The following is a 123,598-nucleotide window of genomic DNA, read 5'->3' as shown; positions in this document are numbered from 1 at the left end:
TATTTATGGTGTACAACATGATTTTTTGATATATGTATACACTGCAAAATGATTAAATCAAATTAATTAATATATCTATCACTCAGATAATTATTTTTCTTGATAAAAACACTTAAAATTTACAGTCAGTGATTATCAAGTATACAAAACATTCTATTAACTATAGTCACCATACTGTATAATAGATCTCCAAAACTTATTCCTCTTGCCTAACTGAAACTTTGTACTCTTTGACAAACATCTCCCCACTCGAACCCTCCTCCCCCAGCCCCTAGTAGCCACCGTTCTACTCTCTGCTTCTATGAGTTCAGCTTTTTTAGGTTCCACAGGTACATGAGATCACATAATATTTGTTTTTCTGTGCCTAGCTTTTTTCACTTAGCTTGGTGTTCTCCGAATTTATCAATGTTGTTGTAAGTGACAGGATTTCCTTCTTTTTTAAGGTTGAATAGTATTCTAGTGTATATATATATATATATATATATACCAAATTTTCTTTATTCATTTATCTGTTGATGGATGCTTCAGTTGATTCCATATTTTGGCTATTGTGAGTAATGCTGCAATGAATACGGAAATGCAGATATCTTTTCACCGTACTGATTTCATTTTCTTTGGCTATATATCCACAAGTGGGATGGCTAGATCATATGGTAGTTCTATTTTTAATTTTTTGAGGAACACCTATAGTGGGTTTTTTTTCTAGTATGTTTTCCATAATGCTACTTATTTACATTCTCACCAGCAGTGTGCAAGAGTTCCATTTTCTCTCCATCATTGCCAGCACTTGTTATCTTTTTGATAAATGCCATTTTTAGAGGTATGAGGTGATATATCATTGTGGTCTTTTTTTTTTTTTTTTTTGAATATTTTTATTTATTTATTTATTTTTTTAATTTTTTTATTTTTTAAATTTTATTTTGTCGATATACATTGTAGCTGATTATTGCTCCCCATCACCAAAACCTCCCTCCCTTCTCCCTCCCCCCCTCCCCCCCAACAATGTCCTTTCTGTTTGCTTGTCGTATCAACTTCAAATAATTGTGGTTGTTATATCTTCTCCCCCCCCCCCGGTTTGTGTGTGTGTGTGTGTGTGTGTGTGTGTGTGAATTTATATATTAATTTTTAGCTCCCTCCAATAAGTGAGAACATGTGGTATTTCTCTTTCTGTGCCTGACTTGTTTCACTTAATATAATTCTCTCAAGGTCCATCCATGTTGTTGCAAATGGCAGTATTTCATTCATTTTTATAGCTGAGTAGTATTCCATTGTGTAGATGTACCACATTTTCCGTATCCACTCATCTGATGATGGGCATTTGGGCTGGTTCCAACTCTTGGCTATTGTAAAGAGTGCTGCGATGAACATTGGGGAACAGGTATACCTTCGACTTGATGATTTCCATTCCTCTGGGTATATTCCCAACAGTGGGATGGCTGGGTCGTATGGTAGATCTATTTGCAATTGTTTAAGGAACCTCCATACCATTTTCCATAGAGGCTGCACCATTTTGCAGTCCCACCAACAATGTATGAGAGTTCCTTTTTCTCCGCAGCCTCGCCAGCATTTATCGTTCAGAGCCTTTTGGATTTTAGCCATCCTAACTGGGGTTAGATGGTATCTCAATGTGGTTTTGATTTGCATTTCCCGGATGCTGAGTGATGTTGAGCATTTTTTCATATGTCTGTTGGCCATTTGTATATCTTCCTTAGAGAAATGCCTACTTAGCTCTTTTGCCCATTTTTTAATTGGGTTGCTTGTTTTCTTCTTGTAAAGTTGTTTGAGTTCCTTATATATTCTGGATATTAATCCTTTGTCAGATGTATATTTTGCAAATACTTTCTCCCACTCTGTTGGTTGTCTTTTAACTCTTTTAATTGTTTCTTTTGCTGTGCAGAAGCTTTTTAGTTTGATATAATCCCATTTGTTTATTTTTCCTTTGGTTGCCCGTGCTTTTGGGGTCGTATACATGAAGTCTGTGCCCAGTCCTATTTCCTGAAGTGTTTCTCCTATGTTTTCTTTAAGAAGTTTTATTGTCTCAGGGTGTATATTTAAATCCTTAATCCATTTTGAGTTGATTTTAGTATACGGTGAGAGGTATGGATCTAGTTTCATTCTCCTGCATATCGATATCCAGTTATCCCAGCACCACTTGCTGAAGAGGCAGTCCCTTCCCCAGTGAATAGGCTTGGTGCCTTTGTCAAAGATCAGATGGCAGTAAGTGTGTGGGTTGATTTCTGGATTCTCTATTCTATTCCATTGGTCAGTGTGTCTGTTTTTATGCCAGTACCATCCTGTTTGGGTTATTATAGCTTTGTAGTATAGCTTAAAGTCAGGTAGTGTTATGCCTCCAGCTTTACTTTTTTTGCTCAGCATTGCTTTGGCTATGCGTGGTCTTTTATTGTTCCATATAAATGTCTGAATAGTTTTTTCCATTTCTGAGAAAAATGACTTTGGAATTTTGATGGGGATTGCGTTGAATTTGTATATCACTTTGGGTAGTATGGACATTTTCACTATGTTGATTCTTCCAATCCAAGAGCATGGAATATCTTTCCATCTTCTTGTATCCTCTCTAATTTCTCTCAGCAGTGGTTTGTAGTTCTCATTATAGAGATTTTTCACCTCCTTGGTTAACTCAATTCCTAAGTATTTTATTTTTTTGGTGGCTATTGTAAATGGGCAGGCTTTCTTGATTTCTCCTTCTGCATGTTCACTATTGGAGAAAAGAAATGCTACTGATTTTTGTGTGTTGATTTTGTATCCTGCTACTGTGCTGAAATCATTTATCAATTCCAACAGTTTTTTTGTAGAGGTTTTAGGCTGTTCGATATATAGGATCATGTCATCTGCAAACAGGGACAGTTTGACTTCATCTTTTCCAATCTGGATGCCCTTTATTTCCTTCTCTTCTCTGATTGCTCTGGCTAGTACTTCCAACACTATGTTGAATAGGAGTGGTGAGAGTGGGCATCCTTGTCTAGTGCCTGTTCTTAAAGGAAAAGCTTTCAGCTTTTCCCCATTCAGGATGATATTGGCAGTGGGTTTGGTATATATGGCTTTAATTATGTTGAGATACTTTCCCTCTATACCTAACTTATAGAGGGTCTTTGTCATGAATGAGTGCTGAACTTTATCAAATGCTTTTTCAGCATCTATAGAGATGATCATATGGTCCTTGTGTTTGAGTTTATTAATATGGTGTATCACATTTATTGATTTGCGTATGTTGAACCAACCTTGCATCCCTGGGATGAATCCCACTTGATCGTGATGAATAATTTTTCGTATATGTTGCTGTATTCTGTTTGCTAGTATTTTAGTGAGGATTTTTGCATCTATATTCATCAAGGATATCGGCCTGTAGTTTTCTTTTTTGGTTATATCTTTACCTGGTTTTGGTATCAGGATGATGTTTGCTTCATAGAATGAGTTTGGGAGATTTGCGTCCGTTTCAATCTTTTGGAATAGTTTGTAAAGAATCGGTGTCAATTCCTCTTTGAATGTTTGGTAAAATTCTGCTGTGAATCCATCTGGTCCTGGGCTTTTCTTTGTTGGGAGCCTTCTGATAACAGCTTCAATCTCCTTTATTGTTATTGGTCAGTTCAAATTTTCTACGTCTTCACGGTTCCGTTTTGGGAGCTTGTGTGTGTCCAGAAATTTATCCATTTCCTCCAGATTTTCAAATTTGTTGGCGTATAGTTGTTTATAGTAGTCTCGAATGATTCCTTGTATTTCAGATGAATCAGTTGTAATATCGCCTTTTTCATTTCTAATTTTTGTTATTTGAGTCTTCTCTCTTCTTTTTTTTGTTAGCCATGCTAATGGTTTGTCTATTTTATTTATCTTTTCAAAAAACCAACTTTTTGATTCGTTGATCTTTTGAATTGTATTTTGGTTTTCAATTTCATTCAGTTCTGCTCTGATCTTAATGATTTCTTTCCGTCTGCTAACTTTAGGTTTGGATTGTTCTTGTTTTTCTAGTTCTTTAAGGTGAAGTGTTGGTTGTTCACTTGCCATCTTTCTATTCTTCTGAAGTGAGCATTTAATGCAATAAATTTTCCCCTCAATACTGCTTTTGCAGTATCCCACAGGTTTTGGTATGATGTATCATTGTTTTCATTAGTTTCAATAAACTTTTTGATTTCCTGCTTGATTTCTTCTTGGACCCATATGTCATTAAGTAGAATGCTGTTTAATTTCCAAGTGTTTGTATAGTTTCCAGAGTTTCATTTGTTATTAATTTCTAGTTTTAATCCATTGTGGTCTGAGAAGATACATGGGATAATTCCAATTTTTTTGAATTTATTGAGACTTGATTTGTGACCTAATATGTGATCTATCCTGGAGAATGATCCATGTGCTGATGAGAAGAATGAATATTCTGAGGTTGTTGGGTGGAATGTTCTGTAGATATCTGCCAATTCCAATTGGTCTAGAGTCTTGTTTAGATCTTGTGTTTCTCTACTGATTCTTTGCCTAGATGATCTGTCTAATATTGACAGTGGAGTGTTCAGGTCCCCTGCTATTATGGTATTAGTGTCTATTTCCTTCTTTAGGTCTAATAGAGTTTGTTTTATAAATCTGGCTGCTCCAACATTGGGTGCGTACATATTTATGATTGTTATGTCTTCTTGATGGATCAGTCCTTTTATCATTAAGTAGTGTCCCTCATTGTCTCTTTTTATGGTTTTTAGTTTAAAGTCTATTTTGTCAGATATAAGAATAGCTATTCCAGCTCGTTTTTCTTTTCTGTTTGCATGGTAAATCTTTTTCCATCCTTTCACTCTTAGTCTGTGTGAATCTTTATGGGTGAGGTGGGTCTCTTGTAGGCAGCATATAGTTGGGTCCTGCTTTTTGATCCAGTCAGCCAGTCTGTGTCTTTTAATTGGGGAATTTAAGCCTTTAACATTAAGAGTTGTTATTGAAAGGTGTTGATTTATTCCTAGCATTTTATTGGTTGTTTGGTTGTCTTAGGTGTCTTTTGTTCCTTGCTTTCTGATTTACTGTTTGGTTTCTTTGTTTGTTGGTTCCTTAGGTTGTAGTTAGTGTTTTTGTTAGCTTATTTTCTCTTCATGAATGCCATTTTTATTGTACTAGCGGGTTTAGATTTTTCTTGGGTTTTTATGGCAGTGGTAGTTATTTTTCAGGAACCAAACCCAGTACTCCCTTGAGGATTTCTTGTAAGGGTGGTCTTGTGGTAGTGAACTCCCGCAGTTTTTGTTTGTCTGAGAAATATACTATTTGCCCCTCATTTCGGAAGGATAGCCTTGCAGGGTAGAGTATTCTTGGCTGGCAATCTTTGTCTTTTAGTATTTTGAAAATATCATCCCATTCCTTTCTAGCTTTTAGGGTTTGTGATGAAAAGTCTGATGTTAACCTGATTGGGGCTCCCTTATAGGTGATTTGACGCTTCTCTCTTGCAGCTTTTAAGATTCTCTCTTTGTCTCTGAGTTTTGCCAATTTGACTATGACATGTCTTGGAGAAGGCCTTTTTGGGTTGAATACGTTTGGAGATCGTTGAGCTTCCTGGATCTGAGGATCTGTGATTTTTCCTATACCTGGGAAGTTTTCTGCCACTATTTTGTTGAATATGTTTTCAATGGAATCTCCATTTTCCTCCCCTTCTGGAATACCCATGACTCGGATATTTGAGCGCTTGAGGTTGTCTGATATCTCTCTCAGATTTTCTTCCATGTCCTTGATTCTTTTTTCTTTCTTTTTGTCTGCTTGTGTTATTTCAAACAGCCCATCTTCAAGTTCAGAGGTTCTCTCTTCAACTTCGACAAGCCTGCTGGTTAAACTCTCCGTTGTGTTTTTTATTTCGCTGAATAACTTCTTCAGTTCAGCAAGTTCTGCTACATTTTTTTTCAGGACATTGATTTCCTTGTATATTTCCTCTCTCAGATCCTGTATACTTTTCCTCATTTCATCATGATGTCTAGCTGAGTTTTCTTGTATCTCATTCAGTTTCCTTAGAATTATCACTCGAAATTCCTTGTAAGTTATTTCAAGGGCTTCTTGTTCTATAGGATCTAGAGTATGAGATTTATTAACTTTTGGTGGTGTACTTTCTTGATTTTTTGTATTTCTGGTGTCTTTTTTTTGGTGTTTATTCATTGTGGCAGGGGGTTTCACAGTCCACCGGTTTGAGACTAATGACTAACTAGGATGTTGCTGTGGTTGCCAATTTGGTATGGCTCCCGCCGTGACTGCTCAGTTGGCCTCTAGTGTCTTGTGTGTGTGGTTGCCTCGGGTCTTGGGCTTCTCCGGGGATCCACCTTTCTGGTCAGCTTGGACTCTGCTGGGCTGGTGGATCATGTACCACAGGGTGTGTGATCTCTGTTGAGCTTTCACTTCCTGTACAGGACTTCTCCCCGTTCTGTGTGCTCTGGCCCAGGCTGTTAGATCGTGCAGTGTGTGGTTTCTGTCGAGTCTCCACCTCCCTGGCCGCACGTCTCCCCCCTCTGTGCACACTGTGCTGGGCTGGGGTGTGTCTTCTGCACCCCTCGTCTATCAGCTGGGCCTTCAAGACCCTGCTCGGCACCGCCTCGCCCAGGAAGTCTACCAGGTTTCTGCTAGGCACAGACGACCGGTTTCTCTGGGTGCCTTTGTAGCACTGTGTAGATCTTTCTCGGGTCTTGTTCACCTTTGTATCCCCCCCAGTATAAACCGAGTCTAGTGCCCGCCTGCAGCCTGCTCTCCGGCAGGTTCAAGCGGACCTGGGAACTCTCCTACCACACTATTCCCAACCAGAAATTCGTTAGGCTTTTTTCCAAACTGGTGGTCGCAGAGATGGTATCTGCCTCCCAGTAACAGGAAGTTTACTGGGGCCGGAGTCCAGGGTGTGGTGGAGTGACAGTCGGCCCGCCCGTACTTCCTTGCCCTCCCAGCACTGGTCGGGGACGCCCCACGCCCCCAGCCCCACCAGAGAACCGCGGAGGGAGTGGGAGAGGAGGCCGGCTCGCAGGCTCCGGAAAGCCCCGCGCCAGGCCAAGCAAATGGGCTCAGTGATGGCCGAGCAGGGCGGAGCTGCCTGCACCTGGGAAAATGGAGGCAGCACCGGGGCAGTGAGTGGCCTGGTGGTGCAGGCGGGAGCCGCGTGGGCATCCACCCCCCGAACAGAGCTGTGCCAGGGATCACTCACAGTGCTGTGCCAGGTCGGGCGCTCGCTCTGTCTCTGGTTTGTCGCCTTCCGTGTTCTCGGCGCTGCCGCCTCGGGCTGTTCAGTCGCGGCTCGGCTCGGGCGCTCCCAGGAATCTTCTTTAATGCCGGTCTGAAACCTCGAATCCTGAATAGGGCAGCTGGCCGCCTTCAGCGCGGCCCCGGCCTCCGGGATCCTGGCTGCATCCACAGCAGCCCTGGCGCCGTGTTCCCTGTTTCAAGACTCGCTTTTGCAGCTAAGAAACAGTTCTTTTCCTGCTCCACACTTCAAAGCTGTTGCCTGTAAATGAGGCAGCCTCTCCTGCCGGGGGCAAAGTGGCGGTCACCCCCCACGACCGGCCAGCAGCAGCGGTCCTCCCTTAAGAGATGGCAAGAGGAAGGTCCACAAGTTTCCCGGCTGCCTGAGGCCCAGTGGCCGCCTTTTCCACCTCAGCTACTCCGCGCCAGCCGCCTCAGCCGCCGCCATCTTGAAACCCATGTCCTATATCATTGTGGTCTTAATTTATATCTTCTTGATAATTAGTGATGTTGAAAACCTTTTAATATATCTATTGGCCTCTCATATGTCTTATTTCGAGCAATATCTATTCAGGTCCTTTGCCCATTTTTTAATTGGGTTATTTATTTTCTTGCTTTCAAGTTGTTCAAGTTACTGATATATTTTGGATATTAACCCTTTATCTTATGATGGTCTACAAATATTTTCTCCCACTCTGCAGGCTGTCTCTTTGCTGTTCATTGTTTCTTTTGCTTTGCAGAAGCATTTTGGTCTGATGCAACCCCTTTTGTCTATTTTTTCTTTTGTCACGTGTGCTTTTGGGGTCATTTCAAAAAAAAAAAAAAAATCTTTGCCAAGGCTGATCTCAAGAAGCTTTTTGTCTATGTTTTCTTCTAATAGTTTACAGTTTCAGATATTACATTTAAGTCTTTTTAATCCATTTTGAGTTGATTTTTGTATATGAGTGAGATAAGATAAGACTTTTTTTCCATCGTATGATCTTGGCATCTTTGTCAAAGATCAGTTGACCTTAAATGAATGAATTTATTTCTGGACTCTCCATTTGGTTCCATTGGTTCAGACGTCTGTTTTTGTGACAGTACCATGATGTTTTGATTTCTATAGTTTTATAGCATATTTTGAAATCAGGTAGTGCGATGCCTCCAGCTTTGTTCTTTTTGCTTGGGATTGCTTTGGTTACTCAGGGTCTTTTGTGGTTCTATTTCTGTGAAAAATGTCATTGGAATTTTGGTAGAGATTGCATTGAATCTGTAGATTGCTTTGGGTAGCATGGACATTTTTACGCATAGTAAAGTCATGTGACTTTCTAGAAAATTTTAGAAAACCTCATATACTTACATAAAGGAAAATCACCAGAACTTAGCCCGCTTTTTCCTTTTTTGCCAGAAAAGAAGGCACCAGGAATTGATATTGACCTTGTAAATAGAGGAGTCAAAGTTCCCATAAAGCAAGGTTTGCAATCTTACATAGCTGAGAAGTACAGAACCCAATATCATAATCCCAGTCTTCTACCATTCTGTATTGCTTCACTACTTTGACTGGACATATATTACAAAACCCTACTAACTTACAGAGTAACTCCCCAACTATGGTAAGTCCTTCTTTATTTTTACCAGTTACAAATGTTTTCAGCAGCAAATAACAACGAAGTAGACCAACGACAGCTTAAATAAAAAGCGTTGGTTTCGTTTTTAGTTCATTTTTGCTCCATTTGGCTTTACAAAACCCAAATTCTGGACATAGAGTCCAGGACATGATTAGTGACTCAACCATCATTAGGAATTGACTCTTTCTGCTCTTACTCCCTACCATTCTCAGCAAGTTAACTTTTTGTCCTTATTTTTTTGCCACTTTATGGTTTCAATATTGTTTTCATAGCACCAACCATCTGTTTGTGTTTAGGTGGAAAGATGGAACCATGGGAGCCAGTAAGCTATCTTTTCATCTCTGTTCCTTTTATTAGGGAGCAAAGACATTACCATAAGCCTCTAGATTATCCCTTTTTGGGCGGATCTCAGTCACATCACCCTTAGCTACAGAAAAGGATGGAAAATTGAGTATATGGCAAAGCAACGTAAGAAAATCATGATTTTCTTAGACTAGGACTAAAAATATCATGACACTAAACCAAGTCATGGTTCCATAAGCAAGAAAGAGTGGGGAAATGGCCATTGGATAGAGTGTGTCTGCCAGAACAACCTTCAGGGGTATGTCTGAAGGCATTTTGAGAATCCTTAAATGGTAATCTATCACTGAGAATAAAAGGACAACAAAAATATGATTGCAATAATTAGCTACAAGAATAAATGAAAAAAATAGAAACTGTTTATCACTTTGGGAAGCTCAAGAAAAACTATCGTATAAAACCAGAGCCTTTTATAAGAACAAAAAAACATTGACTAAATTAACAACCCATATAATATAAAATAATAACCCATATAGCAATAGCACTAATATGGACACAAGTATCTGCTGATCGTTAATGGATATTTGCCATAACACATTGAAATGCTGACTGGAATCACTTCAGCAAGTGGCCTTATGAATAATTTTATAGTATCTAGAACAGGGCTTTGAAAATTCTAATGTGCTTACATATCATCTGGGAATATTGATAAAATGTAGGTTCTGATTCAGTAGGTCTGGGGTGAGGTTTGAGACTCAATGTCTAACAATTTCCCAGGTGCTGCTAATGATTCTGATACTTGGAATAGCAATTCTAGAACAAAATTCACTTCTTTTTAATTATTTCAGCGTGGTCAATAAGCTTTGGGTTGAGATTTTTGCAAATAGTCATTTTTGCTTTTGGTGAGAAAAATCAAGACTGGTCCCCAGAATGTTAATAAAGTCCATACTGAATAATCAGTTACTACAAACATCACTTTCACTTCTTTCACATAGCTTAGTCTCAATCAAGTACCAGCCCCAAGTGATTTTTCTTCTTAATGTTTTTGAAAAAAAAAAAAAAAATTCTTTCTATTGTAATCCCAAATGCCTTCTAAGGACACAGAATTCCTTCAGTGGATTCAGAAACACCCTTTATTCTGCTGAGCACTTTGATCTGGCTTTAAGGTTCTACCCAGAAGCCCTTTAGATGTAGACCAATTATTGAATGCTTCTGGGTTTATTACTTTCAGCACACCTTCCAGATAAAGTATGAAGTTAAGTACAAGCTGTTCTTGTCTCTCATGTCTCTACAGTTCCTTGAAAATGACCTTTTAGTCACCTGCCAGGCAGGACCAAAGTTGGAAAAAAGGAGGTCACACAACACAGTACAGGATCAAGGACTATCAGAAAGATATCAGAGGTTATACAGAGCACACAGGTTGGTGGAGCGACCTAACATTTACCCTCTCAGAGCGTTCAGGGAGCCAGAAGGCTTTTCCTAGATAATAACAGAGGTCAACAAACGATGCATCTTTCCTTATTTTTTGAATGCTAAAGTCCTTAACATGGTGAATGTTTTGTTGAGGTTTTCTTGATGCTTGATGATGATTGAGAAGTCAAATACATTTGGGTACCTTCAAGGTTCTGTGTTTCTTCATACATAATATGTATGTGAATAAGTGCTGAGAGAGAGAATCAGATTTAATAACTGTGAACACTGGATTGCACAGCATTTAAGAGCCAGAATTAATCTCTCTCTCTCTCTCTCCTGCTTGCTTTCTCTCTTTACACATGTTCTGCTCTTTCTCTCTCTCCAGTATAGACTTGTCTAGTATACCTTTAAAAAATGTTATAAGTATGTCAATGGTCACTTCCTCAAAACAGAATCCACACTAGCTAGTATAAGCAAAAGGGATTTCTTTTCTTTTCTTTTCTTTTTTTACAGAGCATTAAAAGGTTTGAAAATCATTTAAGAGAGAAATAGTCCACAGGTTGAGCGTCGAGGAAAAATTTCCAAAGCCATATCACACAACTGGGACCCCTGGTAGCTGCTGGCCCTGCCATGAGAGAAAGTGCCATAGTGACTGCTGATGACATGCCCAACCACTGCTACAATCTCATCTCATGCCTCTCTCTCCACTCCCCTTAGTTCTGAGCTCAAGTTTCTCATAAGTGCTTCTCTTTGGCAGAACCTGAATCACTCCCACCCAGTACACTAGCTGCATTGAGGTCTCAAACGTTTATTTTTTGCCTTTCCAGCCTCAGGGGTTTGGGAAGGAGGTTGAAATGATTACGGAGTAGGTAAAAATCACAGAATCAGACATAATAAGCACAACAAAATTGGCACAGATTTCAAACTCACTCAAATCCATTTATGAAATCCTAGCTTTTGGCCCTTCCTAGGATGTCACCCAGTTGATACACTAAGTCACACATTTGTCCAGGCCTCATTCCGTCTAGACATGCTAAGTCAGCATCCATTTCCCCCTGTACCAGACTTACCTTGTAAACCTTCTCAGATCCTCTTGGCCTCATCTGCCTCTAACCCGGGCTGCTGCTTGTCCTGAGTCCTGATGGGAGGGGCCCAGCAGCGATGATTTGACTCCTGCCATCCCAAGGTTTCTAAACCCCTGAAGACTCATCGTCTAACACCTGTTTATCTCAGCCTCTCCTGCAAATCCTGGGGGAGAAAAGCCTGTCTTGGATGCAGCCTTCCTCACTCCCATCAGGACAGAAACCATTGCTCCAGCAATGCATGTGGATCCCAGCAGCTGGCTGGAGAGATGATGTACAAGTTAACACTTTCTTGGGTAAAGAAGACATGAGCAGCAGGAGATGGAAAGAAGCCAGGAGATAAATTATCCTTCTTTTCACCAAAGTACTGTTTTGAGATGAATCTGTCTGGGGACTTTCTGCATAAGTGAGTAACCATTTACATTTGGTCTAACCAGAACTCAGTAACATGATTTTATATTGTTTCCTACCCTTCCTTCTTTGCACTTTCACTCCACAATAAAGCATGTGCTCATAAGATTAACCTCAAACTCTTTTCTTACTAACCTAGGCTAAGATAATACCCTTGCGCAGAACATTCCCTTAATGTGTAATGACCATTTGCTCTTTATCAATCTATACCCAATTTCTCTTCAAAATCTGTCTCAAGATATTCCCCTCCACAGGATCTCCATCTTCACTAATCACTTCCTTATTCTTATCCCACCTCATTCACTCTTTATTTTTTCCTGAATATTTTAGTGACTATACTAACTTGTGTTTTTCTTCACTTATTTTGCTCCTACTATGCATAATTTCCCCCCTTCCTCAAGCTGTTAAGAGCATAGACTGTCTTTTTTAATATATATTTTCTCAGTTGCACTTAATACAAAGGCTCTGCAACAGGAGAGAAAAAAAATTTCTAAAAAGAAATTTCTAAAAAGAAATTTAGACACTATAGTAGTTTCGTGGAGGAACACTTTCTGAGCAAGATGATTTTAATTAGAGATCGTGGCATCAATTTTCAACATTCTAGAACTTCAATGTATCATGCTGTTGACTGTTGAGTACTGAAATGCCAGTATTTTTGTTAGTGTGATACCGTTATATCAGCAATTTAAAAATCTGAAATATGAATTATTTATGCTTTGAGAAGTACCAGAGAATTAAATCCAACATTAAAAGGGAGTCCTAGTGATCTCTCAAGGCCTCCGGGCTAGTAAGTAAAAAAGACTGGAACACTAACTCAGATTTTCTCGAATTCACTCTAGTTCTACTTCTTGAAAAAAAGAGGTTTGGTTTTGTTTTAGCTTTTCCTCAATATGCAAAGAAGTAGAGCCTCCTTAAAAGAAAATTATAAGGAAAAAAGACTCAGCCTTACCCTCAAGATAAGACTCCCTTTGGATAGGGTCAAGATGATAGCAAAGGTGATCAGTGCTTAGTGGTGGAAACTCCTTATCTGCCTAATTGATTTGTTTTGTTTGTTTGAGCAAAGGCTGTTTCATAGCAGAAGATAAAAACCGGGCATCTAGCACATTGACTGCTGAGTCTCAAGTAAAAAAACTACAGTTGTGAATAAAAATATTGCAGTCTTTATTAAAAATTAAAATTTCTAAAAGATCATCCTATACTATCACAAAGAGATGGGATTCTTTGTAAATAAAAGATTCAGAGGAAGATATTTGGATTTAGTTTATATTTATGTCTTCACTATTCCTCTGACTAGTATAAATATGTAAAAGCTTTTCTAGTAGCTGGAAGAATTTGCCCCAAAACCAGGCTCCCCATCAAAGATAATACCATTGATGGACACTGTTCTTAAAATCATACTTGCAAAAAAATCCAATAATTAAAATTCATTTTCAGTTTACAGGATTGATTTCCTTCATTTTATGTAATGCTTAGTTTATTTTATATATTTATTTTTATTGCTTTTTCTTCTACTAACCCATATTGGAATACTAATATATGTTTAATGTTTATGTTTTGGAAATTTATGTTTTATTCAATGTTATATAACGTATCTATACATTTTATATGTGAAATATATACAATATTTAGTTTCCATGATTTTTACATTTTTTTTCTGAATTTGGAACACTGTTTTTAACTGAACTATAGATACTAATACCAGTATATATGTATATTAATACCAGTACATTATGTAATAAATAGAAAATACCAGTATTGTCATTTTGCTCCAATAAAGTCATCTTGATTTTCTATGGATTTTCTCAATAATGCTGCACAAATGACCACCAGCTTTGTTTGAATATGCAAATGAATGTTCAGTTTACTATTTCTGGTCTCTGCACGCCCCCTTTTCCCAGTGCCTTCCTTCTGACCAACAACACCTTATCTCTTCTTCTCAGGGCATCTTCTGACCCTGCGACCTTGGAAAGGAGACAGCAGCTATTTCTTGAACTAGCGCTGTGCTACGTGTCTTACATAGTCATCTCATTCAATCTTCACAATAACTCAGTATAATATACCCTTTTTAGACTTGAGGCAATAGACGCTAAATGTGGTTGAATAATGCATGCAATATCACACTTCTGAGAGCCTTTCTGTGTCCCTTGGCCCCAAGTCACTGTCCTCTATTTCCTACTTCACTACATGGGGACTCTTAGTCTCCTCTTTGTGTAAGAAGCCTGCAGAAATTGCCCAAGACACTTTGCTTTTAATAATATAGTATTTTTTCAGTAATTAAATAGTGTTTTATCTTAACTGCATTGGAAGTGAGATTAGATTACCATTGTTATCTCCTCAATCCCTGGGGGATTGCGGGGTCCATAAAATATCAAAGGCAGTACATGTTTAGAGCAGCAAAAGGAAAGCAGTAAAACAGCCCAGAAAAGTATTCCTTCATGAGGGAAATGGAAATTCAAAGACATCATGAGCACATTATGCTTTCTCCTAAACCAAAAATACATATTAAATACCTTATTTTCTCTTTGGTAGTAAAACTACCAAAGTTGAACACTGTGAACCAGCAGGGCTCAAACCTGATAAGATTTTATTTTTCTCCTATCTCAGATTCCTATCCATCAAATCTCCCCTTCGCAAAACTTTACGGCCTCTTCAACAGATGTCAGCTTTCTAACCTTTCCAGGTTGTAAAAGATATACTTCAGCACTGTCCACTTCATTTTCTCATCAATTTTAAATGTCCATCTTGTCCCCTGGACCCAGCAGCAGGGAGAGGGGGCTTCTCTTGACTCTTCTCCCCAACTCCTGCATCTTCTGGGTCCCTTTATATGTTGAGTACAGGGAGCGAGAATTTGCAACAGGGAACAGATAAATTTGTGCTTACTAGTTGCCATTGTCATCTCTGCCCGCTATGTGGCATCCAAATGCTGCATCTCTTGGGTGACACCTGATGATTCTTTGCAAAGCCCTTCATCAGCCTCTTCACTACACAGCTACCTCTCATAGAAAATCAGCTCCAGTGAACCTCTTCCAATATTCCTGAATTTTCACCCCTATATAATCCACCCTATAGACTTTTGCTGCGGGGCCTCTTCTTTTACTGAGTCACAGTTCAGGAAAGGTTTTCATCACAATAGTTCAAGTCTGGTACTTTCCATGGTATCCACTTGACCTGTAGAAGACTCATGCATCTTTTTCCTGCCAGATAATGAGAGTGTGCCCCATTCATCTGCTGTGCATTTTCTGTAACCTGAGTTCTCTTCCTATATTTCTTTCCCATTGCTGGAGTAGGCAAAAAGACAGTTCAGCAAATCCACTGCATAAATAGGCATCTGTCATGGTATGAATTTGTCCCACAGAAGTTCATATGTTGGAAACTTGATCTCCATTGTAAGAGTGTTAAGAAGGTGGGAAACTCGATTACAGTATTTGAAAAGTAGGGCTTTTAAGAGGTGATAGGATTGTGAGGATTATGCCCTCATGAGTGGATTTATCCATTCATGGAGTAATGGGTTAATGGTTTAATTGGTTATCATGGGTGTAGGCTGGTGGCTTTATAAAGTGAGTACATGAAAGCACTCTTACCATTTTCATCATGTGATAGCCTGCGTCACTGTAGAGAGTCACCACTAAGAAGGCCCTCACCGGATATGTTCCCTGCACCTTGGACTTCTCAGGTTCCATAACTTTAAGAAATAAATTTCGATTACTTATAAATTACCCAGTTTCAGACATTCTGTTAAGACCATAAGAAAACGGACTAATACAGCATCCAACTGAAAAATAAGATTCCAGGCTCAACTTCCGGCAGGCATCCCCCTAATCTCTACAAATCTTTTTCTTGGAACACTTGACTGGCTTATTGTAGAAGGCACACAGCAAAAGGGAGAAAGGCAAAGACACAGAACTCTTTCTGAGGCTGAGGATTTATAGTTCAATAGTTTCCTCAAGATGAGTGAGTAGGGAGTGATAACTGGGGTAATAGAATGGATTTGCCTCCTAATAAATCCCAATCATCTATTTGTCTCACAGTTATCACCTATTAGTCTTCAACTTTGGAGCGAAGTTGCCAATTCTGAGACGATTAGAAATGTTCTACCTGATATCCTATTACACACAACTCTGCAAGACAGGTATTGTTATGCCTTAGGAAAGCGGATTGCAATTAATCACTAATGTTACTCTATGAAGAGAAGGGAATTTCCATCACCTCACATCATGCTTGGCACATAATCAGACCAATAAATATTTATTGAATGAATAAGTAATATGAAAGAATAGCTCAAGGTCATGCTTAGGAAATGGTGAACCAGCATTCAAATCCATTTGTTTCTGCCCATCAACATCTTCCTACAGAAAGTGTCATCCTCATACTGTTACTGATTATAGCCACTGTCCAGTGTCATATAACAGCTTCTTCAATCTGACTCAGACATCTTCCAGTGAAACGCCCCTTTTCTCTCCTCATGCTGGAATCTAGCCCTGTGATGGTTCCTTCCACATATCTGTGAAAACAATTAGCAGGTCCAAGCCTGGGATGAGCTTACTGTGCCTGGGCTTGGCTTTCTATATTTTACAGTTGCAGTTGCTTATGGTTGGTGAAATCACTCCATGGCAGAATCTTTAACATTCAGAAAGATCATTCTCCCCTCAGTTTTTCTGTTTTCTGTTGCTTTATAAGCAAGAAGGATCCACGTGATATTTATCATCTCTAAATTACTATAGGTTCTAACATAAGTCATACCAAGGATGGTTGGTTACTTTTAGGTATTTTGAAATAAAAACACATTGGATGGATGGAGTGAATGTTTACGTTTCAGGGAGTTGACACCATGTGAGTGCACCCTCGTTAATGGCAATTTCATAAACAAAAATAAAGCAGTTGAATCTTAAAACTCGGAGAACTATTCAGACATCTCTGAAGCAATAAGCTATGCTCTATAAAAACAGGAGGAACGTGTGAAAAACTCACTTTTAAAATCTTTGTTTAAAAATTGACACTTGATTCCTACTAGTCTTATCACAGAGGAAGAAACATTGGTAAATATATGGAGTTAGAACTGGGCCAGGGTAGAATCACCAAAGATCAAAGACGACTCTGAAGAAGGGTGTGAAGAGACCTCTAACAGAAGAGCCAAGTTGTCTCTAAACTTTGCCCTCACCGGCTGAATATCAAATAACCTTTGCTTTCCTTGCCGAAGCTGGAGCAGAGTCTGCTGAACCTCTTTGAAATGGGAAAGGTTGATGGTTATTTACTGGAGCTCCACCACAAAGGTCCTGAGTCTCTGAGACTCAAAACAGATGAAAGTAGAAGGAACATATTTGCATTTTATTTATTTATTTATTTATTATTTTATCAATATACAATGTAGTTGATTTTCACGTCCCTTTACTGATTCCTCCCTCCCCTGTTCTTCTCCCCCGTCCCGCCTATCAACATCATATCTGTTTATTTGTCCTAACAAGTTCAAGGAATTGTGATTGTTGTGTCTTCTTCCCTGCCCCACTCCCTCTGTTTGTTTGTGTATTTATTTATTTTTAGCTCCCACAAATAAGTGAGAACATGTGGTATTTCTCTTTCTGTGCTATAAAAAAGAATGAAATACTACCATTCGCAGTAACGTGGATGGACTTAGAAAAAATTATATTAAGTGAAGTAAGTTGCATTTGTCTTTAAATAGCAAGATTACAGTTGCCCAAAGACGTATAGTGGCCTCTAGCAATAATTTAAAAAGTAACAAAGGAGTTGAGCAGTGCAGGGACAGTCTGCAGACTTGGTTTTGGGTGGCTGGAGGAGCAAGGAGGGGCAGTGGGGACTCTATCACACAGTGTCCCCTTCTGAGGCAAGAGAGATGCCTTGGTGTCTATTCCTGGCATTGATCAGATTCACTCATAAGTTTCTGGCAACCTCCTAGAGAGAACGGCGTGTTCTCTGCTGAGTGTAAAAAGGGCTTCAAAAACATGTTTGTGCACACAGCCCAGGAGGCAGGGCCAAGCTTAGTTGCTCTGTGTCACATACTGTCTCTCTGGAGTGTCAGGAGGAAGTCTTTGGCTTCAGACCTGTTGTGCAAGTTCTCAGAAGCTGGGCTAGTCCCTGAGTCCAGGCTGGGCACTTTGCTGGTATTTCCATACCTGGGGCAGGAATAAATTTTTAGGGAAACTTCCTGCAAACTGTAGTCCAAAAAATATTCTGTTGCAAGGAGTAAATACAAATTGGGTTTCAGCTTACCTCCTAGTATGGTCACAAAGGTCTCCTTTGGAAATTTGCACCTGTTTTCCTGATGAGATCTTCTGGTTAGGGATGATTACTCACCCTGTGGGAGCTAAGATAACACAGATTAACACCAGTGCTTGGTACTGCCAGCTTGGAGGGACTGACTCATTCCCTCTCCTCATACTCCCTTTTCAGGAGAGTGAAATTTGAGCAAAAGGAGAGATTAGTCAGTCTGGCCCAAGGGGCCCCTGAGGAGGCTCCTGGGGTTTCCAGTAAATAGGAAAGGGGTAATTAGAATGACTATGAGCTCCCAGGCCCTCTGGGCAGAAAAGGTAGGTTCACTAGTCTTAAATTCTAATAGCAAAGGGCAGCCAACATAGTGTAGCATATCTTAGGGACAGACTATTGGAGATCATAACATTTCTTCATTGCTGACTTGTTCTTGTGGACAAAGTAGATCCATTTTAAAAAGTGAGGTCTACCACAGAACTTTCTGAAATCAAAACTAGTGGAATTTCTCCATCTGCCAACATATCCAGCACTTTAACCACTCCTAACACCTTTCTTAATACAGTCTTGCACTGTCGTCCCTGAGGACATACAGGCTTTCTACAACCCCCTTCCTCCCGTCATTCACTCCTAAGTGTCATAGCTTTACTGAACTTCACCAGCCTGCTGTCCCATAAATCCCTCAACATTAACACATCCAAAATTAATTTTGTCGTAAGAGACAGTATAGTATAGTGGTTTTAAAACAAAGCAAAACACACAGGTATTCATGTGGAAGTGATTGAGTTGAATCCCTCCTGTTCCTCTAATTAGCTGTGTCATCTTGGGCAATTGCATTACCACTCCGTTCTATAGGTCAATTGTCTATAAAATAAAAATAACAGTATTTTCTACTTTCCCCATAAGGTTGAAGTAATAATTAAATGAGTTAAAACATGTAAAGCAATTAGCACCATTACATTTGCCATATTCTACTTGCTGTAAATACAAGTTTTAAAAAATGAATGAAGTAACACATTTAATGACAAATCTATATTTAATTGGTCAAGCTACTAACTTTTTTTAAAAAGTGAAAACAGGAAATGAAGAATTTAAGGAGCCAGATTTGATCAGCAATTTTGACAGTAACTAGACCCTGATTAAGTCACATAACTTTTCCAATCTTCATTTCTTCACATGTAAAATAGGGATGGTGCAAATAGCTACCAATTGTTGGGTGCTGACTATATGTGAGGCATTGTGCTGAGTACTTTGTATGCATTACAAATAACTACAGAAAAATTTAATAATTATATTGGAATAATCACAGGTGTTAGATGACATTTATTCAATAATTATGCATTGAGTGACTACTAAATGCTAGGAGTTGAGGTTCAAAGGGAAGAAATTACAAATGATTCAAACAGGCAGTTCACCAAAGAAGATATACAAATAGTACATAAGCAAGTGAAAAGCTGTTTAACATCATCAACCCTCACAGAAATACAAATTAAAACTACAAAAACATATCAGTACTCATTCATCAGAATGGCTAAAATTGAAAAGACTGACATCACCAAGTATAGAAAAGAATGTGCAGCAGCCAAAAGGATGTGAAAAAATCCATATCACTTTGGAAAACCGTTTGGCACTTTCTTGTAAAGTTAAATATATACCTACTGGCTGACCTATGAATTCCACTTCTAGATATTTACTCAAGGAAATCAGAAATATGTCCACAAAAATGTTTCAACAATAACGTTTATAACATGTATGTCCATTGTATTACTCAGGGTTTGCCAAAGAAACAGAACCTATACACTGCATGGAGAGAGTGAGGCAGAGAAAAATTTTAAGGAATCATCCCTTGTGATAGTAGGGGGCTAGCAAGTCTGAAATTTGCAGGGCAAGCCAGCAGGGTGGAGACCCAGGGGAGCGTTAAAGTTTTGGTTGTGCATCTGAAGACAGTTTGGAGGCAGAGTCCCTTTTTCCTAAGGGATCTCAGTCTTTTTCTCTTAAAATATTCATCTGATTAGATGAAGCCCACTTCCATATTATGGAGCATAATCTGCCTTACTCAAATGTTAATCACCTCTAAAAAATACTTTCAAAGCAACATATAGATTGATGTTTGAAGAAATATCTGAATACTATAGCCTACCCACGTTAACACATAAAATGAACCATCACATCCATTATTACCCAAACGTGGAAGGAACCCAATGTCCATCACCAGGAGAACAGATAAATATATTATGGTATACTCATATGGTGGAACACTACTAAGCAATAAAAAGGTATAAACTATTGTTATATGCAAAAACACGGATGAATCTCCAAAATATTATGTTAAGAAAAAGAAATCAGATACAAAAGAGTACACACTGTATAATTCCATTTCTGTGAATTCAAGAGCAAGTAAAACTAACCTATGGTGATAGAGACAGTATAGTGGTTGCCCATGAGAGAAGTGGGGATATGCTGGAAAGAAACAGAAGTGAATGTTCTGGGGTAATAAATGTGTTCTTTATCTTGACTAGAGTGTTAATTACAAGCGTGTATATATTTTTGAAAATTCGTCCAACTATATTTTTTAAATTGTGTATTTTGTTGTATGTAAATTTTACCTTAATTTAAAAAACTAACTGAAGAGATTATAGTTCCTCTCTTTAAGGAGGTTACAGCCTGGTGGGGGAGACAGATGGGCAGACATGTACAACATAGTACAAGTGAGGTACTTAGCCTCATTCTCTTATTAAGGCTTTTAAAAGGGTAGGTGAGGAGTGGGAACTGATATTTTTAAAGCATCACAGAGTTCTAATGTGCAGCTCAGGGTGAGACCCTCGACTCATCAGTGCCCCATGAGGGCTCAGACTTTGCCATTATTCACCCTCTAATCCACAGAAGCTACAGGTTCAGCTCCACATTTGCTGAATAAACGCCAAAATTCTATGCTTCTCCTGACCAAAACAAAACAAAACAAAACACCAGCATCCTATGCCAGTAATCCTCCCCTGCCTTCTAATTCCCTCCAGCTTTTTATCTACATAATGCCTGATCTACAGCCTATGAGAGCATTGAGAATAGAACCCAGGGACAACAAATAAACTATTTCATCTTGCCTATCAAATCCAAGCAATTGGAAGTGGCAGTCTAGACACTGTGCTGAGGAGGCTTCTGAGGTTGAGTCTGGGCTGTATGGCAGAGAATAACCCGATTGGTTAATATTGTCCACCATCAGTGTAGAAAATGATGTGCCACACTTTGCCATCCCAGAATAGTTCAAATTTAAGCACCACATGATATCTATGTAAGAAAGGCAAGCTGTACATACAAAGACAGCATATGTCGAGAGTCATTCAGCCCTGTTCCAATGCAGAAAAAAATAATTGAAGTCTATCGAAAACCAACTCAAATGTCAACACACTGAAAGAGGACCTGTATTGATTTATGTAGATTTGACCAATGTCTAAAAAAGGGCGGGCTTCCTCCTGTGGGCTGCAACACATACCGATGGAATATCATTGAATAGATACATACATGCCTTCTACTCACGTATGTTTGATAGATATGTGTGTGTCTAACCTTTTCTGCCACATGTGGGGTCTATGAGTGAGTCACTTATAGCATTCTAGAATTGAAGAGTGGGAATAGAATAATAATTACAATTTATTAAAAGCTAACCATGTGCCTGGTATTGTGTTACATATGCTTCAGCTATTATTTTACTTACTTTCCAGCCAACTCTACAATGAGGTGAGATTACTGCCCCTAGTTACCAAGGTGCAAACTGTGCATCAGAGAGAGTAAATGGCACAGAAGAATTCTAATTCTGACATGTCTGACTCTATTTGTTAGTCTGTATGGGCAACTCTTCCCCTGTATTATCTCAGGAAGTAATTATTTTGTGCTTTCCCAAAAGGAAGTGTCTCTCTGACCTTACTGGTGAAGTTGTCTGACTCCGTGCTGCAATATGTAGAACACCTGTAACCCAGATCAGATGACTGGGCATGGCTGGGGGCAGGCAGAAACATGCCAGCCTGGTTTGGGAGGCTTTTCTCCTTGTAGTTTTTGCTGTAAGCTTTGCCCAGATCTCTCACCTGTGATCTATTTCTGAAAAGAAAACAAATTCTTCATAATTGTGGCCTTCAGACTGGGATCAAACAATCCAAGGATGAGAGAGGGAGAAAGAAGCACAAAATATCCCAGTTTCTGTCTGCATGAATTAAGTGTAAACTTCATGCATCCAAATTTTGCAGAAGACACTGGTCCCCCAAAATATCCCAACGTGCCCTCTACATTGCTCACTTTGAGATCCCAGCCAAGCAGAAGAAAAACAAAACAAAACAAAACAACAAAAAAATCCCAAAAAACCCACCTAGGAATGAGGACAATAAACAAGAAGGGAAGAGAGAAAAGGAAGAAAGGGAGGGAGAGAAAGGAAGAAAGGGAGGGAGAGAAAGGAAGAAAGGGAGGGAGAGAAAGGAAGAAAGGGAGGGAGAAAAGACAGAAGAGAATTACTATGAAATCATCTATTTCAGTGCTGCACAGAGAGAAACTAGCTGCAATATTGTTGCTTTTTTCCTTCCAGATTTTGTAACCACAGGATAGAACCCCGTGGTTCTAAAGATCTCTTCCTGATGCCCAGATTTCTTTCCAGTGAAAGGCAGAGTAGATTTGTTTGAAACTGTAACCAGGAGATATAGAATACCTATTTGCCTTCCTTGAGCATTTGGGTTTGAGTTTCTTCAGAGCTGCATTTTAGAAATTAGAGCTTCCAGTAATTCTACAGCTCTGATTCAGGGCAGGGAAAAAGTTCTCCTACAGTGCCTCTTTCTGGCCAAACTGCCACGAGCAGAGAACCATTAACAAGTCAGCTAGGAACAGTTTGCTTCAGAGGGTGTGTTTGTACCACAGGAAAGTCGTTGCAGGTAAAATGCAATAAAAAAAAACAAAAGTCAGGACTTTGGCCCGTGCACATAAATGACTTAAAAACCCTGTCGTATTCTCCAGCACTTCTACATAGCAGAAGCACCTACCATCTGAGGATTTATAGGGATTCAATTACATGCATGACTCTGTTTTAGATGCTTTACACATGTTGTTTCATTTAATTCCCAAAGTGCCCTGTATGACAGGTATTTAATCACAATCATCCAAATAAAAAAATTGACACTCAGGTTAAGAAACTGGCCTATATTCACACAATAAAAATTAAAACCCAAAACATTGAATTCCAAAGTCCCTGTTTTTTCCCCTGTACCTACCATACTGCAATACTAATACATGGGACTAAATACTCTTCCATTTCTTTGTATTTTTACCATGGAATTAGCCAGAGATTACCTAGAAATAATTTGCTGATACCTAAGCTTTTTCTGATGGAACATCCTAAGAGGCCTCTTACCGTCCGTCTGACTTCAGCAGCATTGGACGTTCTGGGGCTCCTGAAGGACTATAATTACGTCAGGGGTTCTGTAGACAATCTCTCACTTGAACACTGCCACAATCAAAACTATAAGCAGTCCTAGAATCCAAATTTTGCTCCTGTTCTGTCATTCTCTGATGCCCTGGAAGAAAATTTTCTTTCTTCTTTTTTTTAATGTTATTTAAGAAATTCTCGAGCTTTGGATATTTACTAAAAAAAAAAGCAAAGCTAAATCATTCCATATAATTGAGAGTTTTACATGAGAAGAAAAGGGTTAATTAGTGTCATGTTTACATAGTTTTTCAGATCTAAAGCTTCAGAATTTTACCTTTTGCGGAGGGGCGCATGGAAAAAGAGTTGAGGGGAATGATAAAGGCAATTATCTGGTTAAGCTCTATGAAGATGCTCTGAAAATGATAAAGATACTCTATACATGTTACATAGCTGTATCATAATTATTATTACTACAAAAGTTATAAGGTTGGGAAAAGTGGGATTATGATAATAATATTTATTGGTTCTCGATGGTGTTTTCCCACTATTCAAGACATTTCATAATTTGGTCCCACCCACTTCTTCCAGCATCATCCTCTACTCTCTACAAACAGCAAATGTCCATCTCCTTCTATCAGGTTTGCATAACTAGTGTTGGTGAATACTCATTGAGCATCCAGCTCCAACCCTTCATCAGGGCTACTCACTTATCTTAAGTGCTACCCCCTCCACCGCCCTACTCTCACTCAAACTATTACCAAACCTTATCCTTCCTCAGGTCACAAGTCAAGTGCACCTGCCTTCATGCTGCCTTCCCTGGTCCACAGTGACCTCTATCTGTCCTCAACTCCAACAGCACTTGCCATCTGAGCCCACCAGCCAGCCTCTCACTGACTTGTCACAGTATTATGCGCATCTGTCAAGATCCCCAGAGGAAATGGAAGGTGCACTCAGTAGGGTGACTGAAGAGAATTTAATCAAGCACTACCCACAGAAGTGTAGAGCGCAGAGGAAACCAGCAACGAATAATGAGAAACACAGGACAGGGATGAAGGCAACTAAATGGAAGCCTTGACTACCGCTAGGTCTGAAGGAACAGGTGGAGGAAGCAGCTACTATAACCCAGGGAGAGCAGTAGCTTAGGAGAGGGGCTCCAGACAGCAGATGTGCCTTGGTAAAGGAATTCAGCCACCAGCAAGAAGAGACCCAGCAGGGAGGTAGCCAGGAAGAGTCCCAATCTCCTGCTGATCTTTGCATTGACTGAACCCACTAGGAAGCCAGGAGGCAGGGAGTCCAGTGGATGCAGTCTGAGCAAGCCATCCCGCCAAGACACAAGCAGGGCAGAGAGAGAATGGATGTTGAGAAGGGCAGCTCAGTTAATGTGTCTTGTGCCTGAATCTAATTGATTATAATCTCTACTGGTCTCCACCACTTGTCAATCAAATACTGACTTTCAGGTTCCAACAAATGTGGAACAGGTAGGGAGTGAATGTCTTCCCTAGTGGCTCTGGGCAGTGTCTGAGCTCCTGGATCTTGAGAAGGCTCCCAGTACTTATCTTCTGCATCTAAGATTGCCTTACACACCCCATGATGATGGTTCTGTCAATTCTTGTCAATTCTTCCCTGCTTGCTAAGCACTATAATTTATAGGGATGTATTTAATTTAAGAAATACAAGATGGCATCACTATTTACTTCCTTAGCTGGATTAGCATATATTTGCACAGTTGTTATCCAATACCATTGAGGCATTCCTCTATCTGAGAAAACCAATTAGCAAAGAAGAAACATAAGCACACCCAACCCACACAGGGTCACTTTTTTTAAAGGGGGAAAAATGCAACTGATTTTTGGAGGATGTTTTTGCACATTTCATGCATTGCTTCCCATTGGTTGCAGGTGTGACCAAACATATGAATAAGACTGTTTATCACTGAAATATAAGTTTTGAAAATCATTTCTGATCAACCAATTTATGTCAGGTTGACAGAAAAGTAACTCAGTTAGATAGTGTCTAACTTAAAAAACAACACTGTATACTTTTTATTCTTATTTCTTAGGAAAAACAAATAAATAAAAACATTGTGCTACTAAAAGTGAATCATACAATGACTTAACAACACTCCCCTTTTTTCTTTCCAAATTTAGCACAGAACTGTGCATGTGGTATACTAAATAAGCTCTTGCAAATGAAAGAATAAATGAATGAAATTCTCAAGCCCTGCCTGTCCATTCATTTGATGTGCCCTCACTGCTAGGAATCTCATTGCTAATCTACACTCCTGCTATAGAGTTAATCTCCTCCTTCTCTTTCTCCCATTGAAGATGGTAACAGCTGCTCAATCCCCTCTCTGTCCACATGATAAATTTTCAAGTAACCCCACAGCCTTCATGAAATAGTAAAAGGAGTCATTGGATCTTTAATAAACCCTCTGACAAAATGACAAAGTTTCAAAAATTAACCGTTTTGCTTATTTGCTGATCCTCCACATCAATGTTCTTTCCACCTTTATTCCCCACTTCAAAAAAATCCCAAGAAGTTCAGCAACCTGGTTTGTGTTGTTCCCCCACTGATTCCCAGCTGTCATCTAAGTGCCTGGCACATAGTGGGAGCTTACCCAGTAGTTTCCAAAGTGAACAGAAATCTACCATGTATCAGCTATAGGTACAGCACCTCTCTAAGGATATATTACCCCACTGGTAGAAACCTGTCCTTAAAGTACAATGATTATGACAATAACAAGGACAATAATAATAAAATGCTTACTGAGTGTCATGCTCTGTTCTATTGCTCTAATGTATTAATAATTCACAAAACAATCCTATAAAAGTCCTGTGAGGTAGGTACCATTATTATTCACATTTCACAAATGAAGAAACTGAGGCATGAAGCAGGTGTGTCATTTTCCCTAAATTATGGATCATATAAGGGTGGGAGCCAGAGTACGAGCCCAGACAGACAGGCACCAGAGCCAAAACTTTGAACATCTACTCTAATGCACCTGCTTATCATCCTAAAGAAAGTAACAAGGAATTCCTTACAGGTACTAGCAATGGTGTTTGTGTTTCAAAGAAAATAAGCAAATAGTTGGATTCTTTTTTAAAAGTTTTGTAAGTGAAACAGCTTAGAACATTGTGAGTTCCTCACAATCAGATTAGTTATAAAAATATGCCTTAGCTGCCTTTTCCAACACTGATGACCTACTGCAAATGGTTTGTTGCTTTTTTTAATCCCTACAATCATCTGTTGACTAGTATGTTTTTATCAGAACCCACTGGGTTCAGAATAGAAGGACAAAGATGTAACACTTAGTGATTAAAAAGCAGAACACAAGTGTGTCTGTTTCCTGAGGACAGAAAACTGGATAGGTGGTCATTTCCTCATATCAAAGATTCTTCCTCTCATGCAACTCATAGAAGAGAGATTTTTTTTTTTTTCTTCATGATACTAGATGTCAATTTACAGAAAGTCCTCCCAGAAGATAACAAAGATATCATGAGAATATAATGTCCTCTGTGGCTTAGCCCAGAGTTGAGTGGATGGTGAGAATGAAGAGGAATGAAAAACCCCAGGATGACAGAGATGGTGGGAGGCAGAAGAGAATGATTGAGTGCAATTTCTTTATTACTACTTACATGCTCATTCCAATAGCAATCGCCTGCTGTTGTATTTATGTTTCAGACACATTTATCCTTTACTTTCTTCTGAAACCCTCATTTATTATAAGCACAATTCCCCATTCTCTTTTTCTTTCTAAATGTTGAAGAAAACAATGAAACATATAGAGTTCTTCAGTCTCATTGCTGAAAAGTCTAAGTTGGGTTAGGAAAAAGAGTCTCACTGGTAAATAAACAACTCAGAGATGAAAGGAAATAGAAGAGCTTTATTCGAGTTTTCTCAATACAAGGTCAAATATGAGAAAAAATCACTTTAAATCCACATATAAACAATTCAAAACAAGTAGCTGTGTATTATATGCTAGATTAACACAAATACTTAAGCATGAACAAACTAATTGAGAAACGTTTTTCTTTCCCATGCTTGCCCCAAGGCTATGCCTCACAGATTATTCTGCCAGAACACTCCTTAAGACAGAGGGAAGCACGCAATCCTCCAAGTTCTAAGACATGTTCTAATGTCACTTGCTGCGAGCAAACTACTTTTTGAAGGATCATGTTTAATATGAATAATTCATACACATTCAGCATTCTGTTCCATGATATAGCTCTTGTTTTAGTACAAAACATTTCCCCCAAAATATTTGAGTAAAACTGCAACTTAAGAAAGACTATCGTATCCACCTATGGTTTTTCCTACACAGCACCAGGAGTAAGAGAACCCCAGCTTAGATGCACAGTCTAGGTGACAGCCTAGTGGAGTACTTAACATGATTGCTATTCGTTCAGACATTCAAAGTTAAACAAGATGGAGAACTACGCAGATAAAAGAAACCTGCTCACAACTGGCAAATAGTATTCGTTTGTACTTAATTACTTTTGCTTTAACCCCTAAGAAGCGATGTTAAGAGAAAATGAGCTTATCTAAAGGTGATTAGCAAGAACAAAAAAGTTTCACAAAGTTGGCCTCATAAACCAAAGGCCCAAAGGTTAATCATCTACACTTCTCTTTCTGCAAACCACTAACTAGCAAGCCTGGTTAACACACTTCAAGTTTCTCAAACTTTTACCATTTCTAAAAAGCCTTTCTATTTACTTTCTGTAGCCAGCCATTATTAGCAAAATGCTCCTTAACTTTTAGCTAAAATGCTTGGAAATGTCAGTCTGCTGCATAAAAAGACCAGAGTAATCAACTAAGTCTTTCACATACTTTCTTTTATTTGTTTTCCTAAACTTCCTTGTCACATCCATGGGAGCTATTAAGTTTGCCATATTTTTCTCAAGGAGTCTGAGAAAGCTCTAAACAGGAAACCATGCTAAACTAAAACACTATCCAGGTGTTTGGAGAAACGTAAATAAATATAATTACCCTAACAATAGCAGGAGTTCCCTCTACTTTACGCAATCCCTTCACTCTCTAACTTCATGCTTGAAAGAAAAATCACACTTCGTGTCAGAACACGACTTTGAAAGGCAAGCATTAAAAATGAGTCTGCACCTGTACCCTCGCCCCGTCACTTCACATTGCAGTTACCTGCTTGTGTGTCTGGATCCTCTGCTAAATGGTGAGATCCTGGAGGGCAGGAGCCACATTGGACTCGTCTTTGCATCTCCAGTCTCTAGCTCAATGACTGTGTGTCAAAATGTCCATCTTTGCCTACTAAGCGGACGGTCTTTCTCATTTCTAATTTGACTCAAAGATCTCCTTGCTTTGACGATGCTCATGTACTTTCTTCACTAAAATAACTTGAGGAGCTTGGTTTGGGAAGTAGGACTTTGCAAAACTAGTGATAGTAATTACTGCTAAGTAGTAATAAGGAGAAGATAGCGCGTTTAAGAGGCCAATCACAAAGCCTGCTTGCTATATCGCAAACTGAACAGTAATGTAAACTTATTACTGATAAGATAGAGAATGAGATTGGTTCTAAGAAAACATGGGTCCCATTTCAGATGAGATAATACATGAAAAGATTTACAAAAATATATCAGGCACCTAATAAGAGCGTTATATATATCAGTTATTATTGTTATATCAGTACCTTCTGGATGCATTCTTGTCTTTGAAAATTCTTTAACTTACTTCTTGTTTATTTCCCCTCACCATGATACTCTAGGATTAATGATATAGTGTTTGTAAAGTGTTTTTGAAATCCCTAAAGTGTTATAATCAACCCAAGTACCATCTTATTTATGCAAACCGTGTCTACCCAGCAAGTCAACTTAAATATCTAGGATTGGGAACTGCTGTCTCATAAGACTTAATAAATGATTCCCTCTGGCTCTAAAAGCAAGTACTTTTTCAATGACAATGGGAGGGCAAGCAAAGGAATTGCTCGGTGGCATCTGTTGTGCAGCGCTCTTCGAATGGCACATCTCGATAAATGCATGAGAGTCCTTGGAGAGTTACAACACACGGTGAAGAGAGAGTGGTAAAAATCCCAGTATCTCTGCAAAGGAAGGCAAGACATGTTGACATGAGAAAGACCCCATGGTTTACATCAATAAAAATCAAAAAAGATGCATTTAGTCCCTACTTTACAAATAATGGCAGCTTTCTAGGGTCTTTGGCAGTGAGACAACTAAAGATGAAACTGAGATTAGGAGATAAGAGGTAATATATAAGGAGAAAGGAAGGGACATAATACTGTACAATTCAGAACACAGGAAAAGAGATGAAATATGCTTGTGTGAACTGCCTGGACTAGTCTAAATCAAAACAGAAATTTCAGATTAATCTAAATTTTATTATATGCCCTTTATATGTGGGGTGTGACCCATATATTCAGGTAGTTAATGGAAGCGGAGGATTGATGAAGCCCAGTCAGATTAAGTAACTTTTAAAGGTAAGATCTGGCACTTACACTGTTAAAATTCTTTTTTAAATAAAGGTAAAGTAGCTATCAAGCAGCAGAATAAGATTGCACCTAAGCCATCAGCCTCCACGCCCAGTGAACTTTGCACTCCATGCCTGGAGCCTCTCCTTGTGCTGGAGACATCTTTGGCTTCTAAAACCAAGGACAGAATGTTCAGTGGGAAGGACTGTTTACAAAGGTAGCAAAATACCTAAGTCCACAATTGAGGACTTGGCTCTACCACTGGCTTTCTGTATATTCCATCACAGGGTTTTTAATCTGTTTCCTGTTTAATAACTACTTCAAGATAGTTAAAAGTGAGTGATATAATCAAAACACTTTAATGTTCTGATAAAAATTCTATATGAGCAATCCCAAATATTATCATTTAATTCATCTGAATTGATGGGGAGAAAGTAAAACTGCCACCCTTATATACTTATTCAACTTGCCCTTACCTTAGATGGAGAAATTCCTTGGTACACTCCCTAATGCCACATACTTGAGGGAACTATTTACTCTCACATCTGCATTTTATAACCCTTTGTCATATTGCATTTGAATAAGCTTTAAAACCAATTGTCAAACCAATTTTTTAAATTAGAATTTTCTGCACTTTTATCACAGTCTGGAAGGAAGTACTTGATCATGAGAACCATAGGAAGTGGATTGATCATTTACCTCCAAGTCATCATCAGGGATAGCTCTTCTCCACTTTATGTTCCACCTGATGTGTTCATAGGCATTGACGACAACTTCGATTGCTTTGGGACAAGAGTGACAAGCCTGTATCACCTGCAGAGGAAGCACAGAGATTCATTTGTCCAATGCACACAGATGATTCATTCATTCTGCTGAGACATCCAAGGATTCACGGACGTATTTGGCTCCCTGGATCCCTGAAATGCTTTAGAGAAGTCTTGTGCCTTTTGGTATTCAATCACGCTGTCAGCCCCCATGGCTGATGGGCAAATTAATAAAATCAGACTAACTTCCTTCACCATTCAGAAGCAAACGAAAATGAGGGGCTAACAAAAAGGAGGAACCTGAAGAATTTTTTGCCTGCTCATGATCAAAGCAATTTTGAGAGAGGCTGGTCTCAATATGTACTTCCAGCTGCCTGAGAAGCTCTTCCACCTATACAGAAAATTTTATTATCAAAAAGCTGAATGTTAGTAATCCAAGAATTTAGGTCTGCAGGCGACCACGAGGTAAAGCAAATGATAAAGTAACATGCACATTGACCAAAGTTACCTTCCCAGTGCAACGCCTGAAGAGAACTGGTATCACATACCAAACCACGTGCACTGGTATTTTAACTTTCATCAACAAATAAAAGCTGATGTGAAATTTAATTATTCGATTAGCATACTCCGCCCAACAGTTCAATGACCAACCAACAAAACTGAAAAGCTGAGTTAAGGTGGCCAGCATTTTCCTCAGGAGAGAAAAAGATTTAGACCAAACTGGATGACTATATACTTAACCAACCTTTGAGGTAGCCATGAAGTTTGAACCTAACTGATCGATCGATCAGTGTTTATTTGGTTATGAGTTTAGGGATATATAAGAGTACTTCAAAAAGTCTGTGGAAAAATAGATCTAAAAGATAATATAAATCTTTCCATAAACTTTTCAAAGTACTCTTGTATAAGAAATACTCGAAAAGTAAAACACATTGGTTTCTGGTGAGAGGTTTATCATAAGAATAAGAGGCAAACACACATACGTAAAACAAGACCAGGGTTGACAAATGGTGAGTCTGTATATTTAAGTGTTAGGTTATACAGTTTAAAAAATCGGAACTATAGAAACACCTAGAGAGAGAGCTGAGTGGGCTGGGGCTAGGCAGGAAAGATTTCTTGGAGGAGATGAGATCAGCTTTAGATCCTGGATGGTGGAAAGGTCTGCGGGGTGTGCGTGCAGCCATGCCTGCTTGTGTGCATCAGTGTACCTATCTGCATGTGCAGCCTCAGCAACTGGGGCAATGATGTTGAAGAAAAGGTACTTCAAGGGGTACAGAAAAAGAACAGCTTAGTTTTTCCCCTTTCGCCTGTCCACACAAACCCACTCCCTGGAACATTTCTTCTCCACTCCTGGCATGACACCTTAGTAAGAACCTGCACCAGTGTCTAGTTAATTTCTAATAACAAAAAGCCCTCCAGTCATTCTAGATACAAGAAAATGTCATTTCAGTAATAAAAATGTCTATTTTAATTGAATAATTTAAACTCCAAATTTTATTCAAAGTAAAAGAGTCCTGTCTCCCTTAGCCCGGGCCTGCTCCAGGCTGAAAGCCTACAGTGGGAAAGGAGGTATTTTGGATGTGGGATAATAGAAAATACATGAGGGACTTCAAAAAGTTCATTTTTGTATTATCCTTTAATAAAAAACATTTGTATTATCTTTTAATTCTATTTTTCCATGAACTTTTTGAAGTCCCTTCATATTTTGTCTTTGCCCCAAGTTCCTGGTACAGAGCTCCTAAAACCCTTAAGATTTCTGGAATGAGATCAAATACGTGGAGGTTTCAAGATGGCAGTGGCTGCGGCGGTTGGCACGGAGTAGCTGAGGTGGAAAAGGCGGCCACTGGGCCTCAGGCAGCCGGGAAACTTGTGGACCTTCCTCTTGCCATCTCTTAAGGGAGGACCGCTAGTGCTGGCCGGTCGTGGGGGGTGACCACCACTTTGCCCCCGGCAGGAGAGGCTGCCTCATTTACAGGCAACAGCTTTGAAGTGTGGAGCAGGAAAAGAACTGTTTCTTAGCTGCAAAAGCGAGTCTTGAAACAGGGAACACGGCGCCAGGGCTGCTGTGGATGCAGCCAGGATCCCGGAGGCCGGGGCCGCGCTGAAGGCGGCCAGCTGCCCTATTCAGGATCCGAGGTTTCAGGCCGGCATTAAAGAAGATTCCTGGGAGCGCCCGAGCGGCGCCGCGACTGAACAGCCCGAGGCGGCAGCGGCCGAGAACGGGGAAGGTGGCAAACCAGAGGCAGAGAGTGAGCCCCTGACCTGGCACAGCCCGGTGAGTGACCCCTGGCCCAGCCCTGTTCGGGGGGCTGACGCCCACCCGGCTCCCGCCTGCATCACCGGTACACTCACCGACCCGGGGCTGCCTCCATTTTCCCAGGTGCTGGCAGCTCCGCCTGGCTCGACCTTCACTGAGCCTTCCCACTTGCTTGGCCCAGCGCGGGGCTTTCTGGAGCCTGCGGGCAGGCCTCCCCTCCCACTCCCTCCGTGGTTCTCTGGCGGGGCTGGTGGCGTGGGGCGTCCCCAGCCAGTGTTGGGAGGGCAAGGAAGTACGGGCGGGCCGACTGTCACTCCACCACACCCTGGACACCAGCCCCCGGTAAACTTCCTGTTACTGGGAAGCAGATACCATCTCTGCGGCCACCAGTTTGGAAAAAAGCCTAACCAATTTCTGGTTGGGAATAGTATGGTAGGAGAGTTCCCAGGTCCGCTTGAACCTGCTTGAGAGCTGGCTACAGGTGGGCGCTAGATTCGGTCTATGCCGGGGGGATACAAAGGTGAACGAGTCCCGAGAAAGATCTACACAGTGCTACCAAGGCACCCAGAGCGACCGGTCGTCTGTGCCTACCAGAAACCTGGTAGACTTCCTGGGCGAGGCGGTGCCGAGCAGGGTCTTGAAGGCCCAGCTGATAGACGAGGGTTGCAGAAGATACGCCCCAGCCCAGCACAGTGCACACAGAGTGGGGAGACGTGCAGCCAGGGAGGCGGAGACTCGACAGAAACCACACACCCGGTGGGGTCGCCACTGCACGATCCAACAGCCTGGGCCAGAGCACACGGAACAGGGAGAAGTCCTACACAGGAAGTGAAAGCTCAACAGAGCTCACATACCCTGTGGTACGTGATCCACCAGCCCAGCAGAGTCCAAGCTGACCAGAAAGGTGGCTCCCCAGAGAGGCCCAAGACCCGAGGCAACCACACACACAAGACACTAGAGACCAACTGAGCAGTCACGGAGGTAGCCATACCAAATTGGCAACCACAGCAACATCCTAGTTAGTCATTAGTCTCAACCTGGTGAACTGTGAAACCCCCTGCCACAATGAATAAACATCAAAAAAAAGATACCAGAAATACAAAAAATCAAGAAAGTACACCACCAAAAGTTAATAAATCTCAAACTCTAGATCCTATAGAACAAGAAGCCCTTGAAATGGCTGACAAGGAATTTCGAGTGATAATTCTAAGGAAACTGAATGAGATACAAGAAAACTCAGCTAGACATCATGATGAAATGAGGAAAAGTATACAGGATCTGAAAGAGGAAATGTACAAGGAAATCGATGTCCTGAAAAAAAATGTAGCAGAACTTGCTGAACTGAAGAAGTTATTCAGTGAAATAAAAAACACAACGGAGAGTTTAACCAGCAGGCTTGTTGAAGTTGAAGAGAGAACCTCTGAACTTGAAGATGGGCTGTTTGAAATAACACAAGCAGACAAAAAGAAAGAAAAAAGAATCAAGGACATTGAAGAAAATCTGAGAGAGATATCAGACAACCTTAAGCGCTCAAATATCCGAGTCATGGGTATTCCAGAAGGGGAGGAAAATGGAGATTCCATTGAAAACATATTCAACAAAATGGTGGCAGAAAACTTCCCAGGTATAGGAAAAGTCACAGATCTTCAGATCCAGGAAGCTCAACGATCTCCAAATGTATTCAACCCAAAAAGGCCTTCTCCAAGACATGTCATAGTCAAATTGGCAAAACTCAGAGACAAAGAGAGAATCTTAAAAGCTGCAAGAGAGAAGCGTCAAATCACCTATAAGGGAGCCCCAATCAGGCTAACATCAGACTTTTCATCACAAACCCTAAAAGCTAGAAAGGAATGGGATGATATTTTCAAAATACTAAAAAACAAAGATTGCCAGCCAAGAATACTCTACCCTGCAAGGCTATCCTTCCAAAATGAAGGGCAAATAGTATATTTCTCAGACAAACAAAAACTGCGGGAGTTCACTACCACACGACCACCCTTACAAGAAATCCTCAAGGGAGTACTGGGTGTGGTTCCTGAAAAATAACTACCACTGCCATAAAAAACCCAAGAAAAGTCAATACACAGTAGTATAATAAAAATGGCATTCATTAAGAGAAAACAAGCAAACAAAAATGCTATCTACCATCTAAGGAACCAACAAACACAGAAACCAAACAGTAAATCAGAAAGCAAGGAACAAAAGACACCTAAGACAACCAAACAACCAATAAAATGCTAGGAATAAATCAACACCTTTCAATAACAACTCTTAATGTAAAAGGCTTAAATTCCCCCATCAAAAGACACAGACTGGCTGACTGGATCAAAAAGGAGGACCCAACTATATGCTGCCTACAAGAGACCCACCTCACCCATAAAGATTCACACAGACTAAGAGTGAAAGGATGGAAAAAGATTTACCATGCAAACAGAAAAGAAAAACAAGCTGGAGTAGCTATTCTTATATCTGACAAAATAGACTTTAAACTAAAAACCATAAAAAGAGACAATGAGGGACACTACTTAATGATAAAAGGACTGATCCATCAAGAAGACATAACAATCATAAATATGTATGCACCCAATGTTGGAGCAGCCAGATTTATAAAACAAACTCTATTAGACCTAAAGAAGGAAATAGACACTAATACCATAATAGCAGGGGACCTGAGCACCCCACTGTCAATATTAGACAGATCATCTAGGCAAAGAATCAGTAGAGAAACACAAGATCTAAACAAGACTCTAGACCAATTGGAATTGGCAGATATCTACAGAACATTCCACCCAACAACCTCAGAATATTCATTCTTCTCACCAGCACATGGATCGTTCTCCAGGATAGATCACATATTAGGTCACAAATCAAGTCTCAATAAATTCAAAAAAATTGATATTATCCCATGTATCTTCTCAGACCACAATGGATTAAAGCTAGGAATTAATAAAAAACGAAACTCTGGAAACTACACAAACACATGGAAATTAAACAGCATTCTACTTAATGACATATGGGTCCAAGAAGAAATCAAGCAGGAAATCAAAAAATTTATTGAAACTAATGAAAACAATGATACATCATACCAAAACTTGTTGAATGCTGCAAAAGCAATATTGAGGGGGAAATTTATTGCATTAAACGCTCACTTCAGAAGAATGGAAAGATGGCAAGTGAACAACCTAACACTTCACCTTAAAGAACTAGAAAAACAAGAACAATCCAAACCTAAAGTTAGCAGACGGAAAGAAATCATTAAGATCAGAGCAGAACTGAATGAAATTGAAAACCAGAAAACAATTCAAAAGATCAAAGAATCAAAAAGTTGGTTTTTTGAAAAGATAAATAAAATTGACAAACCATTAGCATGGCTAACAAAAAAAAAGAAGACAGAAGACTCAAATAACAAAAATTAGAAAGGAAAAAGGTGATATTACAACTGATTCATCTGAAATACAAGGAATCATTCGAGACTACTATAAACAACTATATGCCAACAAATTTGAAAATCTGGAGGAAACGGATAAATTTCTGGACACACACCAGCTCCCAAAACTGAACCATGAAGACGTAGAAAATTTGAACAGACCAATAACAATAAAGGAGATTGAAGCTGTTATCAGAAGGCTCCCAACAAAAAAAAGCCCAGGACCAGATGGGTTTACAGCAGAATTTTGCCAAACATTCAAAGAGCAATGGACACCGATTCTTTACAAACTATTCCAAAAGATTGAAACAGACGCAAATCTCCCAAACTCATTCTATGAAGCAAATATCATCCTGATACCAAAACCAGGTAAAGATATAACCAAAAAAGAAAACTACAGGCCGATATCCTTGATGAATATAGATGCAAAAATCCTCACTAAAATACTAGCAAACAGAATACAGCAACACATACGTAAAATTATTCATCACGATCAAGTGGGATTCATCCCAGGGATGCAAGGTTGGTTCAACATACGCAAATCAATAAATGTGATACACCATATTAATAAAGTCAAACACAAGGACCATATGATCATCTCTATAGATGCTGAAAAAGCATTTGATAAAGTTCAGCACTCATTCATGACAAAGACCCTCTATAAGTTAGGTATAGAGGGAAAGTATCTCAACATAATTAAAGCCATATATGCCAAACCCACTGCCAATATCATTCTGAATGGGCAAAAGCTGAAAGCTTTTCCTTTAAGAACAGGAACTAGACAAGGATGCCCACTCTCACCACTCCTATTCAACATAGTGTTGGAAGTACTAGCCAGAGCAATCAGAGAAGAGAAGGAAATAAAGGGCATCCAGATTGGAAAAGATGAAGTCAAACTGTCCCTGTTTGCAGATGACATGATCCTATATCGAACAGCCTAAAACCTCTACAAAAAAACTGTTGGAATTGATAAATGATTTCAGCACAGTAGCAGGATATAAAATCAACACACAAAAATCAGTAGCATTTCTTTTCTCCAATAGTGAACATGCAGAAAGAGAAATCAAGAAAGCCTGCCCATTTACAATAGCCACCAAAAAAATAAAATACTTAGGAATTGAGTTAACCAAGGAGGTGAAAAATCTCTATAATGAGAACTACAAACCACTGCTGAGAGAAATTAGAGAGGATACAAGAAGATGGAAAGATATTCCATGCTCTTGGATTGGAAGAATCAACATAGTGAAAATGTCCATACTACCCAAAGTGATATACAAATTCAATGCCATCCCCATCAAAATTCCAAAGACATTTTTCTCAGAAATGGAAAGAACTCTCCAGACATTTATATGGAACAATAAAAGACCACGCATAGCCAAAGCAATGCTAAGCAAAAAAAATAAAGCTGGAGGCATAACTCTACCTGACTTTAAGCTATACTACAAAGCTATAATAACCAAAACAGTATGGTACTGGCATAAAAACAGACACACTGACCAATGGAATAGAATAGAGAATCCAGAAATCAACCCACACACTTACTGCCATCTGATCTTTGACAAAGGCACCAAGCCTATTCACTGGGGAAGGGACTGCCTCTTCAGCAAATGGTGCTGGGATAACTGGATATCCATATGCAGAAGAATGAATCTAGATCCATACCTCTCACTGTATACTAAAATCAACTCAAAATGGATTAAGGATTTAAATATACACCCTGAAACAATAAAACTTCTTAAAGAAAACATAGGAGAAACACTTCAGGAAATAGGACTGGGCACAGATTTCATGAATACTACCCCAAAAGCACGGGCAACCAAAGGAAAAATAAACAAATGGGATTATATCAAACTAAAAAGCTTCTGCACAGCAAAAGAAACAATTAATAGAGTTAAAAGACAACCAACAGAGTGGGAGAAAATATTTGCAAAATATACATCTGACAAAGGATTAATATCCAGAATATATAAGGAACTCAAACAACTTTACAAGAAAAAAACAAGCAACCCAATTAAGAAATGGGCAAAAGAGCTAAGTAGGCATTTCTCTAAGGAAGATATACAAATGGCCAACAGACATATGAAAAAATGCTCAACATCACTCAGCATCTGGGAAATGCAAATCAAAACCACATTGAGATACCATCTAACCCCAGTTAGGATGGCTAAAATCCAAAAGACTCTGAACGATAAATGCTGGCGAGGTTGCGGAGAAAAAGGAACTCTCATACATTGTTGGTGGGACTGCAAAATGGTGCAGCCTTTGTGGAAAATGGTATGGAGGTTCCTCAAACAACTGCAGATAGATCTACCATACGACCCAGCTATCCCACTGTTGGGAATATACCCAGAGGAATGGAAGTCATCAAGTCGAAGGTATACCTGTTCCCCAATGTTCATCGCAGCACTCTTTACAATAGCCAAGAGTTGGAACCAGCCCACATGTCCATCATCGGATGAGTGGATACGGAAAATGTGGTATATCTACACAATGGAATACTACTCAGCTATAAATACGAATTAAATACTGCCATTTGCAACAACATGGATGGACCTCGAGAGAATTATATTAAGTGAAACAAGTCAGGCACAGAAAGAGAAATACCACATGTTCTCACTTATTGGTGGGAGCCAGAAATTAATATATAAATTCACACACACACACACACACACACACACACACAGACACACAAAACCGGGGGCGGGGGAAGAAGATATAACAACCACAATTACTTGAAGTTGATACGACAAGCAAACAGAAAGGACATTTTGGGGGGGGAAGGGGGGAGGGAGAAGGGAGGGAGGTTTTTGTGATTGGGAGCAATAATCAGCCACAATGTATATCGACAAAATAAAATAAAATTTTAAAAAATAATAATAATAAATAAATAAATATCAAATACGTGGAAAGTAATTGCTCTTGTGACAAAGCACTTTTATCTGAAATTCAGATGTTCATTCAATGTCATTTTAGTTCCATTTTCTACAGATAATTTTAAATAAAATCTAACTAAATAGTGTTCACTAAAAAAAAAAAAAAAGAAAAAAAAAATTTCTGGAATGATAGGAGCATCTTTGGTTAATGGTAACAAGCTCCTTTCAACCAGAAAGACCAAGCCTTGACTAGAGGGTTGGAATTCTCAACCCCCCCACACCCCCAAAAAAGAAAGAGGAATTGCAGTTTGAATCTGATCAGCAGTGGCCAATGACTTCATCAATCTTACCTATGCAATGAAACCTCCATAAAAATCTGGAATGACTGGGTTCGGGGAGCTTCTGGTTTGGTGAACACAGCAGAGTGCTGGGAGGGTGGTGTGCCTCGAGAGAGCATGGACACTCTGCACCGACCCTTCCCCCACTTACCTTGCCTTGTGCTTTTCTTCCATTTGGCTGTTCCTGAGTCATATCCTTTATAATAAACCAATAAACCAGTACTAGTATGTAAAATGCTATCCTTAGTTCTGTGAGTCATTCTAAGAAATTATCAAGCCCAAGGAGGAAGTCATGGAAACCTCTGAATTTGCAGTTGGCTTGGCAGAAATGTGGGTAGCCTGGGCAACCCCATTTGCAGCTGGCATCTAAAATATAAGCCGTCTCGAGAGCATGCCCAGGATCCTAAGGCAGGAGCTGAGGGACAGCTCTCCACCCCTCTCCCTGGCTGGGATCACGCAGGCAAGAAACAGAGGATGCCCTGGGTCAAAGGCAGGAGCTGAAGGCAGCCCCCTCCGCAAAGAAACAGGCAAGGAGCACTCAAAAACACCACTTCCTCGTGGGTGGCCTGCAACAGCCACCACCACAGACACGGCTGCTGCGAAAGCAGCTCAATGCCACAGCAGTAGTCACAGCTACTGTTCAGGTGGCCCACCAGACACCCAACTGCAGTGACAGAAGGAGACTCACCAGCAGAGACCAGAAAAAGAAGAGCACATCTCTCTCCTCAAAGCCCACTCCAGTGTAATAAAGATGCAACTGGTCTACCATGCCCCTGCTGTTATTTCTGATTTTAGTAATTTCTGTCTTCTCTCTTGTTTTCTTGGTCAGTCTAGATAAAGGTTTGCAAATTTTCTTGATTCTTTTAAAGAATCAAAAAAAAAAAAAGACTAATAAGCAGTCTACAGAGCACCACTGATGTAAATATTTTAGTGAAACATTAACTTTATATCATTCTTTTAGGGTACATAATCTTTATATATATTGTGTAACTTGTTAAATATGTAACTGTCATTCACCTTCTTTGACAGACTTTGTGACGGGAGATTGAAATCAAGGTCAAAACTCATTTCTCATTATGATCCAGTTTTTTTTTCTTTACTTTATTTCTTTTCTGCATCTCTTTTGACAGTTTTGCATTTTCTGAATCAGACAGTTAAGAACATTTTTGTTTTCAAGAGTTCATCATAATACATTTCTATATTATCAAATTTGGAAAAAAAAAGCAGGACACAAAATTAAACATACTGGGCTATTACAAGTCTGTCAAAAAACGCATGTGAAAGAAGACAGTGATACTCAAAACAATCATTGTTATACAGTGTGACGGGATTATGGATGGTATTTTTGCCTTGTCTAAATTTATCAACTTATTGTAATATTGTATTTTGCTTTGTACAGTTATAATTTTTATAATTAAAAAATAAATTTATACTCAAAAAAAAAGTATGAGCATTCTCTTGGGACTGAGCCTGTCACCTATGGACTCTGACACTAACTTCAAGTAGTTAAAGTCAGAATTGAATTGAATTGAATTGTTGGACACCCAGCTGGTGTCAAAGAATGGGAGAGTTGGTTGGTGTGAGAAGAAACATCTTGGTGTGTTTCTCTATTTCCCCACCTCGTATTCTCCTCCACCCCTCCTGCCATCCACCCCTGGACTGCTCTGGGTTTAGACGAGATGGAGGGAGAGAAAAAGGGAAGCAAAGGTCTTGGCTGGTACCAACATGACCTCACACTAGCCCCCTCTACAAGTCTTCCTTTCCTCCCATGGGGAAGTTCTATAGGGAGCCCCTCAATTTGGAATACCCAATTTTCTTGATAAGGGCAATGTCTCCCTTCAGATTGGTCCCTCACAACCTTCACCCCTCCCCAGAAGCTTCTGTGTCCATCAGAACACCTCTACCTTCTTTATGCCAAGATGACCCTATCTGTGGAAGTCCTTTGGGTGTAGCCTATTTTCATTTAAAACTGACCCCAGCTGGCTCTCCAATGGGACCACAAGAGGTCCACAGGGAACCTGCATATCTGTCCCATCATCAGTGAAAGCACTCCTGACTCCCAATTAAATCACTTTTCTCTCCTTTGCCACCAGGTAAACAGCTCCAGCCATAGGCCTGCTCCTTTACGTTTTCTCACTGTGAGTTACCTATCAGTCCCATTTTTCCCTTGAAACTTCAGAAAACAAAAATCAAGCTCTCTGAGGAATCCTCTCAAATTCCCTCTCACTGGGTGTGAGATGAGGAGGAAGCCCCCTGCCCCCCCATTAGAAGTAAGACATTCCTCTGCTCTGCATTTAAACACTTTCCTCAAGGAAATTTCCTTCTTAATTTCCCAGGCTGTCTCAACCTCAACCTACAGGTGCTAGGCAAGAGACCACAAAACTGGTTTTCCCCACTTCCTTTACTAGTTCTTCATAGGTGGTCTAGCATTGCATTTTTCGGTGTAAAGTAGTAAGTGCCTAATGTCTTGGGGTCTCAGGCAAAACTGAGACAGAAAGATTATCATTTTAATACCCAGCTAAGTGTGTGAGTGTGTGTGAGAGAGTGTCTGTGTGGGTGTGTATGTGAGTGTGGGGGTGTGTGTGTGAGTGGGTGTGTATGAGTGTGAGTGGGTGTTGACAGTAAAGAGATCAAACTGAATGGAGAGCCCATCTTAGGAAAGAGCTAAAGATAAGAGCAGATAAGATGGAGCCAGATGACAGTGCACCTGGAATGCCAGTCTGAAGAACTTGGGATTGCCTTGACAGGAAATAGACTATTATATGTTCCTAAAAAGAAAAGTGTAGTGAATTGAATTATGTCCTCCCAAAATTCACTGAAGTTTGAATTGTGTCCCCCAAGTTTTAGAAATTAGAAATTTCTAAAAATTAGAAATTAGAAATTTAGCCCCCACTGTGACTGTTAAGAGGGTGAGAAATCCTATTATGGTAATTGAAAGACGGAGCCTTGAAGGGGTTATTGGATTATAGAATCATGCTGTAGTGAATGGATTGAAAACGGTGGTCAGGGGTGTGGTTCTGAGGGCTTTAAAAGGAGAGGAGAGTCTGTCACTCTCTCCCTGCTCTCTCTGCTTCCACCATCTTGCAATGTGAGAGCCCTGCATCACTGTTACCACCACCAGATGGACTTTGGACTTCCCAGCCTCAGAAACTGTAGGCAATAAATTTCATTTTCTTTATAAATCACACAGTTTCAGGTATTTTGTTATAAGCAACATAAATGGACTAACACAAAAAGGTTACAATCAATCTATGCATTCCATTCGGAAGCCTTTATTGAGCACTATGTTTAGTACTATGGCAGTAATTCTGAGAAGTTGATGGCCTGCTTTTTGTCTTGAAGGAGTTTACAACATAGTTGAAAAGACGTAGATATTTCAAAGGTTAGAGAGCAATGTAAGTCAGTAAATAATAAAAGACTAACTTAAAGATCATCAAGTGTCCCTTGAGCACCATGAGCAAAAGCACAAAGGAGAAAACAAGCATATAAAGGGCAGAGCGCAGTGAGGGGGCTGGAGGGGAGGGTGCTGAACAGCCTCGCGGGCTGACGTCAGCGCTAGTCCTGGGAATGAGGGGCGACCAAAGCTGTGAGACAGAATAAGTAGGGCTGGAGCCAGAAACCCACTGCTACGGGACCACTAAAGAGCCAGCATTTCTGAGTCTACAGAAAGCGAACCTAGGACTTCTATTTGGATGTATGGCTACCAGGGTAGGCAGGTAATTTTCCAAAACCTTGACTTTGGAAAATTGAGGCAAATTAGGCTGCTCTTTTCTTTGTAGCTGGGATGAGGATGGCAGATACATAGCTGTATGCAAAGGAGAAAGACAAAATCCGAAGCCATCTAAATGCTTCAGACATTGGTTATAAACTTCCATCATAGTATCATAGAATGTTAGATTTGCAAGGACCCTAAAGATGGTCCAATCCTCCTCAATTGAAGATGAGGACATTGAAACTTGGGTTTTGTTGAAATTTCTGAAGAATTCTCTTGTGAATGCAAAGACATTGCTAACAATTAATATGAAAATAGCATCCATCCTATAAAGACCTCCAGACACATTTTTTCTGGAAGGTTGATCCATGGAGAAGTAGGTTGGTAATCAGTTGAGGAACCCAAAATAAAAATTTAAATTAAGAGTTACCAGTACAGAGATGATAGGTGAGATTAGTCCAAGGCCTGGATGAAGAATATACTTATTCTGGAATTACAGAAACAAAAAAGGATGGAGAAATCAGAAAATTGATCATGAGGCTCTGCACATGGTTTAGGTGTCCACTCAGAAATCTGACCTCTGTGCCCTGCATTAATTCCCAAACCACACTCACTCTACATGGAAACCAACTTGGTTATGTTTAAAGAAGCAATGTCCAAATACCTTTGATTAGTCACCAAGTATTCATCACCTCCCACTTTTGCCAACACTGAAAACACAGAGAAATGGAGGCAGAGAGATGTGGCTGAGAGTTATTCTCCTCTTGTAACACATTACCTACTTTTTTTTGTTGTTGTTGTTATTTTCGTGACCGGCACTCAGCCAGTGAGTGCACCGGCCATTCCTATATAGGATCCGAACCCGCGGCGGGAGCGTCGCCGCACTCCCAGCGCCGCACTCTCCTGAGTGCGCCACGGGCTCAGCCCACACATTACCTACTTCTAATCTAGGGTTACCAGATTTAGCAAATAATAATACTACAGGCTACCCAGTTAAATTTGAATTTCAGATAGACAACAAATAATTTATAAGTATGGCTCAAATATTGCATAAGACATATTTGTACTAAAATTTACTTTTTATTTATCCAAACTTCAAATTTAATTGAGCACCCAGTATTTTATCTGGCAATCCTATTCCTGGCCTCTATTTAGAAACAGTTCAAAGTAAATTTATAGAAACAGGAATGTAATGCACTCATAGTTTAGGAGCCTAACCTTACACATTTAGTGCTTCAATCAGCACCTGGCACATTTCCCTATATTACAGGGAGATGACTTCTCACCTTTCATTAGGGTAAAAAAATTAGGTGGTTTCATATCCTAACCTTCTACAGTCTTTGCATGCACCAAGTCCAAAGCTCCCACTGCTGTCAGTTTTTGCTGACACTCTATTAAGTATTCTGTTTGCTGACAGAAGACTTGGTTCTCGAGCATAAAAGGCTCCTTTTAGCCCAGCGGCTATCTTCACTGAGCTTCCTCCAGAACTAAAAGCTTCCTCCAGAACTGAAACAGCTGGACACACCTTCTTCAGCCCTCCAAATTATTTCACCAGAAAACAACAGCAACAACAACAACAACAAAAACAAGACATAGCAAACTCAAAGTCATCACTATATATTGACTACCAAGAACCTGGACGATCCAATGACAGCAGGCTAGTGTGGACCCTGAAGGGGGAAGCTACTGCCTCCTCTTTGCTTTGCCTGCCTGGGAAACAGACGATGCCCAGTGAGCCTCACCTTCCATGAGCCTCCCTTTATAGAAGAACAATAAGATGAAAAGCTCTTTCTATGATGGTCACAGCTGGAAAGAGCTTTAGACACCTCTCCTCATCATCCCCTAGAAGCACAGATAAATATACAATCTACTTAAAAAAACAGATTCAAGGCAAGTCTCCCTGTCACTCTTCTAATCCAAGTGCCACCTCTAAGCCACTTCAGCAGAGAAATTCTAAAACTACCTCCACCCTTATATATTGATATATTTGTGTGCAGAAAGGTACTTCATAATCAAGGGGAGCTGCTCGTACCCCGGGCTTCATATACAACATTGTTCAATGGCAGGAATCATCTTTCCTCCACCAAACCCTCATGTTACCTTTCCCTGCCCTAGAAAAATGTCTTTCTTGCCCTACAAGAAAACCCAATCTTGGCTCCCTGGGGTGTCACTTCCTTCTGAATTATGCTGGGAGGGAAAAAAAATCAAATGTCCTTTTGTACGCTGGAAAGCAATTGCAGACCCTATAATTCTTTCTCCCCTCGCTTATGTAATTTATACATTGGCTTTCTGTGAAATACACCCTCTACAAATTTGCTTTGTATTTGGAAGACAGCATCTTCAGCTCTGACCTTGTTCCTTGTAAATAAGGAAACTGAATTCCCCATTCATGAGAGAATGAATCACTTTATCTTTTGGATAAATGAGTCAGTCATTTACTTGTCATAAAGATGACTTTCTCTTTGGAAAGTCGGGCTGTGGAGTAGTTGTTCTAAATCACTTTGAAACATCTGCATAGTAAATTGAATAGTTTTTCTTTAGTTTTCCATTGGAAGGGGGCCAGCTCTCTTACACAGTCTGTTTGGTAGCAACAAAAATGTCTATAATATCAGCCATCTACCAGTAGCCAACTCTATCTTAAATCTCTTTAGCATAAGGCCAAACTAGAGGAACTCGAAGGAGCAAACTAAACTGAGTAAGAAATTGCAAACTCTGGATAAAGTATTCCTTGGAATACATAATTATATGCCATTTTACAGGCTAGTGGAGTCACCAAGTAGGACTAATAGGTGAGATTCCTACACTGGACCAAGAGCACATTTTGAGAGGAGGAAGAAAGGAAATACTTTGGTTAAGCAACACTTCTGGACCCAATGAATGACTCGCCTCACTCACTGCTCAGAAAATCCTGAAAAGTTCATATTATTACCTTCACTTTTCAGATGAGGAATTGGGGGTCTGAGAGTTTAAGAGACTTGTTCAAAAATCATACAGAAAGCATATGGCCAAAGCAGGACTTATATCCATAGTCCTTACCTCCCTTGCTCGTATCTCTCAGAGAACTGCCTTTGGGAAAAGGACCTGGGGACCTCCCCAACATTCACAAGACTTCTCACTGGAGAACAGAAACTCTATTTAAAGGCCCATTCACCCTAATATGGCTCTTAAATGGGAATGAAGAAAGGGTCTTTTACTTATTTTTGCAGAGACCTATTTTAGCCAGTCAACTAGCAGTGAGTTTCAAAATACAGCTCAACATTTAGTCTCTAGGCAGAGACTCATACACACATTGTCTCTCCTGGTTGAGAAGGCCCCTACGGGTAAACTAGGCCCAGGAGCACTGATTCTTCTGTGCAACAGATATGTAATAATAATAATAATAGTCAGAGCTGTCATTTCTTCAGTGGTTAACGTGTACAAGGCACTGTACAAAATAATTCTGAAATATTATCTCGTTTAATTCTCAAAATGACCTTATGAGAAAGCTATTATTATTCATGGATCAAGTGGTAGAGGATGTGTCTCTGGCACCTTCATCCCCAGGGTCCCTCTGCATCCTTTTCTCTCGAAGGAAGGTGGCCTTAGAGCACAAATAAACACAAAATTGTGCTTGGCAAAGTGAGCTGTATTAGAGAGATTGTTTGTCTTCTGGAGATTCCACCATGAAGAATAACCAGACCCTAGTGAGATGTGTGCTGGAAAGAAAAATATGGAAGTAGGGCCATAGGACAGATGTTTACAGATTCAGGATGGGGGTTGAAGTGAGGAATTGAGGGAGAGACCACAAGGACTGAAAGCGACCCAAGAGAAAGAGGAAATAAATGTTTAGCACCGTCCTCTAGGCTCTGAGCACATTCGTGACGTGCCATGAGTGAGATCAGCTTCCTTCCGGTGAAGGACTGAGTCTGTAGATTACTGCCAAGGCATAAAGACAGGGTGTACCTACTTCACGTGGGAAGAAACCGAGGCTTGGGGAGTTTCAGTAATTTATTCAGTCACACCCTAAGTAAGTGGCAGGATCCAAGTTTGTCTGACGCTGAACTCCATGCTCCTTTATTCCTGACATGAATAGCACGGTGAGGTCTAGAATGAATGAGCTGCAGGTGACCAAGCAGAGATAAAAATTAAAAATAAGAAAAATTTCATATATAATTTAAAATACTGGGCTGTATATTCATTTCAGAGGTTGTTAATATCTGTTGTGTTAGCCACGTCCAGGATGTCGGTGTACGATTCAGAAAATGGATGCAACTTAAGCAGTAGATACTCATAGCTAAAACTTACGGGTCACTGCACTTTTAACATAAGTTGCTGACTTTTTCATAGGATTTAACTGTTTGACCTTATTTCTAACACTGCAGTATGTATAGCAGTTTTGATATGAAAATATTCCTTGAGTCCAAACTTAAGGTGAAAAAATACTTAAAAATTCAAAATTGCAAAAAACGTGAGAATTTACAACTGAGATCAATAGGAACCTTAAACAGTAGATTTCAGAGAATATTACTTCAGGCCATTTATAAAGCAGTTTTTCCTTAAAAATTATAGGGAAAATATGAGAGTTAAATTTCTTCATGATTCTTGGCCTTTTCAGACATATTTGACTAAAATCCAGAGTCAAAAATAACTAATAGCTAAAAATTTGGGAGAAATATAAAATTTGGTTTGAGAGGACAGAGAAGCTCTAGGTACAAACTAATGCAAAGATGTACTAGAATGCACATTAGCTGGTTGTAAATCATGAATAAGAAATAGAGGATTAGTTTAGGTAATTTAGCAAAAAAAAAAAAAAAAAAAAAAAAAGTTGTGGAGGAAGAGGTGGCTATAGAATCTTCCATCATGGAGATTCATAAATAGGACAAGAATACTATTCCTGCCTAGAGTCTTGAGAATTAAACAAAATGCCCTCTTCAGATCTCTTCTTGTCTTGTAATCCTAAGGTTTAATTAAGTTTCACTGGTAATATGTTATCAGAAAATAAAGCAAAAACTCCTACATCTAAAGCATAGGCCTCAGAGTCAGACAGTATGAATCAAAGTCATGATCACTAACTTTAATAGGCTTGAGTACCCAGCAATCCTATCTCATTTCCCAAGTCCATTCACTCCCCAAGATAAACATCTGACAACTTTTCTTTTATCTTCAAGCCTTCAAACCTCCTCTCCATTTCTCATTCTTCACTGAGAAAAAACAGAACTTCGATAAACTTCTGCCAACACACTATCAACATCCCTGCATCTGTGCACACAGGTGCTGCCTTCCCTCCTCTTACAGTTCATGAACTGTATGGTATCCTAAGATCAACACCTTCGTTTCTGCATAGATCCCATCCCCTGTCTCCAAATCAAGATGTCGCTCCAGGAACCACCTGCATCAAATTTTCTCCCTTTCCTGGAACATTCCAATCAGCCAACAAGCATATTGTAATATCAGCCATCATTCCCTTCCAGCTACTCCTCCATTACAAGAAAATGACTCAAAATCCTTCACTGTCTTCACTTCCTTTTCTCTCCTTTTCCTTTGAACCCATTTCAATCAACCTTTTCTCACCACATTCCACCAAAACAACTCTTGTTGAGGTACCTAATAAAGTCCATGTCTAGTCCAATGACAATTTCTCAGACCTCTTCTTATTCGAATTATCACTTACATTTGACCCAGTTGATTCCACATTCTCCTTTCTGAAATACACTCTCTTTGGTCCCAGGAAAACATTCTATTTTGATTCTCCTCCTGTCTCAAGGTCTCTCTACAAGTTCTTACAGTGATCTCTTTTATCTCCCCAATATCTAGTTGGAGTGCTCCATAGCCCAGGCCTCTGGCCACTTCTCTTCTCTCTTTTTTTTAATTCTCTTTTTTTTCCCACTGTACCTGTTTATGGGGTACAGCTGAGTAGTACTACATTGTGCATATACACCACAGTTTTTTTATCCATTCATCCATTGATGGACATTTAGGTTGATTCCATCTCTTGGCTACTGTGAGTAGTGCTGCGATGAACATGGGCGTGCAGGTGTCTTTTTGATAAATCGTTTTCGCTTTATAATAAGACAGCTGGGTGGTAGGGTAGATCTATTTTTAGTTCTCTCTGAGGAATTTCTATACTGCTTTCCACAGTAGCTATACCAATTTGTACTCCCGTACGAGAGTCCCTTTTTCTTTTCTTTCTACATTCACACTCTGGTTCATCTTATCTGGCCTCATAGATTTTATACACCATACTCATGATGAAGACTCCCAAATTTGTGTCTCCAACCAGGACCTTCTTCTGAACACCAGATTCATATACCAAAATGCCTACTTGACATCTCCACGTGGAGGGCTAGTAGGCATCCCAAGTACAGCAGAACTTAGTGTCCCTTCTAAATCAGCTCCACCTGCATCAGTCCCATTTCAGGAAATGGCCTTTTGATTCTTTCTCTTCCTTGGGCAAAAAACCTTGACGTTATCCTTGACTCCTGTCTTCTTCTCACAGCCCACAAATAATCCATCAGCAAAATTCCTGGCTCCCTCTTCAGAATATGCCAGTATCTGACACTTTTCACCACTCTCACCATTTCCACTGTGAGCTGAAGACATCATGAACTTTTGAATTGTTGCAACTTTGCCCCCTCCTTCCCCAAGAGTTATTCTACAAAAGGTGGTCAGAAGTATATTTATATTCCTTTTGGAATATAAATCAGACTTTTCTATTTCCTACTGCCTCCCCCCTTTATTTGTTTGTATATTTATTTATTTTTAGCTCCCACAAATAAGTGAGAAGATACAGTATTTCTCTTTCTGTGCCTGGCTTATTTCACTTAGTATAATTTTCTCTAAGTCCATCCATGTTGCCATGAATGGTAGTATTTCATTTTTTTTTATAGCAGAGTAGTATTCCATTGTGTAAATATACCACATTTTCCTTATCCATTCATCCAATGATGGGCATTTAGGCTGGTTCCAACTCTTGGCTATTGCAAATAGTGCTGAAATGAACATGGGAATACAGGTATCCCTTCAATATGATTTCTATTTCTCTGGGTATGTAACCAGCAGTGGAATAGCTGGGTCATATGGTAGATCTGTCTGTAATTGAGGAACCTCCATACCATTTTCCATAAAGGCTGCACCATTTTGCAGTCCCACCAACAGTGTAAGAGGGTTCCTTTTTCTCTGCATCCTTCTCAGCATTAATCATTCTCAGGCTTTCAGATATTAGCCATCCTAACTGGAGTGACATGGTATCCCAAAGTAGTTTTGTTTTGCATTTAGCAAATGCTGAGTGATGTTGAGCATTTTTTCATGTGTCTGTTGGCCATTCACATATCTTCCTTTGAAAAATGCCTGTTCAGCTCCTTTGCCCATTTTTTAATTGGGTTACTTGGTTTTTTGCTGTTAAGTTGTTTGAGTTCCTTATATATTCTGGATATTAATCCTTTGTCAAATGTATATTTTATTTTACAAATATTTTCTCTCACTCTGTTGGTTGTCTTTTCACTCTCTTAATTGTTTCTTTTGCTATGCAGAACCTTTTTAGTTTGATATAATCCCATTTCTTTATTTTTCCTTTATTGCTTGTGCTTTTGGGGTTATATTCATAAAGTCTGTACCCAATCTTACTTCCTGGAGTGTTTCCCCTATGTTTTCTTTAAGGAGTTTTACTGTTTCGGGACATATATTTAATTCCTTAATCCATTTTGAGTTTGTTTGGGTATATGGTGAGAAATATGGGTCTAGTTTCATTCTCTTACATATAAATGTCCAATTTTCCAAGCACCATTTGCTGAAGAGGAAATTTCTTCCCCAGTGTGTAGTCTTGGTGCCTTTGTCAAAGATCAGATGGCTGTAGGTGCATGGGTTGATTTCTGGATTTTCTGCTCTGTTCCATTGGTCTGTATGTCTGTTTTTATGGCAGTGCCAAGTTGTTTTGGTTACTATATCTTTGTAATATCGTTTAAAATCAGTGTTATGTCTCTAGCTTTATTTTTTTGCTCAGGATTGTTTTAGCTATTCATAATCTTTTGTTACTCCATACAAATGATAGGATTGTTTTTTTCCAATTCTGAGAAAAATATCATTGGAATTTTGAAGGGGATTGCATAGAATCTGTAGATAATTTTTGGTAGTAGGGACATTTTCACAATGTTAATTCTTCCAATCCAAGAACATGGCATATCCTTCCATCTTCTTCTGTTCGCTTTAATTTTTCTCAATAGAGGTTTGTAGTTCTCATCATAGAGATTTTTCACATCCTTGGTTAAATTTATTCCGAGGTATTTTATTTTATTTTATTTTACTTTATTTATTTATTTATTTATTTATTTATTTATTTATTTATTTATTTATTTATTTATTTATGTGACTATTGTAAATGGGCTAGCTTTCTTGATTTCTTTTTCTGCTAGTTCGCCATTGAAATGCTACTGATTTTTGTATTGATTTTGTATCCTGCAACTTTGCTGACTTCATTTTTCAACTCTAAGAGTTTTTTTGTAGAGGCTTTAGGATGTTCAATATATAGGATCATATCATCTGCAAACAGGGACAGCTACCCATCTTTTCCAACCTGGATGCCCTTTATTTCCTTCTTTTCCCTGATTGCTCTGGCTAGTACTTCCACCACTATGTTGAATAGGAGTGGTGAGAGTGGGCATCCTTCTCTTGTTCGTGTTCTTAAGGAAAAAGCTTTCAATTTTTCCTCATTCTTGATGATATTGCCAATGGGTTTGTCATATATGGTTTTAATTGTGTTGAGACACTTTCCTTCTATACCCAATTTATAGAGAGTCTTTATCATGAACAAATGTTGAATTTTGTCAAATGCTTTTTCAGTGTCTAAAAGGATGATCATATGGTTTTTTTCTTGATTTTATCGATGTGGTGTATCACATTTATTGCTTTGCATATGTTGAGCCAACTTTGCATCCCTGGGCTGAATCCCACTTGATCATGGTGTATAATTTTATGTATGTGTTGCTGCATTCTATTAGCTAGTATTTTGTTGAGGATTTTTGCATCTATATTCATCAAAGATATTGGCCTGTAGTTTTCTTCTTTTGTTGTATCTTTGTCTGGTTTTGGTATCAGGGTGATGTTTGCCTCATAGAATGAGTTTGGGAAAATGGCCTCTTTTTTTATTTCTTGGAATGGGTTGTAGAGAATTGGTATAAATTCCTCCTTAAAGTTTGTTAGAATTCTGTAGTGAAGCCATCTGGTCCTGGGCTTTTCTTTGTTGGGAGAGTGCTGATAACAGCTTCACTCTGATTGTTATTGGTCTGTTCAGATTTTCTACATCTTCTTGGCTCAGTCTTGGCAATTTGAGTGTGTCCAAAAATTTATCCATTTCCTCCAGATTTTCAAATTTGTTGGCGTATAGTTGTTTATAGAAGTCTCTAATGATTTCTTGTATTTCTGAGGTATTGACTGTAATATCATCTTTTTCACTTCTAATTCTTGTTATTTGTGTCTTCTCTCTTTTTTCTTTTTCTTTTTTTAGTTAGCCTTGCTAACAGTTTGTCAATTTTATCTACCTTTTCAAAAAAACAACTTTTTCTTTCATTGGTCTGTTCTATCATTTGGGGGTGGGGAGTTTACTTCATTTAGTTCTGCTCTGATCTTAATTATTTCTTTCCATCTACTAACTTTGGGTTTGGATTGTTCTTGTTTTTCTAATTCTTTAAGGTGAAGTGTTATGTTGTTTACTTGCCATCTTTCCATTTTTCTGAAGTAAGCATTTAATGTGATAAATTTCCACCTTAGTACTGCTTTTGCAGTATCCCACAGGTTTTGGTATGATGTATCATTATTTTCATTAGTTTCAATAGATTTTTTGATTTCCTGTTTAATTTCTTCTTGGATCCATATGTCATTAAGTAGACTGCTGTTTAATTTCCATGTATTTGTATAGTTTCCAGAGTTTCATTTGCTATTGATTTGTAGTTTTAATCCATTGTGTGAGAAGAATGAATATTCTGAGGTTGTTGGATGAAATGTTCTGTAGATATCTGCCAAGTACAATTGGCCAAAAGTGTTGTTCAGATCTTGTGTTTCTCTGTTGATTTTTTGCCTAGATGATCTGTCCAATGTTGAGAGTGGGATGTTCAAGTCCTCTACTATTATGGTATTAGTCTCTATCTCTTTCTTTAGGTCTAATAATGTTTGCTTTAAAAATATGGCTGCTCTGACATTGGGTGCATATATATATATGTATGATTGCTATATCTTCTTGTTGGATAGATCCTTTTATCATTCTATAGTGGCCTTCTTATCTTTCTTTATGGTTTTTGGTTTAAAGTCTACTTTATCTGATATAGGAATAACTACTCCAGCTTGTTTTTCATTTCTGTTTGCATGGTATATCTTTTTCCATCCTTTCACTCTCCGTCTATGTGTGTCTTTACAGGTGAGGAGAATCTCTTGAAGGGAGCATATTGTTGGGTCGGTCTTTTTTTATCCAATCAGTCAGTCTCTGTCTTTTGAGTGGAGAATTCAATCTTTTTACATTAATAGTTATTATTGAAAGGTGTTGATTTACTCCTGGCATTTTATTGATTTTTGTTTGAGTGTTTTAAATACCTTTTGTTCCTTTCTTTCTGGTTTACTGTTTGTCTTCTGTGTTTGTTGTTTTCTTGGGATAGTAGATAAAAAAAATTTTTCTCATTATTGTTAGCATTTTTATTTCACTGGTGGGTTTTTTCTTTCTTGAGTATTTATGGTAGCGATGGTTGTTTTTCAGGTACTAGACCCAGTACTCCGTTGAGAATTTCTTGTAAGGCTGGTCAGGGGGTAGTGAACTCCTGCAGTTTTTATTTGTCAGGGGAATATACTATTTGTCCTTCATTTCAGAAGGATAGCCTTCCTGGGTAAAGTATTCTTGGCTGGCAATTTTTGTCTTTTCGTATTTTGAATATATCATCCCATTCTCTTCTGACTTTTAGGATTTGCAACGAAAAATCTGATGTTAGTCTGATAGAGGCTCCCTTATAAGTGACTTGATGCTTCTCTCTTGCAGCTTTTAAGATTCTCTTTTTGTCTTTGAGTTTTGCCAATTTGACTATAACACGTCTTGGAGAAGACCTTTCTGGGTTGAATATGTTTGGGGATCTTTGAGCCTCCTGAATCTGAAAATCTGTATCTCTCCCTATACCTGGGAAGTTTTCTATTATTATTTCATTGGATATGTCTTCAATGTCATTTCCTTTTTCCTCCCCTTCTGGAATATCCATGATTCAGATATTTGAGTGCTTAAGGTTAAGGTGCTCCTTTATATCTTTATTTATTCTAATCAATTTATATAAAATGGCACACACACAAACATCCCCAAAACTGGCATTCTCTCATTGTCTTTGTCCTGCTTTATTTTTTTTCCATAGCACCTACCTTATTAGAGTCTATTTATTTGTTTGTTTGATATTTTGTTGTTTTCTGTGTCCCAATAGAAAGTATCTTCTATGAAGGTCTTTGTTTCTTTCATTGCTCTATCTCCAGTAAATAGAACAGTGCCAGGCTCATAGTAGGTGCTCAGTAAATATTCGTTAAATAAACAAATGAATGAACTTGGCCACTTGCTCTGTGTGACTTTATGAAAATATCTGAACACTTTGCTTTAGTTTACTTACCTTTTCAATGAGGATAACACCAGTGTCTACTTCAGAGGCTGCTATAAAAGTTAAATGAAATAACCTGTATTAGAACTCAACAAAGGATGGTTATTGCAATATTATTATTATTCTATTCCTCTTCATCATGATCATTTCAAATTTGCTACAAAAATTTTAGAAAGTTCCAGCACATTCTGAGTTTTACATATTATTTTAAGGAAAAAAATTACTTAGTCTTCCATTGAAACACTGAAAACCATCATCTCTTCACTGAATGTTCTCTGGGTTGTCCGTCTGGAATTTTCCCTGACTGAGCGCACTTTCCTTAAATTCTTTAGTGGAATTTTTCTTCCAGCTTACCCTCACGTGGCAGGACTCCAGATGAGTTCCTGACATTTTACCAAGGTAGGAGGTAGAATTTAGGTGTGAATTCAGTAAAACTTCCATCAATTTGTTTTCTGTGGCCTTAGATTAGCTAGCTGGCCTATACCTCAAACTCCTCTGCTTCTTGTTAATTAAATTTTTAGAATGAAGGGTATCCCACAAACAGTATTATTCGATTTGTTTATTTAAGATGAAATGCATTTTGGCTTCCAAATTAATTACCATCATTAACCTGATGCAAAACTCTGTCCCTTTCACATTCCTATAGCACCTTTGATTCCCTTGCCTCATCATGGAAATGTGTTTGTCTGCCCCAATAGATTCTAAGCTACTTGAGGGTAGGTATCATGTCTTGCTCATATCAGTATTGTTAGCATCTGGTCCCTGCAAGCCCATTAGAGATTATCAGTCAATTTGTTAAAAAGAGAGGCTGTGCAGTGTGATATTACAAGAATAGATGCAGAAACCAAATTATCTAAGGTTGAATCCTGGCACTGGCACTGTGTGAGCTCAGGCAAGTTACTTAACTACTCTGTGCTTCAGTTTCCTCCTCTGCAGAATAATAATAATATATACTCATGCCTTGTGGGATAGTTGTAAGAATTAATTAATTAAGAAATACAAAAGGCTACAACAGGGTGCTTTATTCATTATGTACAATAAACATAATTATTAGTACTTCATAAATGTTAGCTTTCATTAACTGGAAAATTGGGTGGCCCTTTCATGATTACAAGCTAATTAATTCCAAAGCAGACTGAGTCATCTTCAGATCATACATTCTGCTTTATAGATGGCAAATATGTGGCCATCTGACACCATTCACCTTTCTGGCAGACTTAATTCAGTCCCCCAGGATGCCACTATCAGTTCATTGGTGTTCACACAAGATGTGAAAAATTACCTGCCACTCTGGTTCTCATTCCTGGCTCTCAGGCCCAGATTTCAAACAAACTAGATTGAGATAGCTAGGGTTAGGTGTGCAGATAGAAGGCCAGATAGAGGATCATAGGTAGTTAGCCCAGGGACTCAAGCCTCAAACAAGCTTGAGTTACCTGGAGATTGCAGACCCAGCCGCCGTTTGAGTCTCAGTTACCCGGTGACTAACCGTGGACACAGCCTCACCTTGTGGAACTGGGGAGGGTATATTCTGGCAGCCCCATGGTTGAGCAGTAGCTGGTAGCAGATCTCAGGCTGGGCAGCGGGTCGCACGGAGGTGACCTTCAGCACATACTGGATGGCAGCGCAGCCGTTGATATCCATGAGATTGGCCTCGGCACCAGCCTCCAGCATCATGTGCATGAGCACGTGGTCACAGTTCCAGGCTGCCTTGTGGAGGGGGGATTTAAAGTCGTCATCCCGGGCATTGACCTCTGCTTTGTAGTCGAGCAGCATGCGGCAGATGAGGTGGTGCTCCCTGCTGTACTCCTGCTCCTTGAAGCGGAGGGCCCAGTAGGTGGCAATAGCCAGGGGGGTCTCCATGTGCGCGTTCACGCTGTCCACTACGGCCCCGTGCTCCACGTAGAAGGCCACCAGCTCCGAGAGGCCGAAGTGGGCGGCAGTGTGCAAGGGCGTCTCCTCATCTTGGTTGTTGGTCTTCATGTTCACGTTTGCCCCTATAAAGGGAAATGGAGGAAGACAACTGTTTAAACGCATTTTGCCATTATTCCCAAGGCTCATCAAACAGGACTTTTCTCACTAATTCTCTTTTAACTTCTGTCTGCCATACATTATCCTTACTCCCCCTCCCACCCCCCACCCCCCATCCCCCACCCCCCATTCCACTTCTGGGCCTCATGGAAGTCACTCCTTTGGAACAACAGTGCCATCTCCTGGTCAACCAGGAGTGTACCTAGGGGAGAAGAACAAAGGATTTCTTCCAGAGGCTGGACGGAGTGTTGCTGAATTTCAGTTCTCGCCCCCAGGTGGATTTGGAAATACCAAGTGATTTCTATAACCAAATAGGTTTTATCAATAAAATAGCAAATGTCATTTAAAAAATTTTTAATTATCGATTGTTTTGAATATTTCAAAAAATAATGTTTTTCTTTTTTTAAGCGGGTGATCCTAAAAATTTGGTGCAAGCAAACTTTAGTGGCATGGAAATTGCCCAGCCCTTTGACTGAAATTAATTTAAGGCCACCTAAGTCTCTGACGCTTCCTTGGAACACAACACACACACACACACACACACACACACACACACACACACACACACACACACACACACACACACACACACACACACTCACGCTTCAGCCACCAAACTAGCCTAAAGCAAACTTTAGTGGCATGGAAATTGCCCAGCCCTTTGACTGAAATTAATTTAAGGCCACCTAAGTCTCTGACGCTTCCTTGGAACACAACACACACACACACACACACACACACACACACACACACACACACACTCACGCTTCAGCCACCAAACTAGCCTAAAGGTCGTACTTTGCATTGATAGAGGTAGAAGTTAGTGCAATAGAAATACTCATTAAAAGAAAGAAAATGATTTAGAAACTGTAACATGTTTGATTTATGGCTGACAAAGTATGTTAGAAATACAGATTTTTTGGTGCTTGGAAAGCTCCTTAGAGATTACTTAATCTCATTTAACAGACCAGGAAACTGTAGCGAATTTTATTTTGTTGACAGGGAATGTTAAGTACTAGAAAGGGAATGTTAAGTACTAGAATGGTCAATTTGAGAGGCTGAAATTTTCCTTCTCTCCCTAATTTAATTAATGGGGTGAAAGAAATGATCCTTAGGCAGCCCATTTTATAATCAATTCTACTGGAAATGTTTATAGCTCCTTCAAATATAAATATGAAGAGACTTTTTATTATTGTTATTATTATTATTATTATTATTATTATGCCAGTAACTAATGTTTATTAAATACTTAACATGTGCAACATTCTGAGCTAAATGCTTTTCATATGTTGCCTCCTGGAATCTTCCCAGCAGCCCTTCTGCAGTAGGTGCAGTTTTTACCCTAATTTAACAGATGAAGAAATATGTACTTAGAGAGGCTAATAACTTGCCAAAAATAAGCCAGACTAGTAAGCAGTAGAACCAAGGTTTGAAAGCAGACAGCCTGGCTTCAAAACTCTATCACTGTGCTATTCTACCTCATTATTAGGTTTCCGGAGGAACATTTTTCTGTACTTTACTCCCTTTTGGTATATGAAAATTAGGAAGTAGTAGAGAAAAACGTTGTATTTTGTTAATTAAAAATATCTGTTCTCTCACTTGGGAGAGTGTGGTGCTGATTAACACCGAGGGTTCAGATCTCTGTGCCAGCCAGCCACCAAAAAAAAAAAAAAAAAATCTTTTTCTTTATGTATTGCTCTTTTATGCCCTTATTTATGGCATTCCCTGATCATATGGAACATATTTGAGAAAGATAACACTCCTACAGGCATGCTCAGTGTCCTATATAAAATCATTACTCTGTAAACACACTGTCTGTACTCCTAACTTTCAGAAAGCAGAATTATAACAAAGTCTGTATTTCACAGAGCCGTCTGCATTCCTCACTATTCTGCCCTGGAGAAGTTCCGGGTTAGGTCTTCTTTCAGGTCATCTCTTCTTTGCTCTCGAGTGAAATGGAATGAACAAGAACATCTTCCCAGAAACCATGTGCAGGGTCATTTCAGACGCTGGAGAATTTCCAGGAAGGAGGAGAATCAAAGGGTCAGGATGAAATTTTTACAGGCCAACTTAGAACAAAACACATCCTTTATTTTTTAATGTACTTAGACATTTACAATTGATCCTTGACCTCTTGGTACAACTAGCTATGCTACATAGATTCCTTCTGTGAATAGGAGCTCTTTATTTTTATACTTGAATTGTGTCCTTCAGTATAACTTTCCTAGGGAATATATAAAGTAAGATGATTTGACTACTTCTTGATTTTAGATTTTGTAATCTATTCAAGAAATTAGAGACTAGAAACATAAAAATTTGGGGGGAGGGGGCTTATAAAAGTATTTCTTAATGTGGAAATATAATGTATTAGTTTCCTAGAGCTGCCTTAACAAAGTAACACACACTGGGTAGCTTAAAACAACAGAAATTTATTCTTCCACAGTTCTACAGACTAGAAGTCCAAAATTAAGATGTTGACAGGGTTAATTCCTTCTGAAGGATTAATTAAAGGAGAAACTGTCTCATACCTCTCTCCTAGTTTCCGATGATGGCCGGCAATCCTTGGTGTTCCTTGGCTTATAGATGTATCTTTCCAACCTCTGCCTCTGTCTTCTTATAGCTTTCTCTCTGTGTCATCACATGGCCATATTTTCACAAGGACAACAATCATACTTCAATAGGGGCCTACCTTATTTTAGCATTCCCTCATCTTAACTTAAGTAATTATATCTGAAATAACCCTATTTCAAAACAAATTCACATGCAGAGGTTTTGAAATTAAAACCTCAACATATCTTTTTCTTCGTGGGTGAGGGGGGACACAATTCAACGTGTAATATACAACATACATTACATAGTATATAAAAATACATATGTACAGTTTTAAATTTTGTGGTAAAGCCATAACTCATGTAATCATCTCCAGGTCAAGAAATCAAACACTCCTAGACCCAGAGAAGCCCTCTACTTTCCCAGTACCTTCCCCGTCACGACACCTCCACCCCGCCGGGGCTATTATCCCAACTATTAAGATAATCAGAACTTTGCATTTCTTTGTAGTCTTACCACTTTTGTATATAATTCTAAACAAGATAATTTTATTTCATTTATTTTTGAACTTAATAAAAATGGAATCATGAACATAAATTTTTTTGTGACATTTCTTTCATTCAACATTATGTCGGTGAAAATAACCTATGTTGTGATGTTTACCTCTTATTTGTTTATTTCATTATGTTCTGTCTCTTAACCTGAACGGTCCACAATTTATCCATTCTAAAGGTAATGGGCACCTCCAGTTTCAGGCTACTCCAAACACTGCTGCCATGAGCATTCTTGTACATTTGTGTACTCTGGTGCTCATGTACAGGGGTTTCTCTGGGTTTTGTTATGTATGAGTAGAATTGCTGGATCATTGCATATGCATATCTTCAATTTCATCAGTAGTGTCAAACAGGCAGTTATACCAGTCTACACTGCAATAAGCCATGTTTGAAGGGTCTCTTTGTGCCACTTCCTCATCAACACTGGTATTTTCAGTTTTTAATTTTAGCCAATCTGATGGGTGTATAGTGATTTCTCATCGTGTCAAATGTTTTCGCTAATTACTAATTACCTTAGATGTATCTTAATATTTTTACGGACCAACATCACTTTTTAATTTACTGTTATAAACATTTCCATGTTATTATACAATCATTTTAAACATCATTGAAAAATAACTACATAATATTCCATAAAGTACGTGTTCCCTCCTGTTGGATGGACAAGTTTTTTTCCAAATTTTGATTTTATAATTAATGCTATAATAATTTTGTGTGTAAATTTTAGGATTTTTTTCCTTGGAATAAATTCCCCCAAAATTGAATCATTAAGCTGAAACATCTGAACTATGCTAAAGGTCTTTATGAATGATTGCCAAAAGTTATATGTATATATCTCTCTCATTGATGTATAAAAGTAGCTATTTCACTCACAAGTATGTTATTATACATTTTTTAAAAATTCTTGCTAGTTTGGAAGTAAAAAAATGCTCTCATTTTTTAAAATCTTAATTTATTTGATTTTAGAGTTTGGACACTTTCTGTGATTATTAACTAGTGGTATTTCTACTTTAATTAATTGTCCAAATATTTGTTCATTTATATATTGAAGTCTTTTGCTTTGTTTGCATTTTTATGAGCTCTTCATTAAATTAAGATGTTAGCTTATGCTATCATAATTGCTATAAATCTTTAACCAGTTTATTTTGATATTTCCCAAATACAGCGATGTTAACTTTAGATAGTTAAAATTTTCTCTTGTTTTTTCCTTTGTATTCGAATGTTCTACTCCTCTCAGAGGCTGTACAACTATTCAGATTCATCATATTTGAGTATTTAATAATTTTTTTTAAATGGCTAACATTTAATTTATCTGGACCTTATTTTGGTTTACACATCAATTTAGGAAGAACTGACATTCTTACAATATGCAGTTCTTCCATGCAGAAACATGGTCTGTTTCTCTAAAAGGTTTTCTTTACATTTCTGTAAAGTACACCTCCTGAAAAAATTGCAGCAATTTTCATTCTAAGTGAGCAGGGTAAATTATTTCCAGGTTAAAGTAACTTTTAACGAGAGAAGCCCTTTCATGAACCTTTTAATGTGTACAAGACAGTCTCCAGAAGTAGTCTGGAATGGTAGTAAGTGAGACAGATAAAAAGTTAAATTTGCTCAACATGATAAAGAACAAGGAGTTTTCAGATTTTATCTACAGGCAAAGGAGGCAGAGATTTGTGTGCACTGGAAATGGGCCAAAGAGGAGATTTTGAGAGATAGGATAAGAATATGAACAGAAGGTTGGGAGATGGCCCCAAGAAATGGCAGCCAGCTGACCAGGCCCAAGGGAAAAGACAGCTGTGGGGAAATTTCCTGAAGTTGCGATTATAGGGGGACATTCACACAGTGTCGTTAATATTACATTTTTCCTGTTCTTCCATAGTGTGTGATAGTCTCCTTTTATTACCTCAACGGAGAGCATAATTTCACAAATCCTAGTTATGAGGCCTCACATCTCATTTTGCTCCCAAAAGAAAAAAAAATTAAACTGCTTCCAGGCCCCCATTTCTTAGGTTGGCCAACCATCTGCAATCAGTCATCACTGTGGCTCTATCTGCTGGCTTTGCTACTCCCTGCAGGCTACGAGATGCCCCTCAGAGCCATCCGCCCCATCCAAAGTTCTGCCATGTCTAAGAGCTGCAGGAGAGTGGCAGCAAGAAGCAGGTTTCCATCACTGCAGAAGCTGTCATGCTTTCATCTTCCCAGACTCGGAGAATCCCCATCTGCTATGATAAGAATGTTTGTCTCCTCCAAATCTCATGTGGAAGCTTGATCCTCAGTGCAGCAGTGTTGAAAGGTGGGGCTTTGGGGAGGTAATTGGACTGTGAAGGTTATACCCTCATGAATGGATTAATCACTCATGGATCAATTGGGTAATAGATAAGTGGGTTATCACAGGAGTTGCGCTCGTGGTTTATCAGGAGAGGAAGAAGCTCGTTGGCACACTCTTGCTCAGCCTCCTCTAGATACCCTGCATCACCACAGGACTTCTGTAGAGAGTCCCCACCAATAAGAAGGCCCTCACCAGATGTGCCCCCTGGACCATGAACTTCCCAGCCTCCAAAATTTCAAGAAATAAATTCTGTTTCCTTGTACATTACCCTGTATCAAGTATTCTGCTATAAGAGACCGAAAACAAACATATACAACATCCCCACTTCAGATCCCTAAACCAGCTCCTCTCTTCCCTCCCTGTCCTCATGGTCATGATTCTTGAAGAGCCTTGGGACATGGAGGGAAGATTAGTGCTGAGATGGAGGACCAGCCCAGATCAGTGCTACAGACACACCTTTGCTATTCTGCAATGAAATCCACAGGTTCAACTACCTGCACACATCATCTTTAAAAATAAATATAATGCCCTAGCTAACATGTATAGGCAAAATTCTAATTGTTACAGACAATATAAATAAATTACAATGATATAGTGTGAAATTCAGTATGTTAATGTTTGGGAAAGACTAACTTAGATGACGTAATAAAATATGATTTCCTTGAACCCATATGTAGAGTCCAAACAGCTACATATTTGAACTGACACCTGTGTTTTGTATTGTAATTTAAATAGTATAATTGCCATAATGAATGGTATTACAAAATAAGAAAAAATCTTGGAAAAATTTTGAATGAATGAAAGTCTAATCTCACCTTGATTTACACTATAGTTGTATTTTGTGTTTATATGTAAAAGAGAGGTTAGAACTCTGTTGTGTTACTACATCTAAAATATCTATTATATCAGCACTAAATCTAAGATTTTTCTGCAAATTATGAAATATTCAAACATACAGAAAATTCTGGAAAATATTACAAGCACCTATATACCATGCCCATATTTGACAGATATTTGCATATTTGCTTAAGTTTTCTTTTTGTCTAAGATAAAATTTTACAGACAAACCTAGCTCGTTTCTCCTTTCTCTCCTCCCTTTCTTTCTCCACAGTGATAACTACTATTTTGTTTTATTATTTTTTTTATTGAAACTAATTGAGTATACATATTTTTAGGGTACAGAGTTGACTATCAGTATTTGTGTACTATACGTGATGATCAAATCAGGTTAGTTGGCATATTCCTCATTACAGAATGTACTCATTCTTTGTGTCCATTAACCAATCTATTATTTTAAAGTTGATGTTTATCACTGCTTGGAAAATTTTTGTTCTTTTACTACTTATATTCATATCCATAAACAATATATATACAATAAGTCACTTTCACAACCTGTTTTTGTCAGTCACACTACATTTTTGAGCAGAGAGCTGATTTTATTTCAACTGCTGAATAGAATTATATCATATAATTAAACCACAGCTCAGCTATTCCAAGGACAATTAAGTTGTTTTAGCTTTTTCACAATAGCAAATACCTTTTAAATTGTGCAGAGTTTCTTGAGAGACAAATATAAGTACTGGGTGGTAATGTATGAACATTTTTAACTATATTAAATTATACTCATCAGTGGTTGTGTTAATTTATGCACCTATTGGTAGAGTGTAAAGGTTCAAAATCATTTCCAACACTTTCTTCTCCCAAATTTTTTAATGTTTGCCAATTAGATGGTATAAAATGGCGTTTTGATTTAATTTGCATTCTCCTAGTTACCACTAGAATATCTTCTCATATGTTTACAAGTCATGAAATTTCCACTTGTACAAATTGTCTGTTCATAGCTTCAGCCCATTTTTCATAGGGTGGTGTTTTTCTTACTTATTTTTCAGGATATGTAAAAGTTCATTATGAAGGAAATGATAAAAACTTTATTGAAGGAAAGGACCTAAATAAATGAAAATTTTACTATGTTCATGAATAGAAAGACTCATTATTGTATGGATGGCAATTCGTCCTGAATTAATCTATAAATTCAATGCAGTTCAAACATGTTTTTCCACAGAATTTCCAAAGAGTAAAGAGCAAAAAGAGCAATTAATTTTGAAAGGAGAAGTAAAAAGAATGAGGGGGAAAGAAAAGACAGTGAAAAAGAGGTACTCACCCTACCAAATATCAAAGCAAAACTATTAAAATAGTGTGGTATTGATGTATGCAGAGACAACTAGACCAAAGGACTGTGCAGATCCTAGAAACAGACCTACTTACCTACTTAGAAAGCATCTGTAATGACAGATGGGGCAATGGAGAAATAATGGATTATTTAATAAAAGTATGGGGGCCAAAGACTAACTGTGCTGGTTAGCCTAAAAGCAGATATTAGATCTCTAGTGTGTGTGGAGGGAGGTAGGAAGAGTAGGTGTGTGTGTTAAATCTCAGATAAATTAAAAGCAAATGAAAAGCTAAATAATAAACTTCCAAAATAAAAGTGTAGGAGTTGAAATAGGAAAGGAATGGGCAATAGTCCATATTCAGTCACTATATTTCCAGATACACTTTCTGCTTTTTTACCTTTGACAGGGACAGTTTTATCCATGCCTTCTATTAGATCTGAAACAATAGGGTGTTATCTTTTTGACTCTTTTACCAGTTCAGTTTGTTTGTACATTCTCCAATAAACCCGAGCTTGTAGACCTAGTGTTGATTGTTTTCACTTTGTTCAGTCTTTCAGCAGGATGGAAGAGGCAGAGAGATCAGCTGAACAAGTGGTGTATTTTGTTTCTGTTCCCTCTGGCCATAACGCCCTTAAACATCCTGCATTGCAGAGCCAACCACCTTGTCAGAGGCATATCTGCCTCTGTTGGGGGGACACACTCAGGATTCAAATTACTCCTTTACTCAGGGATGCACCATATCCCTTCATGCAATGGTGCAGCATAAATGTCTGCCCAGCCCCTTTTGTCTTCCTGTAGGTCAATAGAGCAGAAATGAAGAATCCTTCCATGTTTTCTAGATACTATTAATTCTCTATGGGTTTTGACTTTCCCTTAAACCACCTATACCTTTGGTCCCAACTAGCTGAACCTTGAATATTTAATCCGTTGTTTAAAATGCGCTCTTCAGAAATAGGATCAAGTGTTCATCTCAAGAATCATTCATTCATTCTGCAAGTATTTATTCAGTTTCTACTCTGTGTCATGTACAGGGAAAGACCAGCATATTAAATGATCAAGATTCCTGCTGTTGAGTAATTCACACACTAGTTGAGAGAGATAAAAAAATAAACACACAAGAAAATACATGACAAGGTAATTTCAGATAGTTACAAATATAATGAAGAAAAAAATTAAAAATAAATAAAACAGGATGTAATGATAATGGCCATGAGGGCTGGCTACTGAGGATTTGACCTCTGACCTGAGACTAACCATGAAATATCTGGGAGAAAAGTATTCCAGGCAGAGGCACAGCAAGTATGAAGGCCCCAATCCAGGAACAAGCTTGGCATGTGCAAGGATCAGAAAGAAAGTGTGGGAAAGAAGATGGAATATAATAGTGAAACTACGTTATCCTTGGGCCCTTTTAGGCCATATAGAAAATCTAGGTTTTATTCTTTCACCTGAACTATCTACTCTAATACGACATTTCTTAAAGTTTGTGGTATGAAGTTAAAATATTTCCTTGGTTTTAGGATTACTATCACATGATACTCTTTTTTAGTATTTTAATCCAGTATCATTGTAACAGAAAAGAAAAACACACGTAAAAAAAGAAAATATTTTTTAAAATTTCATTTTTGCTTTTGTTTTGGAAGAAGGGCGGTGCCACCATCTTTCCTTGAAGACTTGCCTAATTTTCTTTTGTATTCACATATCCTGGTGTATCTTCTTCTGCTTATGTTTCTAAGCTTTATCATTTTACATTAGACAGACCTTTAATAAAGCACAGATTGTTGGATTTTAATTTTTTTATCCAAAGATATAGCATGCCTTTTAGCAAGTAATTTAAATAAACTTCCGTCATTGAGCAGTTAAATGTCTTTAAACAGCACTGCCCACATGAGTGGCAGGTGTTGGAAACCAAAATAGAGGAATATGCATTATCTGTTTTCATAGATGCATCTTCTTGACCAAAATTTATACCATATCTTGCTCTTTAATTAACTTATGTTAGCTCTCCACAGTTATTTTTATTAAATAAAAGGAACATATTTTTAAAAACCAAAAGTATAGAAGAGCTGGTTGGAAAACAATTTCTTACTCACAGAGACAACCACCTTCAACTATGTTTGTTTTTACATTCTTTGACAGCTGTCTCCATAACTCCAGCCAATTTACTTATCTATTTTTAATCAAATTTAGATATTATTTTTTACTTTCTGATATAAAAGTTAAGTATTTATTCATTTATAGTAACTTCTTTTAATATTTGACATTTTTATCATGTTTTAGTTTTTCTGTTGAAATAATAAAACTGTCTTATATTTAAGTCTCTGTTTCTTAATGTGTGAATTTATTACATTATCTCTTGATGCCTGCCTTATGAAATAGGATATCTCTGAGTTATTTCCTTCTTTATTTACACATCTTATTCTACACTCTGATTCACATTGTCAAAGTTAAGGTTGTTACATTCAGTCATGCAACCTCAATCTAGTCTTTGATGTTTTATCCATGGTTAACTATATAAAAGAGTTTTTAACGAATAAACAGTATTTGACTTATCATGACTTTGAGGCTGAGACCATTTGGGCCTCTAACTGGAAATGCAGATATATGGGCTATGTTGCAATGCGGCCAGTAATCCCCAGCCAGGACTGTCTTTGCACAGGGCCCCACCCTTGGCTAAATGTTCGGCTGTCCTTTTGATATTATTAATAATACTTTTTAACAAGAGACTTCAGGGGCAAGATGGCGGCGGCTGCGGCGGCTGGCGCGGAGTAGCTGAGGTGGAAAAGGTGGCCACTGGGCCTCAGGCAGCCGGGAAACTTGTGGACCTTCCTCTGGCCATCTCTTAAGGGAGGACTGCTGCTGCTGGCCGGTCGTGGGGGCTCAACGCCACTTTGCCCCCGGCAGGAGAGGCTGCCTCATTTACAGGCAACAGCTTTGAAGTGTGGAGCAGGAAAAGAACTGTTTCTTAGCTGCAAAAGCGAGTCTTGAAACAGGGAACACGACGCCAGGGCTGCTGTGGATGCAGCCAGGATCCCGGAGGCTGGGGCCGCACTGAAGGCAGCCAGCTGCCCTATTCAGGATTCGAGGTTTCAGGCCGGCATTAAAGAAGATTCCTGGGAGCGCCCGAGCGGCGCCGCGACTGAACAGCCCGAGGCAGCAGCGCCGAGAACACGGAAGGCAACAAACCAGAGACAGAGCGAGCGCCCGACCTGGCACAGCACTGTGAGTGATCCCTGGCACAGCTCTGTTCGGGGGGTGGATGCTCACGCGGCTTCCGCCTGCACCACCAGGCCACTCACTGCCCCGGTGCTGCCTCCATTTTCCCAGGTGCGGGCAGCTCCGCCCTGCTGGGCCATCACTGAGCCCATTTGCTTGGCCTGGCGCGGGGCTTTCCGGACCCTGCGGGCCGGCCTCCTCTCCCACTCCCTCCCCCACTCCCTCCGCGGTTCTCTGGTGGGGCTGGGGGTGTGGGGCATCCCGACCAGTGTTGGGAGGGCTAGGAAGTACGGGCGGGCCGACTGTCACTCCACCACACCCTGGACTCCGGCCCGGTAAACTTCCTGTTACTGGGAGGCAGATACCATCTCTGCGACCACCAGTTTGGAAAAAAGCCTAACGAATTTCTGGTTGGGAATAGTGTGGTAGGAGAGTTCCCAGGTCCGCTTGAACCTGCCGGAGAGCAGGCTGCAGGCGGGCACTAGACTCGGTTTATACCGGGGGGATACAAAGGTGAACAAGACCTGAGAAAGATCTACACAGTGCTACAAAGGCACCCAGAGAGACCGGTCGTCTGTGCCTAGCAGAAACCTGGTAGACTTCCTGGGCGAGGCGGTGCTGAGCAGGGTCTTGAAAGCCCAGCTGATAGACGAGGGGTGCAGAAGACACACCCCAGCCCAGCACAGTGTGCACAGAGGGGGGAGACGTGCGGCCAGGGAGGCGGAGACTCGACAGAAACCACACACCCGGTGGGGTCGCCACTGCACGATCTAACAGCCTGGGCCAGAGCACACGGAACGGGGAGAAGTCCTGTACAGAAAGTGAAAGCTCAACAGAGATCACACACCCTGTGGTACGTGATCCACCAGCCCAGCAGAGTACAAGCTGACCAGAAAGGTGGATCCCCGGAGAAGCCCAAGACCCGAGGCAACCACACACACAAGACACTAGAGGCCAACTGAGCAGTCACGGCGGGAGCCATACCAAATTGGCAACCACAGCAACATCCTAGTTAGTCATTAGTCTCAAACCGGTGGGCTGTGAAACCCCCTGCCACAATGAATAAACACCAAAAAAAAGACACCAGAAATACAAAAAATCAAGAAAGTACACCACCAAAAGTTAATAAATCTCATACTCTAGATCCTATAGAACAAGAAGCCCTTGAAATAACTGACAAGGAATTTCAAGTGATAATTCTAAGGAAACTGAATGAGATACAAGAAAACTCAGCTAGACATCATGATGAAATGAGGAAAAGTATACAGTATCTGAAAGAGGAAATATACAAGGAAATCAATGTCCTGAAAAAAAATGTAGCAGAACTTGCTGAACTGAAGAAGTTATTCAGCGAAATAAAAAACACAACGGAGAGTTTAACCAGCAGGCTTGTCGAAGTTGAAGAAAGAACCTCTGAACTTGAAGATGGGCTGTTTGAAATAACACAAGCAGACAAAAAGAAAGAAAAAAGAATCAAGGACATGGAAGAAAATCTGAGAGAGATATCAGACAACCTCAAGCGCTCAAATATCCGAGTCATGGGTATTCCAGAAGGGGAGGAAAATGGAGATTCCATTGAAAACATATTCAACAAAATAGTGGCAGAAAACTTCCCAGGTATAGGAAAAATCACAGATCTTCAGATCCAGGAAGCTCAACGATCTCCAAACGTATTCAACCCAAAAAGGCCTTCTCCAAGACATGTCATAGTCAAATTGGCAAAACTCAGAGACAAAGAGAGAATCTTAAAAGCTGCAAGAGAGAAGCGTCAAATCACCTATAAGGGAGCCCCAATCAGGTTAACATCAGACTTTTCATCACAAACCCTAAAAGCTAGAAAGGAATGGGATGATATTTTCAAAATACTAAAAGACAAAGATTGCCAGCCAAGAATAGTCTACCCTGCAAGGCTATCCTTCCGAAATGAGGGGCAAATAGTATATTTCTCAGACAAACAAAAACTGCGGGAGTTCACTACCACAAGACCACCCTTACAAGAAATCCTCAAGGGAGTACTGGGTTTGGTTCCTGAAAAATAACTACCACTGCCATAAAAACCTAAGAAAAATCTAAACCCGCTAGTACAATAAAAATGGCATTCATGAAGAGAAAACAAGCTAACAAAAACACTATCTACAACCTAAGGAACCAACAAACAAAGAAACCAAACAGTAAATCAGAAAGCAAGGAACAAAAGACACCTAAGACAACCAAACAACCAATAAAATGCTAGGAATAAATCAACACCTTTCAATAACAACTCTTAATGTAAAAGGCTTAAATTCCCCAATTAAAAGACACAGACTGGCTGACTGGATCAAAAAGCAGGACCCAACTATATGCTGCCTACAAGAGACCCACCTCACCCATAAAGATTCACACAGACTAAGAGTGAAAGGATGGAAAAAGATTTACCATGCAAACAGAAAAGAAAAACGAGCTGGAGTGGCTATTCTTATATCTGACAAAATAGACTTTAAACTAAAAACCATAAAAAGAGACAATGAGGGACACTACTTAATGATAAAAGGACTGATCCATCAAGAAGACATAACAATCATAAATATGTACGCACCCAATGTTGGAGCAGCCAGATTTATAAAACAAACTCTATTAGACCTAAAGAAGGAAATAGACACTAATACCATAATAGCAGGGGACCTGAACACTCCACTGTCAATATTAGACAGATCATCTAGGCAAAGAATCAGTAGAGAAATACAAGATCTAAACAAGACTCTAGACCAATTGGAATTGGCAGATATCTACAGAACATTCCACCCAACAACCTCAGAATATTCATTCTTCTCATCAGCACATGGATCATTTTCCAGGATAGATCACATATTAGGTCACAAATCAAGTCTCAATAAATTCAAAAAAATTGGAATTATCCCATGTATCTTCTCAGACCACAATGGATTAAAACTAGAAATTAATAACAAACAAAACTCTGGAAACTATACAAACACATGGAAATTAAACAGCATTCTACTTAATGACATATGGGTCCAAGAAGAAATCAAGCAGGAAATCAAAAAGTTTATTGAAACTAATGAAAACAATGATACATCATACCAAAACCTGTGGGATACTGCAAAAGCAGTATTGAGGGGAAAATTTATTGCATTAAATGCTCACTTCAGAAGAATGGAAAGATGGCAAGTGAACAACCTAACACTTCACCTTAAAGAACTAGAAAAACAAGAACAATCCAATCCTAAAGTTAGCAGACGGAAAGAAATCATTAAGATCAGAGCAGAACTGAATGAAATTGAAAACCAAAAAACAATTCAAAAGATCAACGAATCAAAAAGTTGGTTTTTTGAAAAGATAAATAAAATTGACAAACCATTAGCATGGCTAACAAAAAAAAGAAGAGAGAAGACTCAAATAACAAAAATTAGAAATGAAAAAGGTGATATTACAACTGATTCATCTGAAATACAAGGAATCATTCGAGACTACTATAAACAACTATACACCAACAAATTTGAAAATCTGGAGGAAATGGATAAATTTCTGGCCACACACAAGCTCCCAAAACTGAACCGTGAAGACGTAGAAAATTTGAACAGACCAATAACAATAAAGGAGATTGAAGCTGTTATCAGAAGGCTCCCAGCAAAGAAAAGCCCAGGACCAGATGGATTCACAGCAGAATTTTACCAAACATTCAAACAGGAATTGACACCGATTCTTTACAAACTATTCCAAAAGATTGAAACAGACGCAAATCTCCCAAACTCATTCTATGAAGCAAACATCATCCTGATACCAAAACCAGGTAAAGATATAACCAAAAAAGAAAACTACAGGCCGATATCCTTGATGAATATAGATGCAAAAATCCTCACTAAAATACTAGCAAACAGAATACAGCAACACATACGAAAAATTATTCATCACGATCAAGTGGGATTCATCCCAGGGATGCAAGGTTGGTTCAACATACGCAAATCAATAAATGTGATACACCATATTAATAAACTCAAACACAAGGACCATATGATCATCTCTATAGATGCTGAGAAAGCATTTGATAAAGTTCAGCACTCATTCATGACAAAGACCCTCTATAAGTTAGGTATAGAGGGAAAGTATCTCAACATAATTAAAGCCATATATGCCAAACCCACTGCCAATATCATCCTGAATGGGGAAAAGCTGAAAGCTTTTCCTTTAAGAACAGGCACTAGACAAGGATGCCCACTCTCACCACTCCTATTCAACATAGTGTTGGAAGTACTAGCCAGAGCAATCAGAGAAGAGAAGGAAATAAAGGGCATCCAGATTGGAAAAGATGAAGTCAAACTGTCCCTGTTTGCAGATGACATGATCCTATATATCGAACAGCCTAAAACCTCTACAAAAAAACTGCTGGAATTGATAAATGATTTCAGCACAGTAGCAGGATACAAAATCAACACACAAAAATCAGTAGCATTTCTTTTCTCCAATAGTGAACATGCAGAAGGAGAAATCAAGAAAGCCTGCCCATTTACAATAGCCACCAAAAAAATAAAATACTTAGGAATTGAGTTAACCAAGGAGGTGAAAAATCTCTATAATGAGAACTACAAACCACTGCTGAGAGAAATTAGAGAGGATACAAGAAGATGGAAAGATATTCCATGCTCTTGGATTGGAAGAATCAACATAGTGAAAATGTCCATACTACCCAAAGTGATATACAAATTCAATGCAATCCCCATCAAAATTCCAAAGACATTTTTCTCAGAAATGGAAAAAACTATTCAGACATTTATATGGAACAATAAAAGACCACGAATAGCCAAAGCAATGCTCAGCAAAAAAAATAAAGCTGGAGGCATAACACTACCTGACTTTAAGCTATACTACAAAGCTATAATAACCAAAACAATATGGTACTGGCATAAAAACAGACACACTGACCAATGGAATAGAATAGAGTATCCAGAAATCAACCCACACACTTACTTCCATCTGATCTTTGACAAAGGCACCAAGCCTATTCACTGGGGAAGGGACTGCCTCTTCAGCAAGTGGTGCTGGGATAACTGGATATCCATATGCAGGAGAATGAAACTAGATCCATACCTCTCACCATATACTAAAATCAACTCAAAATGGATTAAGGATTTAAATATACACCCTGAGACAATAAAACTTCTTAAAGAAAACATAGGAGAAACACTTCAGGAAATAGGACTGGGCACAGACTTCATGAATACGACCCCAAAAGCACGGGCAACCAAAGGAAAAATAAACAAATGGGATTATATCAAACTAAAAAGCTTCTGCACAGCAAAAGAAACAATTAAAAGAGTTAAAAGACAACCAACAGAGTGGGAGAAAATATTTGCAAAATATACATCTGACAAAGGATTAATATCCAGAATATATAAGGAACTCAAACAACTTTACAAGAAGAAAACAAGCAACCCAATTAAAAAATGGGCAAAAGAGCTAAGTAGGCATTTCTCTAAGGAAGATATACAAATGGCCAACAGACATATGAAAAAATGCTCAACATCACTCAGCATCCGGGAAATGCAAATCAAAACCACATTGAGATACCATCTAACCCCAGTTAGGATGGCTAAAATCCAAAAGACTATGAACGATAAATGCTGGCGAGGCTGCGGAGAAAAAGGAACTCTCATACATTGTTGGTGGGACTGCAAAATGGTGCAGCCTCTATGGAAAATGGTATGGAGGTTCCTTAAACAATTGCAAATAGATCTACCATACGACCCAGCCATCCCACTGTTGGGAATATACCCAGAGGAATGGAAATCATCAAGCCGAAGGTATACCTGTTCCCCAATGTTCATCGCAGCACTCTTTACAATAGCCAAGAGTTGGAACCAGCCCAAATGCCCATCATCAGATGAGTGGATACGGAAAATGTGGTACATCTACACAATGGAATACTACTCAGCTATAAAAACGAATGAAATACTGCCATTTGCAACAACATGGATGGACCTTGAGAGAATTATATTAAGTGAAACAAGTCAGGCACAGAAAGAGAAATACCACATGTTCTCACTTATTGGAGGGAGCTAAAAATTAATATATAAATTCACACACACACATACACACACACACACACAAACGGGGGGGGGGAGAAGATATAACAACCACAATTATTTGAAGTTGATACAACAAGCAAACAGAAAGGACATTGTTGGGGGGGAGGGGGGGAGGGAGAAGGGAGGGAGGTTTTGGTGATGGGGAGCAATAATCAGCTACAATGTATATCGACAAAATAAAATTTAAAAAAAAAAAAACAAGAGACTTCACATTTTCATTTTGCTCTAGACCCTGCAAATTATATACCCTGTTTTCCCCCCAGCCACTCCAAAAAAACTAAATCGAGTCCTTGCAGTTGGTGTATGCCACATTATGAATATCCTGCACAAGTGAAAGTTTTCACTGGCTACCTACTACCTAAGGAAGGAGAAAGTGAAGCTTAGTAGCCACACTTAAAATTTTATCTGCTGAAAACACTACACTGGAGTTAGAGCACACTGGGGTCCTATACCAGTGAGCTAACCTCACGCTCACGTCCGTCTGTAGGTTTGAATAGGTGGCCAGTGTATGTGCCTGTAGGACAGTACTTAATGGAAGATGAGCTCATCCCACTGTCCCTCCTACCTACCGTTTGCCCTCCCTTTCCCCAAATTTATTAATTTAATCTAGGGTTGTTAATTTTGTCATGTTTATTTCAAAAAGTAATAAAAGAGATCCTTCTAAAGCAGTTTGAACTGCTGCCTCTGATTTTGTAGTACTATACTATGGCTGTTTTGATTTATTTCTGTGCTCATCTGGTTGCAGTGCTTTAAACATTTGCCAAATCCAATAGGTGGCCAAAGTAGATCCCTATAGGTAAGACATCTCCTGCTCTTCTGTTCTCGCTCCCTTTTCCTTGCGCCAGCTCTGCCAGGGTTGAAAACCCCTTAGTAAGGTGAATGAGGAGGAAAAGTACTACGTGGGGAAAGAGGTTATGTATCCTTTCCCCACCTGCATGCTTCTCGTCTGAAGCAGACTGGAGCAAGTGGAGGTGAAGAGGAGCCTCAATTTTAAATCAAGTTTGAATTACCAGTCACCCTGGTGCCTAACTTTTGAATCGAGACTGAGTTCTAGACTTAAAGAGACTATAACTTTTTCTTACCTAAGAGTTACCTGAAAACACATGACCTGCCTGCGTTTTCATCCCACAATTGGGGAGAAACTCTGAATAATCTAAAGAGATAATGGAAGACAAAAATAAGGTTGTCCTGTGACTACATCTCATGTGTCATGTGTGATCCAGTCAATAGCCACATGTGTCCAGTCAATGTTCCAGGTGTGCTAACTTTTGGCATATTTTTTAAGAAATCAAGTACCTGAGACTATTTTTCTATTGTCATCATACATTAAAAATAATATTTAGAGTTTAGAATTTGAGGGTAACAGCATTTTCTCCGCGACATTCCATAAGTTAGTTTTACTGTTTTTTAAATACTAAACATTACAGAGAAATGGAAGCCCACCAAATTTTGTTTCTTTAGAAGTAATCTACGTTTCTTCCACTTATTTGTGTACTTTTACTATTTTTTAATTTTTGAAATTTGGTATTTTATTAAAGGTATATCTAGGTTTAGATTTTTTCTATTAATTTTGCTGAGAACCAAACCTGCCCATTTTATCTCCAAACCAAAATTTGCTTCTTAAGGTCTTTTTTTTTCTCTTCTACCCTGAAATATTGAAATATTGGTCATATTCTAGAAGGAAACATTTATGTATTGTAACATAAAATTCTATTTGCTTAAAATTGCTCACCAATCAATCTAGTCATCAATAAGAAATCCTCTCTCACAATTTTTTCAACCCCAGTCCTGAAATGCATGGATGAAAATATGGTAAGCTACTCATGGCTTCCTTTTTAACATTACCTTTAAAAACTGCACTTCTTAGAAAAAGTAATAGGTCGGAGTGAAAAGTCTTTCATCTCATTGGTTATAATAGCCTGCAATATGTGCAAGAATTTAAGGAAACAGAGAAAAAATATTAGCATGGATTAATAGTAAGGATTTGAGAAGGCATTTGGTTCAATATACTAATGTCAGGTAGAAGTTTAGAATCCTCATTAGGTACTACACCTGCCTCAGTTCAAAATCATGCTAGGGCTTGGATCGGCTTTTGTGCAGGTAAAGACAGCATGTTTGTTCAGTTTTCCTTTATGAAAATATTGATAATGTCTGCTATTTTTTGAGCATTAACTAAGAGTTTATTGTCTTGCTTATTCTTAACACTAAGAATTCTTTAGAAACATCTATTATTCAAAGGTTAGATCTTTTTTTTTCCTATTCAAGGCTTTTCATTTTCTGCGTGTTCTGGAGTTGTTTCTCAAATCTGCTCCCTTGTCAAGGATGCAATTTTGTACAATGTCAAGTTTGTTATTAACTGTCACCAAAGCATATTTTCAGTTGGCTGCTTTGTTCTAGTTTCAATTTTGCCCTTTCAGTCTTCAATCTTTGGTAAATATATTTTCTTGTATCTTCTACAGTCTTGTCTTAAATGAAATCTTAAATGAAATACCATTTTTTTAAAGGTACCATTTTTCTAATACACACATTCTCTAAGGTCTGGAGTTGAGAACTACCTTCTTCTAGATCAACAAGACCATTATTACTCACCCTTGTGTATCTCATCCTTTAAGGTTTATTTCATTCAGTGAGGTTACACTTTATCTTTCTTATCTATAATCACACAAACTTCCAGTGACTCTCTCTCATTTTCACGGAAGACAAGGTAACTGGCTCAGTCTTTCTTTTATCTTTGTCCTAATGTCATCCTGCAAAGCCTTTGTGTATGACCCATCCAACACATTTGCACTCACAGTTCCTAAATCTTCCATGACAGATTGTATTACCATTACCAAAAATCTCACTGGTCCTTCCTGCAGTGGATTCCTTGTTAAAGGTTTACACATCTCTACCCTGTTGGTCTCAGTTTGAGTTACTGGCTCTAATTACCCAGTTGCATCTCCATTGTTATTTGGCTAGGTTATTTAACTCTTCCTTGATTGCCAATATATTTTAATTTTTCCTTAGGCTAGGATTTAGTCAGAATAAACTAAATTATGCTGTTGTAGCAACACTCAAATCTTGGTGGCTTAAGGCAACAAAAGTTTATTTCTCACTCTCACATAGCACGCTGTAGTTCCAAGGAGAAATCTAGAACCAATGTCCTCTATTTCATCTCTCAGGAATCCAAGCTACCTCGGTCTTGTGGCTTCACCATCTCTACCACCGCTGATGGGAACATAAAATGATGCAGCCACTTTGGAAAACAGTATAGCAGTTCCTCAAAAAGTTAAATACAGCATTACTATATGACCCAGAAATTCCATTTCTTGGTATACACCTCCCCCCCTAAAAACATGAAAATATATGTCCACACAAAAACTTGTACGTAAACGTTCCTAACAGCATTATTCATGATAGCTCAAAAGTGGAATGACCCAATTGTCCATAAAGTGATAATGGATGGATAAAACGTGGTATATCCATACAATAGAATATTATTCATCATTTAAAAGGAATGAAGTACTGATACATTGTTTTATCTTGTTATTTCAAGAAACATTGAAAACATTATGCTAAGTGAAAGAAGCCAGATAAAGAAAATAACGTGTTGTATGATTCCACTTATATGAAAAATCCAGTATAGACATGTACGAAGATGCAGAAAATAGATTAGTGGTTGCCTGGAAGCAGGGATTGGAGGAAAACGGAGGGTGATGGCTAAAGGGTACAGTGTAGTTATTTGTTGGCTGGTGACATGTTCTAAAATTGATTGTGGTGGTGATTGCATGACAAATATTTACTGAGCCCCTACTATGTACCAGCTACTGTTCTAGGATTTGGGAATAGCATAGCAGACAATGTCACTAACTTCATGAGGTTTACATGCTAGTGAAGAAGAGGGACAAAAGAGTTAACTCATACATAGATGATAAAGTTTTAAAGAAAAATAAAGCTGGGTAAGTGATGGGGAATGATGAGGGGAGACGAAATTTTTCATGTAAAGTCTTTCTGAGGATGAGGAAATAAACTATCTGAAGATAATGGGGGAAGACTTTCCCAGCAAAGAAAGCAGAAAAGATAAAGGCTCAGAGGCAGGAACCAGTGTGATGTGTTCAGAACACACACAGAAGGCAAGCACCTGAAGAGCAATGCCGTGGGAAATCACATCAGCAAGGCAATCGAGAGCCGGACGGTGTCAGGTTCAGGAAGCTCACAGAGAAGACTTTAGACCTATGTATTCTGAGTGTGAGGGGACACACTGGGGAGCAAAATGATTTGATTTACCTTTTTTAAAGATCACTCTGGCTGGCTGTGTGGAAGGTGGGCTGTAAAAGAGGGAAACATGGAAGCAGGAAAATTATCGGAAGGCTATAATCACAGTCCAGGAAGAAAAAACGTGGCTTGGAGTAGGATGGTCACAGTGTAGGTGGTTTGAAGTTGTCAAGACAGAAGATAGGTATTGACAGCACCAACGGATCCTGCTATGGTGGGGTATGAAGTATGAGGAAAAGTGAAGAAACAAAGATGCTTTCTAGGCTTTTGGCTAGAGCCACTAGAAGAACAGAACTGTCATTTACTGAGCAGGGGAAGATGGAGAGCACAGAGGTCAGGGCAGCCAACACAGTTTCATTAGGGACGTGGTTATTAAACATCCATTGCAGATGCATTATATATAGTTGGATAGATGAGTCTGGAGTTCAGGGGAGAGGATCAGGCTGGACATACAAGTATAGGAGTGCTATGGTTGAGTGTCTCCCCCAAAGTTCGTGTTGTTGGAAACTCAATCCCCAATGCAACAGTGTTGGGAGGAAAGACCTAAGAAGAGGTGGTCAGGTCATGAAGGGTCTGCCCTCACGATTAATGCCGTTACTGTGGGAGTGGGTTGCTTATCGCAAAAGTGGGTTGTTATGAAAGCGAGTCCAGCTCCCTCTTGCTCTCTTGCTCTCGCCCTCTCTTGCTGTGCCACCTTCTGCTTTGGGATGAAGCAGGACAAAGGCACTCTGCAGAGGCTGGGGCCGTGCTCTTGGACTTTCTCACCTCCAGAACTGTGAGCCAGATACTTTATTGCTTATAAATTATCCAGTCTATGGTATTCTGTTCTAGCAGCACAAGATGGACTGAAACAGGATGTGAACACATTTGATGATATTTGAAGTCATGGAACTAAAGCGGATCACCCAGGGAAAAGGGTGTTTTTGACTGAGCCCTGGGGCATGCCAACAGTGTAAATGTAGAAAAAAGAAGCAGTTCTAGCAAACCAAACTGAAAGAAGGCCAGTAAAAAAAGTAGAAAAACAGCTTGGGTCTGTAAATGTTTATTAAACCAAACTATTTTACACTTGGTCTGTTCTCATAACAAGTTTCTTCTTCTTTAAGAGCTACTTATATATATTTTTAACCATATTGAAAAACGGGAAGCAAATATCACAAACTATTTTCCTCTGTCTTCTGAAGCAAATCTTTTTTATATCTAAGCTTATCTGCCATCTCCTCAGAACACTGCTTCTCATCCCTTGGGAAGCAGATTTCATTCATAGAGCCCATGTTTATTTATCATTTTGTTTATTTCTAATTTACCCAACCTTAAAGAAAAGATATCTTTCTAGACATGCTATTGGAAAATGCAGGCACTGAGCTCAGTTACCTTATACCTATTTTATTTTTTATCTTTTTAATTCCAAAAAACATGGATTAAAATTTAGCAAAGTAACCACAGATAACACTGAATAACTCAGACTTTGGAAAATGTACCATTATTAAACTATTTTGCACTAATCTTGTTGGGCTCCTGAAGTCAGACCATATCTCATGGTTGAGATGGTATTTTGGCTGAAGGAAATGAATTCTGTTATTGTCCACTCAACCACAAAAGAAGTTGATCATGAGGAAGTTTACAGAAAAAAAAGAAAGAAAGAAAGGCTACAAATTTAGAAAAAGTGAGTAAGGGACTCCTTTCTCTACCTGGGGACAAAATTACATTAGTTCTGGACTCAGAGCCAGGGGAGGCCTGGAGCAGCCCCAAGGGTGGAAGTTTATGGCCCCAGCGGTGTAGAGGCAGGACTGGAGTGAGATGGGGAGATGACATAGTATGAAGGAGAGAGATACAAATGAGGCATCAGGTTAGCAGAAACCAATTGTGTGAGAAGGAATTAGTCAAGCAACAGTAGGGTTCCCTTTGTCAGTGGAGTAGCAGCAGCAAAAGCAAAGGTGAGAAGCCCGTCTCTGCAGCAGCAGCATCCTTGACAATGAGGAGTCTGTTAGTCCAGAGGGAACATCTGGGTTCTTTGTACAACCAGCTGCTTAGAGAAAGAACAATTGCTTGAAAAGAGGTTAGGTCTCTGCTGGGGATTCATATCAGGAAGGGGACCTTGGAGAAGCACTCCCTGCTAACCCAGTATGCAGAGGATTACAGCTCTTATAACCCGGACACCTGTGTGTGGTATCGTCTGTGTCCCAAGCTGGTGAAACTAGAGATGTGGCTACATAAAGGTTTGGAACAGCACCTGAGGGAAAGGAAAGCAGGAAATTATTCCCCTCCACCCCACCCCCACCAGCTCCCTTCACATTTCTGCCTTTATTTCAGTCCATTATCTTCTTAGTATCATAGAGTCCATGTCCCTTTCAAACTTTAGGTGGAATTAAGCAGAGGTCTTTACAATTTTTGTCTGTTTGTTACAGAAAGGCAGTTTCAGAATTATCCTCCCCTGAGTTGTCAGAGTAATGTCCTCTCTCTGCTGAGCAAGAGTATTTTTTATAAACTCCAAGTTGGACTTCTTTTTACCATTTTCAACACTGAGAAATCTGTAAGACAGGCAGCAACGAATCATCTGAGGTTATGGGATCTTCCCTAATTCTAGACATGTTGCCCGTTGTGAATTGCATTCTCAATGAGTACTGACTAATAAAGAAGTTAAGGAAGGGAGAATTTATGTACCCTGAAGCCAGGCATCAAATATGTGAGCCAACATCTTTCTCTAACTCTTGGGGGGCCATCTGACCATTTTGTTTAGGAGGGTACAGCATAAGGCATCTCATCAAAAATGTACGTCCCAATCTATTCTCTTTGATGATGCGATTAATAGAAATTGCACTTATTCGTTGCTTTATAGTTTGTTCATATATTTAGTATATATAGCTATTGCTAAAGGGCTTTTTTTGGTAGGTTTTGATGGATTTTTATAAGTTATTTAATAGTAAGGAGAGGTGTATTTGCCCAGGTCTGTGCTAGCCCAGAAGAACCCTACTGTGGCAAAGCCATAATGGTGGTAGACAGTAATTCAAGTAATCAACCAGAAAGCCAAGACCAAGTAGGAAAAGAAATGATGCTGAGAGGAGCTAAGACATATGGATAAAAAGAGGTGCAAGGAACTAGAGTCACTAAGACATTGAAGAACAGAGAAGGTACAACTGAAACAACAATGAAAAGATACAAAGTGAAAATACTGGAGCAGTAGAAAGGGCCAGGGTTTGATCATGGGAGTGGATGGCTGACCGGGAAGGAAGTGAACATTGTTAGAGTTGTGGAAGTCAAGGAGCTGTAAGGGTGAGTCTGGATGGGTAATCTATGTCAGGATCAAAACTCATCCTAGATGATGACAGAACTAGGGAAATATACCAAAACTGAAAGACAGATGAGGTCCTCAACAGGAAATGACTAGCATGGCAGTAGATGGCCAGGCTTAGGATGGGCATGGTGTGAGTGCACTAGTTTCCTATCACTACTGTAACAAGTTATCACAAACTGAGTGGCTTAAAACAACACACATTTATTGTTTTACAGTTCTGTAGGTCAGAAGTATAACACAGGTCTCAGTGGATACGATGGTTAATTTCATGTATCAGCTTGGCTGGGCCACAGTATCCAGTTATTTGATCAAACATTATTTTGGATGTTTCTGTGAAGGTGTTTTTTTTAGATGAGATTAACTTTAAAACCAGTGAACTTTGAGTAAAAACAGACTGCCCTCCATGATGTGGGGGGGCCTCATCCAATCAGTTGAAAGCTTTAATAGAATGAAGACTGATTTCCCACAAGCAAGGAGGAATTCTGCCTGCAAACTGCAAAACTGTAACTCCTCCCTGAGTCAGCCTGTCAGCCTACCCTGCAGACTTTGGACTTGTACTTCTGTATTGCATAAGGCAGTTCTTTAAAATAAATCTCATCTCTCTCTCTCTCTCTCTACACACACACATGCATGCACACACACACACACACACACACACACACTCCCCTCCTGCAGGTCCTGTTTCTCTGGATAACCCTGACTAATACAGTAGGTCAAGATCGGGGGTCAGTGAGAATGCATTCCTTTTGGAGGCTCTCAGGAGAATCCATTTCTTTGCCTTTTCCAGCTTCTAAAGGCCACCCCACATTCATTTATTCATCCATCTCCTTCTTCCATCCTCACAACCAGCAATGGCGGGTCGAATTATTGTCACATTAAATCTCTCTGGCCTTCCTTCCATAGTCACATTCCCTCTGACTGTAACCACAAAAGATCCTATGATTTTAAGAAGAATGGGCAAATCTGGATAATATAAAATAATCTCCACATTTCGAAGTTCTTAATTTAAGCGCATCTGCGAAGTCCCTTCTGCCATGTAAAGTAACATATCCACAAGCTCCAGGGATTAGGACACAGACAACACTGGTTGTCGTTATTCTGCCTTCGGCAGTGATAGAATTTGCCCTCCAACAGGAAGCTGGAGGGAAGGCTGATGGATACAGGGCGAAGTGCAGGTCTTGCTGCACCAAATGTGAGTCCCTCTTCTAGCTCTAAGCCTCAATTTCATTCTTCTAAGCCAACATTTCCCAAAGTCTGCTCTGTGGCATATTAATATTGCAAGACACATTAAAAATAAAAGCTCTATTAAATAAATGTGTAGATACTGTGTACCTTGTTATATTTACAATTCATATTAGTATATGAAAGAATCTGAGTTTTATGGTAAGGAAATCTGTCTAATTTAACCTTGGTTTTCCTGAACTTATTTGACGAAGTAACTCTCTTTTTGAAAGACCTATTAATAACCCAGAATCAGTGTTTAATATAGGGACTTGGGGAAATGCCTTTCTAGACAGTACAAAGATGCCTACACTGGTGCAGGTATTGGGGAAGAGCCATACCTGCTTCCTAAACCCTGGTTGGAGTTCCCTAGAATCATCTTGGGTTATTATCAATATACCTGTTCAGTAGATGAGGGCTGTGACTCAAGGTAGTTAAATCTTGCCCTCATTTACTTGGGCAGTTAACGGAAGAGGAGTCAAGATTTGAACCCAGGCAGTCTTACTCCAGAACCTGCATTCTTAAGCACTGTACTTAAGTTCATCTTTCCATGTCAAGCCATCCTTGAGCCCACTGGCCAGCCCTTGTCAAATACCACGCTTGGTCTAATCTGCTATTGTAGCAAAGATCGAGTGTTACAGAACATAACCCAAGCTTTCCATTCATCAGGGACCATGAACAAAGCAGTTCTAGAAGGAGCTGAGGGAGTGACAGGTTTGCTGACTGGCGTGTCCAGTCTGCAGTGGGGAGGAGATTCACAGAATAAGGTAGCGGGAACGCCTCAGCAAAGCCCCAAAGCAAAGGTACATCAGTGGCAGGACTCTAAGTAGCAAAGAGGAGGCAGCACCACCTAGTGGACAAAATAAGTGATCCACACTGAGGTCAATCTGCCGTCAAAACCTTGTTTCACCATTAAACAACTTGACTAAAGCTCAGTGTTTCAATCTGCAATTGGGGATAACAGTGTTAATCTCATATGATAGTTGTGAGGATCAATGAGAGCGTGGATAAAGTGCCAGGTATGCAATAGAAATGCCATTATCGGATTGTTGTTATTATTAAGTTCAAGCCCATCTTTCCTCAGGGCTGTGATACATCTCTTATTCCTGCCCCCACCCAGGTTAATTCCACTCTGCCAGCAAGACGTGAATTTACTTCTCGTCTTTACCACCCAGTTCTTTGGTTGGTGTAGCCCTCTTAATTGAAGAGTGTTTCTGAGGGCTGCCAGACTTCTAAGACCACAAGTAAGCAAAGGCAAGGATGCCAGAGGGATCTGCTTTCAGTGGACTCCCTAACCAGCCCTCCCCAGCAGTATTCAGCCCTTGGTGGCTCTCGGTGGGGGATGGCTAATACCTTTTCTGACTGCCAGAGAGATGTTTTGTCTCAGAAAAGAGAGGTGTCCACTCTTACTCTGTTCTCATTAGCTTTCTAATTAGTAGAAACTTCTTCTGAAAGCTGGCATATGCTTGATTCTTAGCCTCCAACTCTGATGTTTTTGCTATTTTCCCCATCTGTGCATTTTCTTGGTTAATTTAATGGAAACTGTGATCACTCTTGTTTGATTTAACCATCTTACCTCAAAATCTGGGTCCTTGACTCTCTTCCTAGAATTGTTTAGATTATGTTCTATAAATTATTACTTACAGAGATTACAAAGAAAGCACTTACATTTCTGTTTATAAATCTGATATCTTTCGCTAAATGGTGTTTAAAATGTTCAGGGGAAAATAAGATCCAGACTCCCCTAAGTAAGAAACAAATTAGAGAAAAAGTGCTGATAGAAAAAAAAATAATATAGGCCCAAGTAAATTTCACCCTTCAATTTCCATTTTCAGATGCTTCTAGTTATAAAACAAAGATGACACACCCAGGCTGAAAACTCAGAACACAAGTCACATATGGCTTTTGATAGAACTTAAAGAAAAGAGAGTTGGTCATAGAAGAAAACTTATAACACTAACAGGGGGAAAGAAGGCTGCGATTACTACTTTCCTGCTGAAAATGATAGCTTGGCCAGCAATACACAATTCAAATTTGAAAAAATAGACCTGGGATCGTCTTATAGGTGAGATCAAAACAATTAGTGGTTGTATTAAAAAAAATTGCTAACAACTAAGTTTAGCGACAGGGATTATTTAACTCACATCTGGTAATTTCTATTATTTTAAACCTTGCTATATCACATTGTTGGAGGCAGAAATTAGAAACTGATCAAAGTGTTGCTTTTAATTAAAGAGTTTAATTTTAAAGAAAATGAATTAATGGATTTTTAATGTATCTTTTTCAATCACTTATATACACCTTTGTTGGAGCAAACCTGGAAAACCCAGTATTACACTAAGAAGGAAAGAATCAGCTCCTGTGTTGAGGGTCTCCCTTGCAACTCCACATGGTCTTCATGTTAGGAAATGACCAAGCGGAAGTAAGCAATTGCGTTGGTAGGACTCATTTTGGAAGAAGCATTGGCAGTTTTCAAACCTTTTAATAAACCCACACTTCTAATATACCCAGCTGCCTTCTCATTTTCTTTTTTTAAGCCTTTAAAAACATCTTATAGTGGTGAATTTTTTTCAAGCTAATGAAACTCTGGTATAGCATTTAAGCTTCTCTTTTATACAGTAAGTGTCAGCTTAGCAAAAACTTTTCTTCTCATTTTTTAATTACCAATGTCAGTGTAAGCAGTATACACGTTTCAGCAAGACACAGTGGGACCATCCTGGACCCAAACCAAATAGAAGGAGGCCTGCCTGGATCCAACAAGCTGTATGAACTGAAACCTTATTTAACTTCTCTGAGTTTCATATTCCTCGTCTATAAAATGAGAATAATATACACCTCACGCTGTTGCTCACAAGGATTAAATGAAACATTTTATTTTAAAATACCTGACGTAGCCACATCATAGACACTTAATATATGTTATTTTCCTTTCCATTTTCCCCTTCATATGCATATATACTGGCAACATCAATTTCTTTTATATGCAGAGCCAATGCTGTTAACTTTATTAAGCTAGATTTTCCATTAGGCATTTATCCTTATTCATTAGCTAGGAGGACTGACGCACAAAGATATTAAATTATTTACTCAGGTTTAATGAATGAAATTGAAAACCTTTTTCCTCTGCTTAACATGAATGTGCCCTTTTCAGTATGCAGAGCTTTGTTGCATTTATTCAGAAGCCATTGCTAAGTGCTTAGTTTAGATCACAGGATTAATGAGCCCGGAGACATGGCGTTGGTCACCATGGCAACCAAACTAGCTTTGCTCTCTCCCAAGCTCAGACAACGGATGTGGGATGCTTACCTGGCCTGCAGTATATAGCTGGGTGTTCTTTTTCATATATCTGACTCCCCATTGCTGCTTCCAATTACTCTCTAATTCTCTAGGAAAAATAAAGAAAAATAACATCCCTGCCTCTTTATGGCTCTGCTTTTTGAGTTATACCACCTAACCTCTTTCCTGAATACATTTGTCTCCTCATCAGTTTCTGAAGATTTTGGTGCCTGGTTTACATGATTCCTCATCACACAAATTCCTCCCATTCTTCTGGGTGTCTTTAACAACCACACGGATGACCCACCCAAGGCCAGGTCTCTTAGTTTCTGACTCTCATTCTCTTCAGTGACTTTCTCCTTCCCTCTGACTTGGTGACTCCCACCCACAGTCATACCTGGACTGAGGCAGTACCTGAAATTGATTAGTTTCCAGAAATCACTAATTCATGCATCCAGTTCTCTAACCGTAACCTTATATCTTTGTATCTTCTTTATCAATGCCCACGATGACCATTCTTGGGTTTCATTAGAAATCTTCTCTGTGTTTTCTTTGTCTGTTACATGTTTCTTACTTTCCTCCCTCCCTATCCAGCTAAGTTCCATAATCCATCATTTTAATAAATCTTTTCCCAAACCTTAAACTCCCCCCTTCTCTTTATAGCACCCAACTGGTGCTGTGAGTGAACACAGTTACTCACTGTCTCAGTGCCTGTGCCTAAGCAGTTGAGCACTGTGTGGCAAAAGCCACACTACAGGTGTGGTACCACCTGTGCAAGACTAGTGCCATCGTAAAGTTCAACATAAACACTCAGCTGGGCTCTCCAAACTGCTCAGCAATCTGATATTTCTCTGCTCAAGTTATCCCCCTTGTAATAATTATTTCAAACCTTTTTTTCCCCTCAAATCTTTAATTCCTCTTTTCACTCTCAGATCCTCTCACTTCTTGCTGTCCACAGATAATACCCTTCAAATGGAAACTTTCTTAAAGCCTAACTACCTACCCTCACGTCAGCTCAATGTCGCGCTTTTTTTTTTTTTTTTTTTTTTTTTTTTTTGCCTCTGGCTGTGATAGAATCGGGGTTCTCCTTTCTAGAGTCCCTCTCTCTGCCTGCTCTGGATCTCATTTCCCAGACTGCCTAGAATCCTCAGACCATAAGCGACCCCTCCTCCTTCCTCTGTCTTCAATCTCTGCCCCACTGGTGCATTTTTCTGCCAGTTTTTTTAATGCTCGGGTTTCTGTCACCCAAAAGAAAAAAGTTCTCACCCCCACATCCCTCTTCCTCTACCCTCTGCCTCCTCTTCACAAATACTCCTTAAAAGGTGTGGTCAATCCCCTGCATTCTGACTTCTGTATCCGTCACTCAACTGATGGCTACAATCTCCAATTCCATCCATGCCACTAAACCCAATGGAAACTTAAATTCTCAACTTACTGGATCTCTCAGTAATATTTAAGACTTCTGACTTCTTTCTTCTTGACATATTCTTCATACGGGAAAAAAGCAGTGAGTGCAGTATACCAAGGAATGAGCATGATTTTGCCAGTGATGGTGATGAGACTGCTCTACTCTCTATGAGAATACAGAATATAACGCAGAGACCTAATTGAGTTTAAAACAAGGAAGAATAATCTTCAGAACTGACATCTGAATTAAGGCCTTACATAGGATTAGAAGTCAGTTCAGCAAAGAGGAGAGGGCAAAGCATCTAGATAGCAGATACACTGTTTGCATTCCCAGCTTTTCCCTAACTCAGCACCTGGAATACCAGAGATGAGGCCCTAACCCTCCAGGAAGAAGCCAGTCAGATTTTTCTTTGGAGAATCTGACCAGTCCAAAAAAAACAAAAAACAAAAACAAAACAAAAAAGAAAACTAAAGCTACTATGTCAGAGATTCCTCATTTGAAAGGTACAGCCAGATCCCGCACAGTGAAGCTAACAGTCAACAATCACCACCCAGCCACTCAGATTCCAAGTCAGCAACAGGACAGGGGACACAATATCCAAGACAGAGACCATTCAGAAAACAGAAGAAAAGAATTCATGCAGGATATAATTCAGAAATATTTTTCAGAACTGATAGATAAGCATTTGGGGATTAAAAGGGCACAGTAAAATGGATAAAAACAAACTCACCAAGGCAGATTATTTTGGAATGTCAGAACACCAATGACAAAAATAAAAGTCTTAAACTTCCCAGCAAGTAAGGTAATAGGTCTTATATAAAGGATGAGGAAATTAAATGGCTTCCAGTTTTCCACCTGCAGTGCTATAAACTAGAAGGCAAGGGAGCAACGCTAAATCATGCTAAAGTAAATGATTAGAAATCTAGAATTCTATGCCAACTCAGGGTAGAATGCATCTGGGGGCATGAGTGGTTTCTTGTACACTTTGTCAGAATCTATTAGCAGATGTGTTCAATCCAAACAGGCAACAAACCAACATTTAGGAAGACTTGGGATCCAGGGAACAGGAAATTCATCATAGGGGAGAGGAAAAGGGATCTCCAGGATGAAGGGAGATGGGGATCACAGGATGACAGTGGTACACCAGGCACACGTTAAGCTGGGCCCGACTGGAGCAAGCCTGAAGGCTCCGGAAGGTACTTTCTCAAGAAAATAAAATTGAAAAAAATACCCATTGAGTTTAAATATTTCAGAAAAGATTAAAACTATTGGCAAAATATTTGGGGTTAAAATAACATTGAGTACATAGAAAACAAATCAAAAGAATAAAATAAGATAATTCACTGTAGGGAAAACAAAGCATTGCACAAAAAAGAAAAAGTTATCCTAGTTTATTACAAGCCTCAGAGTTATAATTTAACTATACTATAAGAATGGGGAAAGTACTGGTGTGTTGGGGGAGCATGAATGGAGGAAAAGGAGTCAGATCCTTATCTTCTACTACAATAAATCAATAGATTATCATAAAGCCATTTATATTGCTACTTACTCTTTTCAATTTTTATGCATGAATAAATGATATTTATTTAGCAATAGGGAGCTAAATATCAAACTAATCAGCTAAAAGAAGCAAAAGTGGTTGCCTCTGAGGAGGAATTAAATGAGTATAGTCAGCCCTCTGTATCCCCAGTTTCCACATATGTGGATTCAACCAACAGCGGATCAAAAATATTTTTTAAAAAAGAATTAAAAAAACAACAATACAACATTAAAAAAATAATACAAATAAAAAATACACTATATTATTTACATAGCATTTACATTGTATGAGATATAATAAGTAATCTAGAGATGATTTAAAGTATACAGGAGGATGTGTATAAGTTCTAAGGAAATACTACACCATTTTATATCAGGACTTGAGCACCTGCAGACTTTAGTACCTTGGGGGATCCTGGAACCAGTCTCCCTCAAATTCCAGAGGATGACTGTACTATGTTTTCCATAATAAACTTTGAATATATTATCTTCTTAACGTCTTTTGAACAATTTTTATATTTCTTCCATGTCTTTTGTTGAATACATTTCCCAGGTTTCTTAAATTTCTTGTGATATTATAAATATGTCTTTTCTAATATTATAATTTCTGGCTGCTTATTTCTGGTATATAGAAATGCAATTGATTTTTGCATATTGATCTTAAATGCAGTATCTCTGCTGAACTCAACTACTAATTCTAACTGTTTGACCATAGATTTTCTTGAGTTTTCTATGTAGACTAACATATTGTGTAAAATTATGGTAGTTTTGCTTCCTTCTTTCCGATCTTCATATATTATTTATTTTTCTTTTCTCTTTGTGCCAGCTAGGACCTCCAGGACAGAGCTGAAGAGTGTGGTGAGAACAGCAAACTTGTTTCGCTCCTAACTCCAAAAGAAGTGCATCTAAAAATCTCACCACTAAATAAACCATCAACTTCGTAAAGCACTGCTTAAGGCTGTGTTTTCCAAAGTGCTGTATAATTTTATGTGGGCCATTCTTTACAGGGCTGGAGTAACTACTGTGTGCCTGGGTATAAGATATGGCCTGCAAACTAATTTCAAGTTCATTCATTCAGAGCAAAATGATTGGAAACAAGCCTTCTAGAAAGAGCAGTGACCAGAAGGCAAGGTTTTTTTGAGTCATTCCCTGCCATTTGAAAGAACAGGGTCTCTGAGCAGATGGAGGTAAAGAATTTTATTGCCTATTATTTACTATTACTGTAATCTTCTATGTATGGCAAGGGATTTGGGTTTTCAATTTTTTTAGGGATACAAAGTTTCCTTTAAAAGAGAATTTAATAAGTAATGTCAATTTGGAGAAAAAATTAAAGTCATGGTACAGGTTGTACTAACAACACAATGGACATGGCAAAAATCCTTGGGGTGGCTTGCAAATGACTAAGATGGTCAGATTTGTGCTATTACAATGCATAACACAAGAGATGGAAAGATGGAAGGCAATGGGGTGGTGAGAGAGGTGTCTGTCTAGCAGTCATATCTATTTCTTGATTAAAATGAAGGCCAATGACATATTGCCTTACTAAGTTCCACTTCATTGAGCAGGGAGTTTCTAACATGCAGGTGACTTGTGTCACTGCCACACTAAGTAACAGAAGACAGTCTTTTAAAAGGCACAGCCTCCTTTACATTGCCTCCATGCTACATTCTACTAGGAAACATTTGAATTTTTATGGCTTTCCTGCAGTAACAAATTTTCCTCCTACTGTCAGGGTTTGTTTCATGCAGAGTAAAGCAAGCGGCTTTCATTTCCTCTTAGGAATAGTCTGCTTAGCAGCCTGCTAAACCTGACCTGACTCTCTCTATTCGTAGGGAAATGCAGGATTCAAGAAGTGGACATTTTCACTGAGGTAAATAAGCCCTCTCAACTAATGAACACTATTATGCTAATACCAAAGGAAACAAAGGCCAGAAGATGAGGGACATTAACTAGAACGGCAAACAGAAAAATAGCTGACAAAATCCAGCATGGAGACAAAGCAGGCTCTGCAACACTGAAAAAATAGGGGAAAACCCTTTAAAAGAAAATTGCATGCAATTTTTTGGCCTCAATTAGCCTTCTCCACAAAGAGCACTTTTCCACAAAGAGCCCATTAAACAGCAAATGAAATGACATCGTTTTCAGTTGCCATGGCACTGGTACTTCCTCTAATGGACTGCCCTGGTCCTGAGTTTAATGTGAGCCTGACTTATTTTTGCTTGCCCGTGTCCTGTCTCAATTCCCTCTGACCAGCCACGAAGTGATGTATGTGACTTCTCCCCCAAAGTGCCTATGACATAATCCAAGAGACAGAAAATTCAACCCTCAGCTATATCCCTAGAGACTGAAAAGGTAAAACTGACCAAGAGCAGTATTTAATTAATCATAAACATAACAGTTTCCATTTAGATGGCAGTGGGTCCCATCCATGCACTTGGGGCTCCTGGAGACATTCCCACATCAGTGCATAACCATTTATTGAGCACTGTCTATGTGCCAAGCTACGTCCAAGAGTCTGAGGCCATAAAAATGCAAAGGAAAGCATATGAGATATCCACAGTCTTCTAGAGGCTCCAAACTAGAAGACCTATCTGCAAGCACTTGCCTTCTTCTATTTCTCCATCCATAAAATGGGTGAAATTTTCCCCAATTATCTGATACACAATTTTGTTTCCTTTCTGATATATTTACCAGGTATCATGCTTAAGAAAAATTATTATCCTAGCAGTAAAGATCTAAAATAATAGGTTAGCCTTTTTGAAATTGCTTAGCTACAGTTAAACATTAGTTATAATATTGACTCTGATAATTTAGACATTTGCTGTTATGCATAGTCATATAATTTTTAGAGAAATAAGTCTGAGCACTTCATAGTCTCCTACAAACTGCTTTTTAAAACCTTTTCAGGTCGGTGAACATTCTTTTACAACATCATTTTTAATGTCTGCATGGTATGGAGGTAATACAACTTAAAATTTTTTATTAGATATGCAAGCATTTTCCAGTTTTTCAGTAATATAAGTGAATCTCTGAGGGCAAAAAAAAATCAGGCAATTTTTTGAGACTCTAAATGTATTTTTCATATATATATGTATTTTTCATATATATATATATATATGGTGGGGGGAAGAGAAGCGGCTGGGTGGTACAGGGATCCAAACCCTTGATGACTTTTGTGTTAATAACACACTCTAACCAACTGAGCTAATCAGCCTGCCCTCAATATGTATTTTTTAAATTGTGGTATATTTTAAATGTTTCCCTTAACCAATCAAAACTTCCAAATCAAAAATAAAATATAAAATATAATATAACTGCACTATACTGAAGAGTTTTAGAATTAGAAGAAGGCCTTTTAATTTCTAGTATCCTACTGATTGTGTGACCAAGCACAGTTCTAAGTTACTTGATGAATGTCTTCTTTTTTTCTTCTCAGTTACCTCTTTCACTCCATGTATAGCCTTGTCTGGAGGCAAAATTTATTTATTTATTTATTTGTTTGTTTGTTTATGTCTTTATTTTCCTTCATTTTGATTCTTCTCCCTTTCCCACACCTTCAAATCTAACATATAAGAAAATTCTACTGACCGTATATTCTACAGGAATATAACAGGAATCCAACCATTTTCTATCACCTTCATTGCTCCAACCCTAGTCCACATCACATCTCAACTGGATAGTTTTCCTTCTAACAGGTACCAGCTCTGACAAGTGCCCTAGTCTAATCTATTTTTCACTAGGAAAGTAGAGTGATCTTTAAAAAAAATATATATATATATATATTTTTTACCTACAGTGAAATTTCTAGGTCATAGGTAGGCAAAAGTTTAGCTTTGATAGATTTGACAAAAACCTAAAGACTATCAAAAAACTCCTAGAGCTGGTTAATAACTTCAGTAATGTTACAGATTACAAAACAAATGCCCCCAAATCAGTTGCATTTATATACTCAAATAATGAACTAACAGAAAGAGAAATAAAGAAAGCCCATTTACAATTGTCATGTAAAAAATAAAATACCTAGGTATCAGTTTAACCAAGATCTCTACAATGAGAACTACAAACTACTTCTGAAAGAAATTAAGGAAGACACAAAAAGATGGAAAGATATTCCATGCTCTTGGATTGGAAGAACTAACGTTGTGAAAATGTTTACACTACCCAAAGGATGTAAAATTTAAAGTCTGAATTTGAGGTCCTAAATAAATCAGAACCCTGGGTCAGAAGGCTTACCTGGCTAGAATTAGTCCCTAATCCCAGAGGTGAAATTTCTGACTTAAAAAAAGGTTTTCAGCTTTTGATATGCATTGTCAAATTGCCCTCCAGTTTGTACCCATTTACATTCCACTAAGCGTGGGAGAGCACTTCCCTGTGGGTTTGTCTACATGTGTACCACAGCCTTTTGTATCCCTGTTAGTGTAATAAACAACGACGAAAGTACCTAATTGTTATTTTAATTGACATTTTACTGATTACCAATGAAAGTGATTATTATGTCATAATGTCATATCTTTATTTGTTGTGCATATGATTGTGGCTCTCTCTCTCTTTTTTTGTTTTGTTTTGTTTTGTTTTGTTTTGTTTTGTTTTGTTTTGTTTCCCCTAGCTGCCCTTGGTCCTTTTGTTCTTTTTCCTTTTTCTTTTCTTTTTTTTTTTTTTTTTGCTTAGTTATACCCTTTAATTTTGAGATTTCTTTATATATTAGGGATGCTAGCCCCTTGCATATAGTCTCAAATATTTTTCCCAGTTTTATGGCTGCCTTTTAATTTTATGATGTTTACCACACAGAAATTGAACATTTTGCTTTCTCTAATTTATCTTTCTTTGCTTCATGGATTCGGCCTTTGATGCCATGGCTCTAAAAAGTAAGTGAATCTTTAATGGACTTCCACTCTTTCTCCTTGATTGTCATGAGCCTAATTCATTAGTGTTGGCCCACAAGGAGCACTGCTGACGCTCTCCCCATACCTCTTCACTACTTCTGATCTCTACGCAGTCTCCCTCTGTTGACAGGGATAAAAGAGATGGGAAATAACTACCTGCCAGAAACAGTGACGCCTTTGAGGAGTGAAAGGGTTGGCAGCTCTCTGTCAGCTGATGGTTGATGAAGTCACATGAAAAGGCAACAATATATGGGGAGCAATAATCAGCCACAATGTATATCGACAAAATTAAAAAAAAAAAAAAAGGCAACAATATAAAAAGTTAACAAAATTTCAGTCATGCAGGATGAATAAGTTCTGAAAATACAATGTACAGCATGAGGACTACAGTTAATAATACTGTATTCTGTATTTGAAATTGGCAGAGAGTAGATCTTAAATATTCTCACCATTAAAAAAGATTAAAAATTTCAAAAAATAAAAAGTTAATAGTTAAACAAACTTCTTAACTTTCTAGAAGTTTAAAAAGCTTAAAAGTTTAAAATGATTAAATTTAAAAATAAAAATAAAAACTAAATCTAAAACTCAATGAACTAGTAAATGTGAAAGGCAGTGATGGGCACACCCAGAAATGTGGGTAAGCTCCAACTGATGCTACTCCCGTCTGTGATGCTCCAGGCTAGGCCCTCTTCCTAGGACAGGCAAGAAGAAGAATAACGCAGGACGATTCTTCTCTTCTTAACTTCCACAGGTTGAGAAGATTATGGCATCTTTTATGAGTCCAGAAGTCTTACCACATTTCTCTAGGAAGCGTTCTCTCCCATTCTTTTCCCATGACCTTTCTGTTCCTTCCTCCCTCCCATCAAACTTCCACGCTCTCTGCTCTCCTCCCATATTTTGGCTGATGATTTTGCCTCATACATTATTGAGGAGGGAGGCCACCAGACATGAACCTTCTCATCTTACCACTGCCAAATCTAGGAATGTTCTGGCATTCAAAATCATCTTTAACTTTAGCCCACCTGCTAAAAATGAGGATGTGTCCCACAGTCTCTGGACTTCATCTCATCACAGCTTCCTAAAGATTGGAACGCTTCAGTGATCCTGTCTCATGCATCTTTAACTTTTCTTTCTATGAATCAATTCCTTTGGCATTCAAGAGCTGCCTTTTATCTCCAGCTATAGATAATACTTGCTATGACCCCCACCCCTGCCTTCTTCGGCTATGATGCTATTCTTAACTTTTGCAGCCAAGCTTCTTTCAACAATTGTCTACATGTGCCATCTCTAGTTCCTAACCACCTATTTACACTTCATACCATTCTAATCTGGCTTCTACACCATTTCACCAAAACTATTTTTGTCAGTGATAACTCTGTCACCTAGCCGAATGAGCAGCTAACTAAACTTCTATCGCCATTCACACAACTAGCCACTCACTGCTTCTTGAACCCACCTCTTTTTTAGTCTCTGTGTTGCCAAAAACCACTCTTAGGTTTCTCCAACTTCACTTGTCGCTCCATCTCATTATCCTTCATGGGCTCTTTCCCGTCTTTCTAACATCTAAATGTTGGAATTCATTGAGGCTTGGTACTATGTTCTCTATTCTCTATATAAAACCTTTATCTGGGTGATTTTATTGATTTCCTTGGCTTCAAATACAATCTATAGGCCAACAATTCTGAAAGTTAAAGCTGTAGTCCAGAGCTCTCTTCTGAAATCCATACTATTATATCAAGTGCATCCTTGACTTATTCACTCTGAAGTCTCAAAGAGATGTGAAATGTCACACGTTTAAAATCCATCTAGGAGGACTCACTCTACCTGATTTCAGGATTTAACATAAAGCTACAGAAATCAAGTCGGTGGAGCATTATCCAAAAAATAGATAAATAGATCAATGAAATAAGTTACAGTCCAGAAATAAACCCATAAATACATGGCCAATTGATTTTTGACAAAGATACCAAGGCAATTCAATGGTGAATTTGTCTTTTTAATCAATGATTTTGAAACAATTGGGCATGCATACAAAAAACGATGGACCTCCACCCACATCTCACACCACATACAAAAATTAACTCAAAATGAATACTAGACTTAAAAGTAAACCTGAAAGTTAAAACTTTCAGCATAAAACATAGGAGAAAATGTTGCTACCTGAGGTATTGAAAGATTTCTTAGATAGGATGCAAAAGGCACAAACCATAGGAGGAAAATTTGATAAATGAATTTATCAAATTAAATTCTTCTTCTCTTTGAAAGACACTGTTAGGAAAATAAAAAGCCAAAAAACGAATAAAAATATGTGCAAACTACATAACTGATGAAGAACTAGTATGCAGAATATATAAAGAGCTCTCTCAAATCAATAATAAGAAAACAAATAACCCATTTAAAAGAAAAAAAAAAAGAACAGAAGATATGAACAGACATTTCACCAAAGTGAAAATATAGCTGACAAATAAATACATAAAGAATACTCAACATCTTTAGTCATTTGGGACATTCAAATTAAAACCACAATGACATAGTGTTACATACCTATTAGAATAGCTAAAATTTAAAAATTAATATCACATTAGCAAGTTCTGGCAAGGATGAGGAGTGATTGGAATTCTCACACATTGCTGGTGGAAATAAATAATGCTATAACCACTTTGGAAAACAGTGTGGCAGTTTCTTATAAATTTATCATACAACCCATCATTTTACTCCTAGGTATTTATTTACCCAAGAGAAATGAAAATATGTCCACATAAGAACCTGTAAGCAAATGATGGTATCAGCTTTTCTTCAAGATTTACAAAAACTGGAAACAATCCAAATGTCCCTCTACTGAGGAGTGACAAACTGTTACATGTATAGAATGGAATACCACTCAGCAATAAAAAGGTCTGATTTACTGCTCCATGCACTTTCATGGGTGAATCTCAAATCCGTCATGCTAAGTGGGAGAAAGCAGACTCAAAAGGCTACATATTGTATAATTTAATTTACATGACATTCTGAAAAAAAAAAAAAAAGGCAAAGCTATAGAGACAGTAAATATGAGGGTACTTCAAAAAGTTTGTGGAAAAATAGAATTAAAAGGTAATACGAATCTTTCCATAAATTTTTTGAAGTACCTCCATAACAGTGGTTGACAAGGTATGGGGGAGGGGGAGGGGATTAACTACAAAGGACAATAGGGAACTTTTTGAAATGATTATGGTGATGGTTTCACAAAAATAGTGTTTCCCCAAAATAGTAATTTTACTGTGAGATTTATGGTGTGTAAATTATACCTCTATCAACCTGACTTTTAAAAAAACTGATTTAACAATCATCCCCACATAGATGCTTTTTCCTCAAGTTTCTCCATCTCAAAAAGTGGCATAACTATGTGCTCCTTTTCTAAAACCAGAAACTTTGGAATGTTATTTGGAACTTTGTTTTGCTTTACCCTCCATCCACATCTAATTCATTTTCAAATCCTATCTGTTCTGCATCCAAAATATATTTGCAGTCAACGACAGACTGCATATATCAACAGTGGTCCCATAATATTATAATAGAGCTGAACAATTCCTGTTGTCTAGTGATGTCACAGCTGTTGTAACACAGCAAAACACATTACTCATGTGTCTGTGGTGTTGCTGGTGTAGACAATCCTACTGCGCTGCCAGTCGATTAAAGTATAGCACATACAATGATGTACAGTACAGAATATTTGATAATGATAATAAGTGACTACTGGTTTATGTATTTACTATACTATACTTTTAAGAATTATTTTAGAGTGTACTCCTTCTACTTATGAGAAAAAAAATTAACTGTAAAACAGCCTCAGGCGGGTCCCTCAGGAGGGATTCCAGAAGACGGTGTTGTTCTCACAGGAGATGACGGCTCCATGTGTATTACTGGCCCTGAAGACCTCCCAGCAGGACAAGGTGTGGAAGGGGAAGATGGGGATACGGATGAGCCTGACCCTGTGTAAGCCTAGGCTTGTGGGTGTATTTGTGTTTTAGTTTTTAACCAAAAACTTCTAAAAAGTAAAAAATAAATTTAAAAATTTAAAAATCGGAAAAAACTTACAGAATAAGGATATAAAGAAAGAAAATATTTTTGTACAGCTGTGCAATGTGTTTGTGTTTTAAGCTAAGTGTTACTAGAAAGGAGTCAAAAAGTGTTAAAAAATTAAAAAGTTTATAATGTAAAAAAATTACAGTAAGTTAAGGTCAATTTATTGTTGAAGAAAGAGAAATTGTTTTTAGAAATTTAGTGTCGTGTAAGTGTATGGAGTTTTAAGCCTAGAGCAGTGTGCAGAAAGTCCTAGACCTTCCCATTCACTCACCACTCACTCACTGACTCACCCACAGCAACTTCCAGTCTTGCAAGCTCCAGTCATGTAAGTGTCCGATACATGTGTATCTTATTTTATCTTTTATTTTGTATTTTTATTGTACCTTTTCTATGTTTAGATATGTTTAGATACGTAAATGTTTACCATTGTGTTACAATTGTCTCCAGTATTCAGAACAGTACCATGCCATACAGGTTTGAAGCGTAGGAGCCATGGGCCGTACCATATCGCCTCAGTGTACAGAGCCTACACCATCTCTGTTTGTGTAAGTACACTCCATGATGTTCACACAACCACGAAATTTCTCAAAATGTACCCCCATAACTATGCATTTCTCAAAATGTATCCCCGTTATTAAGAGACACATGACTGTGCTCTTTGTTTCCTTCTTCAGATTTCCCCAATTAATAATTACATATTTATGAATTTACTTTGTTAATATGATCTCCTCCACTAAGATATAAGCTCTTTGAAGGAAGGAACTATTTTTTTCTTTTTTACTTAGTTATAATACCTGATGCATAGTAGGAGCTAAAAAAATATTCGTTAAGTAAATGAGTAAATTAATGACCTTCCTACAGTTAAAAAATAATAAGATGCCAATGTGATTATCACTGAATGCCCTGAGCTAACAGTACTAAACACATATATGTATGCGTAATTTTAGGGCCCCCTGAACTCAGCTTAATGCATGGGGGATGCCTACTGCATTGCTTGAGATGAGTAGGAATCACCAAATCTCAAAGCCATTAGTGTGCAATCGAGAATGATGCTGCCCACTCAGAAAGGCTTACCTCTCCAAACCAATTGCTTGGCACAGAGAATGGAGCTTGGAGTTGTACAGAAGTGCAAAGCTGTGTGTCCACTCAAGGAGTAGCAATTGAGCTTTGCTCCACGGTCACAGAGGATCTTAACGCAATCCAGGTTGGCCATTTCACAGGCCACATGAAGAGGAGTTTTCCCATTGGGTCTACAATTGATTGTAGCATTGTGGTCCAGTAGCACCAGAAGACATTCCACATGACCAAACAAGACCGAGAGATGTAGGCCTGTTGCCCAGGAAGACTTTAATTTATAACTAGGCAACCAATAACCTAAAAAAGAAAAGAAAAGAAAGTTTGTAACTTCTTGACTTAGGAGTTCTCCCAGTTTTGTGAGGATTTTTGCAGAATATTTTATTTTTGTCACACTTATAAAATTTAAAGGTTTTAGACCAGTAGTTAATGGGTCTGCAAATTTTTTGCTCAGTAGCATATTTTGATGTAACTAAAAGAGAGGCTTTCTCACGTTCTCAGTGTCTTTACTATTCCCTATTATCTTGTTCCTTTATTTGCTTTACTTTCCCGGGTCTCAAAGGCATTTTAGTTTGAGACCATCCTTTATATGATTGTATTTTATTTTACATGGTGAGTTACATGCGACTCTTTAGGAATTTTTTTTAACTCTCAATTACCGAGAGTTTGTCTTGAATGAATCCAAAGCTAGTAGTCATAAGCTTACAAGTTTTATTCCATCTCAGTTCTCTCTCCCTATAGTTGTCAATCGAAGGCATGAATGTGTTTAACATTTTTTTTAAAAAAATTGTCATGTTAAGATTTTATTTGCCTGCTGGTTTATACAATATCTCTTTTCAAAGAAGAATTTAAGGCAACTCACAAATTTTACACAATATAAGATTTTTTTAAATGATCTAGAGTATAAGGGCAAAGAAAAGAAAGGTAGAAAAATAAAAAGAAATCAAGAGCAAGATAGGTACACGAAATATAAACTGTGTCCTGTATGCTAGAACTGCACTGCAAATCTGCCTTCGAACTTCCTAGCAGCCAAAATAAACAGGAGAACAAGATGTGTTGCAAAATTAACGATGCCCACAGCTATACACAAATTAATTAATTGGGAGGAGTACAGTTGCTCCTAGAACTGAGATCTCTTAGATAAATTTTTTCCCATTAATTGTTGGAGATGTTCATTCTCTCTCTCTCTCTTCCCCCCCCCCCTCGTATTTCTCCTTTCTCCCTCGGACCTCTGACTTCTGTACACTGAGCTAATCCTTTTTCTACAAGTCTCCAACAATTTCCGTATTTGACAAACTACAACAGTGATGACTTTATAAACTTTCTTTCAAAGTCAGTACCTACAACAGTAGCGTTTAAGTTCACTACGAGTGGGAAATAAAAATAGGTACAGAAAGATGAAACACTGATGGTAAGGTGAAGTTGCAGAGATAGCTCAGCAGCCTAGAAGACAGTCTAGGGCTGAAGCAACAATATAAATTTTATCATGGTTAAATCCAGCATTTGCTTTTGGGTTATAAAATTTTTACTTACAAGTACGAGGTAAGCAGAATATGGTTTGATGGTCATTTATTTCAGAAAAGATGCAGGGATTTAAGTTGACAGTAATCTCAAAATGAGCCAGCAGTAGGATAGAACTGCCAAAAAATGAACACAATCTTAAGCTACATTAATAAAAGTCAAGTACTCAGAACAAGAGAAGTAAAAGTTGTCTTCTTCACTGATTAGATGAGGCCAGAATAGTCTAGAATATTATAATTACTTCTGGCACCACAAGAAATGATAAGCAACTAGAGGGCACTCTGAGGATGACGACCACATTAAAAGTGGGCCTGATGATCAGGTATTAAGATTCTCTGATTTAGGTGAAAACACTGCATACGTGTACTCCTTGGTATTTATCCAACAAGTTTAGTCACTCATGTGTGAAATGCCCTAAAAGTCCACTATATTGCACAACTTCAGAGAAACACAGTTTGCAGCATATTCTGTGAAAGGTGCTCCTAGGAATTAGCAACCCTGGCAACACGGCGTACATACAAGAATATGCACTGAACTACAGCATTGTTCATGATGGCTAAATGACTGGGAATAACCTCAGTGCTCTTCAATAGGAAACAGTTTAAATAATTATGGCACATCCATACAATCAAATACTATACTGCCATTAAAAAGAATGGGACAGTTCTGTATAGACTGAAATGGAAAAATTTCAAGATACATCTTTGAGTGAGAGAAGCAGAGATGCATACTGAACAGGAGGCATACTATGCAGCCTTATGCAAATATATTTGCACCTTCTTCAACACCTAGAAGAAGAAACTGGTTACAGTGGTGGCCTCCAAGAACTATGTGGCTTGGGGACAAGGACATAGATGTACTTGTTCTTCAGTTCCCCCTTTGTAACATGTAAATTTAGTAATTTGTGCATGTATTACTTTTTATATAAATAAGTATAATTAAACCTAGCTACACGCACGCACACACACACACACACACACACACACACACACACACACACATCCCTAATCTCTTTTTCATTCCATGCAGAATTCTAAGGCCATCTTGCTCTCCCTCACTCCCACCTTTCCTCTTATCCAAACCTGTTCTTTAAAATCTGCACTTTCACACTAAGGTCTAATGGACTGAGAATTGTTTAAAGTGTGATCCCTCTCAAGATTACCTGAATTTATGTAGGAAACTGGATTCGGCTAATACATTTAAGGTTTAAAATACTAATTTGAGATTCCAGATAATGAGAGGGATGATATTTGGTGATAAGGGCTTTCCCTGGCAGAGCTAAGTAGTATCACAGACAGTCTGAGCTGGGGAGTATCAACTCCATGCCTCTCATGTGTGAGTGTGTTGTGTGTGTTTAGATAGATAATGTGCACACAATGTCTGTGTGTGTATATTCGTGTGTGCATTTCTATTTAGCTATGTTCATTGAATCTGTGTTCTAAGCAAGCAGAGTTCCCAAGCTAAATGGTATATAACTTACTTGTGAAAATGAATAAATCAAATTAACACCAATACTTAATCAGCCATTTTAATACTCAAATTTCCTTAACATGCAATTTGCAAAGACAGTCTTTTTTAACTATCTTAGAAAGAAGCTGGTTCCAGATCTGAAAACCAGGACGGGTTTTGCCTGCCGGTTAGCAGCAAAGATTAGGCAGATCTGTGTGGTGACTGATTGGAAACTCACACCTGCTTCTGCAATGGAAAGAGAAATGATGTTGGGAAGGAAGCAGCAGAGAGCTGATTAAGAAAACACCATTTTGATGTAAAATCAAAGAAACACAGAATGTTAGCACTGGAGGGAAGATTATTCAGTCCAAGCCTTTCATTTTTCCAGATGAGAAAACTGCCACTTTTTCAGCCTACAGGAGTCATAAGTTGCCTGCCTCAGCCCAAACTCATGGACTCAGAATATACGCAATGCAGAGTTTCCATCTGTCTCTGTCTTTGTGGAAGCAGAACAGGTTTAGCTCCAAGCCTGCTTCACAAATCACAAGAAAAGGAGAAGATCCCGAATTCATCTATAGTATGTCACATCTGTGACATGAAAATGCATTTGCTTGTTGGTTTTTTCTTCCTCCTAAACTCCTACCAGCACCTAGAGAATTTATCCTGCTCATTTATTACACAAATCAGTCATCCTTGGCTTCTCAGTCAGTTTCATCTGTGTCTTCTATAATCATAAACATTCACTGGTAACTCAGACTCGCAGACTACCGGGTCCTGGAATCAGCCGACCCCCAGAATGGAATTGTGCCTACAACTCACCTCTCCTGGATGGGAATATGTGAAGATTGGTGGCAACGAGATACCTTAGCTCCTGGAGAGCTAAAATAGAGAAATGACAGTCTGTCCTAGTCCCATACAGCCATGCCTCAGGGCATGCTGAAGTATACCTTCAAGCTGTGTTGCAGAACTTTGGCGGTAGTGTGGGGAAGGGGTTTCTGTATAATTCACCTAGAGCATAACAGGAAAGCCTGCTGCTTTAAGCAGAGAAAAGAGCAACCCATAGCAAAAGGTCCACCCACATACAATCCTGCCTTAAAATGAGGCTGGGGCCACAGGCCACTGTGTAGCAAACGTAGAAATAAGTATACTCATTCTCACGGAGGATCAAACCCAAGGTAAAACTTTCTTCAAAAACTGCAGATGATGTTGCACCTATTAACATACTGATATGTCAATAGATCCCAATTTGTCCCCTCAAATATAACCACCAATGGTCACATCATGCTAGAAACACAGTTAACTGATCAGGCTGATTCATCTTTTACATTCTCCCTTCTTCTCACAACAGAATTTTCCTAGGGCTTCAAAACCTAGGATATGATTTATTCTTAGCATTTGCCTTTCAAAGGCCCCCCCTGATCACCTCTGCAGATGCCAGACTGCCCTTTTACTGTGTGCTGAAACTGCACAGAGGACGGGGTGGGGCAGAAGCAGGAAACAAAGCCCATGGGAGCTAAGGGGGCATGAAGAAGCTGGCACCTCCCTCTCGGGTAAACCACTCATACTCTACCCCACAGCTGAGCACGTGTGCAGTCATGGCTCCTCGCAGAAGAGCTCTGCTTGAGCAAGGGGCTCAACTGAGAAGAAGAGAGTGAAGTACAGATTCTTTTCCCTGTGCACGAATCTCACAGAGAACTCACAAATAATGAGCCAGGACCATGTGGATTTATAGTATTGACAGTCACTTTTTACCTTCCCCAGACCACAATATGTAAACTGTTTACATCATTTCCCCTGCATGACTTCATGACGCAGAGAACTTAACTGCATGCAGGGGACTTAGAGAGGGTCTCGTCAAAGGCTCCATTTTACAGATAAGGATGATTAGTCTGGTAGAGGTTAAGTAGTATGAAATACCCATGTTCATAGGACTAGAACTGACAGAGATCAACTCAAACTCTTAAACTCAGTCTCTCGAAAATTTTTAAATAGCCATCTATGATCTGAAGGCTACATGCAGTTCACCTCCAAACTGATATCACTTGTAGCTAAAAATTCTAAAGGAATTTCAGAAGTTTTACTCCTGCAAAAATATGCAGACTAATCCTCTGTGTGTGTGTATGTGTCGGTACATGTGTTTAATTTAAACCTGAAACCAAAGAGATATGCCCGAGTAGCTGGGTAGGAAGAGACCTAGCTGAGGAAATATGGTAAGGAGCGAAGTGTTTTGGCCATCTTTTGGAAGACGAGACTGGTTCTGCTCCAGTGTCTGGGGAGGGTATACACCTCTCTAGCAAACCTTCAGCTAAGCCCGGGCTCTGTAACAGTTACCAACTACAATGTTATCTGAGTCAAAAGAACCCCACACATGAGAAGCCTGTTACTACTATTACAGCCAAAGGTTACACACGCTGCTTGTGGCTGGATTAGCAGACATTAGCTCTGCTGTGTCCATGTATTTACACAGTCCTGAAGGATTACAGGCTGAAGCACAATTCTTGGCTATTTTTTAATAGCTAGTATATTCAGGATAACTGACAGAGTTCCTCTGGGAGAGCAGGGGGGAAAAAAGCTTGAAATGTAAGACTTAAAAGAAAAAAGTTTGAACATCTAGGAAGGGAAAAGAACACTAAGATAGCAATAGGAAAGCAGGAGAGTGAATTTCTGGCAAAGAGGAAAATTAGGTGATAAAGAGAGTATTCATTAGGAGAGTGGAAATAAGAGCTTTCAAGATACTTGGACAGCAGTTGCTGCTTAGAAAAGTAGATAGAGTACCTGCCAGAAAGTTTTCAAGTGAAATCATTCATTGGTTATTTTTATTAAAAATACGACTACCAACCAAGGAACCAGCAGCTGTGGGCTGTAAACGAAGAGCTTAAAGTGCATTACACTGATTAATAAAAGGACTCTGATTAACCTTGCTGACTAGAGCATTTCATACAAGAGATAAATATGATATTCTGCCTGTGTCATTAATGAGCCAAAACTCATAAATGTGAAGGAGAATCAGAATGTGTACTTGGAAAACCTTTGGGAATAGCCATATGGACATTCATTCATGTTTCCATTATGCAGGTCACCAGTAGGAGCCTTTGAGGTGTTTTTTTAAAGATTTCACTCTGAGTACTGTGTACTTGTCTCATAATAAACTACATATCACTGACATCCCTTGACTATTCAATTACTTATTGCATTTGTTCTTGTATTTATGTTTTCTCTAGGTCACATCTATGTTAAAGTGATCATCTAGTAGATGCAATTTTGCTTACTTGTCTTCATTTCTAAGATCCATATCTCCGCTATTCCCTGGGAGTTCTCACAAATGCCAACCAGTACATTTTTAATGTGTGCTTTGCAAAGTGCGAGAGAAGTTCTTTTCTTTTCTTTTTTGTTTTTATTTTTAATTAATAAAACATGATTTTATTAGAGTGTAGTGTTACAACACGAAAGTCAAGGGTTTGGATCCCTGTAGCAGCCAGATGCCAAGAAAAACATGATTTTAACTGATGATTTGATTATGAAACTTAAAATAACTTGAAAAAAATGAGATCTCTCTAACTTTAAGAATTATTACTAGGTGCTGGCAAAAGACAGGACCCACAGTTTGAACATGAGCGTTGGAGGCTGGCTTCTAAAGCTGTTCTCTGTTGGACTGGTAAAAGACGCCATTCAATGACATGAGCCCAGTGCTACAGGCGGAAGCAGAAATGAGTTTCCAGACTTCTCTGTAATCCGATAGCTTTGTTCTATCTTCCTCACAAAATCCACGTTTTATATTTGCTTATGAGGTCAACTTTTGGTTATTGTTGTACCAATTAGATTGTAGATTTGGGGGAGCAATATTTAGATCCTAAGGTGATTTCTTCACCAGCAAAGTTCTGAGTTACCTTTCCAAAACTTATACACCAAGTTTTATATTGAGTTAGATGTATTTAGAAATAAAATTTGGTCACCTTTTGAAATCCTAGGAAAAATATTATGTGTTCTAAAAGAATTAAAATGGCTTAGAATTGATTGTACCACTGTTAATCTTCTACTGGACAATCAAATGTTGAACACAGAATTATATTATTAATTACACAAGAAAATTTAAAAGCACGATATCTGTTATAGGTTTAACACATTGCCTTGCTTATTAAGCCAAAAATAACTAAAATCTGAATACTCCCTTATTTTAAAAGTAAACAGTAACATTCTGTTTCCTCATCTGGATGTTGGTTACACAGGTTTGTTTATCTTGTGAAAATTAACCATGCCGCATACTCATGATTTGTACACTTTTCTGTGTAGAGCTTTTCAAAAGTGTTTTAAAAAACCAGAGAGTGTTTTAACACATAGCGGTTCAACAACGCTCAACGTCCATAAGTTCTGCTTTGATTTAATAAAGTCTCACAAAGTTTAATCCAGCCACATTCCCTTCAAGGCCACACAGAAATGGGTCCTATTCCTTAGAAGTATTCAGAAAGGAACTAACTAATTAACAATGTAGACCACTCAGCTCCACACTGTGCCCTGAGAATTTGTTTGTGACTTTAAGAAATTATTATAACCACCTTACATCGACTTTGGCTTGCAACTAGGATTCTATATATCCCTTACATTCCTAACTGAAATACTAAAAGGACTGATAATTAGCCCGGAATTATGTGAAAAGATTTGAAGAAACTTTGAAAAAGATGAGGCTTTAACCCAGATTTAGGACTAAAGAGACATTCTTATAATCATGTTCATGTTAAACAGAGAGTTTTTCTTTCTACACACGTGCGCGCGCGCACACGCACAAGTGATCTCACACATAAACCCTGAAGATATAACCACAAATTCTATTATTTCTCTGCACACATCCACCTGGCATACATAAGAATGGACTGTGTAATTTTCTATCTCCCTAATTGAAAGCCACATCCCACAGTCCAAACTCTATAAAAACACCCAGTAGTGTGAACGAAAATTTAGCTCTGTGAGGACCACAAGGGTCAGCTCATATTGAAAAGAAGAATTTAAATATTGACAAGAAGAATTTAAAATACACTTTTTTCTCATTCAGGAGTTATGACACCACTGGAGGCAGAAGAAACAACACCATGCTTCCTGAGACCTGCACCTAAAATTTTCTTTTTCTTCGAAATATTTTAACATTTACTTGTACATAATTGTGGGGCACAGTGTGTTGTTTCAAGTACATTCATATACTGCACAATGACTCATTTAGGGTAGATAGCATAGTTTTGTACCCATTAGTCCACAACTTTTCCTCCTCCCTACCACCAAAAAAAAAAAAAATTCTTTCTCATAACCTCAGAATCTTCGAATGATCTGTGCATCTCGGCATGCTCAAGGGATGAGAACAGGCAGTCTTTGCAACACAGGATGGAATAAATTACCCACCGACTTGAACCTGAGTTATTTCACACTGGGCACAAATATAAATTTTTAAAAACACCTTAAAAATTTAGTTAGCATTCAGACATTCTTTCACTGAACAAAGTCATGAGATGAAAACAATCTCTAATTATACAGTATACAATTTTTTTAACAAGTCCCCGTCAACTTTTTAAAAAAAAACAGACCCCTCCTTTATCTTCCAATCAAAATAGCAATGCCAATTCATCATAAAACTCTCAAGTTAAAATCACAAACACAGTAACTGGCATCAACTATTCTTTACTCCCTTCAGAGCTGACAATCTTGAGATAGTAAATTAATGTAGAAATATATACCATTAGCATTTGTGTCTGGAAATGGATGGCGCTGATGATTCATGTATGAACAGAAAACATCTTCAAACATAAAAAATAATTACTATCTCTCTAAATGCTGTACACAAGACCTTATCGTCTGTTTTGTTTAAACAGAAGTGATGTTGAGCAGGGCGTCTGTTCACAGTCCACTCACCAGACGGCCTAACTACTCGAGTTTCCCCAGTAACTAGTTGATTTGGGAAATCAGAATCAGTGTACTTCTAATTTCTTTCTGATTTATTAAACATGGATTCCAGAAAAATCCCTTAATAAAAAAAAACTCTGTTACAATTTTTGTTTTCCTAGTTCTTACTATACGGCAGATATTCTTTGTTAAGTACATCTACAATCTTGATCTATTATTATAGTCCAGGAAAAAAGTTAACTTTGGTTTTCCTGAGCCCGACTTTTGTGCCTGAACTGAAAACTCATTAAAACGATGAGGACCATCAAGGAGGCTGTGCAAAAGCTTTGTCCATTCATTAACCCTCCGTATGGGGGAGGGGTCCTCTTTTTAATTCACAGGGACATACGCATGATATATCTTTAAGTGGCTGTTAATGAAAAATTAGCAGCCTGTCCCCAAGCCAGCCGCATTTTCCATACTAGGTTTCAACAGTCTGTTTAAGCATAATGTACAGATGTTTTCTTTTCTTTATTCTATATCATCATAGGAAAAAAGTTAGAAACAGTGCATTACTAAATATAATTATTCAGAATTTTAAATTCTAGGCACAGGGTGGAGAAAGAAAAGAAAAGAAATAAATATATATATTAGCCCATGATGCATTCTAGTTTAAAAAGAAAGAAAACAGCAAATCAGAAGTACTTTTAAAATAAACACAAAAAGAAACAATACAAGCTACTGATTTACACAGGATGACTGAGGCTGTACACTTTTAAACATTCATTTTCTATTAATTTTGCCATTACACCTATCTTTTTTACCTTGTTTATAAGACGCCAAAACCATATTCTCATCTTCAACTTCAAAAACTGTGTCCACATCTATTTGCCTTTGGACTAAAATAGCCTTCAATTTTCCGGAATCATTTGACTTTAGAGCCTCAAGGAAATTTTTCTTAACTAACTTGGCAGCTCCAGATTTAGTGACAGGGGCAGCGGTGCCGTCCATCCTTCCTCTCCCTCTGGACGCTTTGTTGTGATTTATCAGGAGAGCAGGCACCCAGCAAACAGCCACATGCTGCAGAGTGCACAAACTGTCGGCTAATTTTATCCCAAAGTTATGCTGATCCGTTCTATTTATATAGGGATCGTTGCAAACTTCAAAATATCCCTCTTGGCTGTCACTTCATTTTCAGGTCCTTTAAACTGGTTATATATTCAGTATCCATTCAGATCCATTCAGTAACATATAGTGTCAATATGAAGGAAAGCCCCCGTGATACACTTCCAAGCATGAAATGTCACAATTATTTCTTATATGATCAAAGTAATAATGTAAGATTTAAAAGCTCCTAATGCTCTTTTTTTTCTCTCTCTCTCTCTCTCTCTCAGTAAAAACATCTGGTGTCTGGCTGGAGATCCAGTGTCTTGCTCTCATTAGCCAATAGCCAAAAATGAAAATTTGTTACAGTTGTTGATGCATGTGTTTCTGAAAACCTATAATAATTTTGTAGTATGAGCCTGTAAAATCAAGCACTGTCATATGCATTTGAAAACAAACAGAAGGTTTTCAAGTGATCTAGACTTGAAAAATTTTCAATATCATGAAAAAGCAGGGTTGGGTGGTGGTGGTAGAGGACTGTTTTAGGTAAAAAGAGACAGAGCAGCTAAACACAACGGATGAATAATCTTTATTGACTCCTCTTGCTTTTTCTTTTAATCAGTTAGAAAATACTATATGGAGACAATTGTGGAATGATAAGTATAGACTGGAATTATTTGATAATATGGAATTGTTAATGTTTAAGGTGTGATGAAGGTATAGTGCTTATGTAAAAGAACATTCTTAGTCTTAAGTGATACATTAAGGGACAAATTGTCATGATGTCTACAATTTCTTTTACGATAGTTCAGAAATATGGACAGATAGATAGGTAGATGTATATATGTGCACATATATACATGTGTGTATAGAGACAGAGAGAAAAAGAAAACTTGGCAAAAAGTTAAAAGTTGGTGAATCTAAAGAAGAATATAGGGGTACCCATTATATTATTCTTTCAGCTTTTCTGTAAGTTTGAGAGTTTTCAAAATAAAAAGTTGAAGAATAAAATATGTCTCAATTTTATATTACTTATAATCATTAAAATTAGGAAAATGGTGACAGTAAGTACTAACTAGAATACAAGTAAATCACATTTTTAAATACCGTTGGTGGGAGTCAAAACTGGTACAAACTTTCTGCAGAATAATTAGCAACATGAGTTCTTAAAAACTTAAAATGATAATTTATCTAAGTATGTAAACATGGATGCCAATCACAAGATAACTTTTAACTTATTTTATTCATGTGTAACATAAACACAAAAAAGCAAAAAGTCATAACTGCACAGCTTGTCAAATCTTCACAAAGTCAACACACCCAACTAACCAGCACCCAGGTCAAGCCATAGAATAGTTCAAGTTCACCTGAAGCCCCCTTTACATCCTTTTCCAATCAAAACACTCACCTACCTCCTGGTGATAACCGTTACCTTGACTTTTAATACTATAGATTAGCCTTACTTGTTTTTTTATTTTAATTTGAATTTTTTAATGTTTAAAATGTTTTGTTAATTTTTCAAATGTTGAAGTTATACATTTTTAAAAAAAAAAACAGCAACAACAACAAAAAAAAGAGGGATATACAGAAATGCTTCCTCAACCAAGGGCTTGGTCCTCAGTGGATTATTCTGATTCTGTGACACATTGCTTTTGTTGAAACTGTATCAGGATTATTAGGGGTCACTTTGCACATCTGCTTTGTGTTATAGTTGTAATTCCTCCAACTGATAACTATTGAGTACCTACCATGCACAGACACTTATTCTGGACACTGGAAATAGTCAGCAAACAGACAAAAATCCCTGCCCTTGTGGAAGTTAGCATGCTAATGGATTCAAGTGGTGATGGAAATCCCTGGATCTTTTCCAACTCCTGTACATTAGAACTTGTTACAAAGTTGCTAATTCACTGAATTTCATACAGAAATAATATAGTTTGGTTACATTCAATTGATTAATCTGATTCCCCTTATAGGTGACCCCATATTACCTAGTGGCAAAGGGGAAGACAATTTAATTTTAGTCCTACCTGAGATGTTTATCTAATTTGATCTAAATATTTAGCAGCCTTTTTAGGTCACTTCTTTTGGATAAAATTCTCTATCTTTGAGAGTTCTGACTTTCCCTCTTCAGAGAATATGGGACAATTAGAAAAGCAAAATTTAAACTGCTAATGTTTAACAATGAGTATTAATTAGAAGAGACTTTTGCCCATAAATTAGCAGTCTGGCCAGGCCAGTGTGTATGGGGTGAACATCAGTCAGGGGAAGGAGTGCTGCTTATGAGACGTAGTGGTGACTGGGGATGAAGGGAGTCTTTAGACGGACTCATTATCCTCCTGACCCTCCTGATCTCCATGGCAGAGTGGCTCCTCACTAAATTGGTCATGTCTGGCTGTGTTCAGATTTCTGGCTTCCCCTGCTACTGGAGAATGTGATCCTGGTCATTTGCCTCCAATTTCAGTGCCATCAAAAGCTGCAGCCACTGACTTGTTAGTGCAATGTATACTCAGAAATTGTGTGTCCTCTCTTCAGGCACATCACCACTCCTGTGCTCTCACACTTCATATGAGGACCATGAAGAAACAATTGCCTTCTAGTGCCACCCTCTAGTTATCTTTTTAGGGCTGGATGGGACATGGACCTAAGCTGAGGATCAGAGTTCTCTCTAATGCCAGGCCATTAACCTCAATGTCCTCAGACTTCCTGGAGCATAAGTGCTTATTTCTAAACCACCCACACTCCATCAAAGTTCCACCCCAGAAGAAATGTGTGAGGAGGGATGAGAATGTGGCATCTAACCCCTGGGTCAACCTATACCTCCTCTCATAATCTGTCAAGACTTCCAGACTTCCTGGCCAGAGGGGTCCAGTTTTGGACGTTTTACTTGTTTAACCTTTCCATTTTTCTCCCTAGGTTAACAAGCCTGTTGACAGCCTTCCATAGGTGGAAAAGTTATTATGTTTGCATTGTGGAAGAAACTCCATGATTTGAGTGCTTGATATACTAAAGAAAGACATAAAATGATTTTTAAAAATCCCTACTTTCTTAATGCCTTATTTTCACACCTGTTGTCTCTCTAAAAGTCAACGTTGAGACTTAAGCCTTATCAATGGCCAATTTGTCCTAGGGTGCCCCCCACACTTTCTTTCTTTGGGTTAATAAACCTCAAAGAACATGATTTAAGAATGAAATTAAAAAGCATTGCTTTAGTATATAGAAATAAATTTAAAATTTTAACCTAAAGAGAAGGCTATCATTTTTCCCACAAAAGCTCTTTCAGGACTGCCCCATAGCTGTAAAAATAAACGGATCTAAATTTTGTAGGGAAAAAAATTGAGAAAACAAAGCAAATTTCCATGAATAAATATGTAAAATTCAGAAAACTATCTCTATTATTCTGTTAAAACTCAATTATTGACCCATTTATCTAAGCAGCAGAGGATAAAACAGAGATTATTTGCACTTACAAAACAAGTAGCGGCTTAATAAAAAATGACCATCAAAGTCATTCTAACAATAGGGAACAATGTGACCAATGCAAATAAAACAGTTTGAGACCTGCCTACACTACCCAGACCACTGCTTCAAGTCACCGTCTCTCTAGGCTTCAGGAGGCCAAATCACACGGTGGCCATGCCTCATGCTGTCTACTGAGGCCTGTCAGAAATTCCTGTCTCCTTGGTTTGTAAAAATGAAAACACTCCATCCTGTAAGATAAGTTTTTTATTAGTGTTTCATGACATGCCTAGGACAGTGTCCTCTGAGCTCGAAATATTATGAAGAGCTTTTTGACAAGGTGATGATGTTGTGGCGAGTGGCCTGTAAGACTCTCGTGTTCTCTCTGGGGACCAAGGGCACAGAAGCAGGCACAGAGTCCCGGCTGCTTGTTTGCATGATGTCTGTGTACAACACAATCTGTCCACTTGGAGAATCTTCTCTGGAACACACATGGCTCTGTGGTTTATTACGACATTTAAACATGAATTTAACACTACTAAGCCATAATTACTTATCAAACGCAACCATAGGGAAAAAATTAGAAGCCCAGGCTTCTAAAATACCCCTTCAATACCAGAATTTTTGTGATTACAGAAGTCCTTGGCCCTCCCTGACTTTCCCAGCAGATGAATTAGGACGTCCTTGCTATCAGCTCACAGAAATGGGTGATAAGGTGGTCTGACATCCTTTTCTTCTCATCTGTCATACTCTGGTGTACTATGTAGCATGTTACTCATTACATATCACCTTGTTTTGTTTGCTATTGTTTTATATATATTAGTGTTAATGCTTTGCATAAAGACACTTTTGGTTGTAACTCTAACAACGGAAACTGACAAACAGCAAAAATGATTTATTGGTCACAGAATGGAAAATTCCAGGTAAAGTATGGGTTTCAGCAGAAGTCTAATACACAGATTTTTATCAACAGGGATCTGCCAGGCAGATGGTATTATTAGTAGTATAATTGTAATTGTTATCATTATTTCCAGTTTACAGATCAAGAAAACTAAGAACCAAAGACTATAAGTGAATTATATAAGGTCAGATGGTAAATAAATAGCAGCTCTAAGACTCAAACCTAGATTTTGAGACTCCAAATAATGTTCTCTTATTGCTCAAATGGTTTTTTATACAGTTTTGTTTATGTTAATTACAGATATTATATTTGATCACTGAATAATCTAGGAAGAAATCTGCTTATATTTATACCTTTATTCAGTAAATATTTATCAGGAACTTACTATGGGTCAGGCACTGTATTAGTTACCTTTTGCTGCCTAAGAAATAACTCTAATATGCATTGGTTTAACACAACCATTATCATTTATTACCTTTCATGGCTTCTGTGTGTCAGGACATAGTGGAAAAGACTTGTATCTGCTCTACCATTGACTGGTTCTGATTCAATGTGAGAGAGGATAAAAGAAAGGCATGAATATCAGGAAGTGAGAATCATTAGGGTCTATCTTAGCTACAATCAGTGCTTTTCTGAGCACTGTAGATACATGAAGAGAACATGCAAAATTCCTTACCCTTACAGAGCTTTTATACTAGTGGAAGGGCTGTGAGGGAGCAGACATAAAAACAGATGTAAGATATATAATTTGTCAGATGGCAATATGTGCTACAAAGAAAAATAAACTGGGGAAGGTCTAGGGTCACAGTCAGACAATAAGTCATCCTTGAATAGATCAGAAAAAGGTGTGCTCCTCCGGGCCAATAAAAAAGAAAACCCTCTTTCACTTCTAGGCTGGTCCTGGAAAGGAATTGTGGCCCTGGAAAGGATTGCAATTTAAAATAAATGGTCAGAAAAGTCTTCACTTTCCTTGAGCAAAAACTTGAAGGAAGTGTGAAGTATGCCATGCTGAGATCTGGGGCAAGGGCTTTCCAGGCCAAGCAAGCAGCAGATTCTAAGGCCCTTAGGGAACAAGAGGGGATTTCGGCAGGCCATCCTCACTCAGGCCTCCACCTCTTTCAAATATTTTTGAAGCTCAAGAAAGATTAGGAGTGGAGCAGATGAGTACCCGTTTATTTTATTTTTCCTCCTTCTTGAACCCAAGTCCAGTTCTCTCAAAGCTAAACCTTGAACAGCATCTTTGTATCTGCTGTGTGCCAGACCTAATACACAGTAGGTTCTCCAAAATGGCTTGTAATTGATGATAGTTGTTGTTTTCTCATAGATAAGCAATATAGAATGCCTGTTTTGTTTATTTTAAATGGAGCAAACACACACAAACAATTTGAACAACATTAGGATTTCATGATCTATTTCCTGAGGTCAGTCTATCACTCTTGATTTTGGGACATGGCAACAGGATTACAATAAACATCTAGCAAATTAGTGTAATTAGAACTACACTTTCATAGCAATGCAGATCTATTCTGTGCACTAAGGATAATTCCCAGGGTTGCAGGAATTGAATGAAACAATGTATATAAATGTGCTTTGCACATTGTGAAGTGTTACAGGAAAGTTACAGATTGTTGCTGCAGTTCATACCAGTGGACGAACAGAACATCATAAATCTCCTCAGAAAAACAGATGGTTACTGTAAAAGAGCATGAACTGGGAGACCTGGATTATGATCACAGCTATAGTGATAATTAGCTGCGTGTTTCAAATAATTTAGAATACCCCTCAGCGACTCAGTTTCCTCTAAGCAAAATGAGATCTTCTAGAGCCATTCCTCAGCCTTTAGGGTTTTTCCCCCTTCATTGAATACAATGTCCTGGACATTGACAAAGCTTTACACTGTTTTACAAGGGCAGTAGACCTTGCCGTGATTTTCTGGAAGGCTTCCCTGAGGGAGCAGCATTAAGGGCTGCTCTTAGCCACAGACTGATTCAGGTTCTGTTTTCACCAGTTGGGGGTGCTGGAAGAACTCCTAAGATGCTTCCAGATCTGAAGTTCTGCGCAGGTCTACTCTTGGTCATAGTTACAGCCTGGAAGTGTGTGTGTTTAGCATAAAATCTGTTAAACAATTCCCACAAATGGCTGGAATGATTGCATTGTAAACGACAGGGTCCGAGTTCCACTCAAGCACATCTCTGCTTAGAACCCTCTTTGGGGCCTGGCATCCCTCTCTTGGAACACTGAAGTGATTATTTAGCCAGTACTGCCCACTTCTTGGAACCAATATCAGTGAACAGACCAGCTGCCTTTTTATGTAAGAGTATTTAAACTGAATTGGTAGCTAATTACCCTGAGTGTTTCCGAAGAACCTTGGATATTGGCATGATGCTATATTGCTCTCTTTCAGGAGCTCCCTTTATGGGCAGTAGATGTCAGAATGGCTGGATTGACACAAGCAACACCCCAGCACTGGTCCACCTGAATTCTGACAGACTGTACACCCAATGTCATCTTGGACTGTGAAAGACAAGGTTTCTTGAGATAAAACACCCCTGCACACACAGAGGGGCATCAGCTCTGTGCTCGAGGTCTCCTAGCAACTGACCACATCTATGTGCCCTTCCAACACAGTTTAAACATCAACACCAGCTTGTATTTCCATCCCTCACCATGTTACACACTTCACAAAATCAACTCAAGAGAGTAATTTACCATAATTTTGTCTCATCAGAACATTAACGAATGTTAACAGCACACAGTTATACTCGGCAGCGTTTGTATCCTCTTTTTACTTTTGACGAGTTTATGAAGCAGAAGATATAGTTAGGGAAGAAAATTACCCTCCCTTTCAGGTGGTGTAGAAATTGGACTGTCCTTTGAATTGTCTTTTCTAACATTCTGGAGCCTCTTTAACAATCCACAGTTTTTAGAAGCCAGTAAGCTGTTTACCAATTGCAAAGATTCATCAACTTTATTTTCTATCTGTGGAGATGCCTAATGCATGAAAGCTGTTTGAGCTGGAGCAATCCTGAACACAACACATAATCTCTGGGTTCTTGCAGAGAAAATGTCACATGAGTTATGCAGACAAAGCTGCAGTTAGGAACGAGGGGGGGGGGGAAGGGGGAGGGAAACCATAGGGATGTAATCCACCTAAAGAAAAACAGCCTTCTTGCTTTTCAAAGGAGTTGTTTACTTTAGTAGAATCACAGATTTATAGCTGAAAAACAGTTTCTCATTAAGGGTATCAAACCTTCTCATTTAAGAAAGAAAGTACTGAGACCAGATAGCCTATATGTTTGCTCAAATTTGCATAAATTAGTGGCAAAGCAGAGACTCCAGGTTCATTCTTTAGTTCTGGAACTACATAATGCTGCCTCCCTATAGTTCTTGTTCTGTATTTCCTCTCCCTAAACAGACTTATCAGTGTAGAGAAAAAATAGGCAGCCACGTTAGTGTACATGAGGAAGGTATTTAACTCTCTTTAAAGTGGATAAATTTGTGAAAACTTTGCAAATTTATAAAACGAGCAATGTTCAATTATTATTTTATATATGCCATATTTTTGATGTGGTAACTACATGCTTGAGGGATTTAAAAGCTGGCACAGAGATCATCCTTTGGCAAATATTTGGAATATGCTGTTTTAAAAAGGAATCGATAAATATAGCTTCAAACAACAAAGCCCATTTTAAAGCCTCAAATATTTTTCTAGAGAGAATCAAAATTAAAACCATGCTGCTAGTTGTCTTTCATGAGCTGTCTTTAACACACAGGCCACACGATGGCAGTGTTCCTCGATGAATGAACCTCGAAGACCAGCTCAGTGCTCCTGGGGGGGAAATAAATCTGAACCAATGCAGATAAAACATGATGTAGATTAAATCACAAATACGGATTTTTAAAAATGTGGTTTTAATCCATGTAAAACATCTTTCCTGATCTTATTTTCCTACAATGAAAGTCTCTGTTGAGAATTCACCACGGGTTTACAATTTTATAGAATGAATTTCAAGACATGAGTGTCTAACAAATATATAAAAGTAAATTAAACATTGTTTGGAGGGGGAGAGGGTTGTCAGTTTATTGTTTGTTTTCACTACAATGGTATTAAGAAGAGCATTCAAAAATAATAAATTAAATAGGTATTGTACTGCGTGTCTTCAGATTCTTTCCAGACAGTTATTGTCTTATAAGTCTCTGTCTTTGGGTGTGGGAAAGCAAGACAAGCTTGCTTCTCATGCTCATGATTTTTCTCTTAGGCTGAAAATATTCTCTATAAGACCAGAGTAAGATTTCCTGAGTCTCTTCTAAAAAGGCATGAAGCCACAGATGGAGGCTAAAGCAGCAGCTACTGTCAGTCAAGGCCCCAGGCAAGACTGTGAAATCAAAGATTTGTTCCCGTTCTGCAGCCCCAGTCCTTTCTAGTGTCCAAAGCTGCCCCTGGATAGCTCCGGGGGGTAAAAGTGTTGGGCTTGTCCCCTCCAGATCTTCCTTCTATATCTTGATTCCTCCTGGGCAGATTTTGCATTTTAAACCTGGGCTGTGAGCTTTCTGTGCATCTTAAAATAATGAATGTGGGGCACCTGCAAGGGAATATTTGGGGGTGAGCATGCGATGTACACCTACCTCATACAGCTAATAGCCTTGGCTAGAAGTTATCCAATGACCCTTTGGGCTTGGCTGGAAATGCGGCCACTGCATACCACAATTCAACAACAATTGACTGAGTTATTATTATGTGTCTGCCTCCATGATTGGCATGGCAGGGGTGAAAGATGGGTAGATATAACCCGGAAATCAAGACTTATAGGCTCATCAGAGAAATTAGACAATACTAACTCTACAAGACAGAATAGGACATACTGTGAGAGAAATATGAAACACAGGAGTTGGGGGTCTATAGGGCATTATAGAAGGGAGAGATCACACCATCTGGTTTCAGGAATCAAGAAAGATTTCACAGAGAAAGTGGTGTTTGAACTAGGATTTTGATGAATAGAGACCAAGAAGCTCAGGTGACTTGATGTCTTTGTTTCATGGTGACACCATCCAGGAATGCACAACCCTAAATCTTCACTTGTTAAAAACTCTTCCCAGCCTTCACAACCCATGTCAACTGTCCCTCATGGCAGGAAGTGGAGGCATTGGGGGAGAGAAGAGTAATCCAATTTTGCTAAAAGCAGAGCAGCTCATGCCAAATTCAACCTGCAATGGGGAATTACTGAACATTGCCAATAATCTGGATTGTGATTTTACTTCTAAATTGCATATCCAGCTGGGCATGGGGAGGGACTGTGTAAGGAAAGATAGTCATTAAATGTAATTTATGACCATATTCTATTCCACTGACAGCGGTTCTCAAACTTTAAGATACTTCAGGATCGTCTGGAGAGTTTGTTACAACACAGACCGCTGGTCCACACCTGATTGAGCTTGAGTGGGACCTAGGAAGTTGCTAAATGCCAGTGTTGCTAGTCCGGGAACCATACTTAAGGAACAACTGGTCATTGAGCTCAATGGAGTATTTGCCAGGCTAAAGAAAGCCACCTCATCCTAAGGATCATACTTCAAAAATACGTCCTGAATCCCTCCTCCTTAATTATTGTTTCTGTATTGCAATGATCAGTATCAGATAATTTTTATTCTTAACTACATGGCTGTTTGAGATAAAACCATTTTACTGTTGAAAACATGGTGTGCGTAATGATATAAAAACTAATTTTTTTAATTTGTTTATTCTCCATCACAGACCTCATTGATTTTAAACTGCATTCAACAATCATAACCAGATGTTAGGAGCTGGAATAACAAAGTGTTAGGAGAAATATATAAAAATGAAGACTCAAGAAAAAAAATTTAACCGATAATGAGCAAGATGGCAGGTTATACCATTTGGTCAATTTTGTTTCTTTAAAAACTCAAAACACACAAGTTATCCTTAAGTGCTACAGTCTATGTATATCTTATCTTCATATTTGGCCAAAAAAAAGGAAAATACAAATAGCCAGGAAACATAAGTAAATGTATACAATGGTTGGGGAGAATCATTATATTGAATTTCTAAGAAAAGTTGAAATTCAGCACACATAAGCCCTTAGGAGCTAACATGAGGTCAGGAAACTGTATCAACTCGGCCATGTGATTTTCAGTCTGAGCCACATCAGTAAGGGGGTACCCTGACTTTTAGCAAACACCAAATATAAAAATCTCACTTTACAAAAAAGGTCAAGATTCATTGAATGTTAAAGTTGGGAAGAGTATTGGAAATAATTTATGGCTTTATTTTCAGTTGAGGAAGGTGAAGCCTAAAGATTAAGAAATGTGCCCAAAGACATCCACTTTCTTCTCTCCATCCCCCCTCCGACCTCACTGGATAGCCAGTGAGTAAACACCCTTCCCTTCTCTCCTTTCCCACACCATTCACAGGCAAAGACCACAGTGCAGCATTTGCTTACACCAGGCCTCGAGCCTCACCATTGTTCCCCATCTGTTGGTTCTGTCTCTCCGACCATAATTGCAAATGCCTCAAAAACAGGAGCCGCTTCTTCATCCCTCTCCTGAATTCCCTATGGATACATTAAGAGGCTGATTATTCTGTTTATAGAAAAGGAATCTCCCAATTACAAAAGCATTCACAATGGGATCTGGATTCTATAGGCTCTTTCAGGTTGCAAGAGCAAGGGAGACCAATCGTGCTTCCCTCATTAATGGGGGTTTATTGTGAGGACAAACAGGACGCAGGCCAGCAGCTGCACACCCAGCCAGGCCCCACCGGGAATCATCACTGCTTGTTATTGTCCTGGATAAACCTGTAGCTCCCGCAGCCAGGCAGCTGCTCTCCTGACTCAACTGCTTACCCTCTCCGTGCCTCGGGCCCTTCACCTTTAAAATGGAGATAATATTAATATGTACTTCACCAGGTTATTGTGAGGATTAACTAAGCTGACAAGTGTAAAGCCCTTCCCAGGGTGTCTGGGGCATAGTAAATGTTAGAAGATGTTAGCCATCATTATTAATTCAGCGTAACCTGACAGATCTCTTTGACTGTGAAAGCTCTGACTCCTCTGACCAAAAGAAGTGCAAAATTCTCTTTTTGCTTTCTTTGAGAAGTTGGCTTTTTTTCACTCATAGTTTCTGCTTACTGTATCATCATTGCACTGGTGGAGAAAATAAGCTCACTACCCTTCACTTCAGAAAAGGCACCAGGAGCAACTGATTCCATGGAAACTCAACACCAGTGCACAATCATTTCCTCCAGTGCCAGACTGCTGGAGCATTGAGAGAGAAATAGAGGACTTATCAGATTGGCTTCCTTGTGCTGAGGCAGTCTGATTTTCTCTACAAGTTTTGGCAAACCTTGACTTAACTATAGCATGCCTAAATTATGCAAACACTGTGTGATGGAAAATAACACAATTCCAGGAGGACCAGAGCTAAAATTGTATACATAGACCGGTGTTGCTTTTCAGGAGTGTACCTTGGGGCCAGCTGCAAATCCAGCTGAGGTTAACTGCATTTTATCATTCTGCAGAGGTTTCCCTGTAGTTAACCCTGCTGTTGAATTCAGAGGCTGTCCTGAGCTCTTTTGCTTGAGGCTATGCACGTGGACCTTGGCAGAGCATCATTAAAACCCCTATTAGTGAGAGCTTGCTGCTTTCTCCTGTGAGGAAGAGTATTACATTGCAGTAAAATGCAAATCCACTAACAACCAACTGCAGATTTATAGCTCTGCAGTTCCAAAGAAATCACGGTGAAATAGTACCTTGCTTCCCCTGGTAGATTGGAGCTACTGGCCTCTGCAGATTGCCCAGGATTCCACACAGGACCCACTATACAATTTGCGGGGCCCCATGTTCAAAAATTATTAAGACTTTCAAGATGGCGACAACAGATCATTAATCTAAGCACCAGGTCATTCTGAGCACAGGACCCTGTGCAACTGCCCTGATTTTATGTGTCATTGAAAAATGGTACTTTCCGTTTTGATCTGGACACATCACATAGCCTTTGGGGAAAGAATATGAGTGCAGATAGAAACCTTGTTTACCCAATTCCTTCAGCCCTGGAAACAACCACAGATTGGGAAAGAATCAAAATGGCAAGAGTGACTGAGCCCCCACCTAGTTTTATTTCTGATATCGTAAGTCCCTCCCCAACCCCACTATCACAAACACCTACTAACTTCGTTTGGCTGTGAGTCTAAGGACACTCGCATTCCTCTTCTGATCCTTATGTTTTCTGCTTTGCATGTTGTCAGAGGCTGAATGGCACAGTACTTAAGAGTTGGGACTCAATACTACTGCTAGTGGTGCAGCCTCAGGCAGGTTATTTAACCTTTCCATTCCGTTCCTCAGTTCCTTTATCTATAAAAATGTGGATAAGAATAGTACCTGCATAAGAAAGCATAGTATGTTGGCATGCATAAGATACTTAGGATTGTACCTGGCATAGTAAATGCTCCAGAGGTGTTAGCTGTTATTAACCCACCGTCATTGCACCAGTTATAGTCAACTCCACTGTTGCCGTCACCACTCTCCTCTGAACTGATAATGTTCACTCACAGCAAACAGGAATGCCTATTCCTCTACTGAGACAGGAGAACATTGAGCCAGTGCCTCAAATTCTTTAAGGGCCCAAAATTCAGACATTTGCTTTTATTTCAAAATAAGTTTGGATACATAAAGTCACAGAGATACACTGACAGTATTGGAAGAACCTCTGCTCCTCATATAAATGTAACAGCTAAGTGTAAACATTTTAGTACAGCACAACCCTGTTTTGGCATTCACTCATTTTTAAATATACCTGGAACCTAGAAAAATGGAGGTGGCCTGCTCAGCAGGGCCAAAGTTCCTTGATGCACCCACTCCTGATCTTTCTTCTCTTTCCATTAGATAGAAAGGCAAAAACAGAATCCACGTTGTTTTGCAAATGACAGAGCCCAAGGACAGAGATGGGACAATAACTTGGGCCCTGGAGCTCTGGGGAATCAAATGTGACTCAAATACCAACCCTGTTTTCCGGGAGGCAAACTACATCAGTTGAAGGGACCACATGTCTTTTTTTTCTTCACAACAGGGTTAATAATGTGGGTCCTCCCTAAGTCTCAGAGCTCCTGGCTGTCCTGCAGGATACATGCATTAGAAAACACACTAAATAATAAGCCAAAAAGGAGAGGAAAAAGGGAGATGTTTCAAGGAAGTCATCAAGAGTTAGATCAATAGGGCATCAAGGACGGCCAAAGATGGACCTACGGAATAAAATAGGAATTGAATTTAAGGCTCTGAAAGAAAACAAGCTATAAGTTGAGCTTACTTTGGACACAGGGAACCACACGGTGAATTACTGTGTAAATTTCTTTCTCTGGTTTGGTGGTGGATTAAAAAGGACTTTTAAATAAAACATCTAAATATCTTTTCTAATGGAGGAAAAAAGAAAACCCTACCTTTAGTTTCAAATGAGTTAATAGACAGAGCAGTGCCCTGGGAAGCCTTATTAAGGGACGGCCTGGCATTATGAGCATTATCAGCCTTTCTTCTTAGATTTAGTCACCACAGCTGCAAGGTCTGTCTAAACAGCAAACAGGAAATGAAAAAGGAGCTGCCACTGCAGCCCCAGCAAGTTTTTACCAGCCTCCTTGATTGTGGGGGTGGACAGGGAATCTTGAACAAATCTGTGTACTCTCTGCTTTAGTGATTAAAAAAAACAATTTTATTGTGCAAGGTTTATGAATGTGGCTCTTTCAGCAAGTGTTCATTCTTTTTTTTAAAAAAGTCTTAATGAAAAAAATTGCATTTTATTTGCTTAGATCTATGGAATTTAAGAGTCTTTTAAAAATAAGCATAAAAGTTCTTATTGCAACATAAAGATCAAAGAGAGCTGATTTCCTCCCATAGCTATTTCTTCAGGTGTTTTTTATTTTGCGAGGTTATTTTCCCCTTCTTCTTTTCAAAATGGTGCCCAGAATGAAGAAGCAATCTGTATTTAAATTTTTGCACTATATTTCCTTTGCTATTCATGAAACTGTGTGTGCCAGACATTTAGTGATCACATTACATTTATATGAAAACTAGAACAAATATGCAGAAATTGCGTATCTGTAATTTGGGGGAATGTATTTAAAATAAAAAATAAAACTTTTTCCAAGAAGAGGCTCTATGCACAGTATCAGGATGGGGCGACTCCATTCAGAATCTGTTGCCATGGTGACTGACCTGGGAGCCTCGTGGGCTCTGTACAGGAGGCATGTGTGGTAATTATATAAGCTGAAGTGCTGTTGAATAACCCCAGGAAGGCAGGACTGCCACAGTGCAGTTTCTCAGAAACCATTATTTTAA

At 38.8% G+C, this 123,598-nt stretch overlaps 1 protein-coding gene across 1 annotated transcript; it reads right to left on the bottom strand.

Moving 5' to 3' along the window:
* Nucleotides 1–27,478: 27,478 nt before the first annotated feature.
* Nucleotides 27,479–108,849, bottom strand: ASB4 (ankyrin repeat and SOCS box containing 4). Its single transcript, XM_063099883.1, has 5 exons — nucleotides 108,622–108,849; nucleotides 98,963–99,262; nucleotides 56,529–57,019; nucleotides 30,766–30,879; nucleotides 27,479–29,679 (listed from the first exon to the last, which is right to left on the bottom strand). The coding sequence occupies exons 1-5, from the start codon at nucleotides 108,806–108,808 to the stop codon at nucleotides 29,491–29,493; spliced, it is 1,281 nt and encodes a 426-aa protein (XP_062955953.1). The 5' UTR covers nucleotides 108,809–108,849; the 3' UTR covers nucleotides 27,479–29,490.
* Nucleotides 108,850–123,598: the final 14,749 nt, after the last annotated feature.

Source organism: Cynocephalus volans, chromosome 6, assembly GCF_027409185.1.
Source record: "Cynocephalus volans isolate mCynVol1 chromosome 6, mCynVol1.pri, whole genome shotgun sequence".
Taxonomy (NCBI): domain Eukaryota; kingdom Metazoa; phylum Chordata; class Mammalia; order Dermoptera; family Cynocephalidae; genus Cynocephalus; species Cynocephalus volans.
This window is presented reverse-complemented; position numbering and strand designations above follow the sequence as displayed.

Excerpts from the sequence above, each read along its gene's own strand:
- ASB4 (XM_063099883.1), bottom strand. The coding sequence starts at position 108,808 with ATGGACGGCACCGCTGCCCCTGTCACTAAATCTGGAGCTGCCAAGTTA. Across the intron at positions 99,263-108,621 it reads TTTGGCGTCTTATAAACAAG|GTTATTGGTTGCCTAGTTAT; the intron begins GTAAAAAAGATA and ends TTTCTTTTTTAG. Across the intron at positions 30,880-56,528 it reads ACCCTCCCCAGTTCCACAAG|GTGATACAGGCTTGTCACTC; the intron begins GTGAGGCTGTGT and ends CTTCCTCTGCAG.